The 144,179-nt window shown below is 46.4% G+C and overlaps 1 long non-coding RNA gene across 2 annotated transcripts; it reads right to left on the bottom strand.

Annotated features, from left to right (window-relative positions):
* Positions 1-38,455: 38,455 nt before the first annotated feature.
* LOC308639255 lies at positions 38,456-99,876 on the bottom strand. 2 transcript variants are annotated; one of them, XR_014020027.1, is made up of 4 exons: positions 99,827-99,876; positions 97,695-97,768; positions 96,955-97,057; positions 38,456-38,585 (listed from the first exon to the last, which is right to left on the bottom strand). It is a non-coding gene; the product is annotated as an uncharacterized lncRNA (long non-coding RNA). The 2 variants fall into 2 exon arrangements; XR_014020028.1 differs by lacking the exon at positions 38,456-38,585 and adding an exon at positions 89,799-90,177.
* Between the last annotated feature and the right edge of the window lie 44,303 nt (positions 99,877-144,179).

Genomic DNA, 144,179 nt, shown 5'->3' with positions numbered 1-144,179 from the left:
GACAGAGAGATAAGTGCCGGACACAAGAAGCCATTGAAGTTTCCAGAACCCTCCATCAAAGAGCAGGTGACCTCCGGAGTGGGCTGAGGGGATAATGAACGAGGCAGTGTGTTCTATGATAAGTGATTCAATGTTTGCTGAATGAATGTTTGTTGAATCACTCTGTTGAAACTACAGATCCTCAGAACATGGGAATAATAATGATTTTGGCAAATATCACAGTCAGCAGGAACAAGCCCTCTCAATTTTAATTTCACACACATACGTATACAGATGCCAATCTTGTAATATTATGCATTAAACATATATTAGATGATTTCTAATTTGTTCTGCTCAGCACACAATGTTTATTCTTGGCAACTTTCTAGAAATAACACCTTACTTGTATGTGTATTGGAAAGAGAGTGGGGTTTGGAGTCAGAAGGGCTTGGGTTTGAATCTTTCCTTGCACCTTTTCATGACCTTGGGTAAATTATTTTGTCTCTTTGAACCTCCTCCCCTGGGAAATGAAGTCATAATGTCACCTCCCCAAGGTATTTTGAGGATCAAGAGAGGTATTGTTGGTCCAAGAAGTTAGCTATGTAGATAGTACTGTGGAATGAGAAGTCTTATTTTCCTGAAGGTTCTTCCTGCATTCAGATCATTCCTTTATTTACTGAGTATTTATTGGATGTCTACTGTGACTTGGAAACAACCCTAACCAGAGTCAAACAAAACAAAACAAAATGACACTTCATGGAGCTTAATTTCTAGTAAAGATTGAAGACAATAAATGAAGTAAATAAGCCCATTTTATAGTCTGTTAGAAAGTGACACATTCAGGAGAAGAAAGAAGGGGTATGGACAATGTAGAGAAAGTGTGTAGACTGCAGTGTTTCCATGGGGCAGGTCAATGAGGCCTCACTAAGAAAGTGACCTGAGGGAAGGAGAAAAAGAGGAAGAACATTCCATGCGGAGGGGACTGCAGGTACAGACACTCTTAGGTGGGAATGTGCATACCTTGTCAGAGGAACAATAAGGAGCCACTTATATTCATTTCCTGGGGCTCCTCTAAGAATTTACCAGAAACTGGTGACTTAACAATCAACAGACTCAGTCCTGGAGGCCAGCAGACTGAATTCAAGGTGTCTTCAGGGTCACACTCCCTGTGGCGGTTCTAGTGGAGGATCCTTCTGGGCCTCTTCCGGCTTCTGGTGGCTCCAGGTGTCCCTGGCTTGTGGCTGTACTGTCCCAGTCTCTGCCTCTATCTGGGCATGGCCTTTTCTTCTCTCCACGGGGCTCTGCTCTGCGGGTCTGTCACAGGGACACCTGCCGCTGGATTTACAGCCCACCCAGATAATCCAGCACCATCTTGTCTGGAGATCTATCATTTTTTTTTGTCATTCAATTCTTTCTTTCTTTCCTTCTTTATTATTTTTTTATTAGTTGTTCAAAACATTACAAAGCTCTTGACATATCGTATTTCATAATTTGATTCAAGTGGGTTATGAACTCCTATTTTTACCCCATATACAGATTGCAGAATGAGATCTATCATTTAACAAATTCCCTGGCCACAGCCTCTTAGAATATTATGGGGAGGAGGAAAATATGGGAGATACCTTCCAATATTCCCAGTGGATGGCTGAAATCACAGATAATACCCAACCCTGTGTTTACTAAGTTTCTTTCTATGCCTGTGATAAACACGACTTTATCAATTAGGCACAGTAAGAGATTAACAACATAAGAAAACAGAAAATAACAATATATTGTAATAAAGTTATGTGAATGTGGTCTCCCTCTGAAATATCTTATTGTACTGTACTCACCCTTCTGGGGATGGTGTGAGATGATACAATTCTGAGGGAATGAGAAATAAGGCAAACGATGTAGACATTGTGACAGCATTAGGCTATTATTGACATTCTTTACTGATCCCAGGAAGCCATCCTGAGTAGCATGATGAAATTTCCTTCCATCCTGCTCCATTCTGCCTGAGATATGAATCATCCCTTTCTCCAGTGTATCCACGCTGTATATACTACCCACTCGTTAGTCACTTGGTAGCCATCTTGGCTACTTAGACGACTGTAGTGTCCCAGCTCTCTTGTTCAAATAATTCTCAGAATGGCACATGATTTCAAACTGAAAAATTATTTACTTTGTCATTTTCTGTTTAAGATTTTCAAACCACCACTGACCTCGGGTAACTGAAACTGCAGAAAGCGAAACAGCAGGTAAGGGGAGAGACTACTGTATGTCGCTAATACGGGGAGCAGGTGCTGTTTGTTTCCTGCCCCATTTCCCTGCAGCCCACCAGAGTTCCTGGGCAGCTGGGGTGGATGATTTCCAGCACATTAACTGCCTCCCATTTCAAGGGCTACGTCTCTCAGTTCCACTGCCTGAGGGCTTTTTGGAGCACCAGGGGAGCTTGCCTGGGCCAAAGCAGGAGCGGCCAGAAGGTACAGGGAGCTAGTGCCTCAGGAATGCCCTTGGCCAAGGAAGGCTGGGATTGTCAGCTAAATGTTCCAGCCTCCTTCCCCGCAGGGGCTGATTCTGAGGCCTGTGCCTTGTGATTTCTCAGGGGTCCTTCAGGGGGTCTGAGCTCCAGCTGCCTACATGGATAATCTCCTCTTATTGACTTCCCTCCCTGTTCACTCTCGCCCTCTCCATTCCCTCACTGGGGTTCCAAAGATCTCACAAATAAACAACCAGCACCCAGACCCTTGTCTCAGGCTATGCTCTTGGGGGGAAATCAAAACTATGACACCAACTAAGAAGCATGACAATAGACAAAGCATGACAATACACCTTCAAACAGTGTACAGAAAGTCTATGGAATGATCTTAGAAAGCCTCTTGGATGAGGTCAATTTGCTCTGGGTTTTGAAGGACGGATAGGAGTAGAATAGGCAGTGGAGGTGGGAAGGGCGATCCAGGAAGAGCAGAGCATGTGAGCAGAGGGAGAGGTTGGGGAACGCAGGATGGGCTTGGGATGGTGGGAGGGAACCAGGAAGCAAGTGCATAATACAGCACAGGGGGAGGATAGGACCTCGGTGGAGAAGAGGCTGGGAAAGCAGGTAGCAGACAAATTGTGACAGGCTTTCCCTGCCAGGGTGACACGTTTCCACTTTATTCTGCAAACTTGTTAGCCTTGTTCTGAGGATACTCAGGGGCCCAAGTGCAGACCCTGCAGTGGAGTGTCAGGCAGGAGCAGGACAGAGCCTGCTCTTCTGCAGCCAGCTGGTGCTTCTAGAGAGAGGGCAAGGGGACAGCCTGCTTCTTCACACCTGACGCGATGCTTCTGTGAGCATCATGGCTTTTTGGAGTATTTTCAGTCATGTTCTCTCCTCAGTGGCCTGGTTTGTGATAGCAGGGTAGGATCCTGGATGAAACTGAAGAAGGCTAAATATGTCTTAGGACATATTTCCCTTCTTGATTCCTTGCTCGAACCTCTCTGCTATCCTTTCCCATTCCTCTCTCCCCTCAGCCCAGGTCCCTCATTTGCTCTGGGTTTTGAAGGACGGATAGGAGTTTAATAGGCATCAGAGGTGGGAAGGGCAATCCAGGACAGAAATCTGGAGAAGACATCTCCAGCCCTGCAGGGGGAGAGCAGCCCTAGCATAGAATCTGCATCAGCCTGGAGGGAGACGGCTGATGTCTTTCCCTCTCTTTTACTATTAACTTCCAGGGTAGTTTCTAATCCATTCATTTATACTAAAGTGTAGGTGACTGATAGGAAACCAAAACATTAATGTACTCCAAGGAAAAGCATCATTCAAACCTAAAAGGGGACAAAGTCCTTGTTTTCTTTAAGCCACAAGAATGCATCTAATTGTGGAATTTGGAGTGGACTAAGCACAATACTTTCCTGGCCTTTTCTACTTCCTTGAACTGCAAACAGGTTGCATCTTTTCTGTGTCCTGGGGGGGGGCGGCCGCTGTCTCCCTCCAGGCTGATGCAGATTCTATGCTAGGGCTGCTCCCCCCCCCCCCCCCCCCCCGCAGGGCTGGAGATGTCTTCTCCAGATTTCTGTCCAAAGTTCTCTCTGGAGGAAGGACTAGCCCGAAGGAGAGGAAAAGAAATCAGCCTCCTTTGGGGCTCTGTGGTTACTCAGGTCTTTCCACAGGTCGCACAGTCTGCTTTGTCCTGGGGGAGCGTGTCCCCCGGGGGCTCTCTATCAGCGCCAGAGGCCCAAAGCCTGGTCTCGCCCCAGGCAGAGGCTGCGGGATCCCAGCCTCCTCCCGAGCCCGTGGTCCTGCTTTCCTGCGAAGGGTTGATTGGCTGCGTTGGCTGGAGTCTGAAATTACCCACAAAGTCACCTTTTTCGGCTCTCAGCGAACCATATGCCGCCGCTGCTGGCCGCGTCCTGGGGGATGGCTTTTTCCCCTTCAGCAAGCCTCCAGAAATGTCACAGAAATTTATATGCTTATTCACAGAGCCGATAAAGCAGAAAACCGGCGTTTCAGCTATTTTTGTTTTGCTTTGCAGATGGAGAGTAAGAAGCATAAATCTCTCCCTCGTTGGACTGTGTGGCCCCCACTCTGTGTGTTGTATGAGACGCTGCTCAGCCCATGGGGTACGGGAGCCACCCTGCCATGCCATCTCCCCCATGGAGGAGCCGACTTCAGAGAAAGATCAGAAATGCAGCCATGTCTGCTGTCCCTCAGGGCTTGGGACACCCTGGGTGGCTGATCGGTGGCACCAGGCTGCTTTGGAGACAATTGCCTCTTTGTAGGTGAAGGGGGGCATGGTGCCACCCGTTCTAGTGTGCCTACGGGGCCTTGGAAGCCGTGCTCTGAAATCAATGGTGGCTGGATGGATATTGCTATGCAAAAACTTATCCTCAAACTTCAAGGCTTTACCTTGCTCACCATTTTGAGGACCAGGAATTCGAGAAGGGCTGGGCTGAGCAGCTCCTGTTTGAGCTGCAGTCAGATGGCACACAGGGCCGATTTCACAGGGCTGGGGGTCCACCATAGCTCATGCATGGGGCAGCTGGAGCCCAGGTGGCTGTTGGTGGGCACGCCCACACGCAGACCCTCCTGCATGGTGGTCTGGGCTTCTTGCCTGATGCTGGCATCCCCCAGGGTGAGTGTTCTGAGGCCCAGATGAAAGCCACATGCCCTATCCTTAGATGTCCCTGAGTGTCACTTCTACATCCTATGGGTTACTTAAGAGTCACTAAGGTAAGGTCACCCCAGGTGCAAAAGGAGGGACGCGCATCCCACTTCAATCCAAGGCATTATGTGAGTGTGGTGGAGATTTCAGGAGCCCTGGAAATGGCTCTGGAGTCCCTGGAGCTCTTGAGTAAGTAGAGAGCAGGCCCAGGGGACTTCTGGTCACTCCCTTTTAGGAGAGGAGTCCTTCCCGCCACCACCATCAGTGAGGTCTTGCTGATCATTTCTGACAGGGAGGGCTTCCAGGGCCAGTTAATTCCTCCTGTGTCAGGTATCCAGAAAGTGACATTAGGGCACATTATCCCCATTTGAGGAAGAGCAGGGGAAAGGCCAAAAGTAGGTGGATCTCCCCTCCTCTCCCTGTTCCTGGAACATAAGGCTACAGTTGCCCTTTGGCCTTAAGTTTTTCTGTAACATTTTCAGCTTCTTCCCCTGATCCCTACTTTATTTGCTTCTTTCCTGTGTGCTTCCTCCATTAGAACACAGGCTCTGGGAGAGGACAGGTTCCCTTCATTCTGTTACTGCAGCTCCTGTGTTGACAACAGGGCCTTGCACCTAGTAGGTGCTCAATAAATATTGAATGAACGGACAGATTCCAGTCCTAACATTTGAGACAAGAGATAGGACAAATCCTTATTTTGTTAAAAACTGGGGTCAGCAAACTTTTTCTGTAGAAGGCTGCAAAGTAAACACTTTAGGCTTTGCAGGCCATAGGTTTCTGTCACAACTACTCAACCCTGCCATTGCATTATGAAAGCCTCTGGAGTCAATGTGTCAACCACTGGGTGTGGTTCCATTCCCATAAAATGTGATTTACAAAAACAGGCCATGAGCCACATTTAGCCCATGAGCCAAGAGTTTGCCAACCTCTGGTTTAGTCACAAAAATGTCCTCTAAAGCAAGAATTGTGATTTCAACTTCTTAGTTCAAGTGTTTGAAACACAGAGAAGTTGAGTTGCTGACCTGAGGTCACGTAGCATATCTAAAGCAAAGATGGGTCCCTGGGGTCCACTCAGGGCTCAGTTTACCCCAGTTACTTCCCTTTGGACCATTTAGACAAGGCCAGGGGAACCCTAGCTCAGGATTCAGCCCAGAGGCTTCCCTTAGCATTACAGAAAGATCACATTAAGTACTAATTGCATTGGGTGCTAATTGCAGGAAATGTTTTAGGTGTTGGGGCCTCTGGATTAAAGTTGCTATTAAGAGATGAAGAAAGAAGGAATGGAGTCCACAAGCCAAGAATCAGGCCTCATTGCAGGTCGGGTGGAGGAAAGTATAGGAAGCAGAGTATGAGAGTTTAAATAGCAGGACAATAAAATGAGGGTAGGTCCTTGGGACTGAGCTCTCGGGTGGGGAGGAACTAAGGAGTGACTCTATAAGTGGTCATTAGTTGGGCTTAGATCTCCCTAAGGCTCTCACATGAGTTGGGCATTGATGGTTGGGACATCAGGAAGAAGCATGACCTTAGGTGAGACAACCCTAGGGACTGATATTCAATAGATTCTGGTCAGCATACCCTAGCATTCTCCACGGGGTCTCTGAGCAAGAAAATGCAGAGGACCCAAAGGGAAATTGGAGCAACAAGAAAAATTACCCACACAAGCCAAAGCCAGAGCCTATGAGTTTGGAATGAAATTGCTCTGCCGTAAATTTTTCACCCATTAGGATTAGGTTTGGCAACGAATGACAGAAAATCCAAAATAACAATGGCTTAAATGCAATAGAAGTCTATTTTCTCAGTATATGAAGTTATAGTCTCACAGCCCAAAGCTGTTCAAGCAGTTTCACAAAGTTGTCAGAGAGCAAGGCTTCTTCCATCTTGTTGCTCCAGTATCTTTAGCAATATAATTATCTCACAGTCCAGGATGGCTGTTCAAGCACCAGCCATTACCTCCACAGTCCAGCCTCTGGCAAGAATGAAGCAGGGATGAAGTAAAAGACTTTTTAGTTCTTCCATTTAGAGACATTCTCTGAAAGTCACAGATTACACCTTAATCCCATTGGTCAGCACACTTAGTTACACTGTCATATCTAGCTGCAAAGAAGTCTGGGAAATGTAGATTTATTTTAGATGTCCTTTTATTGAAATAAAAAATGAGAAAGGAGAGAAGAACAGATACCGGGGAACAACTAGCAGTGTCTTTGTTCAATCTGATAAAGTATTCATCTGTGAAGATCTGATGCTCAGGGATGCTCCCTTCCCCCAACACTCTGCTTGGGGTATAGCTGATTCACTTTATTCTGTAGTTCCCCAGAACTGGTTTTTTTTTTTTTTTTTTTTTTTTTGTACCAGGTATTGAACCTAGGGGTGCTTACCCACTGAGCCACATCCCCAGCCCTATTTTGTATTTTATTTAGAGACAGGGTCTCACTGAGTTGCTTAGGGCCTCACCATTGCTGAGGCTGACTTTGAACTCGCATCCTCCTGCCTCAGTCTCCACAGCTGCTGGGATTACAGGCATGCGCCACTGCACCCAGTAGTTCCCCAGAACTTTTATTGGAGTTTGTTTCCCTATCCAATTCCCCTGTTGGACTGTGAACTCTCTGAGCAGAGGGACCTCATGCTATTGATCTTCTACCCACAGTATCCAGCACTGAGCCAGCTGGTGTACAGTAGGAGCTCAATAAATGCTTGCTGAACAAATTCCCAGAGAGACCTAATATGAACCTTAGCAATGTGTTGCATTTCACACCTCGATGCATTCCGCAATAACTTTACTTTCGAAGGTATTAACTAATAACTTTCATCAAACTTGATGTCTCACTAAGGAGTCCTAGGGAGCCTTTGCATTTTGGAAAAAGTGACAGATGATTGGTGGTGATGGGTGGGTGAGCATGTTCTCATTTTTATTGAAGCTCAGTTAAATGTCGGATGCGCTCGGAGTGCATAAATACGAGTTAGCGAGCTGTGCGTTGTTGAGAGTTAGCAGAACTCCAAATTTAACCCAGAGCCTTTTGCTGAGTAGCATCCAAGAGGCCTCAGTGAAAGCCTTGAGCACTGCCCTCAGCACTGGGAGGCTCTGGAATCAGCTGACTTAACCTGCAAACTGCCCCCAATAGGAGCCCGTGAATGCCACCCTCCTTCCCTCCCTTGCTGGGCAGCAGAGAGACTCCAGTCCTTACTGACAGAGTGGCGCATGCGTGGAGGCTTCTGCTGGGGCGGTGTGCAGGCAAGTTGGCTCATTCTGTTGCTTCCCACAGGTGTTAATGGCATTTAACCCTTCAAGTGGCAGGCACTGTTGGTGCCTTACCCAGATCCCCTTTATCTGGCCGATGTGCCCCTCTGTCTGCGGGGCCAGGTGTTGGCTTGTATCCACACACAGCTGCCTCCTCCTCAGGGGACTGCCTGAGGTGCCATTTTACTCAGAGAGGAGTGCACGCCCTGCCTGGGGGGTGCTGGAGAGGAGGAGTGGCTGATGATTTTCTACCAGGAGCACAAAAACGTGGACACCTTGCTTCACAGGGTAGGGACAATGCTGTGGGGACTTTCACGCATCAGAGCTCTCTGTGGGGTCAGGTTGGGGTATAGTGACTAACTTGTCCCAGTTTTCTGGGGACTGTCCATTTTAGGGAAAATCAGGACAGTTGGTCAGTCAATCATCCTTGACTTCAGGGGACTCTATGTCACTGTTTAGCTGGTTGTCTTGCCCTCTCTGGTGTCCTCCACTCCCCTATGGGTTCTCCTGAGACCTCTACCTCCATAAATCCCTCATGCAGTGCTTTGGCCAGTTTTCCATTGCTGTAAAAAATACCTGAGAAAATCAACTTAAAAAGAGGAAAGATGCTGGGCAGAGTGGTACACTCCTGTCATCCCAGCAGCTCTGGAGGCTGAGACAGGAGGATCGCAAGTTCAGAGCCAGCCTCAGTCATTTAGTGAGGCCTGAAGCAACTCAGTGAGAGACCCTGTTTCTAAATAAAATATTTTAAAATAGGGCTGGGGATATGACTCAGTGGTTGAGTAGTCCTGAATTCAATCCCTGGCACCCCGAGAGAGAGAGAGAGAGAGAGAGAGAGAGAGAGAGAGAAGGTTTATTTTGGCTAAGGTTTCTTTTGGCTCACAGTTTGAGAGGTTTTAGTCCGTGGTCAGATGGCTACATGGCTGTGTTACTTTTGGGCTTGTGATAAGGCAGAGTATCATGGTTGCAGCATGTGGTGGACCAAATCTGCTCAGCTCCTAGTAGCCAGAAAGCAAAGGAGGAAAAAGAGGGGGGTGGAGTTGTGGCTCAGTGGTAGAGTGCTCGACTAGCACTTGTGAGGCTCTGGGTTCGATCCTCAGCACCACATAAAAATAAATAAACATAAAGGTATTGTGTCCAAGTACAACTAAAAAATATTTTTTAAAAAAAGAAAGAGGAAAAAGAGGGTCTGAGGTCCCAAAATCCCCGTAAAGGGCTTTTCCCCAATGATCTAAGTTTATTCTACTAAGCTCTAATTTCCAGAGTTCTACCACCTCCCAGTATTGCCACCCACTGGGAGCCAGGTCTTTAACACATGGCCCAAGCTGTGGCATACAGGCAACCGTGTCAGTTCTGCTGCTAGGGAACCCGCCAAGATACTTGGTGTGAGCCCTTCCTGATTTCTCTCCTCTCTGAATGTGGTTCAGCTCTTATGGGGGTGCCTGGTTGCAGGCTATGGGCCCTCTTTTTGCCAAAGGGGCTCACAGCTAAACCCAGTCTTCATGTCCTGGTGGCTTGGCATTGATTTTCATGGTGACATGGCTCTTCTCATCAGGGGCTCATGCCATTGCCCGATGGCCCTTGGTAGTGCTAGGGTGGCTTGTCTCTGTCTTGTGCCTCTTTGGTCTCAATCCAAGGCCACTTCTCTCTGGTACTTGCCATTTTCTAAAGGATTAAGCCATTCTCTCTGGAAAAGGTGGCATGGAGGGCACAGAAGAGCTCAGAGCCCTGATTGAATTTGGAGACGGGCTGCCAGCCCTGGCCTAGGGGGAGTCTCTAAACCTCTCTAGGCCATTCCATTATCCCAGAAAAAATGGTTCAATGGGTTATTAGGGAAAAGGTGAGAAAGTACTTAGCAGACTACTGCCCCTGACCTGGAACTCAGGAAAGTTACTTGTCTGGACTTGTAATTTCAGTTTTTTCACTTATGAGAAGAAGTGACTGGGGTAGATACCCCCTAACACTGTGTCCTTTTTTAACACAGGGACAGTTTCATTCGTGTGGGCTTCATGAGAAATTATTGCTTTGGCTTATTTACTTGCCCAGGTTTACATTTGCCCTAACATCTTGGAACTTTCTAGAGTTTTTCTGTGGGTCAGGTCCTCCTTTCCTCTATATTGGGCATTGCAGAACCCCAAGCCAGTCCCCTATCCTCAGGTATTACTTCCCCAAATAGCACTCTGTTATATACTCCCTTCTTCAAGAACTTTCTATGGTTTCCAATGAAATATAATCAAAGACCAAACATACTGGCCTGACCCTAATGGCCCTCCATTCAGCTCTAGGTATGGCCCCATTGCACAGGTGTGGCATGACCCCACCTATAACCTCATCCAATTTTTGTTCCTCCCTAACAGAACATTCGGAAGGATTCTCAATTCTGAGAAGTTTGATCCTGCTTCAAGGGCAGAAAATGCCTGGTCCCCCTGCTGGGTTGGGGAGAGAAGTACCCCTCTATCTGTTTTCCTGTCAGCAACCTGCTCACTTTTGGGACACAGCCCAGACAGAGTGTCCTAAACTTGGAATTCAGTTTATAATCCCAGGACAAATGTCCGCAGGAGCTGGGGATAAAATCAGAGAATGAAATGGAATGGGAATTTGCAAAATTCTTTGAGACTTCTTTTTCAGGTCCAGTTCTGGGCTGTGACAAGGGGCAAGGCTGGGGGGGAATGAGGAGAGGTAGGTTTCTAAGGAGCCCGGGGTGCATGGAGGGCTGGGCAGGGGCGGATGAGCTGGTATAATGCAGACACATCAGGGAACTGCGGGCTCCATGAGCCAGGAGCCAGTTGGGTTAAATGCCAGGTTAACAGCAATCGAGTGAGCATTTCACCTTTCCCTAGGAGAGGGGCTCTGCTTGCCATCTCAGCCATGGGGAAAAAGACATTTCAATGGTCAGATCTGAGCCATGGGGTAAGACAGCAGTGAGCTAGTGGCTGCGTGTGGCTGTCAGTTGTCCCAGGGTGGGGATGTAATAATAGATGGCTGTCTGCTCAGCACCTCCCCTGTCTGCCACAGCCAGGAGGAAATCTGGTGGAATTGTACAAAGGGCTTGGGGGGGGGGGTCTGTATCTTCTCCTGCCTGGGGAATCGTCCCCCACAGGGACAATAGTTGACCAGGAGACACAGCTCTTTTTTATTCATGGTTGAACAGTTTGAGGCGAGCCTGAAGATTGATAACCCTTCCCTGGTTCCTCTGCCTCCTTCCAGGGAGCAGGTCATGGACAGCCATCACCATAGTCATTTATGGCCGGGGTCTCATGGCACACGGGTCCAGAGAAAGCCAATATCAAAACATACAATGTGAATAGCATCTGCACGTGCAACGTGACAATCCCGTCCACTGGGAACCTGTTCTTTCTGGAATGGTTTCTACCTAAAAAATGGCAACACTTTTACCTTTAAAGAGTCTGTAGCCTCAGGGTTCTGCTCTGGTGTAGTCGGTACACAATTTTGAAATAGAAGTTTCTAGCATCTTTCTCTCTGGCTTCTCCCCAACAGGGGGGAAAAATGTACCTGGTTGCTGCCGTGAGTCCCACCACCTCCTACATAAATATGACAGTAGTTCAAAGGGGAGACTTATGTTAGGACCATGGGAAGAGGGCAGTCTGTCTTCTAAAATAAAAAGCATCTATGTTTATTATTCAATTAATAGAAGAAGAAATGTATGCATCAAACCCAGAGGATCAATAGTGTGTTGCGTATTTGGTTTCAACTCTTCTTCAAAACACAATCAATCCTTATCCTGTGTCCCCAAATCCACTGCTCAGTCCATGTAACCCAGGGTAAGGTCTCTTTGCCAGACCTCCTTCTTCCAGGTTACTCAGAGAGGCACTGAGAAGAGTCTGAGGCTTCATTCTGTCTCTTAGAGCCAAGGGCATTGATTGATCAGTGATGCCTGCCAGAGGCTTGGCGAAAGATGGAAGACTTGTGAGCTATGCATGGGCCGTCATCATCTTTCAAGGCTGCGTCTGCCTGGTTTCTCCGTTACTTAGTACCTGCTGGAAGCCCCGTGAGACCCACATTTTGGCAGGTGGGTGGTATCTACAGAAATCTGCTCTTTTGAAGGCTTGGCATGTGTATTTTTCCCCCTAGAAACTCCTGTCTAACCTGGGCACTTGAATCCTAATGGTGGTCTTCCCAACTGCCCAAGAGAAGGGAGGTGTAGCTGAAGTCCTTTGGGGTGGGATGATCAGTCCCTTTCTGATGGGATATGGGCTAAAATGGACATTTCATTGAGGGGAATGCTACTTCCTATGAAATACCATTAACAGAACCCCCATCTGCCACCCCCCATGACTGCAGCAACTTAGAGGTTATTCCAGGTCAATAATTTCATGTCCGATATGGATTATGTTACAACACTGGTGATCAATAGATTAATTCAAACTGAGAATTCATGGCTGACAATGGCCTCCATATAATGTTGAATTGCCTCAATTTTTACTTTTGGAAAAAGTATAGATTTTCTTCAAATATAACATGCTGGTGAAAAGTGCACATATCCCAAGTGCCCATTGATGAATTGTCACAAATTTAGCACACCCACGAGCCCACACCTGTCTCAAGAACAAACCATAATCAGTACCCCAGAGACGCCTTGGGCCCTACATGCCTTAGAGTAAGCACTATCCTGACTTGTAACATCAGAGTGTTCCAAGTTTTTCCTGTTCTAGAACTTTCTATAGAAGGAGATGTTGTGGTTTGGATCTGGAATGTCCAAAGTCTTGTATGTTGAAAGCTTGGTCCCTAAGGTAACAATGTTCAGAAGTGGGACTTTAGGAAATGATTGGATCCTGAGGGCTCTAGCCTCATCAGTGGATTAATCCATTTGATGGGCTAATTATCGGAGTGGACTACTGGAAGGTGGTGGAAACTATAGGCAGGTAGGACATAGTTGGAGGAAGTAGGTTACTGGCAGTGTGCCCTTGGGGACGATGTCTTGTCCCTTGACCCCTTCCTTTCTTTCTCTTCTTCTGGGCTGCCATGAACTGAGCAGCTTTCTTCTACCACTCCCTTCCACCATGATGTTCTCTGCCTTACCTCAGGCCCAGAGCAATGGAATCAGCTGATTGTGGACTGAGACCTCTGAAACTGTGAGCCCAAATAAACTTTCCTCCTCCAAGTTGTTTGTGGTAGGTATTTTGGTCACAGCAATAAAAAGCTGGCTAAAATAGGAGCCAGAGAGTATGTCTGATGCCCGTGCTCAACACAGCATATGTGAGCTCCATTGCTGCTTTTGAGCGCCATAGTGTTTGATTATTCTCATTGCCATATAAGGCTCCCTTGCATGAGCACACCTCTATTTATTGCACCATTTATGGGCACTGGGTTGGTAGTTTGTCAGTCAGGGGCTATCACAAATAGCACTGGAGTGAGCGTTCTTTGTATGGTCTTTTGGTAAACATCTGTACACATTCCATTGAATGTACACTTAGGAGTAGAATAGTTGGGTCATCAGCGTGCTGAGATTCAGTTTCAGTTGAACTTTAGAAAAATCATTAAAACATGACTTAGGATAAAGAAACATTCCAAATACAGAAAATGATGGGAAGTATTAGGAAATACCCATGAGCCACAGAAGTCAGATAAATCACATTTTGCCATATTTCTTCATTTGTTTCTTTCATGTATTGAAAAAAATACAGATTTCCAAATGTAGCTCAAACTCATCTCTCCCTCCCCTTCCAAGGTCAGTGTCATGCAGAGCAGGTGTAGCATCCTGTGTACAGTTTTTGCTTGTGCTACATATATGTGTGTCCTTGAACATGTGCACCATCCCTTTGGATGCTTTTACCTTTTTCAAAGGAAGTCCTGTACCTTTCCTTTTGTAACTTGCCTTTTTTTTACTCAACATTATTTGTTTGCAATAGCAACACCATGGCATCCTAAATGTCCCACCATAGAAGGTTTATTCCAAGGACTGCAGGAATTGATACCTACCGACATGTACAAGTACAAAAACGTGAATATGTGCTGTGATATGGGTTTTTCAGTGCCTTGGCAGGCAGAGTGGGAAAGGGGTGTGTGTGCACATGTGTAGATGGGAGCCCTTGTAACTGGGTTCTGTGTCCCAGGTAGTGTTGAGAGTCTGAAATGACACCCATTCTTAATCACTGATGGCCAGGCAAAGATACCCACTCAACCCAATTGGAACTAAAAGGGAGATTTGTCTGCCACCAGGACCCAGCAACTCCTCTCAGCAGGCTGTGGCCTTAAGAAGAGGCACAAGGCGGTCCCAGGTTCTGTCTCTAGGCTCTGCCATGGCGGTCGCTAGCCAGCTGGCTTGAGTAGACTACCAGACCTCATCTCCTCAGCCTGGCCTGCGCTGTGTCTTGGGAGGAGAGACAGGCTATTATGGTTTGGAGGTGAGGTATCCCCCAAAAGCTCATGTATGATACAAGGCAAGAAGGTTCAGAGGAGAAGTGATTGGGCTGTGAGAGCCTTAACCCAATCAGTGAATTGATCCCTGATGGGATGAACTGAGTGGTCACTGGAGGCAGGTGGGTGCGGCTGGAGGAGGTGGGTCATTGGGGATGTGGCTTTGGGGTCTATATTTGTATCTCTGCTTTCTGATCATCAACATGAGCTGCTTCCCTCCACCACACTCTTCCACCATGATGTCCTGCCTCACCTGGAGCCCCGAGGAATGGAGTCAGCTGTCTATGGATTGAGACCTCTGAAACCATGCACCCCCAAATAAACTCTTTCTTCTCTGCAGTTGTTCTGGTCAGGTCTTTTAGTCACAGCAGCTGACAATTGTGTTCAGAGCAGAATGACCCAGTCCTCGGGACTTTGCAGTCAGTGGCCAATATGGGGCGCGATGAGAGTCACAGCTATGACTATGGATCCTATACACATCTGCTATCTGAATGGGTCTTTCTTAGTGAGGTGGCCACATGTAACACACCTTACTGGGTTCCTTCCCCACATCTGTGGGCCCGTCCGCCTACCAACAACTGGCACTCCTGGACATTGGCAACTCCCCAAAGGTATTGAGGGCTGGAAGTGCTTAGGAATTTTCTGTCTTCCTTCTCACCCACCCCACCCAACCCCAGGGCATCCATAGCCAGAGATGAGTGCGAACTAAAAAAATCTAGCTCCATTGCCTGGAGGACAAACTGGGATATTGTTCTCTCCAGAGCGCCCCCTGCAGGATAAGGCTGAGGTGGTACTTTGGCTTCCACTTGCCTGTTCAGTAGCGTCCCTACTGGCGTCTCCTAAGAGTGATACCTCAATTACATACCTGTCCTTGAACCCTCACCTGGGAGAATCCTCACCTGGAACTCTTCCCTTCGCTCATGTCCCCACCCCTTCCACATTTCTTCCCCACCCACTCCCCTGTCCCCACTCATCTCCCCTTCCCTTCCTCCTTCAAGGGGGAACGGGTGCCCCAAGAACCATGTCTCCCTGCTTCTACCTGGGAGATTTTCCTCGTGTTTCTGAACCTCTCCAAGCCTCCATGTCCTCATCTGAAACACAGGGCTGCATGCAAGTAGTCATTACCACCATGGCGGCTTCCAGGGCTACGGTGACAATTAGGAACATAACAATATGTCTGAAGGACCTGGCCCTCAGAAACTGCACGGTGCGCTTTCACGCCTTCCCTGTCCCTCTTCCAGGGCAGCGAGCACAGGTGCTTTGAGTTACATTTTGATGCAGCAAACAGTTAACACAGCAGGTCGGACATAGAATAAAAAGGACAAATGCTAAGGAAATGCAAAACGGCGACCCTCCACATAACTCACTTCAGGAGGGATTTTTTTTTTTATTTGGATGTTTTCCCCAATAAAAGTTTTAATTAAAAAATATCCAGACCCCGGGGACTTAACGATAAATTTCAGTACAAAGCTCCTTGGAGAACATGTCTTGGCTAAATACACAGAACAGATTATTATTATTTATTATTATTTCCATTCCAAGAAATGGTGAACATTCTTCTGCACATTTCTTGGTGATTTGTGGCTTCTGCAACTCCGGTCTCTGCTATGGGGAGAGGAGAGTGATGCCTTTTAGCTTTTAGAGATGCCCCGGGTTTGCGCTAATGGAGGGGAAGCGGCAGGCTCGGCGCAGTCGTCTCTGTTCTTCATTTATTACTGCGGCGCTGGGTCTCCCTGGGGCCTCTTCCCTTTCCAAACCAAATAATTCAGACCCTGTTGTTTACCTCGGCAGAGGGATCAAGGTTACGCCCACAGTTCCATGGAGAAAAGCGACCCAGGAGCTTGGCCCTGAGTCCTGCTCTGACTTGGGGGCTGCTTGCCAAGTTCTTCTCTGCCCTGGGAATTACCTTCCCGCCTTGGGGATCCAGGCCTCCCGGCTGTGGAGTGATTTATGTGCCCAAGAGGTCCCTCGCCTCCTTTCCCATGGCTTGTACTTTCTAGTCCTTTTCCACCCACTCAGCTCAGATACCAGTGATTGTACCAGGGATTGAACTCAGGGGCAACTGACTACTGAGCCCCATCCCCAGCCCTATTTTGTATTTTATTTAGAGACAGGGTCTCACTGAGTTGCTTTGCGCCTCGCTTTTGCTGAGGCTGTCTTTGAACTTGTGATCCTCCTGCCTCAGCCTCCTGAGTCGCTGGGATTACAGGTGTGCACCACCGTGCCCGGCTTCAGCTTAGACATTTTTAAACAAATACTTTCCCTAAAGAGTTCTCTGAGAACTCTGAGAATGTTTCATGAGCAGAGCCAAGTCCTGGGACCAACAGGTTCAGGGAGACTTCATTGTGGCTTACGTTTTGGAGAGGTACTGTGTACGTGATTCTCCTAATGACTTCATGATGGATTTCAGTCACACAACCTGTCTGGTTTTGCTTCCCTAACATTACTCCTATTTTATTTTACCTCGATTATTCTCTTATTTTGCTGGAACCTGCATTTACATAAGGTCTGTAGGACTAATGTTCCAAATACCCCTCAAAATGCACAGGTTTAGCCAATTTGTCACCAATGTGTCTTGTGATTTTCCCTAGATTGTCACCTTATGTCAAAAGGGTATTTGTGAGAAGGGGTTGGCCTCATCTGAGGGGCCATTTAGAAACTAGAATATCTGGCTCAGGGGACATGGGACAGCTGTCTGTAGATGTTCCAAGAGGGGACATGTCATAGGAACCTGAGTTTCAGCTCCAAGTCACAGATTTTTTTTTTCTCATAGGGAACTGAGAATACTTGGCCACCTACATGGTAAATAGGGCAGGGGGGGCTTCTTGCCTTGGTTGGGAGCTTTGTGTCCCTGCTCCTTGCTAGAATTACCATGCTGTTTTGAGGACATTGATTCCCAGCTAAACTGGGAGCTACTTGAGTGATGGGTGTGGTCTACATTTGTCCACAGTTCTCACAGTGTCTGGGCTAGTTCTAAGCATGGAAGGGTGGGTGAACGAATAAACTGAGAACCCACAGGCAAAGCTGGATTTTGCAGACTTAGCCTACTCAGGGCTCCCGCACCCTCAGACCGTGTCTGCAAAGGTTTGACATGAGGTTCAACCTGACCATCGTACACCCAAAAGAATATGGTAATAATTGCAGGGAATTAAGAATAGAATTCTGTTCTAACCACTGCCTAGTTCTTCCTCATCAGACACTCACAACATTCCAGTGAGGAAGGTGCCATTTTGGGGCCATTTTCTTGATGAGAACACTGAGGCTGGGAGAGATCACTAAGATGGACAGTGATGAGACTGGATTAAGTTCCTGCCTATTTGACTCCAAGGCTGCGACCAGACCTCCCTTCCCCTGCCATTATACTTTTCAGACTCCATGTCCTCATAACCATCCTAGAAGTACTCCACAGCCCACTGGGCCCACAGTGCTTGGGCAAGACATGTGAAGAACATTTTGCACTTGCTATTCCAAATAGGGAAACTGAAGTCTGAAAGCAGCTTGGTGAGAGGAGAGGCTTATTTATTTAGGAAGATGAGAAGCTATGAGAAAGACCACTTGGGGCAGGAAGAGCTCAGCAGAGCTCCTGGTTTCAGGTCCCAGCCCTGGATGCCTGGCCAGAGTCGAGAAACTAGGTCTAATCCACTGAACTTCTATTCTTCCCTCCCCCTCCTTTATCATGTGTTAGCATCCACATATCAGAGAGAACATTCAGCCTTTGGTTTTGGGGAGATTGGCTTATTTCACTTAGCATGATAGTCTCCAGTTCCATCCATTTACTGGAAAATGCCACAATCCTTCTTCTTTATGGCTGAATCATATTCCATTGTGTATATGTATCTCATTTTCTTTATCCATTCATCTATTAAGGGCACCTAGGTTGGTTCCATAGCTTCCTTGCTAAAATTTTAAATGACCTCTGTGCTCAGTTGCATAACTATTTCCAACTTCTTATACCTCCCTCTATCTATGCTCATTGCTATACTTGCCATTAGAGATGGGTTTGTTTCTCATTCCATTGATGCTGGGTTGACTGTATGACTTGTGGTCACTGGAATATAGACAGAAGTGACAACCTTCTCGTTCTAAGTGTAAGCCTCAAATGGTATTTGCATTTCCACTTGACAACCTTCCCCCAGGGAGCCAGTTGGTCTCAGAAGAATGAAGAGATGTCTAAAGAGGCTTAATCTGAACCCACAGTTTGGAGTCCAGTTCATTATGAGCTGGGCACTGTTCTGAGTACTTTATATGTATTAGCTCATTAACTCCCCAAAATGATCCTGTGAGGTAGGTACTCTTATCACCATTCCAATTTATTGGGAAAGAAATGGAAGCACAGAGAGGATAAGTAACTGGTTTAAGCTCACACAGTTAGCTTAGACCAGCTAACTCACAGAAACACAGCTGATGCTCAGAACTGTGGGCATAGCAACAAATGCTTATTGTCATATGCTGCTGAGCATAGGATCATGCTGAGCATGATCTTGTGAGGTAGGTACTCTTATCACCATTCCAATTTGTTGGGAAAGAAATTACCCAGCAATAGCAGGGGACCAAACTTATATGACCAGTATCTTCCGTACCACTTTCCTGACAGGTCTTCAGCACATGCGCGTTGTCTACACAACAAATCATCATAAAAAAGAAGGGGAAGAAAGAGAAGTTATAGCCCAGAGGTGCTCCACCTATACTTTTCTGTGTGAACTTGTTTTGACAGGATGTGTCAATAACACTCTGACAGGTGGGGCTTGGTACTGGCCCGGCTATTGGTGAGATTTGCTAAGCCGGTAAGCTAGTGTTATTTTTATGTATTGTTATGGCAAAAGCACCCAGTGATGCTTTAAAAAGACATGACTCATCCCGTCTCTCATATTTCCATACAAATGTTGCTAGATTTCATTATTATGCCTTTGCTAAAAAGAAAAACAGAAAAACTATCTGAATCATGTTTTTTTGTGTGTGTGCAGAAAAAAATAGTCTCGTAAGCCATGACCTCTGAATTGTGGTTCTGACTCTTCCATTAGCTGGCTGAGTGACCTTGAGCAAGGCTTCTCCAGTCTCTGGGTCTCTGTCCCCTCCACAGCGAAAGGTCAGGATTGAATTCATTTCTAAGGGCCCTTGACACCCATCATTTTGCAAATTCCTTTTGAAAAAGATTTGGAAGAGTTGAAAAGAGCTTTCAAAAAGATACCGATTATCCTTCTGGTATAATGAGGAAGGAACATTTCTTCAAATCAAGGGTCAAGCATGGAATTGGAGAATCAGAGACCGTTTGACCTGGAAGGACCTTAGAAAACTTCCGGTCCAATGATCTTACTTTATAGAAGAGAAAGCCACATCCCCATGCAACCAAATAGCTCATCCAAGGGCATTTGGACATTCTGCAAATACTTCTTGAGCACCCTGATGTGCAGGCCCTGGGCTTGGGGCACAGCACACCCATCCACGGCTGCTCAGTGCTGGTGAGGAGAAAGACAAGGAACACATATTGGAGACACAGTTGGATTCGTTCTACACACAGTAGCCATATTGAATGCTCAGGAGGGGTTTGGACGAATGATCAGAATATAAGAATAATATCTAAGAAATCTTCATTATGAACTGGGCACTGTTCTGAGCACTTTATATGTATTAGCTCATTAACTCCCCAAAATGATCCTGTAAGGTATGTACTCTTATCACTATTCCAATTTATTGAGAAAGAAATGGAAGCACAGAGAAGTTAAGTAACTGGGTTAAGCTCACACAGCTAGCAAGTGGCAAAGTCAAAGTTTGAAGTCGAATCATCTGTCTCCAGCATCTGTGCTTTGTAACCCCATATTTTCCTGACTCCTTAGGAGGAACAACAATAGAGTTGGCACTTGAAGAATGAGTGGGAGCTGTCCAGAACAGCTGAGCAGGAGAGGCAAGTGAAAAATGGTAACATCCTGAAGGTGAGCGTGAGGGGGTTATGTCTGGAGGCTAGAAAGGTGTGTGTTTGTGCACATGCATCGTTGTGTCTATGTGTGTTTATCTGTGTGTTTATTCTGGTGTGCTTGGGGATGTGTTCATGGATAGGCTTCTGTCTGTATGTGTTGTGTATCTCTGTGTGTGCATAGTGCATGTGAATGTGAGTGTGTGCAGTGAGGATGGATCAGATGGGGAAGTGAACAGAGCTATGCAGAGATTACATCATGAAGGGCTCTGGAAGACTTTGCCCACAGGGTGAATCATTCAATGAATGGAAGTGTTGGGTAGATATTTTAGTTCATTTTTGCGTGTGGTGCTGGGGATCAGACTGAGGACCTTGTGCATGCTTAGGCAAGTGCTCTATCACTGAGCTCCACCCTCAGCCCTGGGATGACATTTTAGAAAGGCCATTTGATCATCTACAAGTGTTTAGTGAACACCTACTATGTGTCAATTACTATTCCAGATGCTGGGGATGAAATGCTAAACAAACAGGCATGTGATATAACATCAGGATAAGCACCCTAAAGAAAAAAAACATGTGTATTAAGGAGATAGATGATAGAGGAGGCCATTTGGGTAGAGAACTGAATAAGTGAGATTATAAGGTTCGGGTATCAGAGGGGACAGTATGTCTATGGAGGCGATGGATGGTGAGGGCAAAGTCCCTAGGCGTGGCATGTTGGCATGCTCATGGACAATAAAAAGGGCAGGAAGGTCAGACCAAAATGAAGAAGAGCAAGGTGGACACTGAGACGCTATCCTGGCTGGGATGTGTTCCTGCAGGCATCTTTGCAATTTGTTCTCAAATGACAGAAAGCGACTGCAGGACCCCACTTCTGTGGCTGCTGTGGGGCAAATGTGGGAAGGAGGGCCTGGGTCATCACACTTTTGAGTCAGTGTTTTCATGCTGCCATTTTGAGAACCAAAGGAGAGATTGACTTTCTTCCTGATGTCACATGCAATTTGTATTACAAAGAAAACAAATCTGTTTTCAAGCTATTTTTCTATCCTGATTGATTATTCCTCTGCTTCAAATCCTTTTAATATAGTTAATGTTGACCATAATCAAATAATGTGTAGTCTTGGAGCCCAACAAGGTTTCCAGTGGTAGGAGTTTATCACAGACTTCCGGACTCAAGGAACTATTACTACATGTAAAAGGTGCCGTGCAGTTTCTGGAACATCACGAGGACTTTCAAAAATTATCTCATTAGTTGTTGCAGTGGCGCACGCCTGTCATCCCAGGGGCTCAGGAGGCTGAGGCAGGAGGATTGGGAGTTCAAAGTCAGCCTCAGCAATGGCGAGGCCCTAAGCAACTCAGTGAGACCCTGTGTCTGAATAAAATACAAAATAGGGCTGGGGATGGGGCTCAGTGGTTAAGCACCCTTTGGTTCAATCCCTGGTACCAAAAAAATCTGAGTGGACTGTAGAGGGGTCCGACTTACAGATGTGAGCAAGTAAATAAATAATAAATTCTACAGACGCTTGCTCTCCTGGTCATTTGGCTTTGCTTCTGTAGATGTGGAGGTCTCTGTGAACTTGGCAAGCACTCTCTGGGGTTTCATGGATCAAGTGGGAGAAGGGAGGTTGCCTCTCTGGCCAGCAGGCCTCAATTTATTGTGAAAATGAAAAAAGAGATAGGGTGGGACTGAATTAGCAAAGTCACCCCAGTCTGTCCTGTGATTATCGGATGGATCACCATTCCTATCTTCTTTGTAAGGACATCACTGTAGAAACACCAGACACGTTCCTTACAGAAATATGAGTCGTGGGGTGGTATTAGGAAAGGTGTGTGGGGGTCATGACCCTGACCCAAAGTCTGCCTTCCTAGAATTTTCCTCATAGGGATGGATCAATCTCAAATCTAACTTAACCCAATTCAACAATGGGAATTTAGGGAACTTGGTGCTTTAGTTACTATGATTCTATGATTGTGTAACAAAGCACCCAAACTTAGTGGAATAAAGTGATAGCATTTCTTTCTTTCTTTTCTTTTTTCTTTTTGGTGCTGGGTATTGAACTCAGGGACACTTAACCAGGAACCACATCCCCAGCCCTTTCTGTTTTTTATTTAGAGACAAGGTTTTGCTAAGTTGCTGAGGCTGGCTTTGAACTTGTGATCCTCCTGCCTCAGCCTCCCAAGACACGGGGATTACAGGCATACACCACTGCACCTGGTGCAATCATTTCTTATAGTTTCTGTGGGTCACAAATACATACAGGAGCCAGAGGCAGTGGCACGCACCTGTAATCCCAGCAGCTTGGGAGGCTGAGGCAGGAAGGATCATGAGTTCAAAGCCAGCTTCAACAATTTAGCGAGGCCCTAAGCAACTTACTGAGACCCTGTCTCAGAACAAAATATAAAAAAGGGCTGGGGATGTGGCTCAGTGGTTAAGCGCCCCTGGGTTTAATCCCTGGTACCCCCCCCAAAAAAATTACATACAGGATATGTGGAGAAAATTTGCCTGTGCTCCATAATTTCTGGAGCCTTTCTGGAAGGCTGAGAGCTGGTACCATCTGAAAGCTTGAGCACTCATGTGGCAGCGGTGTGGCTATTGGCTGGGAGCCCTGGTTCCTGTCTTCCTGTGACTCTGTGTATGGACTCTCTCCATTGAGTTTCTTGACAGCATGGTGCTTGGGTTCTTTGAGTGAGCTTCCAAGAAAGAGAAATAGAGGGAAGCTGGGCCTTTTTTATGACCTTGGAAGATATCACATCATCTTCAGTAAAATCTATTGGTCATACCAATCATCCGCCTGACCCAGATTTAACAGGAAGGCTGCTCTTCTGTGGGAGGAGCACTGGTCACAGTGTCAGAAGAATGTGGGGGGATGGGATACATATGTTTTTGCAGCTACCTTTGGAAAATACCATCTGCCACACTGTCATACCCTGTTCAGGCAGCAATAGCAGAATACCATAAATTGGAAGGATTATGAACAACAGAAATTTATTTCTTACAGTTCTCAAGGCTGGGGAGTCTAAGATCAAGGTGACAGTGGATTTGTGTCTGCTAAGGGCCTGCTTCCCGGCTTCTGGTCTTCTTTCTGAGTCCTTACATGGTGCAAGAAATGCAAGAACTCCGTGGGCTCTCTTTTGTGAGAACACTAATCCCATTCCTGAGGGTTTTGACCTCATAACTGAATCACTTCACAAAGGCCTGGCCTCCTAAAGCCAGAGCTATGAGTCACGGGGTGGTATTAGGAAAGGTGTTAAGACTACAGTGCACAAATTTGGAGGGAGCACAAGCATTCAGTGTATTGCATTCCACCCCTAAATTCCCCAAATTTATGCCTTCCTCACATGCAAAATATATTAATCACACCCTAATATCCTAAATGTATTTATCAGTTCCAGCATCAACTCTAACTCTAAAATCCGAAGTCTCCACTAAATGTCATCTGGATCAGATATAGGTGAGACCCAAGGCATGATTCATCTGAGGCAAATGGCTCTGCAACTCTGATCCTGTGAAACCAAACAAGTTCCCAGTGTCCAAAACACAATGGTGGGACAAGCATAGGGACAGACATTTGCTTTCCCAAATGGAGAAATAAGAAAGAAGGAAGGGGTGATGGATCCCAAGTAAATCCAAACTGTAGGGGAAACTCCACGAGAGCTTAAGGCTTGAGAATAACCAACTTTGGCTCAAGGCTCTGCCTACTGGCCCACTGGGGTAGAGGTTGGACCCCTCCAAGGATCTGGGTGGCCCTGCCCTCTAGCTCTGGGTGGATACCATCTGGCCTGTTGAAACGAAGGTGATGGTTCCCTCTTCTGAGATCAAGGAATTGCCTTCCAGATGATTCTTCCTTCCTTCCATTTTTTTTTTTTTTGTGTGTGTGTGTGTGTGTGTGTGTGTGTGCTACTAGGGATGGAACCCAGGGTCTCATGCATGTCAGGCAAGCATTCTACCACTGAGCCATATCCCCATCCACTTTTCCTTTGTTTCAAAGAATAACACCCAGCTTCTCCTGAGCTGTCTAAGTGGAGGGGTACTTTATACCCACACCGACCTTGGTTCCTTGGCCACCATGCGGTGGTATTATCTTCTAAACACCATTTCCATTGCTTTGCAATATGGAGAGCCTAAGAAATTTCCAAATTGTCAAGTTCAGTTTTTTTTAGCCTTATAATTCTGTCTTTAAGTCATTTCTGTTCTCTCACCTCTTACTAGAATCAGTCAAGAGGAGCCAAGCCATACCCTCCAATACCTCGCTTAGAAATCACCTCCACAACGCCATCACTCACATGGTCTGCTTTCCAGAAGACAGAAAATGAACACAATTCAGCCAAATTCATTGCCATTTTATAACAAGGATCGTCTTTTCTCCATTGTCCGATGACACGACCTTCTTTTCTGTCTCAGACCTCATCAGAATGGCATATCCCGTCCAGATTTCACAAAGTGATTCACTGAATCACTTCACAACATTCTGGTCATGATTACTTAGGTATTCTTCAAGAAGATGGAGACTTCTCTTCTTTTTTAAGCCCTCATCAAAACCACCTTTAAAAGTCTATTCACAGTAATGTTAGCTTTTTCTAGCGTGACCTCAAAAAACCCTTCTAGTCTCTACCCATTACCCATCTGCGAAGCCACTTCCATGTTTTTTACATGTTTTCTATAGCGGTATCTTCACTTCTGTCTTAGTCCTTTTGAGCTGCTATAACAAAATGCCATAGGTTGAGTAACATTTAAACCATGGAACTTTATTTCTCACGGTTCTGGAGGCTAGGAAGTCCAAGATGAAGGTGCTAGGAGACTTGGTGTCAGATGAGGTCTTATTTCTTGGTTCCCTGATGGTGCTCTCTCACTGTACCCTTACATGGTGGAAAGATGTGTGCAACTCCCTAACATCTCTCTTATATTTTTTTGATGAACATGTAATTGATCATACATATTAATGGGGTTCAGTGTGATATTTCAATGTATGCATACAGCATTTACTGATCAAATTCAGCCTCCCTTTATCCCCCCTCCCAACTCCCCAATCTGTGGTAATCATGTTTCTATAATCAGGTTTACCTTTATTTAACTTCCACAAATGAGAAAGAACATGCAGTATTTGTCTTTCTGTGTCTGGCTTATTTCACTTAACACAGTGTCCTCCAGTTTCATCCATTTTGTTGCAAATGACAGGATTTTGTTCTATATTATGGCTGAATAAAATTCCATTATGTACGTATACTACATTTTCTTTATTCATCCATTGATGGGCACCTGGGATCATTCCATATCTTAGCTATTGAAAATAGTGCCTCAGTAAACATGGGTGTGCAGGTATCTCTTTGGTAGGCTGACTTCATTTCCTTAAAATACATACCCACAAGTGGGCTAGCTGATCATATGGTAGATCTATGTTGAGTTTTTGTGAAGAAACTCAAGACTGTTCAACCTAATCATTGAACTAACTTACATTCCCACTAATCATGTTTGAGAGTTCCAGGGTTTCTTATAAGAACACTAACCCCATGCATGAGGGCTGAGTCCTTATGACTGATTTATCTTCCACAAGCCCCACCTCCTGATGCAATTATACTATGGGTTAGGATTTCAACATAGGATTTTTGAGGGAATATAAATAATTGATAGCACACACTATGAGTCTTACCATGGCCCATGGGGGACTCTTTCAGAGGAGAGCAGAGAGATAAGTTTCTCATCTTTCAAGCAGACCAGGACAAAACCTCTCCATTTACCTAATAAAAGAGTGCCTCTTGCCTGGCGTGGTGGTGCATATGCCTGTAATCCCAGTGGCTCTGGAGGCTAAGGCAAGAGGATCAAAGCCAGCCTCAGCAGACTAGCGAGGCCCTAAGCAACTCAGTGAGACCCTGTCTCTAAATAAAATACAAAATAGGGCTGCGGATGGGGCTCAGTAGCGGAGTTACCCTGAGTTTAATCCCCGGTACCCCCCCCCCAAATAGTACCCATTTCATAAGACTGTATGAGAAATTAAAGAATGAATGTAAAATCCCCAGTACCCCCCCCCCCAAAAAAAAAAAAAAAGAGGCTCTCTTTCTTACCGATGAAATGGAACCCTGTAGGCCCTAGCTATGAAGGCAGTGATAGGAGAGGAGCAGGAAACTGGCAGTGGCCATGTTATGTGGCATTTTCCCTGTGACCTTTGCTGGGGGGTGGTATAGAACAGTCCCAACTTCAAACAGAGCTTTGAAGCTCTGTGACCTTCACATGACAGCTTGGTCACCTGGGAGTGCTTGGCCCTCAGGTCTGGTTGAGGTTAGGAGTAGAAGAAGTTGAGGATTCTGACAAGGCAGGGCGACTAAGGACAGAACAGAAGCCCCTGGCTGGGGAAGAACATCCACTATCACCTGCATGAATGATGGTGAGGCTATTCCAGATCCTCTGGCTCTGTGGGTCCTCTTACCTGGAATGACGAGGTTAGAGATCTCATGATACCTGCCACCAGGTGTGTCCACATGGAATTGTACCTATCTCCAATCCCACCTCTTCTGACAAGGATTTGAGTGAATGCAAATTTATGTGAATGCAAATTTATGTAGGCTATGATGCTAAGAAGCACTGGTAGGAGTTGGGGACATGGGACAGGGAAGGGAAGACAGCGAGGCAGAGTGTGTTATCAAGCAAGTCACCCCTTTGAATGATGGAGGTTCACTCCTAAGGGGAAACTCTGAGGATTCCTGTAGAACACATGCATCTCAGTTCTCCAGTTCACAGGGTAAGGCAGTGGGGAGGGGTGTTCCTCCTTTACCTCCTGTCAGTCCTTGGTTGAGGCTTCCACCTCTGCTGCTGGTAGTTCCTTGGCATATCAGGCTTGCTGAATGGATGGGCAAGGCTGGCTTGGGCCAGAGAAACCCTGAGAAAAAGAGGTGTAGGTCCTGTCAGCAGTAGAACCCTGTGCACTAGTAGGGAGGGAAAGCAAAGGTGGAGGAGGGGCTGTTGGAGCATGTGCTACAAACCCCTTTAGCGTATTTCTGCTGTTCCCCTTATGCGCTATTTAGTGACCTCTGTCTTGTCCTGTTAATTCTACTTTAACAACATTCCATAAGCTTCACATGGTGACATTCAAAGCCCTCTGCCATGTGGCCAAGACCTTTCCTTTGTGACACAAGAGTTGAGATTTCAAACCCTGCAGTGAGCATTCTGTGTTTGAAGCGTGGATCTATCACTTCTTAGCTGTGTGGCTGTGGACAAGTCACCTACTTAATCTCTCTGTGTCAGAGTTTTCTCATGCAAAAATGGAGATACTAAGAGTGCAGTGTTGTGAGGATGAAAGGAAAATAGATGAAAAATACTTCAACCAGTGCCTGGCACTTAGTAGGTGCAAGGTGACAGCTATTCCTTTATATCTGGGGTTGTGTGCCTCTCCAAGGTGCCTTGACAGGCTATTTCTCCTTAGCTAAGCTCACTGTTGTTCAGCCATGTGGTGTCCATGTTTTTACATGTGCCAAGAATAGTTTTCTTACATGATAAGGAATCTTCCATACATGTTTCATGGGCTGCACATGCCTACTCTTTCCTGACTTTGAGCTTATGTCACCACCATTTCCTCTTTCTTTCCTGACTTTGAGCTTATGTCACCACCATTTCCTCTTTCTGGAAAGTTCTCCCCTACCTTCTTCACCAAACTGACTCCTGTTTCATCTTCAGCCATTTCTTCAGGCAAATCTTCTTGAGCTTCCATGCTGTGTCATGTTCTGTCACATAACCTGAGTTGGTCAAACATTTCATTGCTGTGATCAAAATACCTGACAAGAATTAGAGGAGGAAAAGATTACTTTGGGCTCATGGTTTCAGAGATTCAGATTATGGTTGACCAACTCCATTGCTCTGGGCCTGAGGTGAGGCAGAACAACATGGCAGAAGGGTGTGGTGGAAGAAAACTGCTCCACTCATGGGAACCAGAAAGCAGAGAGAGAAAGATACAGAGTTTGTCTGCTTGGTTTACCATTTGTGATGAACACAGTGAATTGGCTTGTGGGCCAAGCAGTTGGGATTCTGGAGATGATTTTGGTTTCATCAGTTGGAGGACCCATCCAGCCTTGGGCTTCGGTGCTGATTCATGTGTCTGTGACTGGAAGCATTGCACTAGGCATCTTTTTTTTTGTTGGGTCTTTGGTAAAGGCCATGTAGTTCAACAGCCAAGGCAGTGGCCTTGGGGCCATAGAGGAGTCCTCATCCTGGCAGAGCCTCTATCAGCAGCCCTATCCTGCAGTGTGATTTGGAGAGTTCACTATTTCTGAAAGATCTATCTAGACTTTGCTTCTATAGCACTGTCAAAGATTATACTGTTAATACTTTTTGGCTCAAACTAGCAAAAGTGGATTCATTCTCTGCAGCCGACCTCTGACTCCTATACTGTGGCTGCATCCCCCATTGAAGATGGTGCCCACTCTATAATTAGTGCTCAATATTAATAAATAAATCATCAAAAGGATTGAATGGTATTTTCCCTGAAACCTTAAGACTGTTCTGTAGATGTTCCTCAGACAGTTCAAGTCCATCTTAAAGCTCTTAGGCCCTTTAGCTTTACTCTGTTTCAACCATGAATGACTTCTTGAGAGAGGTGTTGGCATTCACCTGAATGACATCTTGATTTATTTCTTCAAGTTAAATTAGTTGGGAGTTCCTGGCCTTTGTAGCCCTGAAGCAGATGTGGGATCATCTGTCCTTAACCTTGAGAGATGCTTAAGAGCCCAGAAATGGACACAGTGTTCAATCCCTGACACTGAGTGTGTGATTACTGGGTTTTCAAATCTACTAATGATGCTTCCCACTTCTCCCTTCTCACTGCCCTGGTAGCTAACTTCATCAGTGTGATGGTTTATTTATGTGTCAACTTGCCTGGACTATGGGATGCCCAGATAGTTGGTAAAACATTATTTCTGGGTGTGTCTGTGAGGGTGCTTCTGGAAGAGACTAGCATATGGTTACTGGAACGAGAAGGCAGATGGTCCTCCCCATTGTGGGTAGACATCCTCCAATCCACTGAGGGACCAAAGAGAATAAAAGAGCAGAGGAAGGTTGGACTGGTGCTCCCTCTGCCTGACTGCTGAAATGGGACATTGATTTTTTCGCCTTTGGTGCTCCTGGTCCTCAGGGCTTCAGATCCACACTGGAATCTACACCATTGGCCTTCCAGCTCTCAGGACTTTGAACTACATCACTGATTTTTTTTCTGCACATTTGGCTTACAAATGGCAGATCATAGGGCTTTACAACCTCTATAATCTCAGGAGCCAATACCCTTTACTTTATCTACCTATCTATCTAACTATGTATTTTCTCACTCCCACCCTTCCTTCCTTCCTTCCTTCCTTCCTTCCTTCCTTCCTTCCTTCCTTCCTTCCTTCCTTTTCTATCATCTATCTATCTCCTACTGATTCTGTTTCTCTAGTGAACCCTGACTAATGCTATCAGGAAGAGAATGTGGTCTGCCAGGTATCTGGTCTTTCAGTGGTTGAAGATCCTGCCCCCTCTACTCCAAAGGGGTCCTGGCTGGAATGTATCTGAATGTCGGCCTCCAGAGCCATACATGGCCATTCTGCTCTAAGAGGATACCAGCTCTAGTCAGGTGAGAGTGAGAGTGGTAACTGTTTTTGAAGAGGGGAAGAGGGACTAACTTGAGTAGCTCTGCCTCCTGTCAGTAGACTTGTCCCAGTCATGATCCACTCAAGAAGGCCCAGATGTTGGGCTGGCCTTGGGCTGAGCGACCTTCCCTGGACACATTTTCCTCACAACGTACTCTGCATCAAATGGACAACACTATCAAACCAATGCCTTTGGGGAAGTGCCCCAATTGACATGCACTAGTGGATCCTTCCCTCCTACAAAGCGGAACAGATTCTCCCATAAGCCCCGAGGGAGGTGCGCAGCAGGCAGGGCTGTGACAGGTGATACAAGTGTGCTGACTGGAGTTTCTCAGCTCGGGCAAGGCATTCTAGTACATACAGATAAATGCTGCTCAAATACTTTTAGCATTTGGCCCATGAAATAGCTCAGGGGCTGTATGAAAAGCTAAGCAGACTTTGTGATGCTTGTCACAGTCTTACAGGAATGTCTCTAACCTTGAAAGGTTAGAGAAGGATCTGGTGGGGTTGAGATTCTAGGGTGGATGGGAAAGTTTGAAGGGAAGTGACCTGGGGGTCTCCAGTCATCACGATTGAAATGGGGAGATTCCATTAGAAGGACCCAGATGGTTCTCATAATGGTGATTGTAGAAGGGTATGGAGGCTGGAAATGCCAAGTCAATGACTCAGAGGACTTAGCATTTGCCATATTCCCAGGTGGCATGTTCAAAACAGTTAGCAACTGGTAGGGCACACTTCTTGACTACTCAGGATGGACACAGACTCCTGTTTTATGGGCCTCAACTGGTTACTGGCTGGTCTGTTTGGAGTCTGTTTAAATCAGTTTTTTTGCTGCTGTGACTAAAAGATCTGACAAGAACAATTTTAGAAGGAAAAGTTTATTTGGGGGCTCATGGTTTCAGGGGTCTCAATCCACAGACAGCAGGCTGCATTCCTCAGGGGTTGAGGTGAGGCAGAACATCATAATGGAAGAGTGTGGCAGAGGGGAGCAGCTCACATGGTGATCAGAAAGCAGAGAGAGAGAGAGAGAGAGAGAGAGAGAGAGAGAGGTCTCCACTCACAGATATGAGTATATATCCCAAAGTCATGCCCCCCAATTCCCACCTCCTCCAGCCACACCCTACCACTTCAGTTTCAGCTAATGGATTAGTTTCAGCTAATCCCTATCAGGGGATCAAATCACTGATTGGGTTAAGGCTCTCACAACCCAATAATTTCTCCTCTGAACCTTCTTGCATTGTCTCACACATGAGCTTTTGGGGGCACACCTCACATCCAAACCATAATGAGTGCATGAGTCTTAAGGGAGGGTGCGGAGAGGGAAGAACTGTGGAAAGCACTTGGGGTGGGATGCTCAGGACCCTAAATGGTTGCTAATCAGACTGCAGGTATGTCAAGAGCTGAATAACCAGAATATTCATACCTGTGAGTGCTGGATGACCAAGAGGGTAAAATATGTTCTCACTGCTATTGTTTCCAAGGGCCAGCCCTGAGAAGGGCTTGTTGGGTACAGAGACCTGGGTATGTAGCTAGGGAGGATGGGGTCAGCCCTTCAGGGCTGTGATAAATGGTGGGCTCTGTTTCTAGGTTCAGCCCAGGACTCACCATACAGTTAGCAAAGGCAAAATAGTCAGTTCTCACTTGTCAGCCAGCAGTGTTTGCAGAAAGTTCTCTTGGAGTTTCCACCTGGGCATGACAGCCTGGTGAGTCTGGCCCATTCTGCCTCTTCCTTGTTCTGGCCTCAAGATGCACTGGCCCTTTCTGCCTGAGTCCCTGGGCTCTTGGTATACCCACTGTCCGGGATCTCTGGAGCATGGGCTGGGCCCTTATCTGAGTTCTGTCTGCCTTTTCCCAGGATGGAGTGAGCTGGCTTCAGTCTGTCCTCATCCTGCCCCATCTGGATGCTTTTGAATACTGATGCCTTTTCAGAATTGGCCTGGCACTTGGCCATCAACTCTACCCTATTTATTGTGACTCACCAGAAGTTCCTGGGGTGAGAGCTGTTGCTCTGGGTGTGAGATTTCCTCAGCCTGTCTTTCCTTCTCCAGGGACCCTTGGATTTCAGGGAACTCTGGGTCCAGGCCTAGCCTTTGGGCATGAGCCTCCCTGACAAGTCACCATTACTGGCCCCACTGATCTGAATGACTGATAGGGTGCCTGCCAGTGGGAACCTCTTATATAAGGAATACCTTGAGGGACCTGCTGGTGGCCTACATAGGGAATGTCACATCATTTGGAGACTTTGGCAAAGCTTTATGAATCATTGAAAACAAAGATTTCTGGGCTCTTTCCAATGGTCTGTACTTTGACCCCCAAACTTGGGTTAAACAGTTTTGTATTCCCATAGACAGTGCCTTGGACTTTGAACACAATAGATAATAGATGTCTTGGTCCTGTGGCATGCTTTCTTTTCACCTGTTGCCATTTCTGAAATTAAGATGCCACCATTTACACCTGACATAACCCTTTAACATGGCAGTCTCCCTGCCTGCCCAGCTTGAGTCCTTTTCTTTCTTTTTTCTTGTTTTAACTCAGTCACTGACATCCTGTGACTGAGGAAATCACTTGAATATTGAGGGATCAATTGCACTACTTGGAAATTTGTATTTCTTTTTGGCCCATCTCCCAGCTCACAGTAGGTACTCAGTAAATATGTGAATGGTGAATGAATAAATAAACTCTTCTTGTGGGATGACAGGGACACAAGAGAATGAGCAAAACTGGCTGTGCCTCTTAAGGATTAGGTTTGGGGTGGGCACATTGTCTTTTATGCCTCCTTTGATTGGCTAAAGTAGGACACAGGTTTGAACCTCAAAATGAAGGGTTGGGAATATAGACTTTGGCCCTTAGTGAGAAGAACTGCAAAGTCTCATGACAAAGGGTATAGCAAGAGGAAGGGGTGAATAATAGGGGCCAATGACGCAATCTGTCTGTATTAGTCTGTTTTCTGTTACTAGAATGAAATTCCTGAGACAGGCCAACATTATAAAGAAAAGAGGTTGATTTAGCTTACATTCGTGGAGATTCAAGGGCATAGTGCCGGCATCAGCTTTTCTCTGGTGAGGAACTCATGGTGTCAATGGTGGGAGTGCATGTTGAGGGGGAAGAAGTCACATGTTGAAACAGGCAGCTAGAGAGTGATTCAGGGGTTGGGCTTCTAAGAACTTGTGAGAGTTCAAGGGTCCCAAGAGAGCTATCTTAATTCCTTTGGAGGGCATCCCTCCCTGTGACCTAAGAATCTCCCATTAAGCCCCACCTCTTAAAAGTACCATTGCTCCCACTGTTTCCAGTACCCAAAACTTTGGCAGCCACTCTTGAACTATGTCCAAATGATAGCACTACCCCACGAGGTGCAGGCCAGAACACATGGACAGAGCCTAGCCCAGTGGCATTATTAGGGGCAGATTTGGAATTGGAAGTCAGTTCTCCTGACTCCCAGGCCTGGGGTGCTTCCGATGGTCCCACGCCTCCTCTCCACGAGTTCTTCACGCACCCAGGCAGCTTGTCAAACCCAGACAAGTCCTGTGGCTATTTTTTCCCCCGCTGACTTTTCACCAGGGATCCGCCAGCCAAACAGAGCTGGTGTCACGGGCTTGATGAGTGTCAAACCTTGTGCGCAAAAGAACGTCCCCGTTATCCTTTCTCCCTGGTCCCCCAAACACTTATCTCATTACTGAGGAGGGGTGCAGGGGAACCCAGGAGGGAGGCAGGCACCGTGGAAGTGTTTCTTCTCTTCAGGAGCGAGTCTCTCCCCTCATTAGCAGGTGATTCTGTGAGCTGCAGCCCAGGTGGGGAATCAACGTGGGGGTCTGGAGGGATGCTCTAGCCATCCCTGATTACCCAAATCCCCAGCTGGGGTGAGGACCCCTCACGTGGGGTGGGAAAGCGGGGGGAATATTAGTTTCCGAAACAACGAGAGACAAGAGAATAATTCTACGAGGCCGTGTAGAACAAGCAGAGAGAGAAAAGCTCTTTGAGTGCAACAAGGAGCGGGGTTTTAAAATTTCATTTGCACAGTGGCGGGTCTTGCCAATTGGATCTTTTCCAGAAAGCAATCTGCTAAGTCTGACAGTCGGAAGAAATGCCGGGCTGCTGAACGACGAGAGGCCGGGTTTTTTTTTTTTTTTTTTTTTTTAAGGGTTTATTTTTCATCCAGGTCCTTTGTGAGCAATGGCTTTTTTTTTTATTCCATTTTAAAAGAAAAAGACATGCAGCGATCCTCTTTGTGAGGCGGGAAAGGGCTTCCCTGACCATCTGGGCCTCAGAGGGACTCGGGGAGAGGCGGCCTTTTGTGTCGGGGCATTCAATGCCCGCGCGGCCACCCGTTTATCTTTGCTGGCACTCACACCAGGCTGGCCTCGCTGCTGGCTGGCCCAGGGCACACGCAGCAGCTAGGAGCAGTCCTCCAGGTCCTTATCTGTGTCACGGGCAGGAGATCGGGGGGTTGGGGGGGACTCTCGGAGCCCACCCAGAGGTCCATTGTGTTGGCTGCAGACATCTCCGCTCAGCCCCATTCCACGGCTCGCTCGCGCTCTCTCTCTCTCTCTCTCTCTCTCTCTCTCAGTGTCTCTTCCCTTCCTTGAATTCATTCCTCTCCTGCCAGTGGGGCTGGGGGCTTTAGGGTAAATGTGGATTTGTGACCAAGGCCAGCTGTTATGAGAGCATTTCTCTCTCTCTCTCTCTCTCTCTCTCTCTCTCTCTCACACACACACACACACCCTCCTAGCTCTGCCCGTCAGCCAGGCTCCAGAGCCCAAGCAATCTTTTTATAGAAATGCTGAGGTCTTGCAGCGGGGGACCCGAGGGCTGGGGCTGTTTTGTCCTCGGAAAATTGCACTCCAGCAAGGCTGCCCAAGGAAACTCGGACACTCTCTGTTTCCCAAAGGTTTGGTGGGCTGGCTTGAGGAAGGCTTGGCAGGCATTTTAGCCATGCAGGGGCTTGGGCTAGTTAGGGGTTCCTTTTGGGTGTCACTTTTCCAACTTGTAGTGCTCAGTGTCATATGCATCCTTTGGTCCTCACAAGAACCCTGTGATAGAGGCAGGAAGCATAACTATTCCATTTCTTGGATGAGTAAACTGAGGCACAGAGAAACTTTGTTGGTCTGATTTTACAGGCAGGGAAATTGAACAAGAGTAAAGAAATACCTTGAATATATAATACCTAATTTCTGCTATCCCAGTCCATGAGATTCCAGAATACACTACCTGTATGATTGTACACAGCTACTTAACAAACTCAACGTTTGATACCTTCCAATCAAGATGACCACTGGGTTGAGGTTGACCTTACTCTGTTGACATGGCATAGCTGCCTTATACCAAAAAAGGCAAGTATTTGGGATTCCAGAATCGTTCAGTGACTATGGCCCCTGGGCCTTCATAGTTGTATGAAGCTGAGCCAGGAGGAGGCTAGAGCTGGTAGCATGGGATTATAAGATAGAAACAGAGTTGGGGGATCTAGCTCTTCCTTCCTGGGTAAGATCATGCTTTTGGCAATGAGAAGATGTGAAGGGAAATATTTTGGAGGGAGGAATGGGGAGTCTAGAATATCCAGTTGTGGAGAAACATGCCTGCAGCTTGGGATTTGTAAGTTTCTGCTTTAGGTGGACAGGTACCTTGGAAGACCCAGTAGTCCAATCCTGTCTCTATGAGGGGTGGCCCTGCATCTGGAAGCTTCTGACTCAGGGGGTGGTTTATGGCTGTCCCGAAGACCACAGAATGAGGTGCTATGAGCAGTCAGGGGGTCTCTGAGTGTAGCTCAGAGGGGCTTCTGGAGCAGGGTTGGGACCAACAGCCCTACCAGTTGCCGTAGTACAAAATTCTTCTGTATTCTTGTCCCAAGTTCCCCTCCGCCCAGGCTGCCTGCCACAACTTGAAGCTCCCAGTTCCTTGCCCCAGGGCTGAAGCTAGGGTTCCTTCTGAATGGCTGAGGCCTGGGCTGTCCCCGTTGTTAAATATTTTGAAAGTCCCCACCGAGGAGCCCCATGGCTCACTCCCACAAGAGCGTGGGCTTTTGTTTCTGCCCATCCAAGGCCTCTGAGCTCAGAAATGCCAAACGCTCTGCGAATTCGGGTTAAGCCGGCCTGGCCGCGTTCTGTGAGCTGTGTCGCCTGGAGAATAATAGCATCTCCCAGGATGTGAGCAAAGCAGCCCCTGTTGATTTTGCAGCCCTTGAATAGCAGCTTCGTGGAAAATGTTTGTGATTTGTGCCGAGGCTCTCCCTAGCCCTGGTCCCCGAGAGGCCGGTGTAATGCTTCTTTTCATGTGGCACGATCGGATATGACCAGTGTGGGTTCTTTCTGTCACATATTACGAGTGGTTATTACTGAGGCAGCCCAGCTGCCGTGCGGGGCTCGGCCCTCACTCGGGGTCTGGCGACGCACCGCTGTCGCTGTCGTATCTGAATTTCTTCATCTACAAGATCTGAATCCAATCTAGTTGCTCTGAGCCTGTTTGTGGAGCGGCAGGGAGGGGGAGGGGAGGGCGACGGGGTGGGGGAGGCCCACGTGAGGTCGCTCATCCTTCCGGGAGGCTTTGCTGGTTAATGAAATCTCTGATTTGTTGGCTGGGGGAGGCCCCCTTTGGCTGACGCTGAACAGCTGATGGGGACATCGGTGTGTGTCAGGATGCCAAATGGTGACAGTTTGGACCTGCACCAATAGCACAGGGTATTTTCCACCCTGATTGCCTCCAGTTCAAATGAGAGTAGGCTTATTTGAGTCAGGTGGATGTGGAAACAGTCAGAGCCACAAGCAGAGGCGGCCTTCAGAGCTGTGTGCGCACGTGTGTGTATGTGGTGGCGGGCCATCGTTTGTAATTCCACATTTATAGAATTTGCAGGGCTGCGTGCGTTTTTCAGCTTTATTTGAATCCTGATGCTCTATAGACAGGCCAATTATTTCTCCCCTGGGGAATGCAGGCCCCAGAAGGTTGGAGGCCCGAGCCCCACCCGGGGTCTGCTGCAGAGCTTTGTGCGGGAGGAAGGGAAGGAAGGAAGGAAGGACGAAGGTTTCTGTGGCCAGGCACAGAAACACACCTTCCCTGGAGACTTCCCTGATACAGTGCATGCAGAAGCCCAGGCCAGGGGTGGGTGGGTCTTTCATTCACTAAGTGAGAAAAAATTGGGGATGGCGTTTCAAAATAGAAGACTCCCCAAACCCAGGTGGCTGCCTTCTGAGAATGGACAGGAGGCAGCAGAAGGACAGGGAAGTCCCCTAGGTAAGGTGAGCACCCACCATTCCGCTTGGATTTATTTCAAGTGAAAATCGGTGGCTTCTCCCTTGGGTGAACACCCGCCCCAAACACACATCAAGTTGTGTGTTGATAAGTTGATCAATTGCAATAACACGGTGGTCTCTCAGTCCAAAGAGGGGGCACCCTGAACATGCTGCCACCGATTGTGTAGGGAACCAGACCAGGAAGGGTGAGGGGACAGGGGCATCCCTCCTTCCCGCTGGAATAGGGTGGGGAAGGCTGTGTCCAGTCTTTTCCTGGGTGCTAGTGAAGCCAGATTTCTGTATGGAGGAGGCATGGGGGTGGGGCAGGGGAGATGCAGGAGAATGGTTTCCTTTCTCAATGCTGGGGATCTTACAGCTCCAGAATGACTCCATGGACAGGCCCCCTTAAGATGCTTTTTCGGGTGGCCTGGCCAGAATTCACTGCTTCCCTTGCAGCCTCAATTTTTAATTCATTCCTCTGGGATTAATCACCCCTTGTGTAACCGGCACAGCGGGGAAGAACAGGGCAGGACCTCCCTCTGCCAGGAGACGGAGATGAGGGGCACATGCGAAGGCTGGTGTTAGTGCCTGGTCACAGCGAGAGGAGCGGCTCCGGCTGGGGGATGGGAGGCGCGAGTGGGTGGGGGAAGTGCATCAGAAGCCGACTTTGGCACCAGGCCTTGAAGAATAAGGATTTCACAGTGGAAAATGACATGCCAGGCGTTAAGCATGAAGGAATAAAAAAAAAAAAAAAAAGGAGAGCCGCTCTAATTATAACTGACACACTGATTTAAACATTTATTCACTCCAACCACACAAATATACACGTGCACGCACACTCGCAGCACAAACAGCAGGGAGGGGCAGCTGTCCAGGGGGCTCCACCTCAGCTGCAGCTGGAGTCCTACTGTTGAAGAGGACTCTTGTCTTCTGACCAAGTCTGGTATGGGATGTGACACATTCCAGAAGCCTGTGGTCTCTGGCCAAGGGCTGGCTGGCCAGCCTTCAGGGTTTCCAAGAGGGTGTCTGATGCAGGTAAAGGTGTCCTCGATGTGCTCTGGAAAGAGCCTGGTAGCTGGTCCTGGTGGCCTGTTGTCCTAGGCTGGGTCCTCAGGAAGCACACCCCCGTTGGAGATCTGCAGGCAGAGAATGCTCCATTAGGGAACCGGGGTCCACTCCTGTTGAGAACACAGGAGGCTGCACTGAGTCGGGATCACATCACAGGGTTAGCTGGCTCCATGGGGACCTCTGGGGACTGGAAGAACCCACCTAGTTATCCTGAGATTGAAGTGAGGTGGCGTGGCCTTTATACTCCAGCATAGACCCATGTTCGTGGCTGGTTGCCATGGGAGGGGATGCGACCTTGGGCAACACCAGCTCTGTTGCAAATTCCAAGAGGGGGCCTGGCTGAGTGTCCTCAGCGCCTTTCACTGGCAGCTAGGGGACCAGACACCTCAGCGGGGATGAGGAAATCTGAGGGGTGCTTCACAGAGTCCACTATGGGATGGCACCACAGAATCCGCTGCTTTAGGTCAAAGTCTCCAGTGGGACAGAGAGGACCCACACTGGTCTTTTAGGCCATGGCAGGCTGGGAGATAATGGTTCACATGGCTCCTGAGTCACCTCCAGGCACCTTTAGTAACTCCCAGTAACATACATGAGCATGTACCCAAAGGGTTCACTGTGTCCCTGGCTTTTGGTTCAACTCTTATACCCCACAATGATCTTTCTCAATGAGGCTAGGCAGAGAGAAAGCTGTGTGCTCTCACATATGCGGGATTCCCCTTCCCCAGCCCTTTAAGAGAGGCTGGTTAGGGACTACATCCCCATTTCACATATGAGAAAACTGAGGACAAGGGAGGTTAAGTGATCCACTTGTGGTATGCATCTAATATGTGGGAAACCCAAAATGCATAAACAGCAGGATCCCCTTATAAACATCACTTTGGAAAAGAATTTATCCTTAGCCTATAAGCTAATGTCTCCAAATTGTGGTATCTTACGTTGGAATGCTATATACATAGCCATTTCCGTGTAATTTTGTGATTCTTTTTTTAAAAAATTTTTAGTCATAGTTGGACATAATATCTTTATTTTAATTATTTATTTTTTTATGTGGTACTGAGGATTGAACCCAGGGCCTCGCACATGGAAGGCAAGCACTCTACCACTGAGCCACAACCCCAGCCCAACCCTGTGATTCTTCCTGCTAGCATCAGCTATTTTTCGTACTCTGCTGGTGTTAGACTTGGCCTTGAGACTCATGTTGGCCAATAGAATGCCAGTGGCTGTGGTGAGAGCTGAGGCTTTCCATGTACTTAGATGATTTGCCTTGGCCTCTTATGCTCCGGTCATCTCTCTGTGCAACCTTTACCCTACTGAACTGTTTGTCCAGATGATGCTGGTATAGCAGATCTGAACCAAATTTACAATTTGGCATTGAGCCTAGCTGAGCCTGGCCAAAATCAACTAAATGGCAGCTGACTTGCAGATGTGTGAAAGAGAAAGCCAAATGTTCACTGTCATAAGTGACTGAGCTTTGGGGGCTTGTTTGTTATGCAGGAGTATCGCAATGATAGCTGACTAATACATTAACCCTGGTTGTCTTCTAGAATGAATGGGAAGTTTAAACATACTCCTCATCTCAGGTACAACACCAAGATATTCTGATTTAACTGGGGTCTGAGGTAGGGCCCAGACATCAGTATTTTTTATGCTCCCCAGAGGATTATAAGATGCAGCCAGGGTTGAGAACCATGGGTCAAGGCCTATCTATTTGTATTAATTAGGTTTAGGTCTTCACAAAATTATGAAATCGTTAATACACTGCCACTCTTTTCAGTGTTCCTCTGCCTTTGTACTCCATTCCCCCTCTTCCCAATACTGCCCCTTCCTTTGTCTTTTAGCCACTCTTTTTCTCTCATTGTCCTTTATACCCTAGTGTGAATTTTGATAAAGAAGTTGCCTCCCCTGGGATTATTGGCATTCAAACTTCATCTCTATGTTGTAGAGTCAAAGACTTATCTCCCATTAAAAGATTTGTGGGCAAAACCTAGCAGAAGAACAGAAGAGGTTTCTTAAGCAGGCAAGTTCCCCCAAATAACTCCCAAATCAGAAAACCAGATCTACTAGAGGAAGAGTGGGATGATTCAGGGGGACAGACTCTGAGGCTGAGGAGTAACCAGTCTGTGACTTTCAGGACAACTAGAAGATTGGGTTACTCCTGGGACTTGTTTCTTATGCACAGAACTGGGGGTGGGATCCTGCTGTAGTGGTGGTCCACCTGAGTCAGGATTTTCTGGAATGTTCTGGGGGGAGTACAACTACTATCATAGCTGGCCCCTTCCCCAGCTATTTCTCTTTCCCCCTATTGCTCTTCAGGGCCCAGATACCCCTCCTTTGAGTTCTCTAATCTCAAAGGGCTGCTCTTACCCTCTATTGCAGGCAACAGAGCTTGATTATCTCCAACTGGGCCCAGACCTTTAAGTCACAAAAGTCCCTTTTCACACTGACATCAGGGAGGCCCACATTGGCTTGGCAGTTCTCCACTCTTTATCCTTAAACACAGAAGGCCTATTTCATTCAGCCTGCTGGGATGTCGTGCCTCAGTGGTGACTCATGCTTCCAAAGAGGACCTGAGAGTTTCCCTCGTACTTCTCTAAATGAAGTAGTCGTGGAAATACGCGTTGCATGTCCTCTGACAGGACATTCGCTTACTACTTCTTCTGAAAGCCAAGGTGTTAGATGAGACATTAGTGACATTTAAGAATACAGTCACAAAACCTGTTTTCATTAGACAGCTAGTATTTTCTTTGGGGATTGGTGTAAATGATTGGCACTTGGGGTAGCACTGGGATGTACCTCTCAGGTCCTCTTTAGAGGAGGACTGGTTGACCCAGTCACTGGGAGTGGTATTGTGCTTTGAAGGGTCAGTGTCTCAGGAATAGGGACCCCGTAGTCACACCCCTTCCTGCAGCAGCTTGTGTTTAGGGATTTATCAATGGGACAGTCAAAGGCCTGTTGATTTCAGCCCAATGGGAGAAGTAGCTGAAGGACCATTCCAGTTCCAGAACTCTCCCTGGGGACTAAGGTCCTTGCTCTTTTGCTAATAGGGTTCTGAGCCCATGGTCCTTTGATGTTTTTGTGACGAACTCCTTATCTGTCATCCTGTTCCAAGGAGGTGTTGGTCTAGTGCTAGATGAAGAAAGTCACCATGTCCTTGACCTCCTGGGATTCCTGGTTGGGCTACAATGCTCTCCAGTCCTGCCTGACATTTGAGACAACGGCTCATACAACTTGTGGCCACAGGTTTCTTATCATCAGCAGAAAAATTCCCCACTTCTTAGCAATCATCATTTCATATGGATAAATTTTGTTTTCTCTCATTCGAAAGAGAGCATGTGTGATCCGAAGAATTAATTCTTGATAATGGGTGGTCCCAGAAATGACTAGATAACACACTCAGAATTACCAGATGATGAGGGTAATAATAATGATCATAACAAAACAATTGCGCTCTATTTATTTTATATAGTTGTTTACCTTCCTCTTTATAGAATTTGGAGTCAGGGTTATTAGCAAATAGGAAATTTTCCTGATCTGAGCTTTGCTTCTTATATCTTCCCCTGTTAAGAAGATTCTTTCTGAGCACTGAAGTTGTCAAAAACTGGCCACAGGTGAGAATACATTAATGGGGAGCAGAGAAGACCCAGAAGTGGGTTTTGCTGAGCTCCATTATTGAATTTGTAACTAATGGATGCTTGACTTTTGGCCTTCTCTTTATCTATTAATAGCATCTTTTTTTGTTCTTGTTTTTTTTTTTTTTTTTTTTTTTGGTACTGGGGATTGATCCTAGGGGCGCTCAACCACTGAGCCACATCCCCAGCCCTATTTTGTATTTTATCTAGAGACAGGGTCTCACTAAGTTGCTTAGGGCCTTGCTAAATTCCTGAGGCTGGCTTTGAACTGGTGATCCTCCTGCCTCAGCCTCCTGAGCCACTGGGATTACAGGTGTATGCCACCACACCCAGCCTGGTAATAGCATCTTGATTGTCATTGAAGAAATAAACTCTTGCCCATTTTGGTGCAGGGGGTTTACCTGGGGTGGATACCCTACTCTTAGCTCTAGGGGTGAACAGCAGATGACCCGGATTTGCATCATCGTAGAGACTAACCACATAGCAATTTGTTCACAGATAGCAATGGCTAATGGGACCTAATTCTGAGACACTGGTTGAAGCTATTTGAAGAGAAATGTTCTCTTTCTGCTGTAATTTCTAAGGTGATAGAATGTAAGCCTAGAGTTGCTAATAGAAATCTTTGCCACCACTTCTGAAAAGCTTTCCTGATGATGAAGTCAACACAGAAGAAGGCAGAACCAGTAAAGGGAGGGGAGAGAAAGAGGGAATGAATATTAATAATGTCATGTGAACTCCTAGATCCATCTGTGCCTGAAGCCAACCATCTCTGGACATTTTAGCTACATGAACCAATAAATTCTCTCTTTTAAAATAGTTCAAATTGGGTTTCCGTGACTTTGAACCAAAGAATACTAATTGATCCCATGACTCAGAGCCCGAGTGGGCCAACCCCATCAGGGAAAAGGTCCTTGGGGACATAATAGTGGAATAGCCCTGGTTGCTTTGATCATATATCCTGGGAGGCAGATGCCATGTGAATGAGTGAGGAGGCCTTGAGAAACTGGTACCCTCTATGCTAACCTGTGACCTTCAATGACCCACAACTCTCAGTACTTATGTCCTTATATAATCCACTGCCATACTGATTTTGTGAGTTTATCTACAATTTGTTTTGTCCAAAGAAACATTAGCAAGCATCATGCAAGCAAAAGCTTAGAAGGCTCTTCATATGGACTCATTTCTCTTGAAATGCTTCTATTCAGTATGCAGCACCCATACTGTAAGGAAGCCCAAGCTAGCCATGTGAGGAGGTCACATGGAGGAGAACCACAGCAATCCTATTAACAGTCAGCAACAACCAATATGACCACAAGCAAGGCCATCATAGATGTTCTATCCTCAATTGACCTCCAGATGACTGAAACTGTATGAGTTGATCCCAGCTAACAGGACATCTATCCAGTCAATTCACAGTCTCCTGAGAGAAATAATCAATCCTGGTTGTTTTGGGCCACTAAGTTGGGATAGTTTGTTATATGGCATTAGCTGACTAATATACCCTCCAAATTGAATATCAACAAGAGTATGAATGAGGCTAAGTGACAACCAGCTTTGCTTGCTATGAAGGAACTTGGCACTACCTTTTAGGATTTGTGTTTCCCTGCTGCTCAGGATTCTGGTGGCTTCTGGGGAGATACAGGGCATAGAAGTATTAGAAGGTAAGACTTAGTGGTCTCAGAGAGCTTCAGTAACAAAAATTCTCTGATTTTCCAGGGAAGAAGTGAGCAGCAGTGGTCTTCATGTACCTAGACTCAGGTGCAAGCTTGGGGGTTATTTAGGGAGCCACAGGGAAAACTTGTGGCATTCAAGGAACCTCTCAACTCATTATTTGTACTAGAGCAATGACCTCTCAAAAGGACAAGCCAATAGTAGGGATGGGGCCTCATGACATTTTCAAAGCCATCTAAAATCTATTTGTGTGTGTATGTGTGTGTGTGTGTGTGTGTGTGTGTGTGTGTGTGTGAGAGAGAGAGAGAGAGAGAGAGAGAGAGAGAGAGATGAATAAACGAATCAGTGAACAAGACCCCATGAGTTGAGTTGATGAGGACTCTGAAGGGAGGCCTTCGAGAATGAAAAGAAATCTTTAGATTATTACATTTATCCATTAATAAGATCAGTTTCTAAGAGTGTTGACCATGTGCTAAACACTGTGCTAATGCTTTTCATGATTCATCTCATTCAATTCTCATTATGATTCTTATAAGCAAAGTCCTGGGATCACCCCTGTTAGATAGGTAAGTCAAGTTGAGAATAAGTCAGAGCCAGGAGCAATGGCGCACACCTGTAATCCCAGCAGCTCTGGAGGCTGCGGCAGGAGGATGGCAAGTTCGAGGCCAGCCTCAGCAACTTAGGCCCTAAGCAACTTAGTGAGATCCTGTTTCTAAATAAAATAGAAAGGTTGATTCCCAAGTATTTTATTTTTTTTTTTTTGAGGATATTGTGAATGGAGTGTTTTTCCTCATTTCCATTTCAGAAGTTTTGTCGCTGATATACAGAAATGCCTTTGATTTATGCGTGTTGATTTTATATCCTGCCACTTTGCTGAATTCATTTATTAGTTCTAGTAGTTTCTTTGTAGACCCTTTTGGGTCTTCTAGGTATAGAATCATGTCATCTGCAAATAGTGATAATTTAAGTTCTTCTTTTCCTATTTTTATGCCTTTAATTTCTTTCGTCTGTCTAATTGCTCTGGCCAGTGTTTCGAGAACTATATTGAATAGAAGTGGAGTACTATGCAGCACTAAAAAATGACAAAATCATAGAATTTGCAGGGAAATGGATGGCACTAGAGCAGATTATGCTTAGTGAAGCTAGCCAATCCCTAAAAAACAAATACCAAATGTCTTCTTTGATATAATGAGAGCAACTATGAACAGAGCAGGGAGGAAGAGCAGGAAGAAAAGATTAACATTAAACAGAGACATGAGATGGGAGGGAAAGGGAGAGAAAAGGGAAATTGCATGGAAATGAAGGGAGACCCTCATTGCTATACAAAATTACACATAAGAGGTTGTGAGGGGAATGGGAAAATAAACAAGGAGAGAAATGAATTACAGTAAATGGGGTAGAGAGAGAAGATGGGAGGGGAGGGGAGGGGGGATAGTAGGGGATAGGAAAGGTAGCAGAATACAACAATTACTAATAGGGCATTATGTAAAATTGTGGATGTGTAACCGACATGATTCTGCAATCTGTATTTGGGGTAAAATTGGGGGTTCATAACCCACTTCAATCTAATGTATGAAATATGATATGTCAAGAGCTTTGTAATGTTGTGAACAACCAATAAAAAAAAAGAAAATAGAAAAAAAAAGCTGGGGATGTGGCTCAATGGGTAAGCACCGCTGGGTTCAATCCCTGGTACCACAAAAAACCCAAACCAAAACAAAACAAAACAAAAGGAGTGACTCAGGTTGGGGTTCCTAGAAGTGGACCTTGAGCCGAGATTTGAGTGTAAGTGGTAAATGAAAAGTGTTGATTTCAGAAAGCAGTGGGTAGTGGGGAGGGAAAGGGAGAATGAGCAACTGGGACTCAATGTTATGGGGAAACCTCAGGAGAGCATGTGGAACTCTCTCTGAGGTTTCCCAGAGTCGTACCAAGCTCCATATTAACTATGCTTTTTCCTGTACATACAGACTTATGATAAACTTAATTTACAAATTAGGCACAATAAGAGATTGACAACAAGAACTGATAATAAAACTGAACAATTATAAGTATAATAAAAATATTTAGCCAGGTGTGGTGGTTCACACCTGTAATCCCAGTGGCTCAGGAAGCTGAGATGGGAGGATCGCGTGTTCAAAACCAGCCTCAGCAAAAAGTGAGGTGCTAAGCAACTCAGTGAGACTCTTTCTCTAAATAAAATACAAAATAGGGCTGGGGATGAGGCTCAGTGGGCAAGTACTCCTGAGTTCCATCCCTGGTACCAATATATATATATATATATATATATATATATATATATATATATGTATATATATATATATATATATATACATATATATATATATGCATATATATTTAAAATTCACAAATTGTTGAGGAATATTCCACTCAATATTTTTGGATCATAACAGAGACCATGGGAAGCAAAACTATAGATGAAACCTGTGGTGACCCAGTACTTTTCAAAGCGTGCACCCCAATCCAGCTGCTTCTACCTCACCTGGAGCTTGTTAGAAATGCAAATTATTGGGCTTCTCCCCAAACCTTGATTAGCACTCTGGAAAGTGGTATTTGCTCCTGCAGCCTGAGAAAGGCTTCAGACTTTCTGCCCTTTCTTCTACTACAAAGCTTCCATCTTGCATGAGAATAGTGAGCCCCGGTCCCATAAGCCAGGTTCTAGTAGCATCTGCTACACTGTACTGGCTGGGGGTCATCTCAAGGGTTAAGTGGTAGAGCTGCAATTTGAACCCAGTCTGCTTGACTCCAAGCGAGTGCCTTTGGGGGTGCCTTTGACCTCTGGGTTCTTCAGCTTCATTGTTAGTGGAAAGAGCAGATGTACAGACAGCTCTTTTTCAGATCCCCCATGAGAAAGCATATTGGGCCTCTCGAGGCCCTGTGCAGTTGCTCACTTTGGAGAGCCTGGTGAGGTTTGCAGCAAACCAAAGTGCAAATACAGCCAGGCACATCCAGTGTGCAATCCCAGCAGCCACACTGCCCCTAGTCGGGTCTCCAGCATCTGCCCCAAGACACTGTGTTGGCTTTAGAGGGGGATGGCATGGAGAGCAGGATACAGCCATTGAAGAAAGAGGGCAGGAGGCAGGACTCTGCCATTTACTGAGGGGAGGGGGGGAAAGCAGGCTTCAGGAAAACACAAACCGGTTGGAGGCAGAGATTAACCTCGCTCCTCTGGAGAGAGGCTTTCCAATCCGGCCTCAGGCTATAAGCGGTCGGAACCTGCCTCGGAGCTCTAGGCCCCCAGTGGGCTGAGCAGTGGCAGAAAACTTGAGAGAAGCAGCCTCAGGGATCCTGAGGGTCTGAGGAGTGGTAGAATCTCCAAGCTGGCAGGGCCCCTGGAGAGCTGTGACCCAACCTATATTCCCAGAGGGAAACTGAGACTCAGCTACCTGGCCCACGGCTGCTTAGTAGCCAGGGCCGTGTTGGGGTTTGGACAGGAGGTATCCTGCAAAAGTTCCTGATTATGCAGGAATCTTCTGAGGTGAAATGACTACATTATGAGGGCTGTGATGGAATCAGTCCATCCTAGTCTGAATGGGCGGCAGCTGTAGGCAGGTGGGGTGTGGCTGGCTGAGGGGCGTCACTGGGGGAATGTCATGGAAGGGTGCATCTTCCTTGTGACTCCATTTCCCCTGTCACTTTCTCTCTTTCCTGACCTTGCCAGGAGCTGAGCAGCTTTTCTCTGCTGGGTCTTTCTCCCATGATGCTCTGCCTTACCTTAGGCCTAGAAAAAATAGGTCTATGGTCTGAGACCTCTGAAACCCTGAACCCTAAATAACCATTTTCTCCTTTAAGTCATTCTTATGAGGTATTTGGGTCACAGCAATGAATAAGCTGACTAAAACAAGCAGGGATTCAAAACTGGTGGCTGAGAGGGACTGGCCAGACAGGTGTGGCTTTTCTCCCCTTTTACCCATAATCAGTATTCCCCGCCCCCACCCCCATCCCTCCTACCTGGGCCAAGTGGATGAATTTTGAAGCAGACAGGAAATGCCTCACCCATGTTTCTGGAAATATATATTCTTTGAACCAGTCTCATGAGTATGATGAAGAAGGAGAGAGCAGATCTAATCTATCGGCGTGTTGTTCTAATTACCAGATTGATTTACCAGAGAAATCTCCCTAGGAATTTGACTTCCTGGCAAGGTCTTTGCAAGCTGTAAATCTGTGCTCTGAAAAAAAGACCCACGACAGATTTGGGGGGAACTGGGTCCCTCTAATCAGGGCCCAGAGCTTGTTTTCTAATGGAATCTGAATAGAATTTAACACACAGACATTCCGTGCGGAGTGCATTCATATTTTTAATTAACAAATTAGGAACTATTTTGCTCCCCTTTGAACGGCAGTCATGTGGGCCTGGTTCCTTTTCGGCCAATTTAGTCAACTCGGATGATTTTAATTACAACAGTCACAAGCACCAGAAATTCCTGCGTCTGACAGATTTGTGACCTGGTCCATTGACTCTCATTTAAAAGCAAGGTCTCCATGAACAGGGAGCTCCGAGGGTGCTAGAGGGTGCTGGTAGGCGACAGGGAGAGGGGGTTGGGCACTGCACCCTTGAGCACAGGCAGAGATCAGGTTCATTTTCCATTTTGAGACCCATTAGTCTTGATTACCAGGTGGCCTATTCTCCCTGGCTTTGCCTTCACATTTTAAGAAACATCAGCCCTCCATGGAAGTGCTCTTGAAGCGTGTGGACAAGTAGGAAGTAGTCCTAGCACTTTTCCTCAAAAACTTGACCTTACTCCCATGCTTCTTAAACTTTAACATGTGTAGGAATCCCCTGGGGATGATATATGTATATATATATATATATATATATATATATATATATATATATATATATATGATGTAGTTGGACAGTATACCTTTATTTATTTATTTTTACATGGTGCTGAGGATTGAACCCAGGGCCTCGCATGTGATAGGCGAGCGCTCTACCACTGATACACAACCCCAGCCCCTCCTGGGGATGTTTATTACAGACAGATTTTGATTTAGTTGGTCTGGGATGAGAACTAAGCTTCTGTATTTTGAGCAAGCATGCCTGTGCTGCTGGTCCGTGGACCACACTTTGAGGAGCAAGTATTTGGCTAATTTATCTGTTTCTGGAGGGCTTCAGGGTTGGTGAGTAGGCTTGAGTGTGGGAAGGCAGGTGGGAGGGAGAGTCCTTGGTTCAGTGGAAGTATTTCCTGGGGATGTCGGAGCACCAGGGACACTCCACTCCCGACATGCTCTGCTTTTCTTTCGACACATTCCTATCCAAGAAGCGGGGCTGAGCCCTTGAAGCATCTTCGGTGGCCTTGGCTGACCTGTTATGGACATATGACCGATGAGTGGTATCTTTGAGCTGAAGGTCTTGGGGAGGTCAGAAACTTTGTGAGGGGTGATGGAGCCAGCAAACCACATGGAAGGCAGAGAGAGTCCGTTCTGGAAACAAATCTGTCCCCCAGCCCTCGCTGTGAAGGCAGAATTAGCAAAGCTGAGAGAACACAGGAACACAATGTTCCCTGAGAGGTTGCAATCAAAAGGGTCCCAGCCCCCCACCCCCTGCTGAGAATTCTGTGAATTTATGATGTGTTGACAGTTTGAGCCCTGGCACATAGCAGTCTGATGGGCTACAATTAGGAGAGTGTGCTAAGCCCCTCCCTGTTCCTCTATCATGCATTCATGGAATTGATGTGGTCTCAGCAAACTGAGCGGTATGCACATTTGGGGCAAGAATTTCAGCACTATGATGTAATCATCCCCAGAGAGGTGGCCATGAGAGCAGGAAAAGAATAATAGTAAAGATGAAGTACAAATCCCAAGCTTACTTGGATCTGGATTCAAAACAAACACACTGTGTGTTGTAATTATTTTTAGGACGCATTGGAGACGATTGGAAATTGGAACACTATGTATTTGATGACATCAAGGAATTTTTGGTAAGTTTGGGATGTAAGAATGGTGTCATGGTTATGATAAACAGACAGTGCTTATCTTTAGCAAAGTGTATTGAATATGTATGGATGAAATGATCAGATGTCTGGGATTTGCTTTAAAATAATACAGGGATAGAAGAAGTAAGTGAGAATATGACAGACTGATAATGTATTGGCAGTTATTGCAATTGTGTGATGAGCAATAGGGAGTTTATTATATAGTTCTATCTATTTTTTCTATGTTTCAAGTTCTAACCTGTTTCTACCTGTGGCTGGTAGACCAGTTGTCCCAAACAGACCAGGCACTTGACTTTGAGAGTGTCACAGGTGAAATTTTGAGTTAGAAAGATGAGTTGAACCATGTCTATTATAAACAAAGCTAGCCAAGGTAAAAATTATTATTTAGCTTCAAACTGAGTTGTCCAGGGAATAGTGAACAGAGAAATAATCTTGTGACCAAGTTAGAACTGGATGGGATAGGTGGGCTCACAGGTAGGGGTTTCAGTAATTTTTGCAGAGGATCACCAAAGTTTCCAACAATGGCTTTGGCAGCAAAAGTCAACCTGATTTGGCTTGAATTATAACAGTTGGATTTTATTTACTATGGATCCAATGCTGTGCTACCTATCGCTTTGTGTGATTAGTACCTCATAAATGGGGATCAGTTTTTTCCTGTTTTTCAGATGAGGAAGCATCTGCACCCCTGAATAAATGCCCCCAGAAGTTTTCTTCTTTAGTAAGAGATTGCTTTTATAAGGTGGGAAGGGGGTTATGATTGAGGGAGCAGGAACTTTAACCTGGAATTGGTGGGCTAAAATAGGAAAATAAATAATTAATAATCCCTTTGCACTTTATCATGACAGGCTCATCCTTGAACTTGACATGTTAGGATTATAGTCTTTATCGTAAGTCTCTTTTCTCTGCACAGTAGCACCTCACCTGTCCCAGGAGTCTGAATACTGGAGATTGCAGGCTTTCCTATCTGCACCTGTCCTGTCCAAATCTCTGAACTTGAATACTGAGGACCTTCACTTTGAATTTCTCTTAATCAATATCATGTGCACTGATGATAAGTCTTCATTATGGGGACTTCCTTGATGTTGGTAGGTATTTAAAAATTAGACAGACATTGGCTTGGGCCATTTCCCCTATATACGGCTGTTGGGAGCTTAAATTGATTCAACTCACTTGAAAGGCAGTGTAGTGATATTTGCTAATGCTAACACTAAGTTCACCCTAGGAATCAACAATTCCACTTATAGGTGTGTCACAGGATGTTCATGATGGCTGCTTCAGTCATAATAGCCTCAAACTGGAAGCAATCCCCATATCCATCAATATGAGGATAGAGAAATAAACTGGAATATGGCACAGCAACCAAAAGAAATAATCATGGATGACTGTCAAAGGAAAAAGGTTGAGTGCTGGGCACAGTAGCACACACCTGTAATCCCTGCGACTGGGGAGGCTGAGGCAGGAGGATTGTGAGTTCAAAGCCAGACTCAGCAACTTAGTGAGGCCTTAAGCAACTTGATGAGACCCTGTCTCAAAATAAAATAGGACTGGGGATGTGGCTCAGTGGTTTAAAGCCCCTGGGTTTAATACCCAGTAACAGAAAAACAAATTGAGCAAGGAAGCCAGACATGAGAGTAGACACTGATATGAAGTTCAAAAAATAGGTAAACTTTACCTCTAGTGATAATAATCAAAACAATGGTTGCCTGTAGAGGGTAATTGATTGAGGTTGGGTGTGAGGGAGTTTTCTGAGCTGCTAGTGATACTGTATCTCTTCATTCTTACCTTAAAAAAAGATATTACTTTTATCTCTTTTCCATTTCGGGAGAGTATGTAAATGATCTCTCCAAAAGCTCAAGGTTCTCACTTGCAAAAACAGCATCCACTGTAAACAGCTTAGGCAGAAAGAGATTTATTAAACAATATTAATTAAACAGCTAGTGAACTCCAGGGAGGGCCAAAGATTTGGTCTTAGTTGCTTCAGAGCCAGAACAACATATCCAAGACAACTCAGTGGGAAACACTCCATTGTAACAAGTGCATGTTCTCCCTGAAACAACCCTGATCTCTTGGCCTAAAGCTTGGCACCATTGATTCTCAGCCACTGGAACCCAAAGCTCAATCTTGGCTGTCTCAAAGCAAATGCCTCTGCCACTAATGTCTTTGCACAGGTCTGATGCTTCTCATGGCTCTCCAGGGCATCCAGATCCAACAGAGTATGGCTGATTGGTGGAATGAAGGTCATGTGCCTGACCCTGATTATAGAGGATTTTGGGAATTGTAGTTTGTGGCTTGCAATCCCTTTTTCACAAGGAACTGGATAGTCAGCAGTAGGGAAGTGGTACAGCAAAGTCCTTGTCCCTAGTGAGGAGGCTGGATGCCCATTTTCCATGGGTCTCTTTGGCATTTAGCCCTGTCTGACTCTCCCCCATGCCCTGAAGCAGGCCAGCAATTCATGTTGGCTGCACATGAATTCCCTCACATGGTTGACTGAGAAGACTAAGTCACTGATTTGGAAAACACAGTAAAACCACAGGCCAAATTTTACCCACAAGAGAAAAATAAGAATAACTCCCTGGACACCTCAGGGATTTTCTGCAAGTATGTTCTTCTGTGATTTCCTGAAAAATTCAGAGACTTTTGACTTAGAAATTGTATTTGACAATTGCAGCTGATTTTCACCAATGTGGCAAGATGGATACATTTTTATTCATTAACATGCTTCTTAGGGAGTAGACTCTATTTGTGGGAGTGATTGGTGAGTTTCATAGAAACCTTGGTACCTTTATTCTTAAAAAATCTCCTTTGTTATCATGATACATACAGTTGGTTTGGGGAAGTAGTGGCATGGAGGAGCTATAAAACAGTATATTGAGAGTATCAGAATCCCTATTAGGCTGACCTTCTTCTAAGATATCTCCAAGTACATTTATTTCTCCTCCATGCAGATTTTTAAGAGGCCCTCATTTTTGACATTTTGTTCAAGACTTTCCAAATTTACTCCCCACAGTAAGGTGGAGAATGGAGGGCTCTGCAGAAATAGTTGTTTCTAGAAAACTGATACTCTGCCAGGGTGATGTAAGAATGTTTTGGGCTGCAAGTAACAGAATAGCAAACAAAATCTGATTCAAATAATGAGAACACCTAACAAGAAATTTGGTTGCATGGTTGATTAATTCAACCTTTTAGACAGACCACTAAAAATAGAAGATCTTCCCATCCTTTTCCTTTTTTCTCAGAATGTTGGTTTTTAATCTTTGTTGTGTTTCCTCATGATCAGAAGATGACTTGCATGGTTCCAGGAATCGTATCCTCACCCAGTCATGTCCAAAGCAGGGCATAAAGCAAAGTTTCTACTTACATACCCTTTTCAATCAGAGAGGAGGATTTCCCCCCAGAAGCTCCACAGAAGCCTCTTCCTCATATCCCACAAAATTATATGGGCAGGGTCTAGACACAAGACTGGGAAAGTGAATATCTGGTAGTTTTAGTCTTTGGAGGGTCAGTGGAATCTGACAGGAAGAAAAGAAGTGGAAGAAAAGGGCCACAGTACAGGCAACCAACAGTGTCTGCCATAGCTACTTCTTCAATCAGAAATGAAAAGTTTTCAACAGATTTTGGTGGTGTGTTTCCCTGTCTGTTGAACAGAGACATTGAACCAACCTCCTTTTTACATGTCTATGTTCAGCATAGAGCAGAGCAAAGAGAACCACCAACACATGAATTTGTGCCCTACTGCTCATCGGCTGTCAATTCTCTGATAAGCCACACACTCACTCTGTCTGTCAAATGAAGACCTTCCTAGAACCAGCCTTTAGCATCATGGCATCCATTGCACTATCAAAGTTTGACAGCTGTGTGTCTGCTTTTAGGGTTTGTTTGTTCCATCTCTTGATATTCTTATACCAACTACCACATCTTCTGCTGTTAGTACATTTGTCTTTACCTCCTTCTACTTATTTATTTCTAATTCTGTTCCGGACTGATTGATCAGATTGCTAACTTTGTTAGAAATCTCTGTTGAGGAGGAAAAAAAGAAATCTATTGAATATGAGCCAATGAGCTGTGAACGAGGGGCCAGGAAGCACTAGTATGGTATCTATAGCATTAGTATGGTGTTTATAGTGGCTCAGAGAGTCTGAGACTTATATACTGGGGATTGAACCCAGGAGTGCTTAACCACTGAGCCACATCCCCAGCCCTTTCTATTTTTTTTTTTAAATTTTGAAACAGGATCTCTTTAAGTGGCTTAAGGCCTTGGTAAGTTATTGAGGCTGGCTCTGAACTTGTGATTCTCCTGCCTTAGCCTCCTGATTTACTGGGATTGCAGGTATGTACCACTGTGCCTGGCAATTAACTGATATTTTAAGAGTTATTTTATTTTGGAAAAAAAATCAAGCTTACAGAGAAGTTACCAAATCAGTGTATATATTCCTATATATTCAAGTCACTAAGTTAAACGGTTCTTAATATTTTACCATGTTTTCTTTTCTCTTTCTCTCTGTGTGTATATACATGCACATACATGCATGTTATTGTTATTATAGGTTGTGTATCCCTTATCCAAAATTCTTGGGACTAGAAATGTTTCAGATTTTAGATTTTTTTAAAAATTTTTGTCTATTTGCATATACATAAAGAGAGATCTTTTTGATGGAACCCAAGTCTAAGTATAAAATTCATTTATGTTTCATATATACTATATACATGTAGCCTGAAGGTAATTTCAAACATTTTTAGTGCACTTGGTGTTTTGTGTATGACCCATCACATGAAGTCAAATGTGAGCTTCTCCATTTGTGCTATTTTGTTAGTGAGATTTTTGGAGCATTTTGAATTTTGGATTTTTGGATTAGGAATACTCAACCAGTATTCTTGCTATTATTAATATTGTAATTATTTTTTTGGCTTAATCATATGAGAGTAGGTTGCAGGCATCATAACATTTTAGTTCTAAGTGCTTTTGCATGTACCTCTTAGGAACATGCATATTCTTCTATGTAACCACAGAACAATGACCAAATTGACCAAATTTGACATTGACGCAATACTCTTGTCTACTATTTAGACCTTATTCAAATATCACCATTTGCCCCAATAACATGTTTTAGACCATCAATTTTTTGATGCAGTCTCCAAATGAAGATCGTGCGTTGAATTTAATCAGAGACCTTTTAAAGCCACAACTGAGTTGAGCTCTGTATTCTGAGAACTGAGGGTGCCAGAAGATTCACCTCTGGATAATTAGTGCCTCTCTGAGTTGACAGCCACAGAGGACTTTCAACTTTTCAAAAAACTTTTTTTTCCTTTGCTTTCATCTCACTTGATCCTTTCAACAGCCCTGTGAGGGAAGCAGGGCACAGGTTAGCATCTCCATTTTATGGATGAGGAAACAGCACCAGAGGGTCATGCAGCAGGTTTGAGCCAAGAGGTCTGTGTCAGGGCTCTGGCTTTGCACTAAATCCCTGGACCTTTCTTCCACTCCCCAGCAGATCAACAAAGGCTTAGCCAGGCCTCCTGCCCACTGGGCTTTGGCCCTGTCTCTAAGGACACCACCTGTCTCCCAGTTGGCAGTTGTCACTCTGGTGCCAGCAACTAGGGAAGCAGATGTCTAGAAGGAAGTGAAGGTCGCAAGACAGAAGCAACTGGGGAAGAGCCCCTCTTTGGTCTCAGCCCTAGCTCAGGGACAAGTTTCTCCATCTCTTGTAGGAGAAGAGACTGGCCCAAGGACTTTCCTGGTCCCTTCCTGCCCTATGAATCTAAAATGATGTAGCTGCACCTCCACCTTTAGAGCCTTTTGGTTCTTAACACTTTAGCATACACGTGTACTTTGAGCTGCCAGGACCTGTGCATCTCTTTTTCTGTACCTGCATGAACATGCACATTCACGCACAGATGCACAGAAGTACACCCAACCCTCCCCCCAGATGCCCCTCCCTAGGAGCAAGCCTCAGCCCATGTGCTCGATGGTCCATAAATACCCCAGCTTCCTCTCCCCCCTGGTGGGCTGTGACATGCATGTTCATAGTGTGGTTTCTGGACTGGTACCAGTCTGAGAGCTGTTTGCTATTGGTTTGCAAAAAGTACAGAAATCGGAGAGGAAGCATCTGGGGGACTTCTATAGCAAGTTCATATCAAAATGATGTATCTCTTGAACATCATCATTATCATCATAAATTGGAGCTTATATTTTGTTTTGTTCTTTCATTTTCCTAGTAATTCATTTTTGTTGTATGTTCCAAAGTATCTAGAGGAAGAGATACAGGTATTGGTGGTCCAAGATGGCTTGGAAATTAAAAACACAACAACCCTAATTCTTCACTGTTTCCCAACAGGATTAAGTTCCAGTTACCCACCATTTTCTCAATAATGCATGCTTCATTGAGCATATGTTTTCAATGTTTCCTCTCAAAATTCATGTGTTGGAAACAATCCCCAAAGTCTTATGTTAATTGTATTTGAGTGAGGCCTTCTAGAGGTAATAAAGATTAGGTGAAGTCACGACATGGGGCTCCCTTATGGTTCTAATGCCTTTATAAGAAGAGAGAGAGAGAGAGACCCAAGATAGCACCTAGCTTAGGGCCTTGGTAGCACTTGTGCTTGTTTTGTCTTGCCATGTAGTGCCTCTGGCATATTATGATGCAGCATGATACCAGATACTGGCACCATGCTCTTGGATGTCCTAGCCTCCAGAACCATGAGCCAAATACACTTGTATTCTTTATAAATTATCTAGTCTCAGGTATTTTGTTATAGTAACAGAAAAATGGACTAAGACAATGACTTATCTTTGCTTCCCTGTTTTACTCCTTCACTCCTCTACCAGTGCTTCTTGGGATATGCCCTAAATACACTTTGAATACTCAAATTCTCATCTCAAAATCTGCTTCTGGGGGAACCTAGCCTCAAACAATGACTTATGATTTTTTTCCAATGAATTCCAGAAACCAGTTACATCCTGTGCTTTTTAAGAGTATATACTTTGGAAATGAAATGCCTAAAGCTTCTACCTGGAAGTACTTTTCTAAAATACCACAAGACTTTGACAGCATTTAGAGTAATTCAAGAGGCACTTGATTTATTCTGCCCATGTCTTAATTCATCTAAAAATAATTATGAATAAAACCTCCTGGAATGTCATACCCAGCTGCGTGTTAATTTCACACAAACATCAAACTGACCACTGCCTTCTTCTCCCTTTACTCTGTGCAAGCCTCACATTTACCCCCTTGGCCCTAGAGGTCTCGGGATTCTAGGGGACAGACACCAGGGCTATGGAGCAGGATCCTATTCAGTCTCAGAGTCTTCAAAATACATGGGAATTCAAGGGAGCCGATTGCAAATCAAAGTAAAGAGCCATAGTCTTGGCTTTGTTCCCTGTCTGCTGTTTGTATATTTTATATTATGCATGGGCCGGGGGCGCTCACGGCGGGGCCTACTGGTTATAACCACAATCAATCAATCCCAACCTATTTTCAGGATCTGCCAACCATCAGGACAACTTCCAGAACTATTGTAGCCCTCTTTTCATTATTTAAAGACTGATGAAAGGAAGCAAAAATATTTAATGAAAGGGTCAGGCTGACCAAATGACAAGGCAGCTCAGGGCTTGAGGCTCATGCTGGCTTAAAGGCATTAGCACCTTGGTTTCTGAGGCAAGGTAGCCAGACTGAGCATCTGGGCTTCCATTCGCCCCAGGAGTTGGGATCGGGTCGTGCTGGGCTAGTCTCATAGCCGTAGTTTAATGCAGAAGTACCCAGGAGGCCAATGAGATGCCGCGTTCTCTAGTATCTTTGAAGTCTCAAACTTTGTCCTTAGCTATGATGCAATGGCCAAGAATCCCCAATATTGTGAAAGGTGGCCTAGGAAAATGCTAGTGACTGCAGAGGACAAAGCACAGCAACATAATTAGGAAAGGAGGAGAATCCAAGCAAAAGCCCTTGTGGCTATCCCTTTGTCATGCACATCTGAGCAACCAAAATGGCTACCCTGCTGCTTATGCAGGCAAACCTGGTCAGTACTCCACCAGATGCCCTGAGACTGCCATGCCAGCTAAAATCCAGGAGAGCCAGTTACATTTGAATTTTCAATAAACACATAAGTTTTAAAAGTATAATTTTATCAAAGTGGATTCTACTGTCATGTATAACTAAGAAGAACCAATAAAAAATAGCAAAGAAAGTATAAGTATGTCCCAAAGAGCACATGGCGGTATACTTATGCCAAAAACAACGTGTTGTTTCTCTGAAATTTGGAAGTTATTAGCCATTTGGGAGTTTTGTTTGCAAATTCTGGCGACCCCACATTGGATCCTCGTGGCCCTTGCCATTTTTGCCTGCCCTTCCATGCAGCTTTGGGGTGGCTTTTCCTGTGAGTCTTCCTTTGCAGACTTGCTGTTGGGTTGCTGGAGGCCCTGCGAGTTTGTCTCCCCAGTCCAGCTGCAGGGTGGTTCTAAGCTGGTCACCAATAACTGATGGGGACAGGAATATGAAAGCCTTGCACTCTCGCCTTGCTCTGGCAGGATCAGGATGACGAAGTGGGCCTGATGTTGCACGCTCAAATGGCTTTATCCTGTCTCCTGTTCTGCTCCTTCCATCCCTTACCAGATTCCTCCAGGAGCACTTCCTGCAGAAACCACTTGCCCGGGAATCTACAGCTCAAGGGTGGCTTCTGGGGATGCAGCCAGGAGAGCTCAGTAAGCAAAGGATCTTCAGGGGCCAGGAGGAGGCTTATAGACAGTTTTGGAGGGCCAAGGGAACAGCAAAGGGGAGACCTCCTAGGGAGAAAGCCCCTGCTCCCAGTACCTAGCTCATGCCAAAGAGGGAAGTGGGGAAATGAAGCCACCCGACTCCCTCCCGTCTTGGCTACAGATAGAAGTCAGCCAGCCAGGCGGCCTCCAGAGAGGGGTCTGGATTCTTGCATCCTGGCTGGGAACCCAGTACCGTAAAACTGGTGCTTCAGTGCTCAAGCTCCCATGGGGGCCTCTCAGCCAGACACAGGCCCTCACTCTCTTGTCTGCTCGCCTCACTTTTGCCACTGGTGAGATGTGCATGAACTCAGCACGCTGCCTGGCAAGTGCACGCCACTCAGTATATGTTGGGAGAATGGATGACAAAATGGAATCACTCCATTGCCCTGCAGCCCGTGCTCTGTGCTTCCCCAAAGCCTCCCCAGTTGGATCCAGTCTCTTTAACTTACTGCAAATGCAACCAAGCTGTATGCCATCGAAGGAGCTTTTCAATTCTGTCAAGCTGGGGCAGAGGACACACAGTGCCTTGCATGGTGACAGATGAGCACAGGTAGCTGCAGGTAGCCCATCCGTTAAAAAAAGGAAAGATCCTTCTCCCTTTTGGCTGCACGTTGGAATCACTTTGGAGAGCTTTAAACAATTCTGATGTTTGGCTCTCACCCTCAGAGGGTCTGTTGTAGTTAGTCAGGGTGCAGTCTGGGTATCCGGATTTTTAAAAAAACCTTTCAAGAAATTCTATTATGCGTTAAGAATTGACAATCATTGGACTAGAAGGTTCTAGGCCTGGATGGAAAATCTCAGTGCACCTACAATAATATGGGGGTTGGAAAAGGTCAAGACATTCTGTCAATTGGGCTCCATCATTTCAAATTCTGTTTTTTTTTTTTTTTTTTTAATTTTAAGAAATGGTTCCTTACTTGAAGGAAGCTGCTCTAGTTCTGTAATGGTTCTCAAACTCAGGTGTGCATCAGGATCACCCACAGTGTTTGGGAAAACACAGGTGGTTGCCCCCACCAGCCCCAAAGTTTCTGATTTAGCAGGTTTGGGGAGAAGCCCAATAATTTGCATTTCTAACAAGCTCCAGGTGAGGTAGAAGCAGCTGGATTGGGGTGCACGCTTTGAAAAGTACTGGGTCACCACAGGTTTCATCTATAGTTTTGCTTCCCATGGTCTCTGTTATGATCCAAAAATATTGAATGGAATATTCCTCAACAATTTGTGAATTTTAAATATATATATATATATATATTGGTACCAGGGATGGAACTCAGGAGTACTTGCCCACTGAGCCTCATCCCCAGCCCTATTTTGTATTTTATTTAGAGAAAGAGTCTCACTGAGTTACTTAGCACCTCACTTTTTGCTGAGGCTGGTTTTGAACATGCGATCCTCCCATCTCAGCTTCCTGAGCCACTGGGATTACAGGTGTGAACCACCACACCCGGCTAAATATTTTTATTATACTTATAATTGTTCAGTTTTATTATCAGTTCTTGTTGTCAATCTCTTATTGTGCCTAATTTGTAAATTAAGTTTATCATAAGTCTGTATGTACAGGAAAAAGCATAGTTAATATGGAGCTTGGTTCTACTTGCAGTCTCAGGCATCCACAGAATGTCTTAGAACATTATCTGGGGACCACTGCAGTGTCAAGTATATTTGGAGCTGAGCTGGCTGTCTGAAGGAAGAGTGTTACATTCATTCATTCTCTATTGGTTTATCCCTCAAAAGTGTTACTTAGAGACCATGTATTCATTTTTTTTCTTTAATCATGCCTTGTAACAAACAACTCTCAAATCTTTCACTCATTCAGCCTCCATTGATTTATACCACAAAACTGCTACTTAGGGATTCAGGATATTATGGGAGAATGGATGATTAAATGAAGTGATTCCAGGCCCTTCTCCAGCCTCTCTGGTTCTGTGTATTAGTCAGTTTTTTTTCTATAATCATGCTGTGTGACAAACAATTCTCTAATTTTGGCAAACTTATAACTGCAAACATTGATTTCATACTTGCAGACCTGCAGGTTGGCTACAATTCAAGCTGTACTAGGTCTGAGTCCAGGTTTCTGTGTAGGTTCATGTTTGTCCCACACAGATTCAATCCAAGACCAGCCCAGGCTAAAATAATAATGGCTGCCTGGGACATGCTCTTTTTATAACAAAAGGCTGAATCTTCAAGAGGGCTGGCAGATACTTAAAGCTTTAACTTCTGTCATTGACCAGGGCAATTTCCATGGCCAAGCTTAAAGTCAGAGGATGGGGAGATATATTTTGACCACAGTAAGCAGTGTCAGTGACAAACAGTAAAGAATGCTTGGGCTGGGGATGTGGCTCAAGCGGTAGCGCGCTCGCCTGGCATGCGTGCAGCCCGGGTTCGATCCTCAGCACCACATACCAACAAAGATGTTGTGTCCCCCGAGAACTAAAAAATAAATATTAAAAAAGTTCTCTCTCTCTCTCTCTCTCTCTCTCTCTCTCTCTCTCTCACTCTCTCTCCTCTCTCACTCTCTCTTAAAAAAAATAAATAAAAGAATGATGGACAAATAATACCATTTATCACAACTTGTTTGTTGTCAGGCCCCATGTGAAATTCTGAAGAGACCCTGAAAGATAAAACAGATTCTCAGCCTCTGAGAAACACAGATGGTTATGAAAGACACAGGAACAAAGGTTCAAGAAAGTACTAGAAATGAGATGTAGAACAAAGAGCCATAGAAACATGGAGGTGGGAATGGCTCTCATTGCTGGGGTGCCTGCCCCCCTACACTGTGCAATGAAGCTGGGCCTGGGTTGTAGTTCTGGAAGCCAGGACTGTGTGTGGGAGTAGCGGAACTGGTCCACAGCTGGAGGGTATGGAGAAAAGGGGAATTGAATCTGTCTGGGCTCAGGGGACAAGTTCTTTCTAGAAAGTTCCAAGTGTGTGGTTTGAGGCACAGAACAACTGAGAAGGAGAATTGGCTTTTTAATCAAAGGGCTAGCCCAAAACAAAAACAAAACCAAGAAATGTGAATGAGTCATGGGGCAAGTGAAGCCCAATTTGAGGAGGCAAGGGATTCTGGAGGGGAGGGCTGTCTGATGGGTTACCTACTGCGATGTCCTATAGGCAGCAAATGTACTGTGAAAGCCATCCAGTTGGAAGCCAGGAAAGGAAAGTGAATATGGGCAGCTTTTCCCAAAGAGAGGGCATTTCAACTGGGGCATAACCAGTGAATAGGAGTTTGTTAGCAGATGGAGGTAACATCGTGGGAAAGGAAGTATCAATTATTTGGGTGGCAATTACAGGAGCACACAGACTCTTTCCTTTTCCATAAAGTTTCTACAGTTCTTATCTTTGTTCCAGTCCACTCTTCACCAATGCCTGTCCCTACCCGCCCAACTGGCAGTCTGCCTGCTGCCCTAGACTGCCCTGCTGCCCACAGCTGTCTCTGTGTTTCCAGGTCACTGGGGTTTTATTGCCTCTGAGGTTCGAGGAGTTTTCTCCCCTCAAGTAATTACCACTGAAATTATGTGGTTTGATCTTGGATTGATTCCAAAACTCAGAGACTCCCAAACAGTGTAACTTAGACTTAGTGAGTTTTCTGAGGACTAGGGCCAATATCCCCAATGCTGGGCTCAAAACACGCAATCTGCTAGGACCCTCGGTCTTCAGCTGCTGTCCCTGTAGGGGTGGGAGTGAGCCCTGCCTCCTGGGAGTCCTCTTTTTGCTCCCAGAGGCTAGGTCAAGTTTTGGTAGTGCCCTTTTTTTGGAAGAGGCACAGTAAATCCTCAGGATGGTACAATGAAATACTCTGAGGTCTTGAAGTCATCTAGCAAGGGATCTAGAGACCTGATGAAAATTTGATTTCTGGGAGTCTGCCATGACATCCCTAAGCCTCTGAGTTGGGTGAATTCATGAGACAAGCAAGACCTCAATGCCATGAAGAAAGGCACTCAGAATCCAAGGAGAAGCTAGCTTGAAGGCATGGAGCAGTAAACATATCCAGAGTGTTGGGACAGCAGGCTCAGTTACATGATTTGGGCTGAGCCAAGCCAGAAGCCTGGAGAACTGAAGCTGCCAGGAAAGGGGCAGCTGGTGACTAACAGCATTTTGCTCTATTTTGTAGGTGGCAGTGACCATAAAAGCCATTTAAAGGGGGAAGTGGCCTCTTGCAAATTTATCAAGTTTACACTGAAAAAAAAAAATCCTGTTGAAGATGGAGGAGACTGGAGAAAGATTTGAGAGAACTCTGGTTCCGACTCTTCTCGTTGAAAACCTGAGAAGAGAAGATTCGAGAACACCCTTTAGTTTTTTTCAACAGGGATTACAAAGTCAACCCCCTAAAAGGACAGAGCAGGGGTGTCAGTGACTGAGCAGGCTGGTTTTTCTTTTCTTTTCCTTCACTTTCCATAATGGCAACCTAGGCTTTGTTGTGTTTTGTGCAGAAACACTTTGCATAGTAATTATGTAAGAAGAGTCTGTACTTCATGAAGGTACACGTTCACACCCATTTGCCTTTAAAGACACAGCCCTTTCTTTTTTTACACCTTTAATAGAGACATGAGTATATGAAATATCTCACTCTCCTCTTAATAGTACACATCAGACCCATGCAATGAAAATAAAATGATTTTTGACAATTGATGGCTGGCCTTAATGGCAGAAAGTGACAGGAAATACTGGAGTTGTGGAAAGCTGGATGGGTAGGTCCAGACCCAAAAAGGACCACTGCTTCTTTGCCATAGCAGGTGAGGCCTGAGTTTCTAATTGATGAAAGAATTAGAAAGTATAATTTAATATAAAATATTTCCGTTTTGAAGACATTGGTGCTATGCTTTGAACATGTACCCTGAAATTCATGTAAGGGAATTTTGTTGTCATTGTGACAGTAAAGAGAATGGCAAATCTCAAGAAAATTCCTATGTTGATGGTATTTGAAGGTGGAACTTTGGGGAAGTACTTAGGATTAGAGGTTGTCATGAGGATAAGGTCTCTGTGATGGCATTAGTAGCTTTGTAAGAAGAAGAGATACCTGAGCTGCTCTGTCTCACCATGTGATGCTTCCACCATGTTGTGATGCAGAAAGAAAGCCCTCACCAGATGCTGAGTGGGTGCCGGTGCTGTGCTATTAAACTCCTCAGCCTCCACCACTCTAAGAAATGTATTTTCTTCTTCTTTTATACATCACCCAGTCTCAGATATTCAGATATAACACTAGAAAATGGACTATGACAATTGGTTGCTGACTTGCAATTTTTTACAGTGTGTGGACTGCAGGCTGTTTCAATTTGTACCTGCCCCCCCCCCCAGATCTTCACTGGGGATAGTAAAGATTATTCACTCTACTGAATATGAGATTGTCAACTTGCCCAAACAGTGATACCTTTAAGACAGGTATGTCCAGATTACAGGCCTGGGATGGGCCTGAAGGTCATTATGGCTGCCTTCTGAGAACTGAAGGTGAAAGAGGCCTCTACTTCAGGTTGGGGTCATTTTCTTATTCTGAGGCTACTCCCATGAGGTGATGCTGCCTTCTCTTGTAGCAAAGATATTTAATACACTGAAATCTAGATCACTTAAGGACTCACAAGCAGCCAGACAGAGGTGGTCACACTGCAGCTATTGGGAAAGCCAGCTGTCAACCTGGCTGTATAAGTTTCCTTTGATTGCTGCAACAAAGTGACCCAAACTGGATGGCTTAAACCTATAGAAATTTGTTCTTTCATAGTTTTGGAGGCTAGAAGTGAGAAATCAACATGCTGGCCAGGCCATGTTCTCTCTGAATACCCTAGAGGGGTATCGTTCCTCACTTTTCCCAGCTTCAGGTGGTTACTGGCAATCCTTGGCACTTCTTGGTTTATAGACACATCACTCCAATCTCTGCCTTCATCTTCACATAGCCTTGTCCTTCTCTTTGTGTTTGTGCTCAATTTATCTCTTCTTCTACTGAAAATTGTCATTGGATTGAGGGCTCACATTATCTGAATTTGATTTTATCTATAAAAACCTTATTGCAGGAGAACAGTGCCTAAATGTCCTTGACTGACCCAGCTGTCCCCTCCCCACCCCACTCCCACTTGTAGTACTCAGAATAATTGTCAAGAATATAATGACTTGAGATGAGGAAGAACTATTCAAAACAGTCTGGGCTGTATCCTCTGTTAGTCAGTGTTCGGTCACTATAACAAATATCCGAGGTAATCAACTTAAAAACATAAAAGGTTTATTTTGGCTTATGGTTTCAGAAATTTCAATCCATGGTCAATTGGACACATTGCTTCAGGTCTGTGGCAGGGCAGCACATCATGGTAGAGCCTTCTGGGAAGAGCAGGTGGGAAACAAAGAGAGAATAAGGGACTGGGGTCCCAATAGCCTCTTCAAGAGCACACCCCCAATCACCTAACTTCCTCTCACTAGGCCCCGCCTCCTCAAGGTTCCACTACCTCCCAGTAGTTCCGCAGGATGACGGCTAAGGCTTTCACACATGGGCCTTTGAGAGACATGTCAGATTCAAGCTACAGCACTCTCCTTTGCTTATGTGCTTCTCTGCTGGCCCCAACTGGAAGGTCTCTGATCTCCATAGGCAGAAGGAGCTGTGTCTATTTAGGGAAGGTGGCAGAGAGCCCGAGGAACAATGCACATCCTTTGGAAGTTCAGCATCCCAGAAGCAGAGGTTGTGAGCTTCTGGAGTTGGAGAGGGCATTAACTGCCACTCAATGTAACCTTCCTCAGAGCTTTGAGTTCCCTCTTATGACTGCTTCTCAGGGTCATCCCATGTTTGGAAAACAATCTCTGAGACAGGACACTTGCTACCCCCAAGGCAGCCCAACTCATTTTTAGACAACTCTAATCTTTATCAAATTCATCCTGATGCTGAGGCAGAATCTGCCTCCCTGGCACTTCACCCCTTAATCCTGGTTTATCCGTCGGGGCCCGGAGCACAAGTATAATTCATCAAATCATCAGCTATCAGAGCTGGGGGCCATCAAGGGCAACCCCTCATCTTAAGTTCCCTCTTTTGCTCCAGATGCCGCTTCTAGATGTACCAATCTGGGCTGGAATTATCTGCAGTTTGTACTCGTCTGCTGCCTCCCTGAATTTTAATAGTATTTTATTTGTATTTCCTTTCCAGCCCTGGGTACCCTATTCTGAGAAATCAGGTTGACCTTCTCAGCCTAGAGGGGAAAAAAAAGGTGGCCAAGATGTTCTATACAGGTATGATAAATGGGACACTGGTGGCCACATCCGGGAGCCCAAAGACAGGAATGGTCGAGATGGGTTCTCAGCAGATGTGGTGATGGTGGCAGGCCTGTCCCCCCTCCCAAACACACACATACACACACACACACACACACACACACACATACTCTACATCAGCATGGCTGCAAACAGCTGCTGCTCCCCCAACTCCTCCCTGCCCCAATATAAAAGCACACCCATCATAGTATTTATAGAACTAGTAAATAAAGAATAAAATAGCAAGTGAAAGTAGGTTTTGATTACCTACGTGTTGGTAAAACCCAGCTGGAATAATTTGATTCATGCATGGAAAAATGCCTCCGAAGCAAGGCCTTTTTTTAGTGTGCTGAAACTGAATCCCTCCAGCCGCAGATAGAAATTTCTGCTCTCTAGTTTGGCTTCAAGACTAAGAATTAAAATCTAAAACGAGATTCCAAGAGAACTAATTATTTGATCCCTCGAAATATACCAGCTAGCCGTTTTCCAATCTTGCAGACAAAGCTTCTGAATGAAGGGAGAGATGATAACGTCCCCTTTGGCACCTGGCCTCTTTCCGGGAGGGAGGGATGGAGGTGGGGGGAGGGAGGGAGGCGCATCCTCACCCAGTTGGAAGGATTGAAAGTGAAGACTGTCTCGTCTGTCAGACCTCTGGACATAGCTCCAGGGCACAGAGAGCTGTGTGTTTAGGCAGAATTAGGCACCATGTGAATTTGATTTCTGTACCCAGTATCAAGAGGCTGTGACTAATTTTATATTCCATGAGTGGTTTTTAAGGAATGAAAAATCTATTCTTCTTATCCCCAACCTCCCACTCCCTCAAATAAGGGTTTCCCTCTCCCAAGATGCCAGCCCGCTGTGCAGACAATGCCCCTCGTTCATCACAAGAATTTTCTGTGTGACTCTGGTGTCATTGCTTCTGTTCTTGGTCATCCTCTGGCTTCAGGGACACTGGATTTAGTGACCCATGGCTACCGAGAACTGCTGTTTTTCCTGCCTACAATGCCTGGAAGCCACACATATGTGCCATCTCTCTCTCTCTCTCTCTCTCTCTCTCTCTCTCTCTCTCTTACACACACACACACACACACACACACACACACACACATGCACACACAGCCCTAACATGGTGATGTTAAGAGCTAGTTTGAGACATACTTTTGTTTCAGTGATTAAGGATAAAGGAGTTCCCAATCACTCATACTGTAGTGCGAATTAGTCCCATAAAATTGCTTTCTTTGAAACACCCTTCTGGCATTCAGCTACACAGAGAAAGTGAGATTTGGAGTGAGAAAGAGGGGCGATTCTAGCAATAGTGTGCTTTGGGGACCAAGGACCTGAATGAAGGGACAGTGGGAGAAAGATGAGAGCCAGAAAATAGATAAGAGAACAACCAAAGTCAAATTTCCTGTCCCATCTCATTGGATGGATTCATTCACTTGGCTTGTGATGTTTTCCAGCGCCCAGATGTATCCAATAGATTTTGGTGATTCATCTATGGAAGGACTGACACTTTAAGCATCATCTTCATGGGGGACATTTCTTCCCAGTCCTGACACTGGTGAATTTTTCCAGTTAATAACTTTAGGCTACACAAATGATCAGAGTGACATTCAAAAAGGCAAAAAGATCTTACATATGTGATATTGAATAAAGAGTTTTTTCCTCCAAATGAAGGATGCATCATGTCTCAGACTAGGGAAATGCTCTTAGCAGCAACAAAGAAATCCACAAGGACAAGCCTATGGGGTCATGGTCAAGTGCTTTGTTACTGCATTCCGTCTAAACCCCTTGCTTCCCCTTATTTTCAGTTCTTCCCTGTCAAGGGGTTTTGGAGATGTGGTTCCAGAAGTGTCTCAAACCCCTGTCTGCTGCCATGACATCTCTGTTGATGTTTATTCCCTCTGGGGGGGGGGCGGGGACTTTTGTGGAAATCAATTATCTATATTCCAATGATTGCCAAGACTCTGGCAATGCATGGCTTCTTTACATTAGAATGCTACTAGAACTGTCAGAGTTTTGAACCTGTCTGCGATGGCATCATATTCTTGGGGCAGATGCAAGGTGGAATAGGAAAGAAGACTTCATCCCACTCATCCTTTGGATGAAAATTGCCTAGCAGAATGGTGATGGTGACTCATGAATTTGTAGAACAGACAAGGCGTTCATGCCCCAGAGAGCATGAACACCTACAACTGTGTGCAAAACTTTGCCTGTGCATCCATGCTTAGATAGAGGGAGCTCAAAGTTTCATCAGATTTTCAAAGGGATCCTGAGCACCCCCCCCCAATTTGTTTTCAACACGAACATAGATAATAATTTGGGAATCATAGGAAATGATTTCTTATTAGAGAAGATGCTCAAACTAAAATGATTTGTGGCAAAATGATTACATCAGTCAGAATAGGTAAGACCACGCTGCGGTAACAAACTCTGTGGCTTAGTGTAATAAGGCTTATTCCTTACTCATGATCCATGCCAGACATGGGCTGGTTGGGAGACCATATGCACTGCAATCATTTGGAATCCAGACTGAGAAAACCTTCCTTTTCACCCCCACTTCCAGAAGCCCCCCACATCTCTGCAACAGCAGGAAAACAATGTGTCCCATAGCTCTGAAGCCTCATAGCTATTTGCCTCCACCCAGGAGTATTCGAATCCAGTTGGCCCAAACAGGTGACAGATAATTAGCCCAAACAAGTTACTGGGCCAGGAGTAACACCCAAACTGAAGGGGACATGTAATGCAGTCATATGCTTGAGTAGGAAACTGGACTGTTTGTGAAGAGCCCTAAGGACAATTGCTGTGAGATAACATTATTATTTTTTTCTGAAAGAAAACCATAAAGTGTTCAGCTCATCCACTTTAAAAATTAAGAGCAAGAAACATAAAACTGTATTCAACAAATATAGTTGATAGTAAAAAGAATTTCGGCTCTGTGTTATGGCCAATTAAGATGGAAAAAGTTGGAGGAAAGAGATTGAAGGAGAGGGACAGAAAGAAAGCGAGAGGAGAGAAAGAGCCAGAAAACAAATGAAAGGGACTTTTGTGGGGACAAGAGGAGGGCCAAGACCACATGCCACAGCAAGGTGAGTCTTTTGTGTCAGCTGAACCTTAGAGCTCACTGTTCCCCTGCCCCAGGCTGCTGCCACACCAGGCCAGCTCTTAGGGAGCCAGCAGTATTCCAAGTTTCCTGCACCCCATCTTTCTGGGGGCTGCTCCAATAAGCAGCAGGGCCCCGGTCCCTCTGAGTGGGACTTCCTGAAAGAAACGCCCTCACAGAGGCACTTCTTGGGCTCATTAGAGTGAAGCTGAGAGCCTGGCATGCCTTGAGAGCCAGTCCCCCACCCCATGCAGGTCACTCCCCCACCAGACACCAGGGTTCCTTTTATGCACGAAGACCATGAGCAGGCTGCAGATAGACCGAAGTCTATCAAAAGCTGCAAAGGAAATCTCCTTCCCTAATGCACTAACTCAATTCAGAGCACGCATTGAAACTATGACATAAATATGCTAAGCACATATTTTATAATAGAAAAGACTCGTTCTGTCTCTCTGTACATCTGCATGTCTTAAAAGCATAAACTAGCCCCAAGGGCTACACCTTCCTCCACCCCCATCCCTTTCCCTGGCTTCTGGAACTGAGGCTTCCCTTTGCCCTGGGAAAACTATGCTTCCCAGGCTATCATCCTGTGGCCACCTGCTACCCCCTTACTCCTCACTGAGGAAGGATGCAGAGATGGCTCTGGACAGCCTCCTCTTGCTCCTGGAGGAGGCATCTAGTTGAGAGATGGGCCAGGCTGGGACCAGTGGCAGGGGCACAGGGAAGACTCTTGGGCATGACACAGCGTTGGGCTCTCTTGTATTTTCTGGATCAATTCTGGTTCTTTCCTCACTGCCTTGGCTCCAGGGTGAGGCAGAGGAGACAAGAACTTTGCCCTTCAAACCCCGGCTACCCTGTGTCATTCAGCTTGTTACTATCCAACAAACCACCTAAGATTTAGTGGTCTCAAGCAACCACCATTTTTCTCACTAGTCTGTGGCTCAGCCAAGTGGCTCTTCTGCTATGGTGGCTGGGGCTACAAGAGGCTTCTCTCCCTGTGCTGTGATGGTCAGACTTGGCTGTCAACTTGACCCGATTGAGAGTTGCCTAGGAAATCCTTAAAGCACACTTCTGAGTGTGCCTGTGAAAGTGTTTCTAGAGATGATTGGCATGTGAGTCAGCCATCTGGATGGCACAGTCCTATACAGTGGGGGCCTCACTGGATCAAAAATGAAAAGAAGAGAGCAGCTTGCATATGCGTGCAAGCTCGGTTCTTCTTGAGAGCACATTTTTTTGTGTGTGTGTTTGTTTCCTGCCACCATCACCCTGGGCATGGACTCTAGATCTTTTGGCCTTTCACTTGGATTTGCACCAGCTGCTCTTGGGAACTTCCAGGCCTTCAGCCTCAGAGCAGGGCTGCGTCACCCATCCCACTGGGTCTGAGGATCCTGGGTTTGTAAACCGAGCAGCTACTAGTTTTCTCTGGAGAGCAGTACTCTGCTCTGGGTAGTCCCATAATGGCTTGGGGACGGCAATGCTGGGACTCTCCAGCCTCTGATTGGGTCTGCCAATCTCATAAATCCCCTTTTGTAATTACATATTGCATGCTACTGTTTCTGTTCCTCTCTAGAGAGCCCTGACTAACCCACATGCTCTGACATCCTCTTACGGCTCCGAGAGTCACAAAATAGCAAGTCCCCATGTCAAGAGCTTTTCAAATCTCTGTTCCAGTCACTTTTCTTGCTGCCTTACTGACCAAAGCACGTCATTGGGCCAACCAAGATTAAAGGGTAGAGAAACAGATTTCATCTTGGTGGAAGGACCTATATTGGAGGGGATGTTGGGAGAGCTGGTGGTCATTGTGTGGTCTGCATTCCTGAACCCCAGTTTTTCCAGGCTGTAGCATGGTATGGATTTCCTTGATGCCTTCTTTATCCAGGTCCAGGGCACACGCCAGTATGGGGCCATTGTGAACTCCCCTGAGCGATTTGGGCTCCATTACATACAGACAAAGGGAACCTCTTTGGATTCGATTCGTCTATAAATGGCAGGAAAAAAAGGAGAATCTGAAATAATTGGGTTTCAATAAGAAAGATAGTCTTCTCTCTCAGGTTCAATAAGCATTAAGAAGCCTTGATGAAATTATCAGACTATGTCTTCTTCCACCTCCAAACAACTTTCCTTGTCCTCATAGTCTAAAAAGACTGCTGAAGCCACCAACCATTGTATCTGCAGGCAGCAATGTGAAGGAAAGGAGGAAGAAGAGCATAGCTGTCTTTTAAGGGAGAACTTGCAGTGGTCTCAATCACTTCTGCTTACGTACATCTCAGTGGTCAAAATTAGTGCTAATCTTGAGCACGTTACTGCTTCAAATAAATGACCTGTGACTAAGAAGGGCGAGCAGAACAGATTTTTGTGGGGTAGGGGATGGTCTTTGCCAAATGGAATCTTTCACAGACATCTCATGTGACTGAAATCATGAGACACCTTGGTACAAATCTCATTTGCTTAATTGTCACACCCAGGGTGCAGTCACATCCCCTAGTTAGCTCAGTTCTGGTGAAGGCACAGTGTGTGACGGCAGCCCTCTAGGCAGATTGTCATTTCCTTGAGACCTTAGACAATGCTCTGGAGGGTCCAAGGACTGGCTCACCTACTGAATTCCACTGTTGAGGTTCATGGAAAAATCTCTCCCAAATTTCAATTGAGATATGACAACTACATAGTCAGATTCATTTTTAAATTTTCTTTTTTAAATTTAGAGACAGAGTCTCACTGAGTTGCTGAGTGCCTTGCTGTCGTGGAGGCTGGCTTTGAACAATCCTCCTGTCTCAGCCTCCCAAACTGCTGGGATACAGACGTGTGCCACCGTGCCAGCTAACTTCATTAATCTTAAGCATGTGTTTTGATGACTTATTATATATTCAAAACCCATGAAACCATGGCCCAGGTCAACCTATAGGATGTTTGTAACCTGTGCCTCTTCCCTGTTGTGTCTTTTCTGCATCAATGTCCCATCCCTGGAAGTAACCATGACTTTGACTTCTATTGCCATACAGATTGTAGACTCTTTCCAGTCTGCTACTGCCCAGATTCCTCTGAATGGGGCCTGTGCTCTTTGCCTGGAACCTCCTGACACCCAGGTTATAAAATAGTGTTTGGCAGACACATCTGGGTAACTGCTCCTCCCCTCTTCTCTCACACAACCTTTATTTGCTCTCTGGTCCTGATCTCACTTTCTCAAGGACCATAGAAATATGTTTTCCTATTTGGGTTCCCCTCTGTCACCATAGCCCTGCCCTGTCATGTTCTCCCTGCTGGCACCTGATCGAAGGAACCTGATGATTTATATGACAATTTGACATGTTTTCTGTGGCTGCCATGGCTGATAGGTGGAAGTTATATAGAGACCCATTTCAGTTCAATTGGATGACTTGACGGTGTCACTAGTCAAAGCTCGGTCTCCTGGTAAGAGGTATCAGCCTCACCCAGGAAGGTGTGAGAAATGCGGATTCTCAGGCCCTATTTGTATTTTGTTTTCCTATAATGAAACAGCTGAGGCAGGCTGACTTTATAAAGAAAGTAAGTTTATTTGGCTCACAGTTTGGGAGGTTTGAGACACTGACATTGGCTGGGCTCTGTTGAGGGCCCTCTGGGATGCATCACTTCATGGAAGGAGCATGCGTGTAAGGAAGCAATCATATCCCAAACAAGAAGCCAGAAAACTATTGGGGACACATGATCCCCAGGGATTGTGCCTCAGTCACTCAAGGACCTCTCAGTAGTCTCCAACTCTTACAGGTCCTACCTAACTCTCGACATTGGCTCACTAAGGACCAAGTTCCAACATACGAACCTTTAGGGGGATACATTGAAACCATGTCCGAACCATACCATGACCCCAGACCTGCTGAATAGGAATCTACATTTTCACAAGATCCCTGGGGGTGGGTGTCTGTCCATAATGTTTAGACTGTGACACCAAGAGCTGCTATATAGTGATAGAAGCAACTGCGTCCAGGTGGCTTCTGTGTGGTTACTGTAAAATGCTAATGCTGTATCATTCTATGAGGCCTGAGTTGCTCTGATTTCTTGACCTACTCGTTTTGGCTTTAGATAGTCCCTTTGCCTCACTTATGATCCACAATGAAAACCTAAAGGCTTTATGTAAAGTTGGCACAAATGTATATGGCAGTCAAACCTGGTTTAAACCAATATGAGGTCCTCCTTGTTTTTGTTTTTGTTTTTTTTTTTTTTTGGTACTGAGGATTGAACTCACAGGTACTCAAACACTGAGCCCCATCCCCAGTCCTATTTTGTGTTTTATTTAGAGACAGGGTCTCACTGAGTTGCTTAGGGCCTCACTAAGTTCCTGAGGCTGGCTTTGAACTCATGATCCTCCTCCCAAGGTGCTGGGATTACAAGGCAAGCACCATGGCACCCGGCTTCTGCATCTCTCGATTCTTTTGTGCTTGATTGACTCCCGTGTTATTCTGTTCTTCGAGGCCCTAGGAGAAATAGTCTCTACCATATAGCCTAGATGTGTATTACCGATAGCATCTAGGTTTGTGTCAGTGGGCTCCATGATGCTCACACATGTCTCAAAACATATCCCATCCTGAAGTGAGGCATGACTATGGTTGTATTTGGCAGGTACTGTGGGTGCCTGGCTTGCATTTTGGAGGCCCGCTGCTTTAGTGTGTGTGTCTGCCTCTAGCTGCCAAGGTCTGCATCCTGTGGCTTAAGGTCTTTCTCCGTGGCTCTGCCAAAAGCAAGGACGGCCAGAGTTTCAGTGAATTCACGGTGCAGAAAGCAGCCCTCCCCAGATGAGGCTCACGAATTGGTACATAATTACATCAGCTCTCTTGCAACTTGGGTGGGATAACTCTGTTGATATTTCCATGAGGTTCCCAGGAGGACAGAGGTCTACTTGCCCGGAGTGGTGACCAGCTGCCTTCACTGTCCCATCTCCCTTCTCCGTGCCCCTGCAGCCCCACCTGCACCCCTCCCATTTCTTTGCATTCTTATCTGGGTCCCACGATCTGTTTCTACAGAAACTGTGATGATCTAGAAATAACTATTGTGTTTTATTAGCTGTCAAGTATGCCACAGTGGATATGCCCTGATCACACTAACTGTTCCTCTATTATAGTGCCACTAGGTTTTCAGCGTTACAGACAAGAAAAGACTCTCTCTCTCTCTCTTTCTCTCTCTCTCTCTATACACACACACACACACACACACACACACACACATTTGATGTATGAGTATTTCTGAAAGACTCCTAGAGGTAGGATTTCAGGGTCAAAACGCATAGCCAGGCATAGTGGCACATGCCTGTGATTGCTACAGCTCTGGAGTCTGAGGCAGGAGGATGGCAAGTTTGAGGCCAGCCTCAGCAACTTAGCAAGGTCCTAAGCAACTTAGTGAGACTTGTCTCAAAATAAAGAATTAAAAAGGGCTGGGGATGTGGCTTAGTGGTTAAGCACTCTGGGATTCAATCCCCAGTACTTTAAAAAAAAGCCAAAAAATCAAAAAACAAAATAAAAAAAATATGTAAAGTGTTATTTTGCTTAAAATCTATTGGCTATTCTGTCATTCTTTTTATCTGTTCCACTTAGATGGGCTCTGTTCTGCTCCTCTGCTCAGAATCTGTATTCTAGCAACCTCTACTGCAGCATCTCAGCTAGCAACTGCCCAGGGCAAAGAGGTGTCCCAGGAGGCAGATCGTCTAGTGGTTGAACTGGTACAGACCTAGGCACCCGTGCCTCAGCTCCTTCAGCCAGGCTCTCAGTGACCAGAGCTCCTGCTTCCCATTTCTCTGCCCCCAACTCCGCAAGCAGGAACTCCACACAAGCTGCCTCGGGGTCTCCCCTCCCAGCTCGAGGGGAACCTTCATCTCCAAATACACACGCCTGCCTGCCATTTCCCAATCCTCCCTGGGGCTGTGATTACATTGCCTTTTATTATTCTAGCCATGTGTTGCTTAATGGTGGGGACATTTTCTGAGAAAAACAGTGCTAGGCAATGTTGCCTTTGTCCAAATATCACAGAGTGTGCTTACGTAAACTAAGATGGTTATGACGTCACTAGGTGATCTAATCTCACAGAACCACCATAGTGTTTGCAGAGCAACTGAGACTCAAGTATGTGGCACGGGACTATATTTCTTTCCAAGCCCAAACAAGTCTACCTGCTCCCTGGTATCTCCCAACAGCCCAGTGTATTTCCACAAGTCAGGTGTCAAGGGGAAGAATTCTGTCCCTCTGCCTGATCCATTCATTTGTCTCCTTTGTGGTTTTCCGTCATCCTTTTCTAACTTTCATTCTAGAGGATGCCCAGTCTCTATCCTGGGGATAAAAATACAAGGTTTATCTGTCGAGATACTTCAAATATATCTTATCTCCATCTGGGATGGGGATAAGTGAAAGAGAGAACTGAGTGGACAGACAGAGAACAACAAATTCCTGAGAGTATTGCTTAAGCACCTAGAACTAGCCAGACCTGAAGCCTCAGTATTTGCTTTCATTTGGGTCCCCACAAGCTGACCCCCAAACAAGGATTTGATTGCAGGTAGTTTATTTGTACAATCATGGCAGGAAGTGTAGAGAGGGGAGGAGGGAATTGAGGCAGGAAAGGGAACGGAATCCCTTTGGACAACTAAGCCTCCGTTCAGTTGGTGAACTCCAAGAGATAGTGACTCCCTGGCTGTTCTGGGGAGGGTTGCTTCTAGGTGCTTTGACTCTATACACATGAGCCATGGCTGCTCTGCTCCTGAGGCCGGAAGAAAAGCCTTGGTATTTGCTAGTCAGGTTCAAGCTGAGTGCATGTGGGTGGGGTGCTAGTGCCTGTTTCAGCGCTTCTTTTCCCAGCCCATTGTGCATTACATGTCCTCTGTTGCTCACTTCACTTTAAGGTCTGTTTCTGTCACTTGGAACCACAAGAATCTAAACTAATGCATCTTCCCTGGCTGCCCTTGCTGAAGCCTGATGCACTTGTTCCCCTAAGGCTTGACTTGACCTTTTCCACAGATAAGTCCCCTTTCTCCAAGCAGACTGAGGGCTGACCTCACTGGGTGTCCACTGCTTGTCAGACTGTGTGTGAGACTCAAACAACCCTGTGAGGTGAGCACTGGGAGTGTATTGAATAGGTAAGGTTCAGAGAGGGTAGGCAAACTACCCAGAGTCACACAGCTAAGAGAGGTCAGAGCAAAATCTTGGACTTGGATCTGCGTGATCTGAAGACTCCCCCCCTTTTTTGGCTGATTTTCTTCCCGCAGGCCTGCTCTCTTCTAGCCTGGCTCACCAGCTCTCACTTGAGCTCTTCAGCATCTTCTCCTGTGAAGTACCACTGTCCCAAACTATCCCTTCCAGCCTTCACCTGTTGGTTCCTTTCTAGGTCCCTGTGCCACTTATTTCTCTGCATTACCCCATTAGGATGGAGGGTTCTTTCCTACTCTGGCACCTCCATTGTGGCCTCTCAGCATACACAGTCAGAGAGAAGCCCCATCCATTTTGAACAAAGTCCTTGTTATCACCTCACATCATGCAGAAGACAGCCGAGGCCCAGAGAGCTGACGTGCGGCCCTGAGGCCACACAGCTGGTGGTTGGCTGAACCTGGCTTGGAATCTGAGTTTCTCTGTAAACCTTGGGGTGTGTCCTTGGATTCACTGTGTTTCCAGAATGCCTGGGGGTGAACCCCCCTGTCCAGCTTCCCCTGGGCAGGGGACACATGTGACTTCACTTGGGGGGGATAGAACTGTGGTTCCTGTCTTTATAAAACATTTGGTAGAATAAATTGCTGTCTTCCCAGATGTGTCTGTGAAGGGGACCGAGGGAAGTCCCCAGGGAGCTGGGAGCATGAGAAAGGTCTGACTCCACCTTCTAGTTCTCCTCTGTGGATCAGGCCCTGGTGACCCCTTCTCCAGGAGCCCCGTGTGGCCTGTCCCTCTCTGTGCTGGGGCTCACGCAGCAATGACACAAGTGGAACCTTGCTAAGTCCTCAGAGGGACATCTCTGTCAGGGGTCCGGGGGCCAGGAAAACGCAAGCCACTGTCGCCCAGCAACGCCACACAGAAACATTTGCTGACAGGAAGAGGCGAGCGGCCTGAAAGCTGCTTGACAGGGAGGTGACGGGGCAGCAGGGAGCGCGGAGGTAGACAGTGTGTAATTGCCAAGCCAGAAGGCTGGCCTGTGGCCAAGGCGTTGAGTTTAACCGCCTGTGTCACTGCCCTCCACGTCCAGGGGGCTGCTGCCTGGGGCCATGTTTGCAGTCTGGCTGCCCCGTCCTGGTGTAGTCTGGGGGCTGACCCTGGGAGGGCAGGCGTGAGGTCAGCGTTTGGCATGGATTCCCCCTTTTCCATCACCGCCCAGGGGCTGTGCCAACCCAAGTGCGCCAGGCAAGGCCAGCTCTGGCTCCCGGGTGTCCCTTTCTGCCAGGGCTGCCTGGATCTTCATGTGGCAGCTGGCAGACTCTCGCTGCTGTGAGCTGTCCACTCTGCGGACAGTCTCAGAGGAAGAAATGGGGCCCAGAGTGGCCACCACAGCTTCTGTGCTTTGACACTGTCCCACCAGAGGCCTGCAGCTCAGTCTCAGCCAGAAGAAAGGATACCAGGACTCAGGGATTCTAGAAGCATCTTCCCTTCGAAGTATGAAGACTTTCTCCTGCCCTCCTTCCCTGGTCTTCCTCTAGTGGGTAAATCACCCCCTTGGCCTTAAATAAGCCAGAAGCCCCTTCAAACATGCCCACAGTGGCTGCGCACTAGGGGCCCAGGAAAGAGCTGGAAGCTGTGTGTGGGAGGAGGAGGCAGCAGCTAAGTTGTCCCTCCCCAAAGCAGCAAGGACAGCCAGTCCCTCGGCCTATAGAAGGTTGCCCTGACAGCAGTCTGTGAAATGTGATCGCAGTCTCAGAGCTTCCAAGAAATAATTATTCCCAGGAAAGTGTTTTCAATTTTGAGATAAACTGCCATTTAAGAAGCAGGGAGGACAGGCCCGCAACAGTGGCAAATGTCTGCAGTTCCCCCAGTGGCCTGTCATTAACCATTGCTCCCGGGGTGACAGACTGTGGCTCTAGCCCCAATTAACAGCCATATTCCAGCAAATTCCCTGTTTATCAAGGCATTAGTGCTCACACGCGGGGACAGTGCCTGCCAGGCCTGCCCACAGGGAGGACCACCCTCCCCGGCCACACTCAGAGGGACGCCAGCTCCCAGCGAAGGGTGGCCACAGATGAAGCTGCCACGGTCCCCTGTTCCCCACTTCCTTCCACCACTGCTGTGTCATTCTGCAACCGGCGGAGTATGAGCCCAACAGCCCAGTCCCTGTGGTGACACGTGCGCCTCTGTGTGACTGTGTGTGTGGGCACGTGCACCCGTGTGTGAGAACCTTATGTTTCTGGAGAAGATGGCGTCTGGGGAGGATTCTCCAAGGAATTCTCTGACAACACAAACAGTTTCTCTTCCTTCACAGGCCTGTGTGTGTGTGTGTGTGTGTGTGTGTGTGTAGACAGAGAGAGACACGGAGGGAGAGGGAGGGAGGGAGAGAGCTATTTCCCTCCATCTATCTCTCCTCTTCTTTTTCTCTGGGCTGAGTCTAAATTCTGTTGACCTGAAGTACACTTATTAGCATTCCCAGAGCCAGGGACCCCTTCTCAGGCAGGGCACTACCTTATTCCAAGGACCCAGAGACCTTTCTTTCTCTCTGCACAAACTCCCCCCCAATAGCTAGGCCAAGTCACTTACAGGGAAACCCAGGTGACTCTAGGACCCTGGAATTGACAGCTCTGGCCTCTGCCTGTGGTCACTTTGACCTGAATGCTTCTTGGGGCATTTTCATTTCAAACAAATAAAATCAACTTTCCCCTCTTTCCCCTAACAGAATACCCCATTTTCTGTCAGCCATTTTTCTCGCCCCCTGCTCTTGAGAATCATGGTTAAGTCCTTCAACAACACAGCTGCCTCCAAACCTGAGCCAGTCCTCAGCCTATTCCTATGTGCATTTGTCTCCTGTTCTCTCCCTGCCGTGGCACCCCAGGACTTTAGTGAGGAGCTGGGAAGAGTCAGGCATAGGCTCCCTTTCCCTAAGGCTGGGAAGAACAGTGTGCCCCAAATCCAGCAGGCTCTGCACCTCTGAGCCCCCAGCACAGGGCTGCTAGTTAATCTTGCCTGGTGTGGGCCCGCCCCACCTCTGGGCCTGTGCGTTGTCAGTTTTCGCCTTGCCTGGAAGTGATTTGAGTGAGTTGAGAGATTAAATGGTGGAGGTGCTAGCCATTTGCAATTTGTCGTTTTGAACAAATGCTGGTTACTATTTAAATGAGAGTAGGAGGAGATGGGGTGAGCTTAATCCTCTCCTCCGTGGTGAAGGGGTTATCTGTTAGTGATTTTGCCTAGCTAGTTAGTACCCATTCTCCATCTTCTCCCCCCTTTTTCTTTGGGGAGCCATGAGCTTCTCAGTCTATTTAGCTCAAGTGAAGTCAGTCATGTTCCCTGGGCCCTGGAGTGGCCAAAGGTACAGTGGCAGCTATAGGGATTTTTCTGGAACTTCTAGGAAAGAGTACTGCCTCTGTTATAGTTCCTTTATCAACGAAATGTAAATCTGAAACCACTGATGGTCATCTGTCATCAGCTGGGCCTCAAGTCAACTGCCATTTTAATCTATTGGTTTCCTGAGTAAATATATTCCTCTTTTTAAAAAATGGAGTCAGTTCAAGTGGCATTTTTCTGCCCGTTTGGAGTTCAAGGTCCTTGCTTCTTGTATACCCTCTCACTGATTTCTGATTGTATTCAGCTTTGTGGTGTTATTTTGCTATTTCTTTATCTCTTTTGGGGGGAGTGTACTAGGGATTGAACTCAGGGGTACTCAACCACTGAGCCCCATCCCCAGCCCTATTTTGTATTTTATTTAGAGACAGGGTCTCATGAGTTGCTTAGCGCCTCGCTAAAGTGCTGAGGCTGGCTTTGAACTGCTGATCCTCCTGCTTCAGCCTCCCAAGCTGCTGGGATTCCAGGTGTGTGCCACTGTGCCTGGTTTGTAGTGTATTTTGATTTCCATGTGGAGACCCACATCTCCAATTGCATTAAGCCCATACTGAGTAGGGCTCTTGTCTCCTGGGCCAGCACCCTGGAATTGCAAATGGCTCCCCATCACCTTTTCCAGTCCCCAACCCCTGGCATAGTCACTACATGACAGAGGCTAAGGGCCTTATAGCTAGGCTAACTCAGCCCTCAGGACAACCTATGAAGTGAAAATTATTACTGACCCATTGTCCAGATGGGAAAGTGAGGCACTGAAAGGGTATGTATCTGACAAAGGTAATAGTTAAAATACCTGCAGAGTCAAGATTTGACTCCAGGCAGGCTTGCTCCAGAGTCTGTGCTCTTAACCAGTCTAACCTGCCGCTTCTCAAATGTGTTGCTGATAACTCACTTATTTTCCAGGTCAGGATGCTTTGAATTCCTCTTGTGTCCCCAACACTTTGACACAGGATCTGAATTTGTCATCCTGCCAGATTGGTATGAATGCATCATGGCTGCCCCCAAGATTTACGTCAGGCCCCTCACCTGTGCAATAACCTGTGCTAGAGAGCCCAGGTTATTCCTTGTCCCTCCTAGTTGTCCTGGAAAGGAGGCTATCCCTATCCTGGAGTCCTGTATGTAGTAGGCAAGGCACCCTCACCATCGAGGGCGTACAGCAAAGTGGCCACAATTCCATATTTAACTGCTCTGCCTTAGCATCTGAACTTCCAGGCCTGGGCACCTTTGACAGCCTTTACTTAGTGGCCTATGTGGCCAAACAGTTTGCATTTCCAGAATAGAGAGGCTGACCCTAAGACTACCTTCAGGATGTGGCAAATTGTCCCTGAGTCTACACTTTGGTGATTGCCTAATATTGTAGAACTACCCAGCCAGAATGTTCTGCACTGAAAACAGGCCTGCAGAGGCTTAGACTTAGACTTATCTAATGAAAACTGCCCCTCTCCCTTCTCCAACGATATACCATCCACCTCTTGCCTTGTAGTTTTTAAACCGAAATCGAATTTAGTCATTGCAATAGCCTCACTGGTTTTTATTATTATTCCCATTATTTGGATGAGAAAATCGAGGCTTAGGAGGTTTCAAGTAAGAGATGGTAAGGTTGAGGGGCTGAGGTTATGGCTCTGCAGTAGAGTGCTTGTCTAGCCTGTGTGAGACCCTGGGTTCAATCCTCAGCACCGTATAAAATAAATAAATAAAATAAAGATTAAAAAAAGAGATGGTAAGGTTGAAGCTGGGCACAGTAGTGCACAACTGTGATCCCAGCATCGGGGAGGCTGAGGCAGGAGGATTGCAAGTTCAAAGCCAGCCTCAGCAATTTAGTGAGACCCTGTCTCTAAATAAAAAAATAAACAGACTGGGCATGTGATTCAGTGGTTAAGTGCCTCTGCATTCAATCCCTGCTACAGAGAGAGAGAGAGAGAGAGAGAGAGAGAGAGTAAGGTTGAGGCTTTGAGACTGAAAGTCATGTTTCTTGACTTTGGATAGTCTGTCAACACCATGGGAATTTGACCACTTTAAGGAAACTTGATATATTGGTCACACATTGGGCATCTTCATTTTGTTTCACTTTATTTCCCTCCCTCCCTCCCTCCCTCCCTCCCTCCCTCCCTTCCTCCCTCCCTTCCTTCCTTCCTTCCTTCCTCCCTCCCCCTTCTCTCTCTCTCTCTCTCTCTTTCTTTTTTTGGTGCTGGGGATTGGACCCAGGAGTGCTCTATCACTGAGCTACATCCCCAGTCCTTTTTATTTTGAGACAAGGATCTTGCTAATTTGACGGGGGCTGACCTTGAGCCTGTGATCTTCCTGTCTCTGCCTCCAGAGTAGCTGGGATTACAGGTGTGCACCACTGTGCCCTGCTTCATTGGGCATTTTCTACCTGCCAGTCACCAAACTAGAAACCCAAGAATTAGAGGTGGCTCAGGAAAAGAAGCCATAGTCAATGTGATACAAGTCATGATGGTGTTAAAGACAGGGTACAGAGGAGATTGTGAATTCTCCCAGTTTGACAAGGTGACTCTGTTAGAGAAGGTTCTGGAGAAGTGACAATCTCCTGCTTGATGCTTAGATAAGCCAATTAGTTAAGAGACAGATGAGGGCCCACAGAGGATGTAGCCAATGTTCTATAGTCTTTCCCAGGCTGGCTCTTACCACGTTTGCCTGTGAGCTTTATCCTGTACTCACATCTCCACAAATGTAAGTTCAGTAACATACCCATTTTACAGATGAGAACCCCTTTCTAGGGGTTTGAAAGGGAAAAGGGCAAAGAGACAAGCACTCACTCTTTTCTAGAACACATTCCAGCAGTTGCTTCTGCTTATGTCCCATTGGTCAGACTTGGTTACGTGGCTACACCTGGCTGCAGGCCAAGAGATGTAGTCTTTACTTGGGGATAGGAACTCGTACCCAGCTAAAAATTGGGGCTCTATATCTAACAAAAAGAGGAAGATAGATATTTGCAAAACTAGCAGGCTCTGAATGCATTTCCTTGAGAGCCATCCTGGCAATGGGACCTCCCAGGGATGGCACAGGCTGCATGAGGACTGGCTGGCATTTTAAGGCTACAACAGTTCACCCCATATTCCATCTTCCTTGAGAAACTTTTGGGGGAAGAATGCTTCTTCCTCTTACTCCCCCCACTTTCTTTTACTTTTTTGAACAGGAGATTGAGCCCAATGATGTTTAACCACTGAACCCCATTCCCAGTCCTTTTAAAATTTTATTTAGAGACATGGTCTCACTGAGTTGCTTAGGGCCTCTCTAAATTGCTGAGATTGGCATTGAACTTTTAATCCTCCTGCCTCAGCCTCCTGAGCCGCTGGGATTACAGGCATGGGCCACTCCCTCCTTTCTCCTTCTTTGTTTTTTAAAATGTTTTAGTTGTAGATGGACACAATACTTTACTTATTTTTATACAGTGCTGAGGATCAAACCCAGTGCCTTGCACGTGCTAGGCGATCGCATTACCTTTGAGCCCCAGCCACAGCCCCTCCCCACTTTCTTTTTGAGACTGAGTTTCTTTCACCAGGTTGGGCGGGCATCTCTCCATCTCTCCTGGGGCAAAAACATCCCTTGTTTAATTCACAAATAATTAACTGCTATAGTCATTTAACGTATACACAGACGGCATCACCGTAATTACACAAAATATGTTACACATCAGGCACGTGAAATAGGGGCAATTCACCACTGAGCAGGGGCTGGAATCAGAGGTGAATGGAGACATCGACTGGTCAGGCCTCCTTCCCAGCTGGGGTCCCTTTTCATTTGCAGCCTTCTCTCCACAGCCTGCGGGAGATTGCCTGATCCTTGGCCGTGAAGCTGAACCCCTGTGAGTGTACATATATTGCCAAGTTCACCCTCTGCCTTCGCCTCTCTGCTGAGAGTCTGGGGAGGGCTGACAGTGTCACAGAGCAAACAAGAGGAAGCAAGAGAAGAAGGCAGAGAGAGGTGCTCAGTGTTCCCCAAACTCAGACAGCAAGCCTGGTTAACCCTAAAGGTGCACCTGCATCACCTGGGGAAAAGGTTGCCCTGGGGGGGGGAGGGGCAGGGGCTTCTGTCTGTCTAAGGAGCTCCTAGGTTCTGCTGTCACTGCAAGCCCAAGGACCACACTTTGCATAGCAAGGATTTACAGTCATTTTCAAATTCCTTCTTCCCTTTAATCCTCCCAATGACCCTGTTTTACAGATGTCAAGTAACTTGTGTGAGGTCCCCGGCCAGCAGCCCGGGCTTGCTGTTTAGTGAGCCGAGAGAGCCCGAGAACATTTCCGCATGTGGGGGCGGGGGGGGGGGCAGATAAAGCTTGGAGGGCCGGAGGATGCCTGGGATGTGTCCTGGATGTGAGCCCAGAGGCCTTGTTTTTCAAGTACCAAGAAGCCGAGACGCGCAGAGGAAAGAAATGGCTTGGGGGGCGTAAAACAGGATAGGATTAAAAAGAAGAGTTGAATCTATCATGTGTTAGCCTGGGCCAGGCTGGACTTTGTTACCAAACCCTGTGCCTGGAATTTCTCGATGTGGGGAGTGGCTGTCTCTTGGGAAATGCTCACACTTTCTAAGATCAGATCTCTGTGTTCTGCCTGCAAATGTCTTGATTTGGATTCACAAAGGAGGAGGGGCTGTCTAGGGACAGCAAGCAATAGAGCCATTGTTCCAAGGAGAGCATATCCATTCTCTCCTGGGTAGTGGGTAGTGGGGAAAATGTTTTGCTTGGTGACCGGGTGTGTGTCCAGGATTATGCTTATGCATTAAATTAGGTTATGCATGTGAAAAGCTTAGCATCTCGGTATGAGCTCATTATGCAATGGTTATTGTTAATTATATTGGGAAGTCAACGGGGCCTCTTGAAATATGATGTAAGAGTCTGATGTCAAGTGCCTTCCTCCATGGGTCAGCAACACCTGCTGAGAACCATCAGAGTGAGAAGAAGCCTTAAGGATGCTGTAAGTTCTTACAGAACGTAGGATTTACCAGGGAGACGCCAAATGTATCAAGAAGCTCCTAATGAGTACATCAATCCAGGTGTCCGCAAGGGGCGGATACTGGCAGGACCCAGGGTGGTCCATCTGGGGAGGCTGGGCACAGGAAAAGCAGGAAGATGTGGCTGTGCTTCTAGGTTACGTCAGGTCCTTTGAGAAACGGATGCCAGGGAAGATTAAATAGACAAGAGTTTTATTAGGGAAATTACCCAGGAGAGGAAATGAGGAGGGGCCTGGGGACGGCCAGGCAAGATGAAAGTTGTGATCACCTGAGTGAAGGACAGAGGGCGGTGAGCATCCTAGACCATCTTGCAGTCTATGGAAGATTCCACAAGGAAGGCAAGCGGTCCTTGAGCCCAAGCCAGCTGCCAGAGGACTCGAGTTTCTCATAGGGCTGACCTGCATTTATGGCCTGCCACGTGCGGTCGTTGACTGTACCCTGGGTCCAAATGCTGGGCTGGATTCCTGAGCTCAGCAGCTGGGGCCCTGCACGCCCTCTCTCTTATGTTCCCTGGAGTCAGAGGTCTGGGGGGCACATTCTTGTGGATGCCACAACTTCCAGCACAATTACTTTCCAGTAAACTGCCTGCCAGAAGGGGGAAAGACCTTGAGCTTCTCTGGGACAGAGGCCCCAAGCCAATTGTGCTGCCTAGCATGTAGTTATCACTCCATAAATATTTGTTAAATGACCAAAAACCTGGAAAGCTAATCCATCCCTGAAGTATTTGTTTTCATTTTGCTAAATGGACCCCCTAAAATGAGATTGATTCCTCTCTTTCCTAAAGATTCCCCTTTTGTGACATTAATCTATTTTGGCAGTGTATCACCAGGGCCTGGCGTAGCCTGCTGTGAGAGTCTTGCAGGGTGAGAGGCCCTGTGGCCTGGCCTGCTGGGCTTTCGAGGTCCTTCCTGCTGTGTGTGGACAACAGGGCTCTGCTGGATTAGCTCACTCAGGGACAGCCTTGGTCCAGCAGGGCCACCTTGGGGTCAGATTTGCCACGAGACAAGAATGTGAGTAGAGATTCGCTTTGCTGCTGGAGGGAAAGGCTGTGTGTGTCTTTCATTGCCAGGGCTTGCTCCTGTCCCTGCCCCTCCGCCTGACATGCAGCAGGCACAACAGCCAGGCAAGGGAGGGGTTTGCGAAATGGGCAGGTGCTGGGAGACTGGGCTTGCAACCAGGAGAGATGTAGCTACGACCCTCCGGACCAGCCTCCAAGGCCTCCCAGGACTCTAGTACCCCAGGGGCAGCTCTGCCCTGCATCTCCAGAGGCTTCTGAGCCATCCCAGACAATGAAGGCAGATTCTCTGTGTCCACCTTCTGCCTGGAGGGGAAGATAAAGCTTCTTGTTTGTCCTGTGCTAATACATTACTGTGGTGTGACCTGTGGCACACAAGGACTGATTACTGAGGGTGCACGTGTGGGCCCACCAGAACTGGGGAGGGGAGTTGATGTTAAAGAGGGATTGTAAAACGAGAGGTCAATTTCACCACACAGTTATACCACTGACAATATTTTTAACAGAATCTGTTAGTGCCAGTAGCTTAGAATCCCCAAACAACAACAGCAAAAATAATAATAACAACAATAATAAAAATAGCAAGTGCTTACATAGCACTTGCAATGAACACATCTCACTCTAAGCTTTTTACATATATTAATTCATTTAACCCTGACATTGCCCAAAGAAGAAAGTTCTACTATCATTCCCATTTTACAGATGAGGAAGCCATAGCCCAGAGAGGCTGAGTAGCTAAAACTCTAAACCTGTCTACCACAAAGTCTGAAATCACCTTTCTGTCCTGTAGGGTGTCCTTTGGCTTAAAGAGAAGAAAAAAAAAAAGAAAATTCTTCCCCAAGCATGAGTGGACTTTTGTAAACCTCCCAAGACAGTGCTCAGCCTCTGGAGAAATCCATTCTTTACGTTTAAAACAAAAAAAAAAGGGGGACTCCCCAGTTCCAGGTTATCAGTTACCCAAAAACCCCTTACTTGGTAGAGGACTTATAGTTCTTAGCCCCCAAGAGGTCTGTAAATGTTGGAATGAAGCACAGGAATTGCTTTGGGGAATAATTCCTGTCTTTGTTATTTACTTCTCATTATTTCCTGGGAATTAAGTGGCCAAACAATTGTGGTCATGTATATTTTCCTGATTTCTGGATTGTGAACGCAGCCAGGCGGTGTCTGGGAGTTGTCAAGGTTTAGACACCTCCTCTGATACCCAGATGCTGTGCATTGAGAACTGATATTCAATATGCTAGGCTGTGCAACGCTGCAAATGCCTTCTGAGGATCAAAGAAAGATTGGATTGTTGAGCCTCGTTTTGTTGTTGTTATATTTTTACTGCATTAAGACTCATTAACCTGTTGTTGTGCAACAACTCACCCAGCCGCTTAGGGCTGTCTTAAATTATCTCCCATGGTTACTGTGTGTCAGAAATTTGGGAGAAGCTCAGTGGGGCCCAGCAGGGCTCATCGGGTTGTGGTTCTGTGGGTCTCTGATGCAGTTGCAGTCATAAGGGGGCTGGAGTGGAAGACAGGGGCAGTGCTGGTAGGGCTCTTTTGGGTGGTCTTTTAGCCTGTGGTAGTTTGGGCTTCCTTCCAGCATGGCAGCCTTGAGTGGTGAGACATGGTGAATCAGAGCTGCAAGTCCAGGTGCTTCATGGATCTGGGAGGAAATGGCATGTCTTGCATAACCTAGTCTCAGCACTCACACAGGGTCAGTTCTGCCAGAGTTAGACATCAGTGAAAGGAATATAAACATCATTTCTTGCATTAGATTTTTTTTTTTGGTGGTTGGTGAAACTAAAAATACCTGACAATAATAAATTAGAGGAGGAAAAGTTTATTGGGGGATCATGGTTTCAGAGGCTCAGTCCATGGTTTGGCGGATTCCATTAGTCTGAGCCCAAGGTGAAGCAGAACTTCGTGGTAGAAGGAGATGGCAGAGGAAAGCTGTGAGCTCCTGGCAGCCAGAAAGCAGAGCAAGAACCTGAGGAGCCAGGGGAGCAGGATATAATCCAAGGGCATGCCCCCAGAGACCTGATTCCTTCGGCCACACCCTACCTGCTTCCAGTTACCACCAGTAAAGTAGTCCTTGCAAATTGTTAATGTGTGAAATGTATTAATCCATTGATTAGGTTACAGGTCTCCTAATCTAATTTTACCCCTGAACATTAACACAGGCGCTTCTGGAGCATCTTGCAAAAATACAGCCTGCCACAGATGGGGCGGGGGAAGGGGCTGGCCAGGAGTGGAAGAGCCCTGCAGGGGTCCCTCGGCCCACACTGTGCCTCTGATAGTTCCACCTCCTGTACCCTAGGAAGTTGAGGCAGAGGAAGGCAGTGAGGGATGGGCTGCCTAGGGATGGGAGGTGACCAAGGGAAAGTTCCAGGGGCTGCCACTTAGGAGAGAGAGCCAAGTCAGTGAGCAGGCCTCCTGTTTCAGAGGGGGAGGAAGAGTAGGAGTTCAGAGGATGGGGGTGGGAAGGTGGGAGGCCAGTGTGAGCCTGGGGGGGACTTCACACTCAGCTTGGGAGGCTCAGCCCAGAGCAGTGAGATAGCATTACCATGGCTGCTCCCCACTCATCTACAGGAGGGCAGGCCCTGGGCTTCTGGATTTGCCCGAGTTGGCCTGGTGTGGCCCCTGCCCAACCCCTGCTACTGGCCCTCCAGACAGATGGGAACAGTCCCCTAGGAAGGGGCAAGGACAGGGGGGATGTGGGTAGACAGCCTGCATCCCAAAGCCCTGCCTGGGAGCGGGTGGCCCAGAGCCAGGCCTGCATGAGAAATTGATTACGTGGCCAAGTTGACCGCTTAAAGCCTCCGCTTGCAGAGAGCGGCATCCATAAAGTGCTGCCCCCCACGCCGGGCGCCTCAGCGGCCTCTGTTTGAAGGTAAATCCATCCATAAGCCTGCCGTCACTCCAGGCTTAATGTACATGATTTCTGGCATTTACAGCAGCGCAGCTCCAAACGCTGGAAGAGACTCCAGCAGAATAATTTGCCAGGGGAAGGCGAGCGGAGTAGCAATTGCTCATGGCACATCTGAACAGCGTCGGCTCTTGGGAAAACAAGCTTCCTGACAATACGTGTCCCGCTGGCCCCTCTGATGGGAACCCCGCTGCTAAGGAGGGCTTTTGTGCTGTGCAGATGGGGTGCTCGTGGGCTTTTCCCTCGTGAGTAGGGGCTGACATGGGATGGCTTTAAGGCCCTGAGTCGGGGCTGGAAGGTAGAGGCATGCAGTGATGGGCTAGGGAGGGCCAGGCTGGGCCCAGGGTGCTTCTCATCACAGAGGTGGGGTGGTCCCTTAGGACCCTGAAGACTTTCTTTTTTCTTTTCTCCTCCTCCTCCTCCTCCTCCTCCTCCTCCTCCTCCTCCTCCTCCTCCTCCTCCTCATTCTTCTTCATTTTTTGGTGCCAGGGATTGAATCCAGGAGTACTTAACCACGAATCACATCTCCAGCCCTTTTTTATATTTTATTTTGAGATAGGGCCTCGCTGAGTTGCTTACGGCCTCACTAAGTTTCTGAGGCTGGCCTCAAACTTGCAATCCTCCTGCTTCAGCCTCCCGAGCTGCTGGGATGACAGGCGTGCACTGCTCTGCACCTGGCCTGAATACTCTCTCAGATGTTGGGACCCTCCACTTTGATTCAGGGTGGACTACAGATCTGCAGTTTTGTTCACTGGTTGGAAGGGCTGGGGCTGGCTGTACCATCCTCAACTCTGGATGCTGCCTGCACCCCTCTGAGTCCCCAAGATTATCCCTTGGCAATTTTCTCTGGGTCTCTCTCCTTGTCTCTCCTTTTCTTAGTTTGTCTTTGTGTGTCTTAGCTTTCATATGTGTCCACAAATCTCTTGGCCTCTGCATATCTTTCAATCTCTCTCTTGCTATGTCAAATTTTCTTTTCTCTTTCAGATCCTATGGCAGTACACAACCTGAGCGTGCTTCCCCAGCGGGCAAGCCAGCCCACCCAGTATTGTGTTTGTACTTTTACTTTTCCTGGCCCAACAGCATCCCCTCCCTGCCTCTCCTGTCCAGCCAGTCCTCCCAGCCAGGAAGTCAGTGACGGATGCAGTGCACTCAGGCCAGTTTTGTCTTTCAGGCATGTGGTGTATTTTTACCTCCACTTCCACTCCAGACCTGCTGGCTCAGGGCTCAGTTCTCAGAGCAGGTTGGAGACATGGGCACATATGTACGCAGTCCAAAAGCAAAGCCTCCTGGCTCTGCCCTGGCCATTTCCTTGCTGCGTGGACAGTGTCATTTCCTCTTGTCCCCTTTAATTTTCTGACCAGGAGGCATCTGAGTATCTAACTATATGATGCCGACAAGATCACTGCCCTCCACATGTGGATGGTGCAAAACTCTTGTAGGCCTGCCCTCTCTTCTTAAAAAAAAAAAAAAAAAACAAAAACATTTGGTGAGATTTCCCCTTCCCTATCCCAAAGCAAATTCGAAGATGAAGGTTCACATATAAGGAATTTCCAAAGGAAGTGTGGCTCCCGGAAAAACGATAAGGAAGGGGAGGAAGTTGGACAGGGGGGGGAGGAAGCCAGGCAGGGTGTGATCTCAGAAAAGGACCTTGGAGGATAACCCTGGCCTGGTCCCGCTAAGGAGTTGTCGCACTGCATGGAAGGGACCAAGGGCCAGTCTCTTGTGACCAACTCTGGTGGTTGGGGGCAGTCTAGGAGGGGATGTAAAGTTCCAGACAGATTCAGTCCCCCACACATCTGGGAAAAGAGGGTCCGACAGGCCAAGGGCTGGCTGTCCTAGGAAGACAGGCTGTGGGTGCATCTCAGTGGCTCTGGACAAAGCACCACATTGCCTTCTTGAGTCACCAGGACAGCTTCTCCTGTCTCCTTCTCCTCGCAGCCTCCAGCTTTCCATTTCACTCCTGGTATTCTTAAAAGGTAAATCAAAAGCAAAGCAAAACCAGGCATGATATTGTCTGCTTAAAATGAGCAACAAAGAGATTTGAATCTCCAAAAGCAAAGAGTTTCTTTGGGAATAGCAGGAAATTGCCACCCAAGATATGCATGATATGGTGGGCCAAAGGTGCATCCCAGGGGATTGGGGCAAAGGGAAACTTTTATTTATTTTCTTAGCCCTAATTTTTTTTTTTTTTTTTTTTTTTTTTTTTTTTTGGTATCATGGATTGATTCTAGGAGTACTTATCCACTAAGCCACATCCCCAGCCCTTTTTATTTTTTTTTAATTCAAGACAGGGTCTGGCTGAGTTACCTAGGGCCTCACTAAGTTGCTGGCTTTGAACTTGAGATCCTCCTGCCTCAGCCTCCTGAGTGCTGAGATTACAGGTGTGCACCACCACATCTGACTAAGAGGAAGCTTCAGAAGACAAAAAGGAGATGTCCTCGAAAGGTATTTTGAAACAGAGATCATTGGTTATCAAGGCTTGTTGTGGGAGCTCATTGGTGGAGACAACCATTGTAGGATATGAGTCCTTCTGTCAGCGACTTATCTGTAATACAGTGGTTTTGAGGAAATCCTTCCATTGTTTCATCATAGGCATACATGTACAAGGGCCTGTCCTTTCTGGTCACCTGGTTCCACCTGGTTCCATTTTGTTAGGGGTTGACATTTGTGACTCCATTTTGATGCTGCTAACTTTCACATCATGTAGAACCATCTGTCCACCTAATCCATGGTAAGCCTAATGATCCAACCTAAATTCCTATAAACTCATATAATGATGATGATAACTCATTATTGGAACATTTACATATATACCAGGCATGAATCTACATATGCTTATTAATTCATCAAATCCCCATAACAAATCCTATGAAATGGTTACTATTATTGCCCCCATTTTACAGATGGGGAAAACTGAGGCAAAAGAGGCTAAGTCTGTCCAGGTGTGATTCTGAGCCAGTGTCAGAGGCAGTGTTTGAACCCAGGGAGACAGACTCCAGCGTTCACATTCTTAACCATCATGCTGTGCCCACGCTCAGCTTAACATGTGGTCTGGAACACATGGGATTGATTCCAGTCCCGAGCATTAAAAACACTGACCCCCTTCCTCTCCAAACACTCCATTTTTAGAATCCAACTCTCTGTTCACTTGTACTAATTCTTACAGTGCTTTTGATGTTTTCAAAAAGACCACATTTCACACAGCCTCTGGTCTTAAATTTGCTACTTTGGAGGACAAATGCCAAGTGGCATTGCACAGAAAACAATCCCTAAAGGACTGAGGCTCTGCTCTGTCTGTGAGGCCAGCCTCTGAGAACAGCCTTCACCTCCACAACAAGGGTGACCGAAGCTTTTGCCTGGATGGGCAAAGGTTGGAGACAGGGGCCACAGTGATTGGCTTAATGGCAGCAACGGAACTGTGGGTGGGGGGGGGAAACAAACCTCATCAGATCATCTTTCCAGATGCTCAGTGAGGTGCCTGGGTCCACCTAGCTGCCCTCCTGGTCTCCACTCTCACCCGGGGTTCAGTAATCCCCCAGAGTCATAGAAATAAGACCACAGCACTGGACTGCTTTAAACCTCCTGTTACTCGGGGTAGGAGCTAAAGTTGAGGCTGCTGTTGCCCTGACTGGCCCCTCCTGACTTCCTCAGCCTCATTGTCCACCTGTGGGGATCTCCTTTGCCTGTTGCGCCTCAACATCTGACCTCACAGAGCCTCACTGGCTCCTGCCTGCCCCCAGAGTCTTTGCACAGGCCTTTTTCTCCTGCTTTCTCCCCCTGGGAGTTCAGTGTGGGCCAGGGAGCAGCAGGTGGGCATCTTCACAAATGCAAATTTGCAGCCCCGCCTCACACTTCTGGAATCCTGACCTCCTGAGTAGGGAGCCCAGCACTCTGGGCCTAACCAGTCTGCAAGGGTTTCTGATGCACGAAGTTGAGGGATTCCCAGCCTAGTCTGCTTCTTGTCACCTTACACTGCTCTTCACACTGTCAGGGAGACTCCCAAATTGCACTCCCAGTGTTCACTCGGGGTCCTTTGTGGCAGAGGGCTTGTTTTCGTTTGCAGTTGTGTTTCAGTTGTGAAATTGTTTGGGTACAGCCCATCTCCCTGTCTGGATGGTAAGCTCCTGGAGGCAGGAAACATGTTTGCTTTGCTCAAAATGTGGATTCATAGAACTCTGTAGGATGTTTGGCATACAGAGGACTTGATGAAAACTGAGTACCATTGCTGACTCTCCTGAGTCTTAGTCTCCTTGTCTATCACACAAGGCTGCCAATACTCAACCAGAGCCTCTCCGGTATCCTGTGGTGGGGTTTGTCACCAGTTGCAGCAGCAACATTACCTTGGGGCATAATTGAGTTCACTATGGGCCAGGCCTTGGCCGAAGTGCTTAGCAGGGGTTGTCAACAGATCTCCATTGAAAGCACCTTAAAAATCACAAGCTCCTGGAAGCAGGAGGCAATGGCTCCCACTTTCATACTTTCTTAGGTGGCTTGGGCTACTGTTACGGAGGGGATGAAATTAGATATTAACTCCTCATAGTTCTGACATTTATTCCTCATAGTTCTGGAGGCCAAAAGTCCAAGGTCAAGGTGCCCGCAGACTCAGTTCTTGGTGAAAGCCCTCTTCCTGGCTGACAGATGGCTACCTCCTCACTGTGTCCTCACATGGGGGTGGGATGGCAGGGAGAAGAGACACATCTCTTCCTTTTCTTAGAAAGACACTAATCCTGGTATAGGGGCCCCCCCTCTTATGCTATCATCTAAACTTATTTGCTGTCCAAAGAGCCCATGTCCTAATAACATTGCACTGGGGGTTTGGTCTTCAACATATGAGTCTGAGGAGGCTCAGACATTCAGTCCATTACACAACCATCAAGGCTCCTGGGACTGTGCTTTGAATATCTCAAGAGTGTGCCCCAGTGATTCCTGGAACATAGTCTTTCTTTCCCTCCCATCTCTCCAGAACAAAAGCAGTCAAACTTCCTAGAGCTAGAAACCATTCCAAAAGAATTTTAGCCTAGCCATAAAGAGAAAGGGCCATGTCCTGAGGACATCCTCCATTATTGTCCCTGAGGGGGGGGGGGCCCAGGACCAGATGCATGACTGCAGGGTTGACGGGAGTATGTAACAAAGACAGGAAAGAGGATGGGACTGGGTCAGAGGAATTGAATCCCTGTGAACTTAAAGGATGGGGCAAAGAAGAAAGAAAGGCTGCAGTAATGAGCTCAGGGATCCTGTCACAATAGAGAAGTCCAGCCGGTTGCAGGGGCGCAGGCCTATAATCCCAGAGGTTTCTGAGGCTGAGGCAGGAGGATCGCATGTTCAAAGCCAGCCTCAGCAACTGAGCGAGGTGCTAAGCAACTCAGTGAGACCCTGTGTCTAAATAAAATACAAAAAGGGCTGGGGGTGTGGCTCAGTGGTAAAGCACCCCTGGGTTCAATCCTTGGTACCAAAAAAAGAAAAAAATGATAAGTCCAGTTTGATAACAGCCTGGGATGATCTCAAAGGCTAAGCATACCCCCAAAGACTTTAAGAGGAACAAGGGCGAGGAGAGGCTGTGTCTTCTTAGGGACAGGGATCTAATACATCTCTGCAGCAGTCGGGCTGTGGGGACCACTGCCTGAGGTAAGGCCTCCTCTGCCTGGAGGGTGGGGAACCGGGTTTCCCTGGCAACTTCGGCTTTGTGTATTAGTGGAATAGATCATCTTTTCCACATTTCCCAGGAGCATACTAGCTCCTGGAGGGCTTCCCCTGCTGCCCTAGCACCTGTGACTTTTATAGAAGGACTGCTCTCAGGGGACTGGGGACACTTCTCCTGTGGGTGCATAAAGCAGTAGTTCCTAGGAACTTCAATTCCCCTGGGCCAGCGCTTGCTTGACCAGTAGCTGCTGATTGTGTGTGTGTGGAGGGAATGGGGGGGTGGATGGGGGGGTAGGTGGGGGGATGGGGTGATATATTCTCTGGCTTCAGTGCTCCCAATGGAGACCGACACTCAGGTGTGACCTTCTCTTGTCCCTAAAGTTACCCATCTTGGGGCTATGCTTGGGTTTTATGAAGAACATTTACCAGAAGCCTCGTGGATGGAAATCTTTATCTCAGAGTCTCCACCCTGAGGAATGTGATCTAAGACAGTTTCACCAGTTTCAATCATTCAAGCAGTAGTGGCAACAATGGTCATTTTCATTCTCTTTTTTTTTTTTTTTTTTTTGTACCAGGGATTGAACCCAGGGATGCTTAACTACTGAGCCACATTCCCAGCCCTTTTTATTTTGAGACAGAGTCTCACCAAGTTGCTGAGGCTGACCTCAAACTTGAGATCCTCCTGCTTCAGCCCCCAAGTCACTGGCATTAAAGGCATGCGCCACCATACCTGTTTAACAATGGCCATGTTCTGAATCTCTGCCATGGTCAGAGCTCTTTTTAAATTGGTTCTTTTTAGATATACATGACGGTAGAGTGTATTTTGACCTATCACACACACATGGAATATCACTTCCTTTTCTTGTGGTGGTGCATGATGTGGAGTTTCACTGGTCGCATATTTATATATGAACATAGGAAAGTTCTGTCCAGTTCATTCTCCTGTCTTTCCTATTCCCATCCCTTCCGTTCCCTCCATTCCCCTTTGTCTAATCCAATGAACTTCTATTCTTTACCCCCCCCACCACAGCTCTTTACAAATAAACTAGATCCTTGATTCTTCCAAACACCCCACAGAGAGTGAGGAAACAGGTTTAGAGAGAGCCGAGGAGTGTCCAGATTCACACATCTCAAGTGGCCTTAGAGCTGGATGGGATCCACCCATCTCCACATACACAGGTGTTTTCCGCTTGCTGCGGGTTGTCTGGGGTGCTGGCAATGCGCCATTCACTCTCTGAGCACCTCCCAGGGGCTGAGCATTAGACCTTGGGGGGCAGTGGTGAGGAGAACCTTCCCTCAGTTTGTAGAAGAGATGAACAAGCAAATGGACAATTTTAACAGCGTGGTAAAAGGCTGTGAAAAATCACAGCTTGCTCTGGGAATTCCCAGGACTGGTGCCATACAGTCAGTCTGGGAAAATTGAAGGGTTGGAAGGGCATCCAAAAGGGGAGCCCTTCTGTCTACACTTGAAATACTTTGAGAAAGTTCTAGTGGTTTCCATGAGACATCTTTTCTTCCCAGTCCTCTTCAGCCTTTCCTCATTTAAATCTTGATTTTTTTCTTATTTATTTATTCTAATTAGGTATATATGGCAGCAGAATGCATTTTGATTCATTGTACACAATTGCAGCACAACTTTTCTTTTCTATGGTTGTACACGATGTAGGATCAAACCATATATGCAGTCATACATGTACCTAGGGGAATGATGTCCATCTCATTCCATAATCTTTCCTGCCCCCATGTACCCTCTCCTCCCATCCCTTCTCTTTGCCCAAAGTTTGTCCGTTTTTCCCATGGCCCCTAGACTTGATTCTTGACTTTTCAACCTATCAATTGCTTCTCTGAATACTTGATTATAAATATCCCTTCTAAAATATGATGTGGGGATGTGGCTCAATGGTTAAGCATCCCTGGGTACCATAAAATAAAATAAGATAAAATATGGGACCCAGTCTAGCTTAAAACCCCAGGTATGGTCTGATCATGGCATGGACCATAACCTTCCCTGAAGGAGACCCCTTACTCCTATTAATACATCTACGCAGAATCTAGAGTTAGTGCAAACTCCTGAAGCTTTTGCACAGGAGATGGGTCTTCATTTCACATTGCAATGTGTCCATCTTATTTTTTTTTAAGTTGTTGATAGTCCTTTATTTTATTTCTCTCTCTTTTTTTTTTTTTTTTTTTGCGGTACTGAGAATCAACCCAGTGCCTCATGCATGCCAGGCAAGTGTGCTACCACTGAGCCCCAGCCCCAGCCCCTCCATCTTATTTTTATGCAACTGAATTTCTAAGCCGAATGCCACATTTTACACAGATTTCTGCGAATCTTTGTGCTGGTTATTTTCTCCCCACCCTCCAGATCCATCTTCTCCACTCTTTGCATGTTCCAGGGTTGGGAGGCTGATGTCTGTAGATAGTGTCACTGGACTCCATGGCTGCCTGGCTGCTTGCTGATTGTGACCCAAAGGAGGCACCCACAGGGTGTAAAGGGAGGGAGGAGTGGATTGGTGGTGACTGCATTTCTCTGTTTCTCTATGTATAGCCACTGCTACTGCCTGGGAGCTCCTCTTCCATGACCCTTTGGCTGAATTGTGGCAAAACCACTTGCTGCCCTTCCCCTTTCAGGCCAGGAGTGGTAATGGCCTCCCCACTGGTACCAGCCCCTGGGGGCTTAACCATTGCTGGTTAGCTTCCTCAACAGTGTCTCCGCCTTTGTAAACAGTGCTGTCCTTCAACTCTCTTCAATTAAACTTTCTGAGAGTGTGAGTGGTTCTTGCTGGGTCCCTGACAGATATAATTTAATTTTCTTGACTTCAGTTCATCATGCTAGTCCAGCAAAATCTTTTCAAGGCTTAGTTTTTCATCCATCATAATAGCTTTTTTTTCCCCCCAGCTCCGTCTTACCTGGAAACTTGCTAAACAAACCTTCTCTGCCATCTGAAGCCAGCCAAATCCTACAGTGCCCAAATGCATACGAGGGGATCTGGCTGGAAAAGCTCATGCATGCTCTGCCTGAGCAGGGATCCCCTGGATGAGCCAGATGCACTCCCTCCCCGACTTAGGAGTTTCCACTGGGAAGCAAGTTGGAGGATTGTTCACCTGGTGAGAGGAGAGGAAATAGAACGTGCAGAGCAAAGTGATTCTTGGAGAACAGTTGAGTAGTGTTGAATCCAGGGCACGATCAAGTGGAGACAGCGAACTCCTGGGAGAAGAGAGATGGTCTATACAGTAATGCTTATGGTAGTCTCGTTCTCTTCTTCTTCTGGTCCCCCTCACACAATGTACTCCCATGTGGCTGAATTCTGGTCAGTGGAATGTGGGTGGAGATTATACACATCATTTCTAGTCCTGGCTTGCAGAGATCTCACCCACAAAATTTTCCTCTCTACCCTTTTTCCGGAGCCTTGGCAGTTCATAAATTAAAGATGGCAGCATCGTAAGATGGAATCCATATGGCCAAATGACTATGAGAGGGCAAAGCCACTTTTGCTCATTATACTGTGCCAGGATGTGAGCAAACAAGTTTATTGATGAAGGCACCAGATTTGGGGATTATTTGTTAGAGCAGTTAGCCTACCCTGACTAATAGAAGAATGGGTACCGGAAGTGGGATTCAAAACCACACAAGCATACAGTTATTCAGTCAGCTACAATTTAGCAAACCATGCTGCCAGCCAGCCCACTTTTGTCCATATTTTACATAAGGATAAGCTGTGAGATTTTATAAAATGCTTGCATAAATCAAGAATACTTATGTATATGACTTTTCTCAAATCCACTGGGGAACTTATTCTGAGTTATCATTAAAAAAGATAGAATACGTTTGGCCTGACTCGTACATAGTGAATCCAGGATGGTCTATAGTGATCCTTCTTTTCTTCCTCTGCCCCACCTCTCTTCTTTCTTCCTTTTGCTAAGAGTTAAAAAAAAAAAAAAAAACAAAAAACCTCTTTAGTAGTCAATCTAAAGGGCTTTTTTTTCCCTAGGAAAACATTCTCAACTTTATGGTTCCATAATTCCTCAAAATCTACATTTCTCCTCTTTTTTTTGAAAGCAAGACATTTATTCTCTTTCAGTAAATTTAGCTTCCATGCATATAGAAAAATATGTATTTCTACCACTTCATAGAAAATTCCAGAACCTTATGATAGTTTGATTCTACTTACTCCCGCCTATCAGAACTTACATTTACCGAGTTATGTGCCAGCATTCCCAACAATGCAACCCTGTGACTCTGGTACTGTATTATGCCCATTCCATAGTTAGGAATACTGAGGTATACGAGTGAAGTAACCTCCCTGGGCACTTTCCAGCTTACAAAGGGCAAAGCTGGGATTCCCATTCCAGAGGTCTGCCCTCAGAGGTACCTCCTCCATATAATCGATGGTGTCGGCCACTGACAACACTTAGGCTATTGAGTTTGGTCTGATTGTGTTTTGTCTCCTTTTCCAAACAGAAGAGGCCCTGCAACCCAGCAGAATCCCACTAACAGGCTGGACAAGGAAGCCCAGGCCACTGGGCAATTAAAGCCACCCCTTCCCCAGAATGGAAGAAGACATCATTGGCTCTCCCACCATCAACGGAGCCCACCAAAGCCACCTTCTTGGACCCCACTCCATTGCCACCTGGTAACTTTCCTTGGAGCACTTGGGGGGCAAAGGAGAGGGAACATGCCTGCAATGTAATTAACACTATAACAACTTGTTTCCCCCTTGGAGAATTACACCATTAGCTGCTTCAATTGTGCATGAAATATAAATTACATTACTCGGAGGCATCATGTTGGAGCAGACGCGATGCTAACTGACGAGACTCTCCACGGTGCGTCCCACTCCGCAGCCAGTGGGTCAGAAGGAACACAGACCTTGAGGCTGAAGGCACAAGATCAGCCTGTGGTCTCCTCGGCTGCTCCATCATGCACACTCTTCCCTGGGCAGTCCGGGCTGCAGCACCTAACACGTGTCCCACTTTTTAAAGGGTTTCAAGTCTTGGATTTCCCTCTTTTCATCCTTAGCTTCTACACAAGCCAAAAAATCGGGGCTACTTTCTTTCTTGATGGTGTGTGCATGCGCACATACCACTGTGTGTATGTGCGTGCTGAATGCATGCACGCATGTGTATGCATGCATGCATGTGTGTGCATGCGTGCGTGTGCTGGAGGAGCCCGTCCATAGTATTAAGTGCCTGTCTGAGTGGTGGGAAGCGGGTGGGCAGACCCACTTGAGAAGGGAGGAAAGTAATCCTTCACCAGTCAGATCCAAACTGCTGCCTGGCGCTCATTCACCCTTCCATTCATTGATTCAGCTTGCTAAATGTGCTCCATCTTCTCATGACACCAGGATTTGGAAAGTTCCTTCACTGTCAGGAGAAGGTGTTCTGCCTTTTCGGAAGACATGCGGATTAATTTTGCATGTTTCCATTTGGAGAGGGAATAGGGACGCTGAGGACAATCCACAGTGACCGCCAATGTGCCTTTTAGGAAGCCACCACACCTCCAATCCAGGAGCCCTGTTCGCCATTCTTCTAACACCCCCCCCCCCCTGCCGCCGCCTGATCCCATGGGAATACTGGAGAGGGCTGCCCCTGGGTGTCACTAGCAGCTGCTGGGAAGGCTCTGAGCCAGCCCCTCTCACCAGAGCCCGTGTTAACGGGCAGGAAGTTTGGAAAGCGAGCCCGAAGCTGCAGGAGAAATTTGGGAAAATATCGTGCAATTACCCTAATGACAGCTGTACAAATCACACTACCACCCCTCGAATCCCCTGCCGCCAAGCAGAGCCAAAAACAGAAAGAGCCAAAAGCCACATATGGATTCAGGGAGACCTCTGGAAGCTGTCTCTGTAGAGAGCCTGGGCAGGGGGAGGGGCTGCCAAGGCTCCAGGGCCTCAGGTTCTGCTGTGAGGAAGGACCACCCCAAGGCTGCCCCCTGGCCGGAGCCCATTCAGACCAGACCCATCCCACTAGGAAGTCTGACCTTCTGCCTCCTCTCTGCCCGGCTTCCTGCCTCACGCTCCAGCCCAGCCGCACCCAGTCCAGGAGACTCTTTGAACAAGAGCTCACGGGATAGGGTGACAGCTGTCAGCTGTTATTGTCCTGGCTGGGAAAAACCTCCTCTATTCTGTAGATCCAAATATTTTCTTGGACTTTGATCAAGATCCAGATCCAGCCTGTCTTCCTTTTTCTCACAGAGCTGTCCTAGGCTCCCGCCCACACCCTGGGCACAACCACCAAAAGCACTCGCTGTCGCTGCCTCTCCATTCCCATTCCCACTCCCACAGGACCACCTGCTGCAAGGAATCACAAAACTGCCAGATGGGGGACAGGGAAGTGCTTCTGTTCCAGATGTCTGTCTCAGGCTGCACCCTAGGCACACAGTAGGTGTTTAATCATGGTTCGATGGAAGGATTGTTCCTCAACTGTGGGATTTCAGAAGCAAAGACTGTAGGTAGGTATTCGCCTGTTTTACAGATTGGGAAACTGAGTCTTGAGAGGCAACAGAGGTAGATAATAGGTCCCCTGCGTTTGCTAACCACCCTGCCAGCCATGGATCTGAGCATGTGGTCATTTCCGGTCCTATAGGGGAGTTATTGTTCAAAAAGAGGATGGAAGACAGCTTCCTCACTTTTGGGAATTGAGGAGATTCAGAGCTACAAAGAACTCCTAGGGAGCTCTGAACAATTTACTAAAAAGAAAAGATAAGAGGAGGAAGACTATGTATTAGACTAGAGCTGAAAGGACATTTCAGTCCTTAAGGTCTAGTGAGGTATCTGCAATGGTTAGGAATTTTCTCAAGGACCAGACAACTTCTAATATAACTCATGGCAACAATGGTTTTTATTTTGGGGAAGTTCCCTGGGGCAGACCTGGTGCCAAATCCTTTACCCACATTATCTCTGCAGCGGGAAAGGGTACTGGTTATGACTGTGGCCTTGGTGTCTGGACCATCCTGGGTTCCAGTCCCGACCCCCTCATCTCTCACCTATGTGATCTTGGGAGAATTGCAGAACCTCTTTGTGCCTCCTGCTCTGTCTGGATGTAACCAGGACTTAGAAGCTGCTTTTGCTAAAAACATCCAGTCTTCACTTGGGCCTGCGAATGTAAAAAGATTGGCATTTCTGCCTTCACTTTGCATCTGTCTCCTTCGCTCTAAGTCAGTCACCTTGGATTCCAGGAATAACAGGTCTGAGTGATGAACATCTTGCCAGGAGTTGAAACTACCCAGCAGGCAACAGCAACACTCTTTTCTCAGCCAAGTCCCCACCTGACCAATCCTGAGATAATGATCAATTACACTACAGGTGGACTACAAATGCTTGACTGTATGCTCTGGTTCTTCCTATTTATATAATCTGGGATCCTATGTGAGTACCACTGAAGATAGGGCTGGAAACACTGGTCCCCTTGTCTTCCTGGCATAGCTATAATGATTGAAGTTCCTTTCTTGCTTTTCACCCTTACTTTTCTGGTTTACCTTCCTCCCTCCTTCCCTTCCTTCCTTCCTCCCTCTTTCTTTTTTGGTACCAGGGATTGAACTCAGGGGCACTTAACTACTGAGCCACATCCCCAGGCCTTTTTGATTTTTTATTTAGAGACAGGGTCTTGCTGAGTTGATTAGGCCTTTCTAAGTTGCTGAGGCTGGCTTTGAAGTCACAATCATTCTGCCTCAGCCTCCCAAGCTGCTGGGATTACAGGTGTTCACCACCACACCTGGCCTTCTGTTTGTTTTTTTGAGGCAAGTGGCTGGACCTGATTTGTTGGGAGCCCCTAGAGTTGGGCCTCTGGCAATATTTAGAATGAGGGTAGTAGCACTTCTTATGTCAGTGGGCTCTAGGGAGATTAAATGAATTCATATATGTAAACAGCATAGAACTCTGGTCCTCATGGTGTAGTTTGTGGACCAGCTGCACCAGCGTTCCCTTCGAGTGCATTCTCAGGCCCCACTCCAGACCTGCTGAGTGCAAATCTACATGTGTTCAAGACTCTCAAGGGGTTCATGTGCTGGTTGGAAGCACTGACTGGTTATTGTGCCTGGATCATAGTGAGCGCTCCATAACTGTTGGTTGTGATTAGTGGTGTTATGGACCTCATCTGAATGTGAAGCACAGCCCCTGAACAGTGATACAGAGGTTAGACTCTGCCTCAGCTCCCAGAGCCAGGAGGAGGCCTTCAGTGGAACATCAGGGCAGCTCTGGGAAGAATAGCATGGTTAGTCACCCTCAGTACGGAGAATACCATGGCTTTGGGTCCCTGGGTACTAAGGCTTTTACAGTTGCATTACAACATAAATTTTAAATTTGTGATTTAATAAAAGACATAGAAAAATTTACCATTGAAAAAGTACAATTCACAATGTTTTGCGACTGTCATCACTATGTAGTTCCAAAACTTCTTTATCACCCCTAAGGGAAACCCCATACTCTTTTAGCAGTCATTCTCTATTCCCTCCCCTCCCCCAGCCCACAGCAACCACGAATGAATGGACTTTATCTCTCTCTATATTTTGCCTCTTCTGGACATATTACATAAATGGAGTCATTTATGCCAGTTCCTCAGCATAACATTTTTGAGATTCATTTATGTTGTAGCATGTATCACAATTTTGATCCCTTTTATGGTTGAATAATATTCCACTGTATGTTTAGACAACATTTTGTTTATCTGGTTATCTGCTGATGGACATTTGGGCTGTTTCCACCTTTGGCTTTGTGAATAGAGCTACTATGAATATTTCTGTACATATATCTATATGAGTCCCTGATTTCCGTTCTTTGGGGGTATATATCCAGGAGTGGAACTGAAGGATCCTATGTTTAACTCGTTGAGGAACAAAATGTGCTTTTAAGTGCCCTTATGTCTCAGAACTGAAAAGACCCTTAAGATCCAGAGAAAAACAACACAGCACCCTGATCTTGAGGGACCCCAGTCCAGGGAGTGAGTGGTGGACCTGCTTTTTGAGACCCACAGCCCTCTCGGGTGCCACCTCAGAATGGGGAGCCTCTATTTTGCTCCTTGCACCCGTAACCCCCTTTTAGGGAACAAGAGCAACATTTACCCTGGGAAGAAGCAATCCCAGAGTCTGTTGTTTATGAAGGAAACCAAAGGGGGACAAAAGAGCCGAGTGCAGAGCCCCAAGTGTGTTGTGGTGAAAGCCCCTCTGCTTTCCGGAGGAACCCCTCAGTGTGGCAACTCCTTCTCCCGATAGTGCCAGGTCAGGTCGTGTTGAAGTGGCCCATATGGGCCGGCATGGAAGTGCTCAGCACAGGCCGACATACAACAGGGCTTTGGATGCCTGGGTGGTCACTATTCAGTGGCTTCCTGTGTATCTTGGGCTAATTACTGGCTTTCTGTGATTCCCTCGATTCTTTCTGCAGCTTCCTGAGTAGCACTGCCAGATGAAGGTTGTTATGGAGAGGAGGGCAGGGTGGGCCCCAGACACCCCCGCCCAGGCAGGCAGCAGCCCTCCCCCACCTCGTGGGAGGGGAATTTGGCTTTTGCAGAGCCTCTCAGGTTAGAAGCCAAGCCGGAGCTCGAGAAGTGCGAGCAGAGAGAGGAAGGAGGAGGAGAAGGAGGAGGAGAGAGCTTTTCCTGGAGCAAATAATGACCAGAAAGGCTACAAGTCAGGATGAGGGGCGGCAGGCAGGCAAGCAGATGCTGCCGCTCCGGTTATTGCATCTTGAACTAGGGGAGAGAGGAGGGTGAGAGGTCGGCAGAGGCCAGCCTCAAAGCAGCCTCGAATAATGTTCCCATTCCTAACCAGCTGCACAGGCGGATTTTTTTTCTCTCTCTCCACTGTAAATACTCCAGCCTTCACCTCTACCGCACACTGAACCCCAAAGTGGGGCCCTTATCTGCCCGCCCCTCCCACCAACCTGTCCCTGTTGCCATGGAAACTATCTCCGGGGTAAGGTGATCTCTCTCTACTTGCAACCTCCCTGCTTTCAGCACCAATCAATCAAACCCCCCAACCCCATCTCCAAGGGGGAGGTCCTAGGGGAGAGTAAGAAAGGAGAGAAATTAAACACAGGAAAAAGAACAACAACAGTAATGAAAAATGAACAAAGAAAGGGGGTGATGTAATTCCGGCTGTTGATCAATTCCTTTTGTCCCTCCAGCCACCACACCCTTCCCGGGGCTTAAGTCCTAGAGGAGGAAGGGACTCTCAGTGGGGGTTTTCCAGAGGTCCAGGCTGGAAGCAGAGCAGTATTTGTGGCCCTGGGGGCCTCCTAAGATTTTACTCCTCCACTGTCCATGCTCCTCCTCCGAAGGAAGGTCACAAGAATGACAAATCATCATGGTCATGGGTAATTAGAGACAGGCTGGAGCTTACCTGCCAGAGTAAGCAAGGTCAAAACTGGGTTGACCATTGAGAATTTATTTCCTGTGGCAGATTGTATTTTGCACAAATAAATGGCTGAAACAATAGTTTTTGCCTTCCACGCTCTTCTGGAAACTTGTCTCAATCCCAGGCATAGAGGGAGTTTGTGTCCCCTCCCTTTGGACCTGGACAGGACTTATGGTCGCCTCTAGGAATGCAGTACAGGCAGAACTGATGCTATGAGGTTAGGTCAAAAAGGGCAGCACAGTTTCTGCCCAGCTGTCTCCCAAGATGTAGTCCTTGGAGCCCAGTCGCCATGCTGTGAGGAAGCCCAGACCAGACAGAGATGCTGACAGTAGCTCCACTGAGGTCCCAGCTGACAGCCATCAACAGCCAGACATGCAAATGAGGGAACTTTGGGGATGATTCCAGCATCAGCCACCAGCTGAAATCACAGAGAGAATCGCCTAGCTGAGCCCTGATAATAATAACTGATTATTCTGATTTACACCACTGCATTTCAGGTGGCTGGTTTCATAGAAATAGAAAACTAGAAATGAAGTTAGACATTAGGAATCTGATGTTTTGGGTTCTATGGCAAGATTTGCTCCAAAAATACTCACTTTAGCCTCTCGACTCATCTGCCTATAAAAACGCAGAGGTAGGAAGCTGTTACTTTCTCATGACTTGTTTGACAGCAGTTTTCACACTGGGGTACACATGGCCATAATCAGGCACTACTCTGTAGAATGCTGTGAGGGATCTAGGTGAAAATTACTACCCAGATGATGATTTTGTGCTCCAAAAGAAGCAGCCATGCATTTCCAGTGGGTACTGATCTTTGAACTCTCATCATGGATATTGGTCCTAATTATGCCAGCAGGTTCCCTATGGGTTGTTTATTCTTGGCTACTGTTCTCCCAACACCTCCTTCTATTTGTGGAGCACTATCCAATATTCCACTTTAACTGGACACTAGCTCCTGGGTAGTTAGCTGTCACATTTTGTTGTTGTTGTTTACAAACTTCTTCAAAGCTGTATATTCCAGATCTCAAACTTTAGGAGGTATTACAATTACCTGGAGGGCTAGTTACAAACAGATTCCTGGGTTCCGGCTTCTGAACTTCTAGTTCAGGAGAGGTTTGAGAATCTGTTTCTAACCAGCCCCCAGGTGCTGCTGATGCTGCCAGTCCATGGACCATGTTTTTGGTGGCACTGGTATACATTCTTACCCACATTTCTTCTTCTACTTCCTCTTCAACCTATCACAGTGTGGCTTCCCATTCCATGATGCTTCCTGCGAAGGGAACAGTCAAAACTCATGACTTGTGCTCATTCCTTACCCTCCTCCGTTCATCATCTCCACATCAATAAATGCCATTGAACTTTTCCTTCTTGCCTATTCTTCCTCTTTTGCCTTTTCCAACTCCGAACGCATCTGATTGCTCTTCGTCTCTTTTTCCTTGATCATTTCTCAAGGGTTGACATGCTCTAGTGTTTTCTTCTCCTCCTCTTCCTCATCCTCCTCTTTCTCTTCCTTTTCTTCTTTGGATCGAACCCAGGGCCTTGGGCACAATCAGCAAACTCTCTACCACTGAGTCACATCCCCAACCCCCTAGTTTTCTTTTCTTGATCTTTTTTCCCACCCTACCCTTTCTTTCTAACTCTTATTACCATCTCCCATTGTTACACCAGTGCCTTCCATTCTTATAGCTGCAGCTATAGCCTCTCCCCTGGTGTCCAGACCCATCTTCCCACTAGCCAACTGGGCATCTCCAGCTATGTATTCTAGAAACATTCAATGTGTTCAGAACCATTTTTCTATGTACTTCAGCCCAAAACCAAACAAGGATCAGGTCCTAGCCTGTGTCAGTCTACTCTCTGTCACTATAGCAAATACTCGAGATAATTAACTTACAAAGAGAAAATGATTATTTTGGATCATGTTTTTGGAGATTCCAGTCCATGATCAAGTGGCCCTCTTTGCTTTGGGCCTGTGGTAAGGCTACTTACTCATCAGGGCAGGATGCAAAAGAGAAGAGGAAGCAACTGGGGGTCCATTATCCCCTCCAAAGGCACATTCCCAGTGACCTAAGGCCCTCTCACTAGTCTCTACTTGTTACTGGTGTAATCACCTCTCAACAGAACCTCCCTGGGGACAAAATCTCCAACAGATGAATCTTTGAGGGACATTTAAGGTCTAAACTATAGCATAGCCATAATGATTCTCTGATCCCCCTCCTCTTTGACTCCCTCGCCTCCTCCTCCTGCCCTAGTTTGGGTTCCCAGTAGTTCCTGCCTGGACCATTGCCATAGTCCTTTCTTTGCTGCTAACCTGTTTCCCTGCCATTCCATTCATTTATAGCAACCTCAGTGAGATTTCTGACATAGAGATCATATCACTTAATTTCTTAATGGAAACATTTCAATGACTCTCTGTAACCATAGCAGATCCGATTGGCACCCCGCCCTCCGATCTTTTTGCCATTCGTGTGGACATGAGCTCCAAGTATGTCTTCATTCCTGGTGGCTAGCTTCTCTTTGCAAAGATGACAGTGGGAACCAGTTCCATCTCACCTGCACCTCAGAGTGTGGACAGTCCCAAGTACCTGGGGCAGCTCTGAACCAGGGACCCATCATGTCCTCTGGTTCCCTCCCTCCAATCTGGACAACGATGGTGTAACTTGACTGTCTCCTACATGATTGGGCAAAAGTTGTCCCCTGTGGATTGATCTTTGCTTAATATGTTCCCTAAGCTTGGTTTTTGCCATTCCTTAAACCTTTTCTATCTTTTCATGGTAATCCTTCCTAATAGCTCCTTTTCACAAGAATCTCTGTATGCTTCTGGGGACCTTGACCTCAGACAAGTACTTTATAGGATGAAATGAAAACCCTTTCACCTGGAAGTCAATATATTTTGAAATATGGTCCTAACAATGTTTCTAAATTCCTTTTTCCTGAGTCCTACTATGTACTACAGCCACATTAAAGGCTTGAGTTTCCAGAAAATGTTAGGTATTTCCAAACTCCTGTGGCTCAGCTGGTATGTTAGCCCTCTGGGGAATGTCAGTCTGGCGTAGCACACACATGAAGCTTTTGAAACCCCCCTTCTGTGACTACCTCCCCATTCCTTTTGTCCTCGTATTTAGCATATTTTCCTGGCACAATATGTACTCAGTTAATGTATAGAAGTTTGTTTCTTACATTAAAATGTGAACTTTGTGAGGCATGACCATTTTGGGGGGAGGTACCAGGGATCAAATCCAGGGGCACTTAATCACTGAACCATATCCCCAGCCATTTTTAATGTTTTATTCAGAGACAGAGTCTCTCTGAGTTGCTCAGGACTTCGCTATGTTGCTGAGGCTGGCTTTGAACTCATGATCCTCCTGCCTCAGCCTCCCGAGCCACCGGGGTTATAAGTGTGCTCCACTGCCCCCAACTTTATTATTATTATTGTCTGTATTCTCAGCTCCTTCAGAAGCCCTTAGTAAGTGCTTGTCATGGGTTGAATTGTGTCTCCCCAGAAGGATATCAATTCCTCTCAGTACCCCAGAATGTGCCTTTATTTAGAAATAGGACATTTGCAGATGCCATCAAGTTGAGTTGAGTTCATTAGGCTAGGCTCTAATCCAAGGTGACTGGTATCCTTATATAAAGGGAAAATTTGGACAGAGAGACAAGCATAAGACAGCAAATACCATGTGAATGCAAAGGCCAAGGGTGGGGCGATGTATCCATGAGCCAAGAAACATCAAAGATGACCAGCAAGGGACAAGGGGAGTCAGGGAGCAGATTCCCCTCATAACCTTCAGAAGGAACCAACTCTACTGACATCCTGACCTCAGATTTCCAGCCTGCAGAACAGTGAGATGGTACATTTCTGCTGCTATACGCCACCCATCTTGTGGTACTTTATTATAGCAGCCCCAGTGCCCAAGAAATGCTTGTTGGCTGAATGAATTTGAAGTAACACTTACTGAGCAGTTCCCATGGTGCTGGGTACTATTGTATGCCCTGTGCAAATACTAATTCATTTCATTCCCATAATGCCTCTATGAGGCAGGTACTCTTATGATTTCAATTTTACAGACAAGGAATTAAAACACAGAGAGGTTAAGTAACTTGCCTAGAGGCTAAGAATTTCCCCACTCTGCTATGCAAAATTAAGATCACTTTTGTGGCACCTGTTGCACCTGAGGTTCTCAGGACAGGTAGCCAGAGGGGAAAACTGAGATAAAGAGGGTGGGTTGCTGAGGTTTATGTGGGAGGTAAGTGGCAAAAATGAAAATCAACTCTCTCTTTTTTTTTTTTTTTTTTTTTTGCTGATTTCTAATCTAGTACCCTCTCTGCAAACCAGAAGACATGGGCCTTGAAAGTGGCTCATGATAAATACTCACATTTGAGAGTCATTGCCACTAGCCTGGGTATCAGCCAGTAAAAATGGGGAGGATAGTTGTTGTCAGGGAGACCTGGCTCCTGGGGGGGAGAGATGCTGTGTGGCTGGCTAGGGGCTAACAGTGGTCGTGTAAATTTTCATTCTCCGTGAGTGTAACTTCCATGACTGATGGTCATAGGTAGAATTGCTTGGGCTTGAGATTTGTGGACCTGATGCCCATAAACCACATTTTCATATAGAATACATGTCTGAGGAGAAGCAGGCATGTTTTAATCTCATGAGTTACGGCGCTGCCTCTCTCTAAAACCTCTGAGCCAGCCCCCGATGAGTGAAGAGGTTGCTGTGGTGAGGGGAAAAGCCCACCCAATCCCTCCTGGTCTCCCTGCCCTGCTCGTGCCTGAGCCCAGCCTTTATTTACTCGGTAGGAGCGGAGGAGGTTCTAATCGGTTTTTAAGGGCCCTTGCTGCCTCAGAGTGGTAAGAAGAGATGTGCACACGCAATTTTGGCCTCTTCAGTCATGATTCCCAATAGCTGTTGACAGCTGAGTGGCTCAGCAATGGGTTTGCTTGCAAAGGATGATGGTGGATGGCGGTGGCGGTGGGGGAGGGGGTATGCGCACATGCGCGCTTCTTCCCCATTGAGTGTGCTCTCCACACCAGGTCTTTCTAGTGCTGGGTTACTTTGGGGTTGGCCAACGAGGAGGAAAGAAAGTGTGCTTGCTGGAAAACTTCCAGAAGAATAGGGCTTGCTTTAGATGATGGAACCTGTTGGCCAACAGAGCACAGATCAGGAACAAGCTCTATGCCGGGAGGGGGCGCTGTGGAGGCTCTGATGGGTAATTTGAGGCCCGTGGATGGTGGGTCCAGAATTGAGTGGGGGCTAGAGAGGAGCTGAGATCGACCTGCATTTGGTGCTCTGTGGGTGCTTAGATGAGGACCTGGAGATATGATGAAAGGGGGGAGGGCAGAAGCCAGGACCCGACAATGGGTAGATGCTCAAGTAGAAGGCTGTTGGAAGGAACAGGGAGCAGGCATGGGGACCCAGGTGTAGCTTTGCCTACAAAGGTGGAGGGCAAGAGAAGCACTGCGCCAGGCAGAAAGACCCGTGAGGAATGTGTGCCCTGGAAGGTTTTTGCTGTAATGGGTAGGGGAGCTCTGGTGGTGGTGGTACCCCACTGATCCACAATGCCTTCATTCTAAGGTCACCCTGTTCAGTATCTGAGTCCCAGAAATTCTCCTTTCCCCTTGCTACCTCTCAGCCTCCTCTGCTAGTGTCTTCCTGCCTCTCCCACCTCTCACCCTCACGGTGCCCTCGGGGACTCACCAGGTCCCTCTTCTCTTGCTACACCCCATTCCTGCCTGATTCGGATCTGCAGAGCACACCTCCACGGCTGCTCCTCGACCTCTCCATCTGGACACCGAGCAGCATCTCAGGCTCAGCCAAGTCCCCATCACCTCCTTACCGGAGCCCATTCCTCCCACAGTCTCTCAATCTCAGTTTTGGCAGCTCCGTCCTTCCAATTGCTCAGGTCCAAAACCTTCGATTCCTCCTTTACTTTTTCCTCTCATCCATTCTGGCAGTGAATCCTGTTGGCAATACCTTAAAAGACAGATCCAGGATCTGGCCTCTTCCCATCCTTCCTGCTGCCTGGCCCTGGCCTTGTCACCATCCGCTCGGGCCGGGATTGTGGCAGCAGTCTCCCAAGTGGCTGCCCTTGGAGCTTGTTCTTAGCTGGCTGCCAAACCTCTCCTTTCAGAACATGAGTCAGACTGTGGACGCCACCGTCCACTGCCTTCCAAAGACCCAGATCCCTGCAAAGACAGCCAAAGTCATCGCTATGGTCCACATGGCCCTATGCCATCTCCCCTCCCCCCGCAGCCTCTGCAACTTCATTTCCCTGTGGCTCTCTGGACCTCAGCCAAGATGGCTTCCGTGCCCTCCCCCCAACAGGCCAGGCACACACCCATCTGCAGGCTCTTGCCCTGGCTTTTCTTTTCTTCCTCTTCTTCAGGACTTGACCCCCCAAATCACCTTCCAGTGGCACCTTCCTTGACCTACTAAAAACTGCAAATCTTCAAATCTGTCATACTCCACAGCCCCCTGGACCCCTTCCTTGGTTTGTGGTCATTCATAGCACTTGCTATGGATTTTACTTCCCACTAGAACTCAGGCTCTATGAAGGCAAGTAATTGGGGCGTTTGGTTCACTACTGTCTTCTATCTAGAAGACAGCTGGAACAAAATGAGGGGCAATGACAGCTTGTTGAATACATAACAGTGATTTATCTCCTTGGATCTTATTCTATGACATTATTACTTTTCTTTCTCTTCCTCTCTTCTTCTTTCCTTTCTTCTTTCCTCCCTCCCTTCCCTTCTCTTCTTTGCTCTTCTCTCCTCCTCCTCCTCCTTCTCCTCCTCCTCTTCCTCCTTCTTCTCTCTCTCTCTCTCTCTCTCTCTCTCTCTCTCTCTCACACACACACACACACACACATACACACACACACTCTTTGCTCCCCTCTCCTCCTTTTCTTTCTTGACTAAATAATGCCTTGCAGGTTGGAACAACCTTTCGCACATATAATCTCATCTGATCTTGGCCACAATCCTCTGAGCCCAACTGAGCAAGTCCTTCCAATCCTCCTGTGATTGAGGGGGTCAGCCCGAGGTAAAGGAAAATGAAGCAGGTATTCTGGATGGCACACAAAGGGGTCTCTGGGCTCAGGTGCTGGGCTGCTTACCTGCACTGTGGTAGACAGTTTCCGGTCTGCTGACAGCTTTTCACCTCTAGCGTGTGCGTCTCTCTGCTTCTCTGCCCTGGGCATGCTCAGCGAAGCACAGGTGCAGCCCAGAAGTGCAACCCAGAGGTAATGTCTCCAGGGCAGCCTGGAGCTATGTGAAAGGGGGAGTTGGTGGATTGTGTGGATTCAATGTTTGCGTCTCTCCAAAATTTTTGTTGGAACTCTAACCCCCAATGTGATGGCATTTGAAGGTGGGACCTCTGGGAGGTGATTAGGTTTAGATGAGGTCATATGAGTTGGGCCCTCTTGATGGCATTAGGGTCCTTGTAAGAAGAAGAGATGGGACAGAGTTGTGTCACTGTCGTGCAGAGGCACAGCAAAATGGTGGCCATCTGCAAATCAGGGAAAGAGCCTTCACTAAGAATTGAATCTGGGGTTCCTTGATCTTGAACCTCCAGCCTCCAGAACTGTGAGAAATAAATGCCTGTTGTTCAAACCACTCAGTCGAGAGTATTCCATTATAGCAGCCTGACAGGCTAACATGGTAGATGAATGCCCAACTGGTCCTCAGGATGATTCTAAGGCACTTGCCACATATTTCTGTTTCCTCCTAGTGTCTTGTTTATTGGCTTCCTTCTCTTCCCTATGTCACTTCCTGCCTCCCCATGCTTCCTGGGATCAACTGATCAAAACCATTTGTATCCAAGTCTTCTCAAAGTTGGCTTCTAGGGACACCTAAGAAACTGATTCAGAATTCAAGGCTTCTTTGATGATACCAAGACCCCTTCTGTGGCCTTGGATGAGTGTCACGGTAACTGAGAACAAGTCCCTTGTCAGATTTTACATATAAATACAGGATGCTCAATTACACTTGAATTTTAGATAAACAATGGGTCCATTTTTAGTAGAGGTTCTATGCAAAAGTCGGGGCATGCTTTTACTAAAAACAAATGCATTGTTTATCTGAAACTCACAATTATCTGACAACCTAAACCATGATTGGAAATAGGGTGAACTAATTAGGAAACTGGAAATGATTACAGAGGCCTGGGTTATGTACGACTCTGGGCTGGATCAGACAGATCTGGGAACCTTTAACCTTTAACATACCTAATCTGTGAATGGTCTGCATCCCATCATCCCCTCAGGCCTGCTCTGCAGCCAGATTGTGTTCAAGGACGATGGGGGAGAAACATGGCCTGAAGAGGTTAAGGGGGTGACCTTCATCCTAAGGTCCGTCCCCTGAGATGAAAACCCAACTGGCCTTCCAGTTAGTGATCATATAAGATTTCCCAGGCGGCAATTGTAGGAGTAGCAGCAGTGGCGTCGGCAGCCCAATTGACAAAAGCCCTCAGTCTGGTGCCTGCATGTCATCACAGAGCCAATAGCCGAAAATGGAAAGTTTTAGTCACACTTCTTTCTTTGGCTGTCATCTGCATGACAAGGGTGAAATTGTGCTTCAGGGGGGCCCAGCTGATATGCTACTGGTCATTTCTCCAGAGGGCTGGGGCTCTGCTGGTTGAGGCCTGGCAGTGGCCACCATGCTGAGCTGGGAGCCTGACCAGGTCACATTCAGGACTGTGTGGTTGCTGGGGGCTCATTCTACGCCTCATCCTGCTCTAAGCACATCACAGATTTAAGCCCGTGTAAGACACTAATGAGGTAAGTAGAACCCATTTTTCAGATGAGGAAACTGAGGCACACTAAGTCACTTGGCTGAGAGGTGGAAGGTCCAACATTCAGACTCAGGCAGTGTGACAAGGGAGTTGTTCTCAGTGAGTGTGACACAGTCCTTGGAACTGTTTCTGGGGGCTGGGGGTGTGGCTCCCTGGTAGAGGACTTGCCTAGCATGTTCGAGCCCTGGGTTCCATCCTTGGCACAGCAAAACAAACAAAAAACAAATAATAAAACCATTCTTGAGCTGATGAAAGGGTGCATATAGAGGACTCAGCGCAAGGTCACTGCCCAGCTGGAACGTGCAGGCTGTTGTCTTGCTTTTAGCATTACTATGATCCCCATCTTGCATGTTCTGGAAGGAAGCCTCCCAGAAGTGGTGCTGACGGTGGACGGGGCAGGCTGGTCTGGTTTCTCCCTCAGGACAGCCCAGGTGGACTCTGATCCCACTGCTATGGGATCATGCCCGTCTCCATCTTGCAGGCCCTGGGTTTACTGCAGTTAAAAAGAGCTGCCGCCTTCCCTGGAAAAATGAGCCTGCAGAAGACAAAGCATGTGAACTGCAAGGTCTTGGCAGGAGGAAACCACATAGCAATATGAGCCATGGTCAGGAAAGACAGCCCTCTGGATTTTGTGTCTCATCAGAGCTGACAGCAGGACCTGGGGTTGGGGGGTTAGTTTTCTTTAAACAGTGCCTCAGCTGTTTTGATGAGAGCTGAATTCAGATGCTAGGCTGGGCAGATAAGGGACAGCCCACCCAATGTGGCCTCTTCATTTACAAGCAGACATAGAGAAGTCCTGACTTTGGAGCCTGGAGCTCCCTGATTTCTGGGGACTTGCATCTGGTCTCTGCCATGCTCTTGCCTAATGGTGAGCAAGGGCCGAGGGGTAAAGAAAAGGGCAGGGTGGACCCATCTGTGGCAGATACTTTGGGCACTCTATCCTGTCCTCCTCAGCATGTTCAGGCTGACTCCAACTGCCAGTACATGCATCTCTGCTTGGTGGCTTTCTAGAAACTCTGGACTACCACTCTGTCTATGCATAGGGAGCAAGTATATACCCTCAACGGATTACTAATGCAAACTGGGGTATAGACAGGCCAGCTCCATGGGCGAGATAACTTGGAGGTACTACTCAAAGTGTGGTCCCCATAAAAGCAACAAGCAGTGAAATGCTTATTAATTGTACATTTCCAGAGAAGTCCACAAGGGAAAGACATTCTTGAGAAACTTTGATAGCACCGTGACACTTTAATTGTATTTTTGCAAAACCATCCATTTACATTGGATTGCTAACACCATGTGACAACCTGGCCCTTCACCCAGATATCTTGAGAAACACTGTTCTTACTGGTTCCCACTTTCTTCGGTGGGAATAAGCTCCCGTTGCCCTCCGTGCCAGCTGGCTTGGCGACACACCCCTGATTGGATGCCTTCCCGTCCCTATCTCACTTTTCCACCTCACCTACCAATGTTTCTTGCACATCCCAAATAAACTGTTTGTACTTATTTCTTTGTTTCCAGTTGGCTTCTGGAACAACCCAAATGGAGACACCCTCCCTTGCATAAGCCTGCCCACGCTGCCATCTGCTGCCTGGGGCATGTCACTAGTGGCCCCTGTACTTTCCCACAAGGAGTTAAGTAGCCAATTAAAGATGATAAAGTTATCTGCCCACCTCGGCATTTCTTCTTGCTTCCATGGCTTAAGGTCATGAGGTCATTGCCCTCAGAGCCCTTTGCTTCTTCAGAGTCCTGCAGACCAGCCAGGGCTGATGGAAAACGCACTTTCAGCCAGGAATTGCCAATATTCTGGCTAATATTGAAAGCCCCCCACTGTGCCGGTAGATCAGATCGGCTCTTCCTAGGAGCAGTGCAAGCTTCAAGGTAACTAACGGTGCAAAGCTTCATTTACAGCTACAGGGCTCGGTCAAGCAAACCTGTTCTTTCTCTGAAGCCACTTTTGGGTGCACGTGGAATGCTTTTGTTCAGATACAAAGCACCCAGGCGCGGTCTTTTATGTCCTGAATCATTTCCATGTGGCTCTGAGCCTCCCTTGACTTGAGCGCTATTATCCCTCCGCCTGGTGACCACGCGCTCCATCTCCGGGCTTGCTCCTTGCTTGTTTACGGATTTCTCAATCTGCCTGCTCAGGCTGAAAGAGGCCCCGCTGCCCATAAAAAGCCTGTGGTTCTAAATCATTTTGCTCTCTCTTTCACTCACTCAGCTCAGTCCCCAAGACTCTCAAAGCTCAGAATTAAAACCATCTTGAAATCTAATTTTTCCTTCTCCAGCTATTGATGTATTTTTCTTTTGGCTTTTGGGGGTGCTTATGAGGCACCTTGGATATCCCGGTTGGCCACCGGTCCTCTGTGCCTGCCCTATTCAAGGGGTTCTGGCTGGTTTTGGATGATTTCCTTAAAGCGTTTTTTACTCATTCTGCAAATAGCATCCTTCTGCCTTGGCCCGGGCTAGGCTTAGTGGGTCAGTTGTACAAATGTGCACACTGAAGCTTGGAGAGTGTTCAGTTCTGGGCTTAGGGGGCTGCTGGCACAGATGCACATCCCTTTAGAAATCACTCATACAAGAGTGGGTGTCAGGGACTACGGCGGTATCAAGAAAGGGGATCTTGTCCGGTGCAGTGGCACATGCTTGTAATCCCAGTGGCTCTGGAGGCTGAGGCAGGAGGATCCTTAGTTCAAAGCCAGCCTCAGCAACTTAGCTAGGCCCTAAGCAACTCAGTGAGACCCTGTCTTTAAATAAAAAAAAAATAAGAAAGGGCTGGGGATGTGGCTCAGTGGTTAAGCACACCTGGGTTAAATCCCTGGTACCAAAAAAGAAAAAAAAAGTGATCTTTTATGGTGGCTAGGGGAAAATGAACTGCGATAAAGAAGAGCTACCCAAGGGAAGGATGGAGACCAGGACTCTACATAATTGCCTGGGTTCCAGCTGTTCTGATTCTGCCAATGATTAACTGGGTGACTTTGGCAAGTAATCGAACTTCTCTGAGCTTCATCTTCCTCAACTGTAAAAGGGTGATAATGATGGCACCTACCTTAGGGGCTGTCCTGGAGATTTCCCAAGCTAATATAAATGAAGTTCAATGTCTCATGATATGAGCTGCACCATTAGAGGGTCAGCAGCCCTAATCTGAAATTGAAAATCCAAAACTTTTGGATAAGGTCTGTATAGTCGATAAAATCCTTGTATTTATGGCAAAGTTGGTGATGTTGATCATTGTATTGTGGCCCTGTAGGAGAATGTACATGTTCCTTTTTTATATATTTTTTTTTAAGAGAGAGAGAGAGAATTTTTCAATATTTATTTTTTAGTTCTCAGCGGACACAACATCTTTGTATGTGGTGCTGAGGATCGAACCCAGGCCGCAGGCATGCCAGGCAAGCGCGCTACCGCTTGAGCCACATCCCCAGCCCCAATGTACATGTTCCTAAGAGGTACATGTGGGGGTATTTAAGATCAAAATGTCTTCATGTCTTTAATTTACTCTCAAAAAGTCAAGATAGACAATAATAATTACAATCATAATCATAATAACAACAATAGCAGCAGCAAGAAGGGTTAGAGCCCTAATCTTTAAATCTGAAATCCAAAATGTTCCAATTTCTGAAACCTTTTGAGCATGAACATGATGCTATGAGGAGAAAATTCTATGCCTGCCCTCATGTGATGGGTTGTAGTCAAAACTTAAGAGCACTCAAATTCTTATATAAAATGACCTTTAGACTACATGTTCAAGGTGTATGAAAATAAATGAATTTTGCCTTTAGACTGGGGTTCCATCCACAAGATAGCTCTTGCATATGTAAATATTCCCCAATCCCCCCAAATCCAAAATTCTAAGTACTTCTGGTCCCAAGCATTTCAGAAAGGGATACTTAACCTGCACTACCAGTACTACTGCCATCCTGTGATATTAAGTAGAACTGGTAGAGAAAAAATAGGGTTAAAGTATCTGTAGTAATCAGAGAAGTCTTCCTGGAGGAGGGGACTCAAATTAAGCCTGGAAAGATGTGTGGGATGATATGAACTGTGGCCAAAGGTCAGAGTGGCAGAGCACTTTTGAAGATGGCAGGCAACAATATTGCAGGCTCTTCTACCATGTGACCTTGGCCTTCCTGCCAATGAGAGGTAGGGTCTGTGTCTTTCCTCCTTGAATATGGGTTGGGTGGCTTGTGACTGCTTCAGTCAACAGAATCTAGGGGAAGTGGTGCTGGGTGACTTCTGGGCCATAAAAAGGTCATAGAGCCTCCATCCGATTTGCTGAATCATTTGCACTAGGGGCTGCTAGAGACCTGGAGCTGCTCTATGAGAAGCCCAACTATTCTGGGGCTACTGCAAACTACAGGGACTTCCTCTCGTGTGTGTCTTGAAGTGCTCCCAGCCCAGGTGTCAGGCATGTGAACAAAGGAGCCTTCCAATGGTTCCAGAGTCCACTGGAACTTGCTCTCAGGCTTTGAGTCTTCCCAGATGAGTCTTCACATTTCCTGGAGCAGAGACAAAGCATCTTTGCTGTGCCTCCTTTGAATTTTTAACCTACAGAATCTCTAAGCATCATAAAATAATTGTTGTTTTAACCTCCTAATTATCAGGGGGATTAATTTGTTATGCAGCAACACTGACTGTTACAGACAGTAAAAGGGAAGCTCAAATGGCAGAGTTGAAATGATCAAAGATACTGTAGAGGACACAGTGAGATGTCTGGGGGCAAGAAGAACAAGGAAAGGGGATAGTAGGGCCTGTGTCTTGTTATTTTCCATCCTTACCCAACCTTATCTCACCATCCAATATGGTGGAAAGTGAATCACACAAGTTCACAAAATTGTAAAACACTAGCAAGTTGTAAAACAATAGCCTCAGTTCAATTCTCAGGGTGAAAATTGCGAAGAAAAAATATTGCATTACCTAATATGAAATTCATGTGAAACAAATGCTTCGAAACACTTGCATCTCTCAGGGAGTCAATAATTTATCTTGGGTCAGGGCATAGAAATCAGTCTTCCTGGGTTCAAGGTCCATCTCTGCCACTGACAGCAGGGTGACCACAGGCAGATGACTTAAGCTTTCTGAGCCACTTTTGTCACACAGTATATTGGGGCTGAGAAAAAGTATTGGGGACACAAGCTACAAGCCAGGGCTGTGGGATAGCACCCTGAGATTCTTACAAAGCATTTTATGGCACTGCATTCAGTCTCTTGAGATCTCAACAAAGGGTCTCTTGGTTGCATCCCTGATCTGATCTGTCTCTGAGGTCATGTTTTACTGGCAGCCTGGAGGCCATTTGTCACTTTGAGACTTTTGCCAGAAAACACCAGGGGTGAAAAACAGTTTTATATTTGAACCCAGCAAGTCCTGACTCCTTAACACATTTTCTAAATTCTGCTTGTAAACTGAATAGTTCTTTCTTTAGCTCTTCTTGAGCACCCTGTACTTTACTGCTATTCATGTATTGTTTAAATTACTAGTGACTCCAATGGTAGAGATTTTTGATAAAGCAGAAAAGAGAATGATAATGTAGTAAAAGAGTACAATATGCTTAGTTAGACCTTATTAAATCAATATGCATTAAATTGTGGAACACAGGTACCATGGTTTGGAATTGGTTTGAGTGTGTCCCCCAAAGATTTATGCATTGAAGACTTCAACCCTTGGGGTGGCAGTGTTGAGAGGTGGCACAACCTCTGAGAAGTGAGGCCTCCTGGAGGTAATTAGGTCATTGGAGATGCTGCCTGCCCTCAGGATGGATTAGCGTGGCTCTTGCGGGACCCTGGTTAGTTCTTGCAAGAATGGACTGTTATAAAAATGGCAAACCTGGGCTGGGGATGTGGCTCAAGCGGTAGCGCGCTCGCCTGGCATGCGTGCGGCCCAGGTTCGATCCTCAGCACCACATACAAACAAAGATGGTGTGTACGCCGAGAAACTAAAAAATAAATATTAAAAAAAAAAAAGGCAAACCTGGTCCTTGAATCCCTCTGGCTTCCTGTCTTATGATCTCTTCTGCACATGCCCCTGCCATTGTGATGCCATCTGCCATGAGACCCTCATGAGAACTAAGCAGATGGGGTTGCTTTATCTTGAACTTCCAACCTCCAAACCTGTGAGCTAAGTAGATCTCTTTTCTTTATAAAGTACCCAGCCTCAGGTATTTTGTTATAGCAACACAAAATGGACTAATACAATAGGCTGTCTGCTTCAACATCATTTTTGATATTTGTTAAAAATTCACAATTCAGACCTCTGTCCAGACCCAATGAGTCAGAAGGGGATATGAGGGAGAAATCTGCATCTTGCAGACATTGGCATCCCCACTAAATGTGAAAATACTGCTTTACACCAGGCTCTGGGGGCATTCCTTTTTTCCCCCCACTACATCCAGATTCTAGTTCTAGAACTGATCTCCCTGCTTCTTCTTTGCCCCTGTATGGATCTGACTCTGGGTAGCAAACAGATGGTCCATTCAGTAAGGTATTCCTTTAATAAAGAGACTACTTAAAGTCACCAACCAAGGACAGTATTACCTAAGGATAAGAAGCAGTAGGAAGCCGTCACCATCAGGAGGAAAGGGAACCAGACCTTATCTGAGTTGTTTAGTGGGAAAGCCCTGGGAAGGGGCTCTTAGGCTGTGGAGGGAGATTCTTATTCAGAGGGTCCAGATGGGGGATAGGTGGCCTCAGGGGACTCTCTGGAGCAACCCTGATGCAAATCATCCTGAGTCTCTCTTGCTGCTGCCTTTGCAGGAGTTTTGTGTCTTTCAGCAGCCCCGGAGGCCCTCCTATCTAGGCAGGAAAAGGAGCCAATAAATAAATTCACACTCAGGTGCTAGGAAGTGATAACAGCTAATCCCTTCCAAGGGCAATTGCTCTTGGAAAAAAGAATGGCTCATAGGAAAAAGGATAATTTCACTCAAAAGAAAGAGTATCTCCTGGAAGAAGACCAGGCTTTGGTGCTGGAGCAGGAGTCCTTTGTGGGCAGGGACACTGGGAAGTCTTCAAATGAGCCGCCTCTTCATCTTTACTAATCGTGTTCCCCAAGTGGCCTTCAAATAGGTCTACTTATGGAAGCTCCATGAAGGAAGGGATGTTTCTATCTCTATTGTTCTCAGAGGTGGACACACAGCAGTATTGCATAGGTGTCTGCTGAATGAATGAATGAATGAATGAGTGTATGAATGAACAAGTGAATGAGCAAATGAAAGAATGAGCAAATGAGCGAATGAATGAGCAAATTAATGAGTGAGTGAATTAATGAATGAGTGGAAGAATGAACGAGTGAATGAGCAAATGAATGAACAAGTGAATGAATGAATGAGTGAATGAATGAACGAATGAGCGAATGAATGAATGAAACCTCTCTTTCCTTAGGAGCCTGGCTCCTGTCTCAAGTGAGATGCGCTTGGCGCCTCCCCTCTCCTTGTGGCCTGCCTGGGATTGAGCTGCCAAATGATTTTTCATACACGTCGCCCTCATTATAACATCATCCCTCAGAGCGCAGCTCTCTGACCACCCCGAAGACCTGTATTTAATGTGATGAAAGGTGATTTAATAGAGTTGAAGAGAACGCAGCCGAGGCGGACAACGGTTTCAGAGAAGCAGAGTAGGCTGTCCCTCCGAGGGGAAGGAAAATAGGAAAAGGGGGAAAACCCCAACATCCGCCCCCAGAAGAGACTAGAACAAGAAGACATTTGGGTCAGCACCATAGGAAGGCCAAAATGAAAGTCAGATAAGCACCGGGGCCTCCCCTCCCCACAGCAGATAACTAACTTACCATTTATTTACCTTGGAGCTGATTATGTACTGGGTTGAAGCAGGCAGGGAGATTTTTATTGACATTTGGTCTCCCTTCACACATTTTTGCGACAGCCAGACATCAGGGACTGAGCTGCAGGATATTAAAGGATTTGGAAAAGTTATCAAGGAATGGAACATATTTATCAAAGCCACAGTGATATTAGAAAGCTGGGCTGCTGCTACACCTGGGCCTGTTACTTGATTAAAAAAATAATAATGATTCATCCTCTGGCTGGCTCTCACACCTGGGTGAATGCTGAGCGCTTCTGCAGGACCACCCTTGGTCAGGGATTTGCACATAAAGACTCTCTTTGGGTTTGGCAGAAAACTGTGGGTGATAGATCACGCCTGCTCATGTGCACGTGTGATCAAGTTGTGAGTTGAGTGGGAAGCTTCCATTGACAGGTTGCCAGACGTCCCCTGGGTGGGGTCAGTTTACGCAATGGCCTTCAAATATGCCTGCATACACTGAGCATCTTTTATTTCTGAAACAGGATCATTCAGAGTTGGTTGAGTGACTGAGGGGTTAGGGGCCTTGTGAAGGGTCCCTCAGTTGCTTCAACCACTGCATATGTGGTGAGTGTGGAGTATGTAAGATGGAAAGTGTCCACCTCATAACACCACGAGTCACCTCTATGTAGCTCTCCCCCCAATTTTTCCTCATGAATTATTCAGTGTATGACTATTTCAATATGTCTGGCTTGGAAAAATGTTGGATGAATTTATGGATCAAGAGGAAGTGTCTGCATTGCAAAAATGATACCCACCTGCATATTTATATCGAAAGTCTTTAATGCATCCACTCAGGTGAAAATACCATTAATAGCAAGGACTGACCAATGGCCACTAGGATCCATGGGGTTAATCTGGGTTTTGCCATCTGATTCCAATCCATCAGGCCCAGCTATAAATCGCTTATATGTCTGAGTGATAAAAAGCAAATACAAATTTTCCAAAAATTTAACCTTGCATGGTATATAAAGAGAATACATAATATTCTTGAGCATAAATATGTCTCAAGAATAACTCATTGTGTATACCCAGAATACATAATGGATCACACTGAGACGTATTTTTTTTTCCATAGCAAAAAAATAAAGCCAGAAATTCTGCAGTCATTTGTGTGGTTTCTGCAACTTGGAAATGAGAGCTGTGTCTCTGACTTTTGGGGCCCTTCTAGAATGACAGAGTCTAGCCGAGGGAGAGAAAGCCTGGTTGAAGCTGTAAGATGGGAGACCTGGGACTAGGACACCCATCTGGGGAACCTTGGCTAAATCATTTCACCATACTGGCTTCTAATTTCTGCAGCTGGAATTGGGGAAGGCTGGTCACTTGACTTTTCTTGTCTCCAAATTTTTCCTTCCCCATTGCCCCTGCCCTCAGAAAGCACAGTTCTAGAAACTGACCAGTTCTTCTCAAAATTTAGTGGGATTCAGTAGGTCTGGGGGATGGTTTGTGATCCGATGTTTCTCCCACTCGGGCAGATACTGCTGCTGCTGTTGGTCTGAGTAGCCAGGTTCCAGCATCCTCTCCCAACTGGATGGTTTATGGCTACCATTCAATTGGGAGAGGATTCTGGAATCTTATGGCTGACTATTACAATCACCAAGGAAGCTATAAAAACTGCTACCGTCCAGACCACATCCCAGACCAATTAAATCAGGACAATCTTTGGGGGTATAACCCAGGTGACAATGTTTTCCCATGTGATTCCAAGGTGTAGCCAAAGTTGAGGAGGACTAAAGGTGCCCCATGGCTGCAGACACTTTGATGGAGCCCACTGTTGTGAGGTTTCTGGTATTGTCACCCATGAATTAACCAGAGCAGGCACACTTCACTATCATGGTGAACCCTTTTGTCTTGGAGAACAAGGCTCATGGGTTCTGTGAACTTCTCTGTGGTAATGGGCTGACACAGGTGGGGCTTTTTTTTGTTTTCAATTTATAATCTTCCTCCTCCTCCTCCCCCTCTCCTTCCCCTCCTCTTCCTCCTTTTTTTGTACCAGGAATTGAACTCAGGGGCACTTGACCACTGAGCCTCATCCGAAGCCCTATTTTGTATTTTATTGAGAGACAGGGTCTCACTGAGTTGCTTAGGGCCTCACTTTTGCTGAGGCTGGCTTTGAACTCGTGATCCTCCTGCCTCAGCCTCCTGAGCCACTGGGATTACAGGTGTGCACCACTGCTCTAGGCTTACAATGCTTCTTTAGCAAAGGACAGATGGGTGCTTGCAAACACTGATGCCTACCTGGGTCAAGTGGGCAGCACAAATCACAAATTAGAGCTGGTGATTACAGATTTAACCAAATGTATATTTCCCTTCCCCAAGGAATTATGCTCTTCCAATTTTTTCCCTTTTTTTCTTTTCATTTAGTTGTAGATGTACACGATACTTACCTTCCTTTGTTTGTTTTTTTATCTCTTTCTTCCTTCATTCCTTCCTTGTGCTGAGGATCAAACCCATTGCCTCACACATGCCAGGCAAGCAAGCACTCTACCACTGAGCTACAACTCCAAACCCTCCAAATTTTTCTTAAATCTTGTGGATTCCTTTGCTTTTATTTTCTTGCTATTTTTGGAGACATGGCTATAAGAGAAATATTTACCTTCTCTTAGAAATGCAAGGATGGAGCTAGGTTTCCACAGTGAGTTGAAATTTATACAAATTAGGGGATCCTCTTTGCTTTTTGTAAATTCACAAAAACATATTAAGTGTGAAAATACATTGCCATCTATGTTGAGAATGTGGGATGGGGCCTATACAAGAGAAGGGACCTAGGCTGTAAGCTTCATTAACTTCACGTAAAGTCCACCTCCAATAGAAGTGAGAGATAAAAGAAAACACAGTGGTATCTTAACAAGCAGCACTGTGTGTGTAGGAATAAAACTTAATAGTAGAAACAAAAAAATACTATGAAATGGCTGGGGAAGTTGAACCCAAATAATTACATGTAACAGATCAGATCCTCTTCTTTTAGGATTTTGAAGTGTGACAGCAGCCATGAGTAAGATTTAGGTGCCCCAACCCTTGGTACTCAAAATGTGGGCCGCGGACCGGGAGCAACAGCATCACCTGGGAGTCGGTTTGTTAGTTCATTTGTTTCTTTGATCATTCCTTCAAGAAACATTCTCTGAGTGTCTCCACCAGGTGAGGAACTATGATATACTACTGAGACCTGCAGTGGTGATTGGTTACTTGACTTTTCTTGTCTCCAAATAATAATAATAGAGATTGAACTCAGGGGTGCTTGACCACTGAGCAACATTACCAGCCCTTTTTATGTTTTATTTGGAGGCAGGTCTCACTAAGTTGCTGAGACTCACCTTTAAATTGTGATGCGCCTACCTCAGCCTCCTGAGCAGCTGGGATTACAGGTGTGCACCACCATGCCCATCAACATCACATCTTCACAAGTGCAGCATGATTGCTAGGACATGACATTTGGTTGGGGACAGAATCTTATTTGCTGGACTGCAGCTAGATGGATGTATGTACCAAACTCCTCAAAGAGCTTGGCACAGTGTGCAGGGCTGGGGTGGTGGTGATCAGATGCCTCTCCAAGTTCATTAACACTATGTAACAGCAGCAGTCTCCTTTTGGGGGCTGTCTTCTGAGAGTCAAAGGAATGGCTGCCTTACTATGTCTCTAAGCTTCTAGATAACTTCTCACTGCTTAATTGTCTTGCCCGAAATGCAGGGGTGGGAGAGTTAAGAATTTGAGGTCCAGTTCTGATTACTTAGGATCTCAACTTGCAATCCTGGGACTGTGAATCTGGGATTGTGGGAAGGTTCAAGTAATCTTCTGTCCCTTTTTGTGCGATGTGGGTGTGGTGACAGTACTTAGTGGTATGGGATTGCAGCAAACTCAAGTGTGGCACACAGGGCAAACCCAAAAATGTAGAGTAGCCATTGCTTTTGCAACTACTAGGGCCCTTCAGCCACTCAAAAGTTAGACCTTCCAGCAAGGCTTTGATCAAGAAGGGGATGAAATCCCAGTGGCTGGAGAGGCTGAGGCAGGAGGATCACAAATTAGAGGCCAGTTTCAGCAACTTAGTGAGACCCTAACCCACTTAGAAAGACCCTGTCTAAAAACAAAATATAAAAAGGGCTAGCGATGTGGCTCAGCGATTAAGCACTCCTGGGTTCAATCCCCACTACCAAAAAAAAAAAAAAAAAAAAGAAGGGGCTGAAGCCACAGGGTGGGGGGGTCCCAAGATAGATGAAAGGGTTGTCTTCTCACCAACATGCTTTGGAAGGGGGCTGGCCCAGAGAGCTCAGGTGACATGGCCTTTGCAAATGTGAGGGGGAAAAATAGCAAATTCAGTATTTTGAGGGCTAAAAGCTGTCCTGGCTCTCTCCTGGCAAAGGCCAGCCCCAGCGCCTTTGCCAATCCCTGGCTCTGTGTTTATGCAAAGAAACATCAAACTTGTGTCCTCTCATTAACCCTTTATTTCTTCTTTGTTCCTGATTTAGAACCCCCACGCTCTGATTATTTTTGGAGCAGTGATCACAGGGAGGCCGCGCCTTCAAAGGCCTGAGGGGGTGTGGACAGCTCTCTGCATCCCCCAGCGGCCCTTTGCAATCCATTCCTGGCTCCGCAGAAGGGAAAACACAAAGGAGAGCAATCTTTTCTTTCTCTCAGATGTTTACTTTTTCCCCTCCCCCCACCCCTGCGACCTGAGCAAGTTAAAAAGAAAAAAAATGCACGTTGGTGTTTCTTCCTGCAAAGTGGGGAGGACCAGGCAGCACCCAGGGAGTCAGTGTTTTTGAAACCTGGAAGGTTCACCCCTCCCTCGCCACCCTTCTGCTTTCCTTTCCAACCTTTCCCAGCATGCCAAATCAGCAGCCTGTGGAACAGGCCGTGGACAATTCCAATTAGATCTGACCTCCCCACCCCCTGTCTCAGGATCTTTAGTCATAGTACTTCCTCATCTATGTGTCTAGAAGTTTCTGCCTCAGTGCCATGAAATGAGGGAGCTTAGCATTCCCTAATCCACACTCAGAATGTGAGGCCCAGAGAGTGGAGAGGCTTTCCTGAGGTAACCAAACCGACAGTTCACTATGGATCCTTCTGATCCCACAGGGCTCTTCCAATAGAACTGTGCTGTATCACCTGCAAGGCCCTTTCAAGTTGCTATAGCCTGGGTCTGTAATGTCCACCAATGACCATGTGTTTAAGTATGGCCATCCTGTGGCACTACTGGGAGGTGGTGGACTCTTTAAGAGGCAGGGCCTAGAGGGAGGAAGTTAGGTCATTAGGGACATGACCCTGACGGAGATATTGGGACTTTGGCCCTCTGTTGTGTCTCTGTTTGCTTCCCAGATACCCTGAAGTGAGCAATCTCTTCCACCATGTATTCTTGCCATGATGTGCTGGGCTGCCACAGGCCCAAAGCAACAGGGCCAAGTGACTAAGAACCGAAACCTCTGAAAGGGGGAGCCCAAATAAACCTTTCTTCCTTTGAAATTTATCTGTGGTATTTTGTCACAGTCATGCAAAGCTGGCTGACACACAACTGTTAGCAGATGAAGCCTCCCTGAGCACATAGCAGATAAGGGAAGGCAACTGCACAGGTCAGGGTGTGTGCAGTAGTACAACTCAGAGAGAGAGGTGGGCTCAAATGTCTATATCTGGTGGATGGTTAGTTCCTTTAGAAACCAGTGCCTGGACTCCTCTGCCATTTATGTTCAGATAGGTAGTAGCATGCTCTGCTGAAATTGTGGCCATGCTAGGAACACATCTGGGGGATCAGATGTGACTGAAAGATTCTTTTGCTTGTCTTCATTGTCATGCATCTACATTGCACAAGGAAAGGGTCCACAAATCATAGCCCCATATTCTGAGACTATCTATGTAAAACATGTGCGCACGTGTGCACACACACGCTCACACATGCATACATGCCTTGCAGTATGTGATGCTCTTGCTCTGTCCCTCATGGGCCACCATACCACAATTTATTCCCCCCCAACCTACACTAGTGTAATTGTGCAGGAAACACTGCCACTTCCAGTTTTTCAGATCGAGGTCACAAAATGTCAGTCTGTAAAGTGAAAGCTGATAAAAACCTACATGGAGAGCCAGGCATGATGGCACATGCCTATAATCCCAGTGACTTGGTAGGCTGAGGCAGAAGGACCACAAGTTTGAGGCCAGTCTCAGCAACTTAGCAGGGCCCTAAGCAACCTAGAGAGACTGTCTCTAAATTAAAAAAAAAAAAAAAAGAGGGCTGGGGATGTGAGCTGGTGGTTAAGAGTACCTGAGTTCAATCCCCTATACAAAAACAAATACAAAAACAGAAGCAAAAATTCCCACCTGGTATGCATGGGTACAGCAATCTGTAGAATTTTCTGACATTCCGGGTCCTATGGTAAGCATTCTGCATGCCAGAGCCCCTTTGACCTGAGCTGTGTTTTCTGCCACACAGCAGCTCTGTGATCTTAGAGAAGATGCTTCGATCTCTGAACCTCAGTTTCCTCACTTTTGAAAGGAGAGTAATGACACCTTCCTCTTGGCAGAGTGTGTCTATGATAGGAGAGTGACATGTTATAAGAAAGACACTGCTCTAAATGCATAAACCATGCCTGGCCCAGGCAATGAGCACAATCCATGTTGGTTCTTTCCCTCTTCTTCATAAATTGAAAATGTTTCCAAGTATGTTGTGGTGTGATACAGGGGACTCTCCCTCTTTTCTGTTTTGAGAGAGAGGGGGGGGGAGGGAGGGAGGGAGGGGGGGAGAGATTTTTAATATTTTTTTTTTTAGTTTTCAGCGGACACAATATCTTTATTTTATTTGTATGTGGTGCTGAGGATCCAACCCAGTGCCCCGCGCATGCCAGGCGAGGGCGCTACTGCTTGAGCCACATCCCCCGCCCACTCTCCCTCTTATTATCTCAGTAACTAGCTATGTGACTTCTGGTAGGTCACTCTATCTATATTTCATTTCCATTCATTCATTCAGGCAGGCCACTAAATGTTTATGGGATATTTAAGGATCACTCATTTTCTTTTTGGCTTTGAGGATTTTATTTATTTATTTATTTATGGTACTAGGGATTGAACTCAGGGACACTCAACCACTGAGCCCCACCCCCAGCCCTATTTAGTATTTTATTTAGAGACAGGGTCTCACTGAGTTGCTTAGGGCCTTGCTTTTTGCTGAGGTTGGCTTTGAACTCCGTATCCTCCTGCCTCAGCCTCCCAGGCTGCTGGGATTATAGACCTGTGCCCAGCCCTGAGGATTTTATTCTTTTTTATTGTTTTTTTTTTTTAGTTATTCATGATAAGAGGATTCATTTTAACATAAGTATAAAAGCACATAATATATTTTGTTCTAATTCAGTCCCCAGTACTCCCCTTCCCCTCTCTTTCTCCTTCCCCCTGTTCCCTTCCCTCTACTGTATGTCTTTCCCTGTCCCATCCCTTCCCTTCATTCTCCTTTGTCTCCTCCACTGATGTTTCTTCTTTTCTTTTCTTTTTTTTGGGGGGGTAGGAGGAGATGCTGAGAAATCTGCAGTGAACAAAACAGACAAAAATTTGGTCCTTATGAGGTTTACAAACAGATCTGCTGAATTATAAAACAACCACGATATGCCTTTCAATAAAAAGGTGGCAGTCTTTCTTTCTACCAGGAGGAAAGTATTATTAGTCTCCAGGCACAGAGATTGAAGCATCTTCTCTAAGATCACAGAGCTGCTGTGTGGCAGAAAACACAGCTAAGGTCAAAGGGGCTCTGGCATGGAGAACACCTGCAACAGAGTCTGAAATTAAAGGTTGTTAGACTATGTCAGGTTTGATACATTTAGAAAAGTGCAGAGATCTATTCAATTCTCCGTGCTATGTTTCATATTTCTAAGATGCAACCATTAGGAATCTACTTTAAGCGACAAAAAACTCCAACTAAATTAAACCACCACAGAATGTATTAGCTCACATAAAACTGGAAAAAAATTGAGCAAAACAATGGGCCTCAGGTAAAGTCTGACCCAGTAGCACAGGTCATGCTACCAAGGACGTGGTTTCTCTTCATCTTCTCTGCATTATGCCAAGTTGGCTCCAATTCTGCATGGTAGCCTCCACTTTCTCTAGGTCCCCCCAATAGGGTACCAAAATACTGCCTAGCTAGCACCGCCACTAGCACCGCCAGGTCTTAAATATTATCACACCACACTGCCCAAAAGGATTCTCAGAATTTTCACAAAATTGCTTCTCACATCTCACTGACCTCAACCCTGAAGGTGGAGGGGAGGTTATCTCCCACAAATCATTCTGGTTGAAAATGAGGAAGAGGTCCCCAAGAGAAAAATCAAGTTTTTTTGTTATAAGAGGAAATCCAGGACACCAACAAAACAGGAGGAACGAAGGTGATTTTCAAAAGAATCAATTTAGTTTTTAATATCTATGTTTAAAAGCATTGACATAATCATGATGGGCCACATTGGCACAATGTTTGCACGGTCATTCTTTTATAGTCAAGCATTACTTTCATTCTCAATAACACATGGAATGGTGCAGAACATATTTTCCATGCTTCAAGATTCCCAGAATCTTAGTTCAACCTCATGGGCAATGGACAAAGCCTGCCCACTCCACCTGATTCAGTGGAGTGCTCCTTGTTCCTTGAAGGAGGAATACCTGGAATGGAGTAGGGATTAGTAACGTGGGCTTCAGTGTTGTCCATCAGGTTCCTGTGAGTCTAGTTAGTGGGGGTCCATCTTTTACAGACTGATCATCCCTGAGACAATTCCAAGTGTTGATTTCTGGGCCCGCCAAGATGAGGTCTTGGCCTCCATCAAGATAATCAAGAGACATGGGCTGGGGTTGTGGCTCAGAGGTAGAGCACTTGCCTAGCTTGTGTGAGTCCCTGGGTTCAAACCTCAGCATCACATAAAAATAAATAAAGATAATAAAGGTTAAAAAAAAGATAATCAAGAGACAGAAATTGAGAGAGGTGCCCCTCCCCTTTTCCTCAACACCCTCTTGGTGACTAGAGAACTCCTAATTAACTTCATCAAAAGAAAGCTTAAGGCTGAGGCAGGAGGATCTGGAGTTCAAAGCCAGCCTCAGCAAAAGTGAGGCCTTAAGCAACTCAGTGAGACCCTGTCTCTAAATAAAATACCAAATAGGGCTGGGGATGGGGCTCAGTGGTCGAGTGCCCCTGAATTCAGTCCCCGGTACCAAAAACAAATAAACAAACAAACAAAAAGTCTCAATAGAAGTCTTGAAGGAAATAGAGCCAACCTTTAGCAGTAGTTGTGAGTCAAGGTGATTTTCATTCATTTATTCTTTCATTCGTCTATTTCTCAAATATTTATTGATGGACTACATAGCACCAGACACTTTTAGATGCTGTCAGTAGAGTGAAATAGAAAGCAGAAAAAATGGCTTCCTAGAGGTTATATTCAAGTGGGAAAGATCAATAATAAACCAAATGAATAAGTAAGATCTGTAGTGTGGCAGACAGCATTAAGGCTAGAAGAAAAAGAGATCAGGTGAAATGAATAGGGAATTAGAACAGTGATATTGCAAATTTCAATAGGTGTGCAGGGAAGATGTCACCAGGAAGTTGGCATTTGGAAAAAGGCATAAAGAAAATCATGAATGGGCCATGTGCTGACCAGGTGAAGCATGCTCCAGGCAGAGAAGATGGACAGTGCAAAGGGCCTGAGGTAGGCTGTGCCAAGCATATTCCAGGAGCAACAAGAAGGTCCGTGTGGGTGGGACAGACCTGTGGTATGTGAGGGGAGAGTAAAAATAAAGTCAGGGTAGGGAGGAAGGGTGGGACTGACTGTGAGCTGTGCAGGACTTTGGCTTTTGTGCCAACAGGAGAAGCATTGGAGAGTTATGGGCTGGGAGTCCCTGGATCTGGCTTAGGGTTTGCAGAATCCCTCTGGCTGCTTGCTCTGTTAAGAATGGACTTCAAAGAGGCAAGGGCAGGGACAGGGAGATCGATGAGGCCATTGTACAAACAGACACAATGACAGTTTGACCAGGGCAGAGCAGTGGAGGAGGCCAGAAGGGGTCAGCTTCTGGATCTATTTCCTTCTTTATTCATGTTTCTTGACTTTCCACATCTCCCCCAATGAATACATAGGAAAGAAGACAAATCGAAGCTACATGCATTGATTAACTGGGGTGGCCCTAGGTCTCCTCGCTACTGTGAACACAGAGACAGTTATGCCCTGGAATCCTGGTCCTGGGGAACCTGGAGAGCTGTGTTGCCCATCAGAGTGGGGACCTGAAGCCCCTCTTCCTATCCTGGAGCAGAAACGAGAGCCTTATCCCCAGGACAGACCTCCGGGCACCATGTGCAGCCCTCTTTCTTCTCTCTAGCACCAGTGACTGTTCCCACAGTGAAATGATCGCAGGGGAAAGGCCTCCTCTGAAAAGAGGCTGAGATGGGGATTGTCTCTTACAGAACCTTGTTTCTTAGCCTCCTCATAGGGGATGATGTAGCCTGGAGGAGGTGACAATATGGTTACTTGTCTGTGGCCCCACGGGTCACAGGATACTGGGGGTCACTGGATGAGTGTTGGAGCAGTTGCAGACCCTCCAGCCACCACCTCACAGAAGCTGGTCTGTCAGCTCCTGGCAAAATTATGCCCACCTCTGCTGGAGGCGACCTGCCAGAGTTCTGCCATTCTGTTTGGGAGCCACTAGCCATATGTAGCTTTTGACATTGAAACTTGACTTCAAAGTAAATAGAAGGGCAAATTCAGTCCCCTCAGTCTCACAAACCATATTTCAAGTGTTTGGCAGGGATCTGCAACTGAGGTAGGAAACAGGGCAACTCTATAGTGTTTCCAGAAAGTTCCATTGGGCCGTACTAAGTTATAGGCTACGACAGGCTTTTTGATATTTCTCTGAATCCTTTGTGGATCAATTCTGCTATGGTTTGAATATGAGTAGTGTTTCCAATATGTTGGGTAGTGGTATTGGGAAGTGCTGTGAACCATTAAAAGATGGGACCTAGTCGGAGGCCCTTAGGTCATTGTGGATATTAAAAGGGATGGTTGGACCCCAGTCTCCTTATTTCCTTATGCTTTCTGAATTGTAATGTGAACAGTCACTGCTTCTCATGCTCCTGCCATGACATACTATCTTCACTATACGCCCAAACCCATGGGACTGTCCAGTCTTGGACAAGACCCTCTAGAACCATGAGACAGAATAACCCTCCATTTATTTCCTGTGTAGCCTATGTCAGGTGCTTCCATTATAGTAATACAAATTCAAACGGGGCCTCTCCTCCAAATGACTCACTCCATCTTCAGGCCTTTAAGACACTTGCCACATACAAATAAGATGATATCCTGCAATTTGAATACATATCATCAAGTATATTGCAGCCTGCCTCAGAGGACTGTCAAGTCTTTTGAAGGCAGTGACTGTACCTTATTCAACTGGGTATCCCCAAAGCTGAGCACAAACCTGGTAGGTTGTAGTATTCTAGGTTTTGGAGTCTACTCTCCTTCCAACTGCTGTGTGTCTTTGCTTGGGTCATTTAATGTCTCTGAGCTCCAGCTGCATCATCATTAAAACACAGACACCTGGGCCTGGTGATATTATTGGGGTGGGCAGTCAGGACTATGAATAAGATTGACAGACGTTTCTTAGAGTGCAATGTTGTAATAAAAAGTAGATAGATCCTGGGAGCAGATGCGTTCCTGCCACTCAAGAGCTGTGTGTTCTACCCGACAGCTCTGAGTGTCTCAATTCTCACCTGTAGTGAGGAAATGAGGGCATTTATAATCACCAGAATTAATGCCCCTTAAAACCAAACCTAATTGCATATAGAGCCACTGGGTCTCTGGAAACACAGGCTGGTGGCCCTCGGCTAGCCGTGGGTAGCATGTAGGGCTGGAACTTTCCCCAATACGTGGCAGCTGTCTCCAGAGTTGCTCTTCCCAGTGCACCTTGCAACGGTGGCAAGCATAATTCATCCCTGCTCACGGTTAATGGCTGGTGACATTTTGAAGATGGCTGCCTGGCTTTGGCTTTGCCTGTAGCAGAGGGATTTTTAAAATGCCCAGGTGATGTTGGGCTCCAAAGAATCACACAGGAGAATGGCACAAATTACCTGCAACATGAAGTCACATGAGTGGGAGGTGAGCGCTTAGATGCCTCCCCAGCCAATGACTGTGAGTGGTGGGGTGGCAGAAGGGTCTTAACTGTCCTAGCTGCTGCGACATGCTGAAATGGTAGGTCAATTGTCCATGGACAGGAGCATTGTGTGGGAAGTTGGGGATTAAAATTCTGCACGCCTGGAATCAATGTTCTATGCTTATGTTATAATTCAGTTTGTGAGCGAGAGGATGCGGCGCTCTGAATTCTTGGGTGAAATAACCCACATATCTCAGGGATTAAGAGGATTTCCGTGCTTATAAATCGCACCCAGCAGTGGGTGGGTGGAGAGCGCGGGAGGATGGGGGAGTCTGGGGGCTCTAGGGCAGGAGAGGCTGGGGAGGAAGATGAGCAAGCAGAGTCCCACTGGAGACCCTGGATGCTGGTATTTCATGGAAGGCCAGCATGTCACACGGAGCATCAGGCCAGCATGATTTGTCTGATGAGAAGGACACTAAAAGGTGGCCTGGAATAGTTGGTTTGGCAAAAACAGCCGTCACCAGAGAGGCGTCTGAAGTCCTCAGGCTGTTTGGGCAAGAATCACAAACAGCTGGGGCCCTTCCTGACACCAGTGTTAGCTACTGCATCGTAAAAGAAAAAAATGGAGATATTTGCCGTACATTTGTTCTCTCCGAGTCGCTACTGTGTGCGTGTCGCTGCTTGTTTTGTTCTGCTTTGAAGAAACAGTTCGGATGAATGCCCTGCAGTCCACGGGGTCCTTCCGTGCAGGCCAGAGCCAGTCTGGGCTGACGCCCAGCCCACCCCTTCCCCACAGGCCCCCCAGACACCTCTTTCCCTTGGGGAGAGAGAACTGGCAGAAATCCTTATGAGCTGGCAGGAGATCCTTGTCCCCACAGGATCAGCAGGGACTGCAAGTCCAGTGTGGGCCGAGATTGGAAGCGAAATGCATTTCTTGGTGTCAGCCGGTTTCCTGGATGTCACCGAATCAGCCCGATGATTCGGCATGATTAGAAGGCGCCGCTTCTTCGGTGGGCCTGGGGATCATGGCCTGAGCTCGGAATGAGCTCCCAGCCCCCAGGGACAGCCGAACCCTGGCGGGGAGAAGCCCCAGGGCTGGAAGAAAGCACAAGTAATAACTAACAACCTTCCCTCCGCCCCGCCTCCCCCTAACCTTGTCGTGAACCGAGGTTGTTTTGTTCAAAGAAGCGGCTCGTGCACCCAGCCCCACTTTAATGAAAAGCAGACCCCCGCTCCACATCGCCCCTCCTTGGGCAACAGAGATAAAAACCTAATGGCACGTCAGATCCTTGATGGCAAACTCGCCAGGAAAACAAAATTATCAGGGTAGAGTGGAGGCAGCGGACCGTATCTGCTTTTGTACCATAAAATAACATAACCCGATGACCCTCGCGTTTGCTGGGAACACCGAGGTCTCTCGCAGAAGTTCCTGCAGCCCACTGTGGCCGGGTGCTCCCAAACCACTCTGCTCTTGTCTCTCTTTTCTTCCCTCTCCCCTTGAGCATTTTGGTCCAAGGTACAAGCCTTTGAGGAGAATGCATTGATCACTACAGAAATTGTGAGATTCTAAGCAGGAAAAAGGCCCCAGGTTTCCTGTGCATGCACGCGCATGCGCGCACACAATGAAAAACCATGCCCAAGTGATCTCTATCAGGTAACAAAGTCAAAAAAGCCCTTACTTACCAGGCCATGAAGGGCTCTCTTGGCAATTCACACAATGCCATTTAATTGCATCTAAGAGATGTTTTGAAACACTGTCAGAAATTGAGGAATGGTGATAGTCCTTTAAGCACAGCCTTCTTGTTGGGTGACAAGCATAATGACCCTAGAAGATGTTCTCGAATGAACAGCTGGCTACCATCGCTGCTTTTCCCATCCTCCTTCCACCTTCGTGAACATTTATCGGGCACCTACCACAAGCCAAGGTACAACACAGTTCTGGAGTAAACCTTACTGAGTAAGGCAGACATGCTCCCTGCCTGATTTCTGGCCACCTGGCTCTGGTAGAGGCTGCTTCTTGTCCCCATTATTCTACCATCCCCAAAAGAATCCCTCCTTCCCATTTCTAGCAAGGCCTGTGGATTTCCAAATTTAAAATTACTGGGACTTTGCTGCTTGATATGACCATGTAACTAAGCTCTAGTTAATGGGGTAGAAGCAGAAGTATTATATGAAGCTGCTGAGAAGGGTTATTAAAATGAGGAAGCCTATCATTTCCTCCATCTTCCTTCTTGTGGGTTGGAATGTGCAGATGATGGCTGGAATTCAAGCAGCCAAATAATATCATGAGGTAGAAGTCACATATAGACAATGGTAGCAGAGCAAGATGAATAAAGGCTGAAATTATACAATCATTTTGAAAAACTGGCACTGTGTTACAAAATTAAACATATGCCTACACCGGGCAATCTCACTCCTAGGTATTGACCCAAGAGAAATGAAAGTCTATATCCACACAAAGATTTGCACAAAAATGCTCATAATGGCTTTTGTTCATAATAACCCAAAACTGGAAACAATCTGATTGTCCATCAACAGGTAAAATAAACAAATCAAGTGGATGCATATAATGGAATACTACTCACTAATAAAAACCAAACTACTAATACACAGCATCTATGAATTCCCAAAATGTGCTGAAAGAAGCCCAAAACAAAGAAATACCTGCTGCATGCCTCTATTTATATGGAATTTGAAAACAGGAGGACTCACTCCTTGGTGAGGGAGGGCAGAACAGGATTTGCCATTGGGGGGGGGGGTGTGGGGGAACTGTCACCTGGAAAGAGGCACAAAGAAACTTTCAGAGATGATGGAAATGTACTATACTTTGAAAGGGCTGTTGATCACACAATGTGTACTTTTGTTCAAATGCATCACAATCTGTGTGTTTCACCGCATGCCAGTTACACAATAGCAATGCTAACAGTAATGGCAATAATAGCCCAGATCCTGGTGACTTTGTATAACCACCCCCCAATCCTGAAACTGTCCACTTCTGAGCCTTACTTATAGAAGATGAAAAGAAACTTCAATCAGTTTACTTTGACATTTTCCATCACTTTTAGCTAATCCCGTCTTGACAGCACATCTTCTTCAAGCTGTTCACCCACGGTGTGGCTGACTCCTTTGCTCTACTCTGGGTGGTCCATGAAGGAGCAGCCCCTAGGAGCCAGGATGCAAGTGGGATTTCAAAGTGGGGTTCCTCTGAGAGCCCTGGTTTAGAAAAGTCACTCCTTGCTCCTTGTTTTAGGGTTTCCAAGCCCAAACACACAGTTGAGCCTCCTCGGGGATTCTCAGCCCACACAGGAGAGCCTGCCATTGCGTCTCTCTTCCTGTACACCTGGCAGCCCATTCAGCAGGCAGAGCCCCGCCTCTTGGGCTTCACTTCGGTCAGCCGATTATTCTTGAACGCTGGTGCTAGGACTATTATTAGCACACCGCCGATCCCCAGGAGACTCGGAGGATGCACGAGGCTGAGTAACAGCTGCATCGCGGCCATTACTGATGCCATTATCATCATCATTATTGCGGGGATGCGGCTTTTGTGGTATGCCAATCAAGGATGTTGGGGGCCTTTTCCATAATTGGAAGAACTGGTCCAGGGCATGCGTGGGGTTTCCATTCAGAGTATGTTTTCTCAGGAGAATCAGATTTTCTTGCACATAGCAGGGGGCTGGCATTTCTGGTAGGTCCAAGAGGCAGCTGCCCTGTTTGGAGGGATTTCAGGTTGATATTCTCTCCTCCTTTCCTCTTCTACCCAGCCTGGCTCCACCATGTATTCTCCTCACCAGCAACGGGCAAATTCTGTCATTAGAGATTCATTCCTTTGACTTGACATTTTATCTGCCATTGAAATGCTAATCCAGCTGGAATTGTATTTTTTTGTATTGTTTTTGGAACACATAAAGGGCCTGGTGATGAGGGCATATTAGTATCTACAGATGATGGAGGAGGGAACTGAGGCCCAGAGAAATTAAGTAGCCTGCTTAAGGTCACAGGGCTGGTAAGTAGGAGAGCTGGGATTCAGACTGAGGTAAGATCCCAGCTGAGGCCACTGAGATTTTAGGTTGAGGATCCTTTAGTATTTTGGGGTCCCCAAATACTGTTCAATCCATAAAGAAAGGAGACACCCTGAAGAGCACAGAGGATGGATATTGGGGTGTTTTGATGGAAGAAAAGCCGTGTAAACATACAGGTTCCTTGTGTTTCTTTCCGTGGCTGTGGAACCTGCTAGTCTCATTCGCAGCACTCCTACAGACCTGGGGAATTGGGAGTCTGCCAAGGTGGATGGGGGTGAGATTTTGAAGATCAGCACCTGGAGTCTTTTTTTTTCTTTCCCCCAGAAATAAAAAACACATGTGTAACTAAGGGGAACCAGACCATTCCATGGAGAATTTCCTACTCATGCATACCTGAGCAGAATTGGAATCTTCTGTGAACTTCTTTTGTGCTTCTGTATCCTTATGCTAATGATTCTGATGTGCTGTTAGGTTTGTTTGTGGAGGACCACAGGTAGGAATGGCCCTGCTTTGGAAAGATAAAGGCAAAGAGGAACAGGTCTCCCACCAGCTTTGTTCTGGGTGAGACAGAAGCCAAAGGGCACAAACTTGTGGCAGGTTCAGGAAAAAGGCAGGATTCCGATCTGAAAACAAACTTGGAGCTATAACACAACTGACCTGAAGGTCTAGCATTTCTTTAAGGTTAGGGGTCATTCCAGGCTAAAGTCCTACCAGAGCCTTCCGTGAAATGCCACTGTCAACCTCTAACTACACCAATTTAGATTAGAGTGTCACCAAGCCTTCTAGCACAGGATTACAGTCTCCCAACCCTGTCACCCCTTAAAGCTCCCCCATCGGTGAGGCCTCTAGCACATGTCCCCACTCTCAGACTTTGAGTGACTTTCTCATCTTTATAGCGGTTTCTTACCCAGGTCTGCCTACTCCAGTGTGTGAATCCCCAGTGGCATGGGTCTGGCCTGTCCCGTGTTGAAGGTGCCCTCTTTCTCACTAGCTGGGGCTCTTTCTATTCGTTGAACTCATGAGTGAATGGGTGTCTATATCATCTTATGTATCCAACAAACCATTCTCTGAGGTAGATATCACTGTTCCTATTCAAAGAACCTGGACACCTGAGGCTCAGAGAGGTTAGGACACTTACCCATGAGCTACAGCAACCTTTCCTAAAGTAGATTCTGTGGAACACTAGTGGCATAGTTGAAAAAATGTTATGAGACCTCACATACCATGCTTCCAGCTTGGAGATTCAGAATAGATGCATGAGTTAAAGGATCCAAGATTTGTTTCACTTAAACAAAAAGTGACTCTCTAACCTCCAACACCCCAACTAATGCTTTCATTTTTTTAATTAAATTCTTTTTTGCAGTATTGGGGATTGAACCTTGCATATGCTAAACAATTACTCTACCACTGAGCCACACCCTGAGCCTTTTGTGTTTTTTTTTAAAGTACAGCCCTTCCACAAATTATATGATTATTTCTCCTATGCAATTTGTATTAGATTAAATTACCATACAAAAAAATTCTCTCCCTCTCTCTAAATCTCCATGGGAAGAATAAACTTCACAGTCCCATTCATGAAAGTCTAATCAAGTGACTTGCTTTAGCTGATAAAATGAGGGTGGAAGTAATGACGTGACAGTTTCAAATGTAGACCTAAAAGATACTGCATGTTTCCATTACTTCTGTTGTGCTTTTCCACCCTCAGAGAGAAGGCATGCCTAGGGGTTTGTTGCCCTCTCCATCCTGGGCCCTGGAATGATACACACAAGCAGAGCCATGCCAGTCAACCCGAAGGTGCATGCATGAAGAATAAATGCAAATCAATGTATGTCACTGAGTTTTGGGGTTGTTTGTTACACAGCATCGTTACTGCTGCTGGTAACTAACCAACACACAATTCCTATTTAATATGTTACAGAATCGTTAGCAATTGATGAAACCCTCTTTGGTAGATGCCAAGTTGCAGTCAGTAAATGCAACCCTCCAAGCCAGAGTTGCATTTGAGTCTTCTAATTCCAGAACTTCAAGCTTACTTGTCAGACTGCATTCAGATGAGAGAGATAAGCAAGAACTGCATCTAGGACCCCCAGAGAGTATGCTTTGGGGATTTCTTATTGCAAAAAAGAAAGGTAAAGGATAGAGCAGGTGAGGCCCATCCAGTTTCCACACTGGCACTCAGAGATAGGTTTAGAGCCCTGGGGCAGGTGTGCTGGAGGCTCACATACACGTTGCTGAAGTCCCTCCCAGGCAAAGTCCTCAGAGACACTGGATGGCACAGGTTAGGATCCCAGGTTCCATTAGGACCACTTCCCAATTCTTTTGTCTTCTTAAACCTGCAGAAGCCACATTCTTTTTCAAGGTCCTTGTCAGTAGCCTAAATTCATACCAATTTGCTGAGTTGGTACAATATGCAGAATTGATGGGACAGAAAGACATTAAACAACCTACAACCTTTTTGACCATGTCAACAGATCATCCGTAGCCTCAGCTGCAGAAGCATTTCATTAAATCCTTAAAGTTTCTCCCCCAAGAATAGGAATGACCTTCTGTGTTTCAAAAACAGATGGAGGCCTGGCAGGATGTTCACTGCAGCTGGACGGTGGATTCACCTGAGCTAAGCTCTACAGAGGGTTGGTTAATCTTCATTCAAGAAATCTGTCTCATGCATCCCAGGCTATGGAGGGGCTGGGACATGCCACCTTGTATAGGGAGTGGGTCCTCTCCTACTTAAGAGGAGTGGAGCAAGACAGGGAGAATCTCATTGCAGGGTGCTGGGGGAATAGGTACAGTCCCAGAGTTCTTAATAGGCACAAAGGTAACTCTTAGGGTTTGTCCACAAATGGAGGCAATCGTGAATCCTAGTGGCTAGGGGCCGGCCTTCATAGTGACGCTGGTACAGTGTATACAAAATGGACTCCATCATTTACCCATGGGTGAAAGCTCCACTCAGTGACTGGGATTGGTCTTTTGAAGAGTAAATGAGGTGGGCACAGTGGTACATGTCTGTAATCTCAGTGGCTTGGGAGGCTGAGGCTGGAGGATCACAAGTTCAAAGCCAGCCTCAGCAAAAGTGAGGCCCTAAGCAACTCAGTGAGATCCTGTCTCTAAATAAAATACAAAATAGGGCTGGGATGTGGCTCCATGGGCGAGTGCCCCTGAGTTCATTTCCCAGTATCCTCCCCCAAAAAGAGTAAATGAGACCCAAAATGCCAACCTAAGCTGAATAGTTGAGTGCCCTGGGAGGCAAACGTAAAATATGACTAGGAATTAGCAAAGGCTAAATCAGTAAGTCAAATTCCTTGTGTTGTGCTGTGTTTGGGGAAAGAGTGAAATCAAAGAGCCTGGTGAGCCATGGAAACTTCCAGAAAAGTGAGACCTGGAAGCAGAGGTTGGTGGGGCCCATAGGAAAAAAACCCCAGGAGAGTGCCTTATCTCAGGATGCTTGAGCATCCTTGGTCCTATAGTAAAGAGGAGGACTGTGGGACTTGGGGAGTGTAAGCAAGGCAACTGGGACATGCAGCTTTAAAGAGGGACTCACTGTCAGAGATACAGAAGTTCAGGTGGGCACTCAAGTGTGAGTACTTTCGTAAATGAACCTGAGGTGCCTCACTTGCTTTCCATAGAACTCCAGACCTGGCAGCATCTCAAGCCATCAGCTCCACACTTGGGATGTGCATTTTACATCTCTGCTGTGCCACTTGCTTGTCAGCTCTCGGATTCTGAACCAGTTCCTTTACTCTCAAGCTCCAGTTTCCTCATCTGTGAACTAGGAGTGCAGTTCCAGTCTCACAGAGGGGCTAATGAGGAGGAGGCCGAGCACTGAGCATGGCGTCTTCAGCACATGGTTATCAGCTTGACAAGGCCCCCTCTCCAAGAGGAGAGAGTCCTTATTCAGGCTTATCTAGGCCATGTCTGCTAAGGTCATTATATTGGATGCTGTACATACCACCCAGTGGAAAGAGCTGCCTCGTCCAAGTCTGCTCCCTTCCTGGGGCAGCCCATAGGCAATGTCTGGTCACCTACGGGTACAAAGGCCCAGGCCCTTGCTCTGACTTGGAACAACTCTGAAGGGCCACCATAGTTCTGATGCCCCAGGTATCAGTTGAGGCCCTTCAAGGATGGTACATTGTGGCCCATATTCTGTTTTGTCCTTCCTGCTTGGCTCTTCTGCCCTGGCTTCCCTGAAGGCCTCCTCCCACATGTTTTTGTCAGATTTCTTTTTTCTGCTGTAACTAAAGGACCAACCAGCACAAATGTAGGGGAGAAAAAGTTTATTTGGAGGCTCATGGTTTCAGAGGTCTCAGTCCTTAGACAGCAGGCTCCATTCCTTGGGGCTGGAGGTGAGGCAGGACATCATGGAGGAAGAGTGTGGCAGAGAGAAGCAGCTCATGTTGATGATAAGGAAGCAGAGACTCCACTCTCCAAATACAAAACATATACCCCAAAGCCACGCCCCCAATGCCCCCCTCCTCCAGCAACACCCCCCATGCCTCCAGTTACCACTCAGTTAGTCTCATGCGGGATTAATTCTCTGACTGGGTGAAGGCTCTCACAACCCAATCATTTCTCCTCTGAACCTTCTTGGATTGCCTCACACGTGAGCTTTTGGGAGACATCTCACATCCAAACCAGAACACCAGAGCTCTCCTCCACACACTTCTCCATGTTACCTGCTAATTCATCTTGGTGGCTCTGCTCACTGGGGTGGGGGCAGCCTGTGATAATCACTGCGTCTGTTTCTGTGCTCATCATGTTAACCTGGGATTCTTTGGATTATAAATGTAAGGGAAAACCGTGTGTTGGATTGCAGAATCTCGGGGAAGTGGAGGGGTGGGAAGTGTACTGGTACACTGGCTTCCTTTTCTCTGCCCTGTGACTCTCTCGTGCATGCTCTTCCCTCTGGTTTGGGCCTGCTTCCTTGACACAGTGAGTGGGATGTGCTCCTATGCAAAGTTTCTCAATGCTGCATGTCAAATCCCAGGTCACTTGAGAAAACTGACTCATTTCAACCTTTGCATATTCCAGGGGAGAGTTCTGATTGGCCAGTCCCAGGTCAGGTGCCACCCTGCAGCAATTATCAAAGCCCAGTGACCACTCCCTGAGAACAGCAGGTTTGGGTAGTTCGCAGAGGAAGAGGGGACTGATAAGTGACCATCTCCATTGGATCCTGAATATATGTGCCACAACACCCAGCCTGTCCCTGAGGTGAAGTGGTGTGTGATGAACATCCTGATTGGACAGCGGCAACACCAGGTGTCCTGGTGTGACTGAACTCCAACACTGATTTCTTTAAAATCTCTCGCCTATGGTCTTCAAGGCCACCTAACTGCCCTCTAACATTATCATATACAGCCCTAGACATTTAACGCCTGAAGGCAACCCTGGTTTGGGACCCCTTTCCCTTTGGGAGCTCTGCTTTACTTTCTATTTGAAAAATCCTGTTACTTTGCTCTCATCCTTTGTGTCCATGGATCTCATTCTTCAAAATTGCCAAAGAAGCAAGAAATCCCTGCATCTCAGTAGGATGGGCAGGGATATTGACTTCCCTCAGAAGTTAAGGCTACTCTCAAACAAGGACAGAAGGGAATCCATCAAAAGTCTAGTTTCCTCAGGCCAGGTATGGTGGCACACTCCTGTAATCCCAGTGGTTTGGGAGGCTGAGACAGGAGGATTGGGAGTTCAAAGCCAGCCTCAGCACAGCAAGGCCCTAAGCAACTCAGTGAGACACTGTCTAAATAAAATACAAAAAGGGCTGGGGATGCGGCTTAGTAGTTAAGTGCTCCTGGGTTCAATCCCTGGTATCCTCCTCCAACCTAAAAAGAAATCTAATTTCCTCATCCTTCAGGTAGGAACTCCAAGAGGGCCTATTCTGCCTACCACAGATCCCCACCAAGAAAGAGCCCCAGTTGCCCACAGTGATAACATACCCACAGCTCCAGGACTCTTTCTTTACTGCTTCTCCATTTTCCTGGCCTAATATTCTACTTCCTGCTGATATTTCCCAGAATTACTTCCCAAGTAAACTATGGTCCCTCAAATCCTTACCTCAGGCTTTTCTTCAAGGGAGACACAAACTAGGACCCTTGTCTTCCCAATGTGCCTTGATCATTGGGCCACGTGTGTGTGACTTAGGCTCAGCCCATTAGATATAGATTTGAATGGGGAGGTGGGGTAGGGACAGTGGAAACTAAACTGTGATGGTAGCCATAGTGGCTGAAACATCCGGTTTCCAGCAGACACCAGTGAACAAGTGGAGGGTTTGTCATCCATTGGCATTTCCCGTGGTGCTCCCACTGGCTGGGGTGGGCTCTGTCTCCCTGGCTGTAATCTTACCACACCTGCTTGCCAAGTCAGTTTTGCAGGCTGGTAACTTGGTGCATTACCTAACATCGCAACAATTCCTTGAAAGCGCCAATCATACCAGACTTGATTCTAAAGCCCAAGCTACATCAGGGAACATGGCTGCCTGTATCATTTGCTCATAGGCAGAGAATGCGATCGTCAGGCCAGCGGGAATGTCTGGCATCGCTCCGCATTAGTCTGATTAGTCATCCTGGTTGGTGGAGTTAAGTCTCCGTTGAGCTGGCTAAGTGAGCCAATCCATTCTCAGGGTGCCCAAAGCATCCAAAGCAGGCATGCAAGTGCAGAGAGCATGGGAAGGGACCAGCAGAAAACTCCTTCTGAGAACACACTTCCCAGAGCAGAGTAAGGACAGAAAGTTAAATGTGCACCTTTGAGCTACCACTAAATTCTCCTGAGTGTGAAGGAGGAAAAAAAAATAAGAAAAATATTTTCTTATTTCTCTGCCTTCTTTTTGGTCTTGATAAAATTAGCATTGTTAAGTGCCAGGTTCTCTGAATAGGGGCACAAGAAATATTCAAATAGAATAGACTAGAATAAGGATAGGATAGGAACAGACAGAATGGAATGGAATGGGATGGGATAGGATGGGATGGAATAGAATAGAATAGAATAGAATAGAATAGAATAGAATAGAATAGAATAGAATAGGATAGAATAAAGCTGAACTCCTGATCCAGGCCAATACCATCTTGCTTTGCAGGTTTTCTGTGTCAGCATTTCCTTTCTTCCATGATACAAATGCTCTTCAACTTGGCCCCCAGCAAAGAGGGTGAAAATAAACAAGAAGAAAGTTCCCTTGTTGCTTCCAGGTGACTGGGGAGGGTGTCAGAAAGGGCCTCAACGGCTGAAGCTCCATTTACACACTGACACACTCCTCTCTTGTTAATATTTGCATTGAACAAGCCATTTCCTATGCT

Source organism: Spermophilus citellus (genome assembly GCF_964194105.1).
Source record: "Spermophilus citellus genome assembly, chromosome: X".
Lineage (NCBI taxonomy): Eukaryota > Metazoa > Chordata > Mammalia > Rodentia > Sciuridae > Spermophilus > Spermophilus citellus.
This window is presented reverse-complemented; position numbering and strand designations above follow the sequence as displayed.